We start from the raw sequence: 144,179 nt of genomic DNA, 5'->3' as shown, positions 1-144,179 counted from the left end.
TGCCAACCGCTGCATGACTCCTGTAACAACTGCCTTCTCCTAATCCTAGGCAAAGACTTGCCTGTTTTAATGAAATGCACTCATGTCTCAGCAGACTTTTTTAAACGTAACTTTAGAATTGAATCTCAAATATTACATAGCCTAGCCTTTTTTGAATATCTATTTTCTTAGGAAATATCACGGTGTATTCATGTCATTATATTCCAACTAATATAATAAGAATAAGGAATACTGTGGCAGAAAAATATTTTGGGCTGATTTTTTTACATTTTTTAAATTAAAAATAATTACTGGTGCAAAATATCCATGTATTCTGGGAAGCAGCAAAATACAAGTTTAATATATGCAAAACATACTACAATAAAATAGGTAAAAGAACTGGGATTTCCAGATTCTGTGCTAAAGCAGGAATAACCAAACTTTTAAATGTAAGATTTTAAAAAACATTTGTAAATTTTCAAATGAACACAATCTCTGCAAGATGAATTATACCATCTATCTATCTATCTATCTATCTATCTATCTATCTATCTATCTATCTATCTATCTATCTATCTATCTATTATAATTCACATTTAAAAAGTTTTAAAACATAGTTTTAAATAGAAGATCTGTAAAAAAAACTTATTGTACCTGCATTTTAACAGATTATCAATATCTACCGAAGGTACGTAACATAACCTTTCCACTACTAATGAGGTCCAGCTAAGTTGGGGCTACTTATCTACACCAACGTTTCTTAAAGTGTGGGTGGCAACCCAGAGGCTGTGAATGACTCACTGCATTTGGTGTTGTTGTTTTTTTTTTAAAGGATTTAACAGGTCTGAAGATCGAAGGGTTCTATGCAAAACTCTGACCTATCACAGGAGTGGGGGAGATATTTACAAGAATCAATCTAAAAGGGAAATGTCAAGATTGGACTTATTTCACTCTCACTGGGTTGGGAGAGAATATAAAAAGTAACTTGTAACTTGCCAGCTTTCTGAAAATTGAAACATTAATAACACCACTGTAACAGAACTGATTTAAGGCAATAAAAACCTATTTCTTAATTCCTTTCCCCAATTTTTGAGAGTTAGACTGACTGCTTTCAAAATGAAACCCAGGTTTTACCAATTATGAAACAAACAAGTCATCCCCCTCATCAAATATAAAGCTTTAAATTTTATTGGATCCTTTTGCTTATTTCCAATGCAATAGCTCCAATTGAAGTTGTTTTATTTGATGTATGGGTTAAACTGTAATGATTAAAAGTCGCATATTTTGCCAAGCTTAATAAATAATTAAATAATTAGTTTTATTTCAGCAGGGATTATGGAGATTCCTGTTATTATTTTAGAGAGTGAAGAATATCACAAGATTTGTGTACCTTTTTCTTAAAAGATAACAATTTGGGGAAGGCTATAGTACACGAAAAAAATGAAATGTCAAATAGCCATTTCTTGAAATATTGACCAAATCTGACCCAATGAAAGAAAAAAAGGAATAGGTTGTGATGCAAAATGAACACAGAGAAATTTTTTGAAATAATGTTGTATTCACTATTACGCATCTTTATTTTTTTTTACTCTATTATGACTCAAATTCTGCTGTGTTTTTATGCACACTGAAGAAGAGCTACAATTCAAATGTTAATCACCTTTGAATCACAAGCTACAGAGCATTTAAAAAACAATTTGTAAAGAACTCACAAAACCTATGTGGTTTCAGAACCTTACCATTTGAATATATTTCCCTCAGTGAACACATAACACATTAAACCAGGGGTCCCCAAACTTGGCAATTTTAAGAATTGTGGACTTCAACTCCCAGAATAGCTGATTGGAGAATTCTGGGAGTTGAAGTCCACAAGTCTTAAAGTTGCCAAGTTTGGAGACCTCTCCATTAAACAGTCTCTGCTCAACCAATTGCTGTAGGGTAGTATAACGGGGGATATTTTAACACTCAAGATATTGTGAAAAATGACTCAAATACTAACTTTAAATGTGTTTTAAATATGCTATTACAGAAGAAAATTACTTTAAAATGATACTCTGTATAATAATTAAACCAGACTTCAAAATATTTTTAACCATACTTCTGCAATTGTAGACTACAATCCCTTTAAGCAGTTGATAGCCCTAGTTCTTCTGAAGCTAATTTAATTCATAAGAAAAAACTTATTAATATTTTACAAAATAATTAATTTACAACTTTATACTTAATTAAGTCTTAATCTTATTTTGGAGCACATTCTGATTAAGATACTACTATAACAAACATAAAAACATAAGCAGTTAGTCCGAACCTGTTAGTTCGGACCCCTGGACCATCCAGTCCAGCAGTCTGTTCTCATAGTGGCTAACCAACTTCACAAAGAGGTCCACTAGTCTCCTAGCAGATGGACTTCAGAAGCATTCAAACGCAATTCTGCAGAACTCTTCTCTATACGGGAAACATTCAATTAGCAAATTTATTTCTTCTCAGTTCTCACCTGCAAATCTTTCTTGAGTTTTAATAAATCTTCATTATCTCCATTTCCTGTCAAAGCAGCTTCAACTTGCTGTAACTGAGCTTTATAACTAGCTAATTGTTTTGCCAGGTCTTCTGACATCTACAAAAATAAAAAGACGCTATAATATGAACCAAATTAATTATATGTACAACTTATTGGCCAGATTATTCATTTATTAAGAATTTTATTTCAAGCCTCTTGGTTTTTCTGCATTTCAGATCATAAAATAAAATTGAGATTATCAGGCTGAATACTATAAATCTTCATAGTTAGCAAGATGCAAGCATGACCCAAGTAATCATGAAAGAATAATGTAAATTTATATATTATTGTATGGTTATTTATACATCAACCTCAGCATGTTGATATCTGAACTACAACTGGACATGATTAAAACATTTTTTTTTCTTTTTGGTCTTAAATTTACGTTTATTTTATTCTAATCTCAATCTCCACTTTCAAAATTAATATTTGAAAAGACTGTTAATACTTTCCTAGTCATAATAAATAAACCTAAGATTTTGGGCATATTCTTTGTATTCCTTCATCAGGCTATATTAAAGGTAAGCCAAACAACTGTAAACATTTTAAGCAACAATATAAAATATCCATAGAGTTAAGGGGAAACAGAAAAACTGGACAACAAATTAAAGCAAGAAAATATAATTGTCTTGAGTAGCTTCTTAAAGTTCAAGATACCTAGTGGATCTTATACATTCAAAAATGTTTTATAAGACCAACAGAGAAAGTACAAAAAAGATTTTGACCACAAAAGCTTATATGCAGGAGAAATGAAAACTGCCACACTGAAATTTTGAAAAACTATCCAGCAGTCATATTATCTCAAGAGTTGAAGTTTACAAAGGCAGTCCCATACAAATTGCATTAATAAAAATATAAGGTCTCTTTACAATGTTTTGGTGTATGATTGGTTGTTACGTCAAATTTTTAAAAGTTGCAGAATTGTCATTTTAATGTATGACTTGCCCATCTTTCATTTAAACCAAATCTATAAATATAGGCTAATATTAAAAATCCCAATAGAAATAAAATATTTTATTAGCACTATACAGATGCTCAAAAGTTTGACACAAAACCTATCTTCTTTAAAAAATTAAATAACATTTAAGAGAAAAATATAGGTAAAGCAGATATTTGTTTCAGAAGGTATTAGAAAAATCCATTTGTATATTAATTAGACTCACGTTTCATATAAGGACATAAATCTGAGATACAGATTTAGTATGCTACGAGAGAATAATTCTTTTAATTCTGGTAATAACCACAAAAACAAAACCTAGAATTACCTTTCTACTACCAATTTGTAGGTCTGTAAAAAGCCTTTCGAATACATAACATTTTCTGCCTAGAAATGAAAACAGTGCTGCTTGATAGATTACTATTTTTAATATTTACAGAAACTCGCAAAGAGGAACAATGATGGACAATATTGAGAATGGAATTTTGCAATGAATGTACTTCAAATAGCACAAGTTACAACATATTCTTCTTCAAATGTTTTAGACTACACTTATCATAATTTCCCAGAAATTTGGCCAAAGGCTTTGTGCTATTATTAAAGATTTATATAGAAATAAAAATAAACATGAAATAAAGGTAAGAAAAATAAAAATAAAAATGTGTGAGAAGTAGGTTAAATAAAGAAAAAAGATATATAAATAAGTAACTTACTTCTTCTTTGGTACAGTCACTAAGAAACATTACTTTTTCTACCTCTATAAGGTTGCATTGTACTTCCTATCTCTCACAAGTCTTTCCTAATTGGCTATCCATAAAGTTCTGGTTTCATCTGAATGTTAATCTTTAATATTCCTTGCATCATTATACGTATTTGTATCCAAATTTTGGCTGTTTCACAACTCCATTGTACATAGTAAAATGACACTTCATGTTTTTCATATTTCCCACATTAGTTGAAAGTACCTTTATATATCCATATAATTTTTTTTTTTGGGGGGGGGGTCATAATGATAAGTATTATAGGAGTTCTAATACAAAATTTCTGGAGAAATAAAGCTACCTATCTCAAGTTTAGACAGACACTGGATTGTCTGCTTTTCATTATTAAAAATAGTGTAGTAAATTGTCAAAGATACAGTAAGAAATCCTAAACATACCCCCCTCTTCCATTGTTAAATTTCTAGCAAGTACTTCAGAAAGAAGAAACACTTGCATTCCCCAAGAACCTTACTTCCCAAGCATAGATTTGGGGAACCTATGCCTTCCTGATGTTGCTGACAAGATAAAAAAGCTTGCATTCTGTCTCTAGGAATGTTTCATTTTCAAGAAAATCTTCTACTAGCGTGTAATAGATGGGCCTGAGACACCTCTTTTGAAAAGCACTGTCCACTTTGAAAACATAAAACCAGTAGCAATTCAAATACATCAGTCTTTTATAAGATAACATAAAAATGTAGCAGTTGTTTCTTTCATCCCGGACATCCAACAGGTATGTAGTAGTAATAGTCTTTATATTAGTGATAAGGATAAAATATAGAAATATTAGAAATAGAAAATCGGTAAAAACCAAGCTGAAGTATTATATACTGATAAGAGACAAGCAGTTAATTGTCAGCACCTAAAGTGTTATTGCATACAGTTAATATTAATAGTTAACAATTAATAGCTAATTATTAATATTAATAGCTAATTAATAATAGCTAATATTAATCATTTAAAAGGGGATTTGCCTGTGAAAAAAATAACTGTACAATTCTGATTTACACGAATTTGGCTTTAAGCAAACTTGCCTGTTATTTTCTGAAACACGTACACCTGCAGTTTATTTAGGCCAGGATTACAGCTTTTTTCCCCGGGGAGAGGGCAAAACATAACGCACCAATTTTAAATGTTATAAGCCCGAATCTTACCTCGTAGAAATCAAACGTGACCCCCTAGTTGAGTGCATTAAAGGCCCTTCATTATTTCTAGTACAGCCAGTTACAAATTTATGTAATAAAGCAGAAAAATGTTTAGAAAAGCAAGAGCTGTGACAACAAAGACTTCACCGAGAACACAGCGGGAGACAGAAGAAAACAAGGAAGAGAGAACCAACGGCATCTTTCGGAGAATAAAAGACGCTTTGGAGGAGTTGCTAATACGGGGGAAGGCATTAAGGATAGAGAAAAGACGCCTATTTTCCCATAAACCTAAAAACCAAGAACAGGATCCGCAGCTTCTGCCACTTGATATTATTACTCCTGAGCTAAACTCGAGGGCTTGCCGTCCCGGAAGGGAGCCCAACGAGTGGGCCTGGCAGAAGAGAGAATGCGCCAAGCGCCGAAGAACACAGGCGGAAAAGGAGAAGGAAAGGCCTGAAAACGGGGGAAGAACAAAGACGGCTCCCGCTCTCAGAAAGACAGGCATTCAGAGCGAGTCTCTCCCTCCCTCGTCGCGTTCCCTTTGCGCCAAAATCGGGGAAGCGGACGGAGAAAAGGGCAGCGCAGCGCAGGGCAGGCCTCTCACCTTGGCTTCGCACGCAGAAGGGCTTCTCTCCTGACTCCCGGCAGGCCTCACGGAAACTGCGCGCGCTTTGCCTTCCTGAGGCTCCTAGCGACCACGCACCACAAACCGGAGGACGGAAGCCAACGCTCGCGAGAGCAAGCAAGGCCAAGAAACCGGCCTTCAAACGGAGGTCGGGTCACGTGACTCGGCGGAAGTGTAAAGGGGAGCGGGTTTCCCCTCCGTCACAATGTATTTCGGGTATTCAAGTCGCCATTTGTTCAACCCTTCCTGGCGAAGGTGGGGGAGGAGTGGCGAATGGCCAAAACTAGCGCGATGTGCAAAATAAAAGCACCCGCTATTTATCCTTTGCGGTATTTTTAGATATATTCTTCGGTTGACATCCAGAAATAGAAAAGTAATGGGAGGGAGGGCGGGAGACAGGATCAATACATTATTTATGTCTGTTAGTATATCACATGTCTGTCCAGTCGCGGGAATCGGGCGGGATATAAATTCAATAAATTGTTATCCCCGACTTGATGTGGTGCTGAAAGTTTTGTGGATTGGATTAAACTTTGCTGCTTTGAAATTTTAATATTGTCAAAGATCAGTCTACCGCTGGACAAAAAAAAGTGCATAAGCGCACCATCGTGCCTCCCGTCCCTGTCCTATAGGTTGTCCCCATTTAATCATACCTATTTTCTGTATTCTTACTCATGTTTATACTTATACCTATTATTTTGAAAGTGGTTGACAAATCAAATAAAATGAAAGGCATTTTCACGTTATTCCTCTATATTGCACTGGTTTGAAACGCAGGAGAATGAATTAACGAATGAAATAAGAAAAATAGTTTGTAGGGGATTGGATGAGCTTCGAGGGTGGATTGCTGCAGGACACCAGCTTCTTCCAGAACCACCATCCATCTTTCACATGATGCCCCCTCTGGCATCCTCCACTAACCCAGCTGTGTGACAGAGCAAGCTCTCACAATCTGTACTGCTTTCATTGTAATAAGTCAAAAAGCTGAAAGGGAAATATTTCTTGGTCTTATGGCACTGAGGCAGGGGAATTTAAGGAAATCAACTTTCTTCTCTTGGGAGATAGACTAATCTCTTAACAGATAAACAAAACCAAACTGAATTTTAAGTAAAGGAAATTAAAAGTAAAAATAAATGTATAACTTGAACTATTAAAGTGAAAATATTCAGTGCTGATTAGAAGGAATTGTAGAGCTGGTTAGATTGTGAATAGTAGTTTGATTAAAGAAGAAAACTGCAACAAGACAAAGTACCCAGAGTAGCTCATAGGAGGTTTTGTCTAACATACATAGACCTTCTCTATTTCCGTCTGTGAAGAGATGGGTATTTTTCATTATCACTATCATCACAAAAAGTTAACAAGAACATATGCCAACATTCACTTTAAAAATTCAGTTCCCTAATTCACACAGCATCTCTACCTCAGGATGTCTAGGGGCATGCATAAGCGCACCAACGTGCCTACCATCCCTGTCCTGTGGTTTCTTTTTATTTTTCTTATATTTCATGGATTCATAACTATGTTTATACTTATACCTGTTATCTTATAATTGATTGACAAAAATAAATAAATAAATATATATATATATATAAATGTCAGTTTTGAAATCTGCCTGACAGGATGTATATTGGGAATGTCTTAAGTTCTGCCAGTTGGCAAGGAAATTACATACCCACAACAGATAACACTGAGTGTCTCTGAAGCTAACAGGTCATAAAAGAATTGAAAGGAGAAAGCCTGATATATATATGGATCTTTGGTTGTTCGGGTTTTCTCCCGCGTAAGATTCAAAGTATCTAGGCAACGTTTCGATGAAGTCTCATTCATCATCATCAGGCCTCTGTCTTTGGCTCTTGCTTTTCAGAGTTACTCTGAAAAGAGTTACAGAGTACACTCTGAAAAGCAAGAGCCAAAGACAGAGGCCTGATGATGATGAATGAGACTTCATCAAAGCGTTCTAGATACTTTGAATCTTACGGGGAGAAAACCCGAACAACCAAAGATCCACATACAAATACCCTGAGAACCTCAGAAAACAAATATATATATATATATATATATATATATATATATATATATATATATATATTTAAATACAAGAACATGGATAAAGGGTACTCTACGTATATATGAGGAAGATAAAGCCAAGCTTGTTAATAAAGAATGCATACATTACTCTTAGCCAAAGCTTTAATAACTTTTAATAACACAGCTTAACAACTGTGAAGCTTTTAGACAATTTAACAATTGAAAAGTAGCATTCAAAGGTATAGTCTAAAAGCTATGGTTGAAAAAATAATGGATAGCATTTGAATTTGAAAAATATGAAAAAGAAGTCCTATATGCTGTAAAAATGTTGAAAAATTGTAAAGCTATAGGAAAATGTTAAAATATGGATGAAGTTTACTTACAGAGTACCTATGTGACTTTTTAACTTGCGTGAAGACTGTTTCTAATACTGAATATTGACGAATGTATTATTCTCTTATAGAAAGGGAAAATAGCATGAATAAATGCAATAAGTGATATGCACTTGGGAAAATGTCTGGCACAATTCTGATGAAAGAATGGAAGAGTTAATAATGAGCAAATCTGTGGGTATACTGTTGCTTTATGATGAACAGGGATGTAAAAACCAGATCTTTGCTCTTCAACGTGTTATTGAAAAAAGTATAGATGTGAAATTTATTGTATGTTTTGAGAGGAAGCATATTGTAAAGTGAATAGATTTGATTATCCTCTTGTATTGAATAAGTTTGTTTATGATATTTTGTGCAAAAATGAGTTGAAAGTTGGTTGCATTATGAGTAGTACCTTATGGAAGTAAACATGCATGAGAATAGAATACTTAGTGAATGATTCACCATTGATGGAAGATTAGGCTAGGGATGTGTAATGTCCTGTTGGTTTTTTAACATATTTATGATAAATATACAAGGAATTAGTGTGATGAGATTTATTGGCTGAATATATACTGTTGTTTACAGATTATGCTATGTTGGTGACTGAGAACTGAACAATTTGCAACAAATATTAAGTACACTGAATGATACAGTGAGAAGGATCTGAAAATTAATGTATCAAAGACCAAACTAATTACATGTTATGATAAATTGAATGATGTAATACTGTGTTTCCCTGAAAATGAGACCTAACCAGAAAATAAACCCTAGCCTGGGTTTTTAGTGTGCTCCTAATAAGCTGTACCCCCAGAATAAGCCCCAATTAAGATTGTCATCAGCCATGTGGGTAAGTGGGCATGGCCAGCATTGGAGGTGGTGAGGGCACAGAGGTCAATAGTTTCCAGCTGCAGCCCATGCAGCACAAGTGAGTTGATTACCTGTCCAAGCAGCAGGCGGAGGTAGACAGTCGGTGTTCTGGAATGGGCAGGCGGGCATGGGAGGATCATCTTTGCACGGCGGCACTGGCATCAGGTAGAGGCATGGGGGAGAAGGCAGGCAATCCAGACATGATGCACAGATTGTGGGAAAGGGCTGGAGTGGACAAGCAGCCGTGGGAGGCTCATTTTTGTGTGGTGGCACCGGCAGCAGACTACCACTGTTGGCCCCCGCTGCTCGTCGCCTCTTGTGTATATACCAGGAGGTGGGGCGCCCAGCTGAGCTGATTTCCTGATACGTTTCCCTGAACTAAGCCCTAATGCTTATTTTGGAGCCCCCCCCCCAAAAAAAATATAAGACTAGGTTTTATTTCTGGGGAAACATGGTAGTTATACATAAATGGTGAAAAAGTATAACAAATAGATGAATTTCTGTACCATTAGAATATGTTTATTAAAGTTGCATAAATGAAGAATGGCCAGTATAGTTGACCATGGTAATATGATAGGCATGATGTACATTGACTTCAGCAAAACTTTCAACCAAATCTTCCTTGAGATCCAAGTGAAGAAAATGAAAAAATCTAGGCTGGGCTCCGCTATCATCAGATAGATACAAAGCTGATTGAACAAAGGTACATTAGTGGAACTGAATGAATATGGAAGGAGTGTAAGGAATATACTGGAAGCTTCTATTTTTAGCACATTCTGTTTTCATATTTAATAACATTTTAGATGAGAGGTTAGAAAATATGAATAAAAAGTTAAAAAATTGATTATTAGATCTGCAGTTTACTAGAAAGAAAGAGAGGAACAAACAACCTAGTGAATGATATCCAGATATCAGTGGATCTTAAGCTGGAAGAATGGGCAGGAACCAGAACAATGAACTTCACACAGAGCAAAGCAAAATCCTTTATTTCGATAGGAAAACTCAAAGGCATGATGGGAAGACCAAATTGAAAAACAGTACATGTAAAAAAGGTCTGCTTGTCTTGGTCAGTCACAAAGTGCACATGAGTCCATACTGTGAGACAGCTGCAAAAAAAGCCAACACAATTCTATTCTATCAACAAAATATTCATCAAGAGAAATGACATTCCAAGCCACACAAAACCCAACATTTAGATGCTGGGTTTAAATGTTTCATGTGGCTGTCCTAATGACCATACAATGTTTGGGTTAGGATGCTGATTCATGGATGCTCCCTTCCATTTTACCCACCATTTATCATAACCTGGATTAACCAGATCATATCTACAATATTGGATTGCATTTTGGATGCTACATTTTTAGGAATAATACTGACAAAACAGAGCTTGTTCAAAAGAGAGCAACTAAGATGGTCATGGACAGGAAGCAAAACAATGAGGAATGCTTGGTGGTATTGGAAAAGAGAAAAATGCAGGGAAATATGATAATTGTTTTCAAGAATATGAAGCGCTCTCATGTAGAACACAGAGCAGAATTGACGAAGTTGTTCCAAAAGATAGGTGAAGAAATAATGAATTTAAATAACTAGGAAGTAGGTTTTGGCTGGGCATCAAAAAAACCCTGTAATAGTAAAAGTTGTTAAAAAGTACAATAGACTATCTCAAGAGCTGGTGAATCCTTTTTTGAAGGAGGTCTTTGATCAAACGCTCATCTGTCAGCAATGCAGTCACAATGGGTCCCTGTACTGTATCAGGGATTGGACTGGATGATTTAAAAGAAACTCAGTTTTTACGTTTTGTGATTCTGTGATTTAATAAATATTTCTTCAGAGCACTAGGTGGCACCTGTGCTGCATTTTTAATGAAAAAAAATCCCTCTTCTTACCTCAACTTCTGACAATTTTTTTGTACCTGGGTTTGTGGGTGGGATTGGGTTTTGTTTTTTATTTTGGTAGATTTATGGGTGTGATTTTTAATGTATTACTTCAGTACATTAATTAAAATAAAATAACAACAATGGAAATCAGCAGATTTGGAAGGAAGAGGTAATATACTCCATATCCCTATTATCATAGTACTTTCAGATATTTGTTACTAAAGCACTGATAGTGATAAGGCAGAGAATCTACTGAATGTGTTACAATGAAAGTTGTTTGACTAATAAAAGAAATTGTGGCATAGTAGCTCTTTAATTAATTGTTGAGCTGTTGAGCTCAGAAAACCAAATTGTCTGACTGTTTTTAAAATTCTTGAACTAAATATTATAAACCAGCCACACAAACAATTCAAATGCAGGCAGCCATAGGTTCACTTTTCTGATGGATAAGTAGATATGACAACTTCATCCGTCATATGGAAAAGCAGTGCATTTGTGCGTTACACTAAGTCAGAAAGTAGATTTGGTTTCGACTTAATATGATCCGTCATGAAGGTTTAATGAAATTGTCACTAACTAATTCACACACCCCCCAAATCTGGGACATCAAATGAAAATCATAATAATACTAAATAATTATAAACTTGATATGATTAAAATATGTGTTTTACAAATACTAAAGTAAAACTGAATGAATTGATTAATGACTTACTACTAGCCGGAACTAGGCATACTTTGTAATATTTAAATTCAGCCGATAGCTTGCCAAAATCTAAAATGGTTGCTAATTTGCTAATGGGTGCTTGCATACTCTGAACCACAAACTAGCCAATCACATTTCAGGTTAATTTTTACAAACTATTGCAATAGTTTTTGCAAACATTACTACCCAGAAATGAATGAACTGAATTTCAGTTAATATTTAAGGCAATCATGGGTAAGAGAATCCATGGAACTCAGCTACTGTAAATTAACTCAGAATAATAAATCACATGCCGGGAAAGTGATTGATTTGTATTTGGTCTGTCCCACAGTCCTGGAGAGGTCTGGTCTAATTGGCCTGATTCCTATATTATAATAGATGAAAATGTGGTAGCTCCTCTGGGTCTCAGTATCTTATGCAAACCCACAGAACTGATTTAAAACAATTGAGACCACAGTCATGTGATGATAGACTTGCAGGTGAGGGATACATTAGAAGCTGTAACTGAATTCTTTCTAAGCAAAATAATTCTCAAAATTAGCATATTAAAGAAAAATCAAGTAGAAAACCCTCTTTCCTAATAAAACCTAATTGTGTGAATAGTGTTTTTCTTTGTTTTTATGGAAATAGAATGATACAGCCTAGAACCAGGCTTATTCGTTTTGGTATACCAGCAATAATTTGATTATTTCTTCTTAGAGCCTCAGTCCAAATGCCCCAAGCATTTTCATCCGGTGGGTCTTGAACTACATTCCATAACCCTTCTCTACGCAGAAGTAGACTGCACTTCATAGACCAGGAAACATAGTTTGTTCCATCCAACCGGGTTATCAGTGATAGACATGTTGAAGTGTCTTGTGCCATCTTTACCAGGATAGTAACCCACAATTAAACAGTAAACAGCTGTCTGTATACAGTACTGTGTATACACCAACTCTCAGTTATCTGAGCCTGGTATGGCCTGGGCCCATAACCAGTGTTGAGGTAATTCCCCATTAGGAGAATGAGTGCATACAGGCAGACGTAGTGAGAGAAGTCCTTGAATAATGCACACACAGCACACAGATACACTGTACAGTAAATGTAGGTTTTTACTTTCAGAAACGTTAAGCAAAGTTCAAACAAGTCCAAAGTCATTCACAGGTAAGACAGTCAATTTTCAGTCCAGGGATAATCCAATAACAAAGTCCAGTGTCAAAAACAGTTCAGTATCAGACTTACATCAAATCCAAGAACATCAGTCAGTTAGAAGGAACGGCAATACTCTCCAACAGAAGGAAACAGAGACTCACTGAGAGGTTTTCTGAGACTAAGATTAAGACTAAACAACCCAGGTTTCTGGCTCCATTTTATGGCCGTTTGAGAAACCACACCCAATTACACTTTTAGGATTCTCTTAAAGAGACAGTATTAAAATGTCAATCCCGGTTTTTATATTTCCAACCCAAATAGCTGTTAGATGACTTATATTCCTAACAGGCTTCATAGACATTTGCTATGCCATCTGGTTTTAAGCCACAAATCACAACTTACAACAGTGACTACATTTACATAGCACATAAAACCAAAACAATAAACACGTTATGACTTTGCACAATTTGTGAATCCATCTTTCCTGTACCACAATTACCCCAAATGAATTAAGCATCTTTATTGGTAGTATTGAGTAAAATAACCACATGACTAACAAATATATTCATTAATTGTTCCATATTGGTCAGGGGAACTGACCCTTATTGTGTGACATAATCCCAACCAATTGCATCCTAACCAGGAATGCTATAGTAGACATAATCCTGCATGTTTGATGAACCTTCCATATGGAAAATGCCACAAGACAGTGAATATCCTGACTATGTCAGTGCTTTGTATATATTTCCTAATTGGTGGGATGTGAGTAATAGTCTGTAAGATAGCTTTTAGACAATTAAAGTTTCTATATTACATAGAATAGCATGAATGTGCTTCAAAGAAATGGCCTGTGATTGTACTTTAGCACAATAGTCAAAATATGCTAAAACATGTCGGCACCGTCTTTACTATTAGCAGGAATGATGCTGGTATGATAGAAGTTGATAGTCCTAGATTATATTTCTCTGCATAAAACTCTTAATTGACCAAACCTATGATAGGTGGCAGATACCAATATGTGGGCCCATCTAGTGTCAACTGTGACGTAGGAATACAATGTATGAATAAATGAATGAATGAATGAATCATAAAACTTAAAGGGCAAGCATGTGGTAGATCTGAATGAAGGTAGTCTGATCTTGAGGAATGGAATTGATAAATACACTCAGAGATACCATGATCATTATGGAAAGGTGTGGATTAAATGAATGAAAATATATGTCAAATAATTGGCATAACTAGACTAATGTTTGTTTATATGAAAGTAAAAATTAATAGATTGGAAATTAAATCTTGAATGCCAGTGCGATGAAAATATTTGTCTAAATCACAGTATATAGGTATTTTGTAGCAATGAGATTGCTTATATACCGGTACAATAAAACTAATCAGGTTTTAAAATGCTTTAAAAATTGTAGGCTTCTAATATGTTATTTGTTTATTTTGTTTCCAGTAAGAAAAGTATTAAAAAATTAAAAATAAAAGTCGGTTTTAAAAATCAGTATACACATACAGAAGAGCCAGTTTAATGTAATTGTTAAGGTATCAAGCTAGAAGCTATGAGTTCTAGTCCTGTTTTAGGAACAAAGCCAACTGGATAATCTTGGGCCAGTCCCTTTCTCCTAGTCTTAGAAAGTAGGCACTGACAAGCATTTCTGAAAATCTTCCCAAGAAACTTGTAGTTGCCCAGAATCAAGGCTAACTTGAAGGCATACACATACATACATTAAGGTGAAAATATTCCTTCATTCTACTCTGTGCTATTGATCAAAAGAGATTATTCTACAGTGGTGAAATGCTACCAGTTCGGTCCAGTTTTGCTGAACCGATAGCAAAAAATGCTACTTGATTCCACTGAACTGGTTGTAAAAAAAAGCTCCGACAATCAGCTGAGAGGAGCGCTTTTCTGTTCTTTACGCTCTCAGCTGATTGGTGTGGCAGAGACTCAGCTGGTGTTTGGAAAGCTGTGTGAGCATGTGCAAAGTGTGTGATCACCCAACTGATAGGGAAACTGGTAGAACCCTACCATTGTTATTCTACCTTAGATACCAATACACTAATACTGCCTATCTGGTTATATGACTAATAAGGAGTTTCTTCCCACAGAGCTACTGATGACCAATTTGTACAGCTAAAAGGAACAAAGATAACACAGGCCATGTTCATCTGAAAGAGGTCACTCTCAGGAATGAGTCAGAGTATGTGATATTTAACAATAAACATAAGAGAATAGGCAGAAGAAGCAAGGGAGCAGAAGAAAAGTTATTTTGTATTACTGTAGCAGTTTCTGCCATCTTATGTAAACATTCTCCTTTTGTGTGCATCTATATACTGTATGCCTTCAGTGAGTAACGTAAAATAGTTTAAAGGAATGATGTAATTGTCCAACCACTGAAAAATAAAAATAACTGGCATGCTCCAATACCACTGTAAATTAAACATGCAGTAATTTTTTCTGCAAACGCTAGATTTTTATTAACAAAATATTCTTTAAAAATCCATTGGCTCTTCTCTCATTTACTAATGTTTGAGATGGTTATGAAGCTTACTGAAATCAATCATAGGTACGGATTCTGCAAAAAGATTGGATTTTGTGAGTTGATAGCTGAAAGTGAGTGCTCAGCATTCTTTGAATTTAAACAATTGTGGAAAACATAAAATTCTTTTAATGCTGTTCAGTAAATATTTGTAGAAGAACTAGCTGAGAACAAAATATTGATAGGGATGGCCTTTTCCACTCTAGATACTTCTAGATATACACATTACATGTATATATTTTAGAGAGCTATAAAAATACTCTTAAGAATAAATTTGCACACTTGGAAAAAAAGGAACATTTCAATTGGCCTTAACATTCCTTTATTTTTCTAACACTATTACTAACCCTATGAGATTGTTATGAAAAAAATGCAAATATTGATGTCTACCATGGGTCATTCAGACTTAGGCTAATGTTCTCAACAAACATGCTCAAATATAAGATCAGCAACTGATGTCTGATCCCTTTTTTGACTTCCAGTGTATCTGAATGTTTGAACTATTTTGATGTGACTTTCTTGAAGGTCACCATTTTCTAGTTCTGGTTATTCAATCAAAGTCAAGCTGAACATCTAAAACCAAGGGGAAATAGTTTTTCTAATATACTTGAATACTTGATTAATGATGTAATCCTATTGTGCCTTCTTTATCTAACTTATTTGACTGATCTGTGAAAAATCAATTAGGGTTTTAGGGACAATGCATTTGAATATTTTTGCTGAATCACCTTATGGTCCATATTGCTGATTCTCTATATGGAAGAATAAATAGCTGGGAATATTCTAGTTTGCTGATTGGAATCTAAAATAGTAACAAGCTTGAAACTGTTTTATCCCACTGTGACATACATCATCTGTGTCAGTAGACAAGCTGTCTTCTTCCACTGGCCTGTTTGCTATCATAGTGCAAGCCACATTGATGTGATCTGTATGCAGAGAGTACATTTCTATGCAATCTCCAGGCAAGTAATTTGCATACCCTGGATTAACATAGCTCAAGGGTTTGGGAGCTATATGAACCCTCAATCATTTTGACTTCACAAGCGTATAATTTTTCAGCAAGATCAGGTAAATCTTGGTACAGAAAACATTGAGGGTATTACAGCTATGACTAATTCACTGTGCAGTGACTCATCCAGTGATGCATGATCAGAAATCTCCCAGACAAACTAGCATTTCAGTTAACACACTATTTTTAAAAAAATCTCTCAATCTGATTGAATCCCAGAATTTATTTCCCTCCTGGATGTTGCATGAAACAGTAAGTTTCATACATATATATATATATATCTGCATATCAGATGCTATTTTCCCAATCCTGTTCACATTTTTTACACTCAAGTCTGAATGCCATAAACACAGAAGTGCATATTTTAATATACAGATGGTAAAAAAACTCACATTTTGCTCAAGTGTTTTGGAAAATGTTTGAATCTCAGCAATTCCTTATCAAATCAACACTTTGAATCTGGCAATAAATACTGAATACTGTAGATACCTTTCAAATAGGCTCAATGCTAATTATAACAACAATAACAAAAAAAAAACCCTGCCCTCCTTTCCCTGCAGGGACATGCTTCCCCTCCCACCCCCACCCCCCAGAAGCTGCTGAGTGCTTAGGCAGGAGTGACTGTGAGGTGGGGAGGATTGTTGGGATATTGGCTTGGGGGTCTGGTGGGTGGAGGTGAGATTTGCTCATGTTTTATCTACCTCTTATACCCCAGGGAGTCGGGGGCAGAAAGTAGTCTTTCTTTCATGTCTTTTTTGTTATTACATTAGATAAGCTTAAAGTGTACCAAAGAATAAAGAAAAATGATAGAAATAATAATATGAAAAATGAAAAATAAAAGATAATTAAAAATGCTGTCAAGGGGAATTTTGGTGGGAGAAAATACTTTTTTAGGGGAGAAATCATCATCGGGGGTCTACTGCATCCATTGCAGTTGGGGACAGGAATATATTGTAACTACAAAACACAGTATTAATATTCAAATAAAGTCTAAGACAACCAGAAAAATCAGTAATAATGGAATATGCACTGTTTCATGTTGGACACAAGGTCCAATTCAAACACGCACAAGTATTGCCAATCATGTCAAATTATCTGTGCAATTACATAGATAGACTATCAAGATCCATGAACATTGCAATAACTTCAACAGGAGGTAGGAGAATGTGAAAATCAGCAAAGTATGGATTCCAGCTTTATGCCCCATCAAGACTAAACAGCTGCCCTTGAACACCTCTAATGAAAGGAATCTGACTAATTGGATCCACATTCAAAAATGGTCAAAGGCTTAGATTGTGGATCATTATAAATACAATTCAACATAGATTGGATCCTTATTAACTGATCTGTTTTTCAGATGACTTCTCTTTGTAATTTCATGTAAATTTTAAATAGCAATAAGCATAACTTCAAATCTGAATGGCACTGATCATGGCACTGAACAGGAATCTCCCAAGTCCAGTTTTTCAGAACAACTCTCCAACAAGAATCAGAACCAGAAATGGTATATTGAAGTGCAATCTACTCAGACAATCCAAAGGGATGCTATAAACGACCAATTCAAATGTTTCAGATAAATCCAGCAGTACCAGCAAGAAAACATTATTTTCGCTCTGTTCCAAGCTTTTAATCTATCTTCAGTTGGATTCATTCCAAATTTACCACCAAGTTTTTACCCCACTTATTTCATCATTTCCATCCCCAAACCTAAGAAGTTATTTGATTCTATCCATGAAAGGGAATGCTTAAGATTCTTTATTAGGTTTCTTTAGTACAGACTTCAAAAATGATTTGACAGATGTACTTTGGAACTCATGTGTGAAGAGCATTTTTCTGCTATAAATTAAAGCAGCTGCTGTTTTTCTGGTTTTATCACTGAGCCCAAAATAGGAATGCTATGCTTCAAGGGTCAGATTTCATCCTAATAAGTGTAGTCCCGAATCTTCCTGCCTAAATAAATGGTAACAGGCAGGCATTGATAGGCAGTACTAAGATTGTTATGGAAGATACAAAGTCCTGAGCACCTTCTGACAGATTAAGTTTCATGAAAGTAGAACTTTGTAGGAACACAATTTTTTTTTAAAAAAATTATGCTCGTGTTATAGTCAAACAAAAGTGGAAACAGATATTCTTGTGCAACATCTACATATCTTTGCAGAATGCCATTAAAATGGCCTATATTATGTGGAGCTATTTATCCAGGAGGAAGTCCTATTTTCTGAATGACTTCCCAAAGGACCTGTTTTCAAAAAACAGCCACAAAAAAGCAAAGGTGAAATCCATAGGAAGCACTTTAGGTAACCAGCTGCTCTCATGAGTAGATTTGCAGTGCAGTCATACATACAATTTACTCAGGAGTCCCCTTTAGTCCAATAGTCTTCTTTACAATAAATGAAAATAGAACATTTAATGTAATAGTTCCCTATAAACATACGGATCAGAACATTCTCATGCAGTTGGGGAACATTTTCAATCAAGAATAGGGAGCCCATGGCCCATATACTATTAGACTACAAATCTCATTTCTCTTCATAATTTGTCATGTTACCTTGAGTTAAAAGAATAGTTGTCCAACAATATTTGGATTCTGGATACACCAAAAAGATACACGGTTTATTTGATATTGTTTTAGTATGCTGGGTGAATCAAGCAATTACGGCTTGTTATGATTTGTCAAATACGATGCATATCTGCTGATTGTTCAATAAGCTATATTTAACAAAACCATAATTTAGACAAATGTTGGAAAGCAATCAAATCTGGAAGTAACAGTTAAATACCAAAATAAGAAATATTGCCCCATACAAGTTGTTGTACTAAACTGGTCCAGCAGAAGTTGTTCCATTTTAGGGTGCAATTTGTTTTCCATTCTGTAGCTTACTTCTCTAATATAAAAGTCATCCATAATCTCCCTGCCCCCCAGGTGGAAGAAAAATAAATCTTCCCATCCCAAAAGCATTTTTCGATTTAGAAATTGATTTTTAAAAAATCTTTAAAACACCAATAATTTTTGGAACAGTGAGCAGTCTAACTGCTAACAGCTTTTTATATATGCTGTAATTAAATTCACAGCTGCACTTTCAAGTGACATACTGCTATCTCACGCACACCCAGATGAAAATATATTGGAAACGCCTCCCATTTAATCTCAAATAGAAAGATGGTCAATTCATTTTTTGGTTGATGATACCACTTTATTGGGTCAGTGTAGCAACATTAAATACCAAGCTTGGGCAGAAACTTAATATTTGCTGAAGACATCTTGAATGTTCTCTGGAATAATCTCAAAAACAAGCTGGTGAGGGCAGAAATGTGGAAAACTCTAGTTTCTCTCATGGTCAGCCTAGAACAGGAGTGTCAAACTCATAGCATCACGTTGTTGTCAAGTGACATATCACAACTTCTTCTCCCTTTGCTAAACCAGGTGTGGCCATGGCTAGCGCATGACGCATCTGGCCCATGGTCTGTGAGTTTGAAACCCCTGACCTAGAACTTCCTTTCATTTATTTATTTAATTATTAAATTTGCCACCTATCTTATCTAGGATACCCAGGAGAATCAACAGAATTTCACCCACCTGTCTTTCTCATAAAGTGTGTTTTGCTGAACAACCAAAACAGTTTGGTGTGAAAACCCAATTTGAAACCTCACCATATAATAACTTCTATGAACATGTAGAGTTAGTTGATCTTCTCAAGCCCCATAAAGGAAATTTTGTCATAAGATGGCACTCTGCTTTGGATGCCTTCTATAGAAGAATTGCACTATTGCCATCATTCAAAGCAAGAGAAATCACTGTTTGAACCTACCTATTAATCTACCTCTAAATAACCAATTTGACCAATCTTATGTATATAGTGGATAAGACAGATGCAAGCATGATTTCCACATCTTCAAATGTCCCAAAGTAAACCTTGACCAAGGATCCTCCCCAAAACTCTCCAGGTCCAGCTCTAAATATGCCATGTGGAAATGAGCAACTTTTTCCTCAAGAGTGTAGCAGATGCTTTAGGCCACTGCCCAGAAACCTTTCATTATCAAGAACGTCTGGAAAGCAACATCTTAAGAATGAAATGTCCTTTTTGGTTTCCTTCACTCGCACGGAAGAAGCATAGCTCAGTGCTTTCCTGTGTATTAGCAAATTCACTTTTAATTCTAGCTGTCTTGTCTTGTCTATTGGATTTCCTGCCTGGACAACTCTAAAGGAGTGGCCTTCCTTCAGTAATTTAAAACAACTCACTGACAGCAACAATAATCATCCTCCACTATTCTGCTTAGATTTTATCATTGTTGTCATTAAAACAATATCAATAATGTTATCATGAATCTTGCAATATAGGTAATCCTTGGCTTACAACCACAATTGAGCCCTGAAATTGTTGTTGTTAAGCAAGACATTTGTTAAATGAGTTTTGCTCCATTTTATGGCCTTTCTCACCACATTTGTTAAGTGAATCACTGTAGATAAGTTGTTAAGTGAATCTGACTTCCCTATTGACTTTGCTTGTCAGAAGGTGACCCCAAATTTTGATCACCTGATCATGGAGATGCTGCACATGATCATAAGTCTGAGAAGCAGCCATAAGTCATTATTCAGTGCTGTTGTAATTTCAGATGGTCACTAAATGAATGGATATAAGTTGAGGACTACCTATATATGACAAAATAAAAATACCCCTACAACTAAATAAATAAATAACAGTGAAATAATATTATATTTTTAAAGGAAAAATTATGACACTATGTTAAGATGTAAACAATTATGTAGAAGTAGATGCAAAACACTACAGTGCCATGCTGTTTTGACTTTGACTTAACAATTGCCCCTTTGGAGTAAGAAAAATAATATATAACAGCAGACAAACAACAGTAATTTTATTGAGTTCTGACTCATTCTTGTAGCTGGTTTTTTTTAATGTAGGCTCCAATATTGTACTGAAATATTGATGAGAAAAATACAATCTGAAACCTACATTGCAGATTCTATGAGCTGTTAAAAGAAAAATACTGATTACATGCACTATTTTCTCTCTCTTAAATATACTCCAAGTACCTTGAATGTCTTTGTGTTCCCATCATCACCATCTTTCTTCACCATACTTAGTTTAAGTATCTCCTACACAATGTTTCTCTCGTTAATTAAAGTTTACAGCAGAAGGAGCCAGTGTGGGCTGAAAGCATTGATAAAGAGATGACTAATAAAGTAATCGGCATGTGATTAATGTGTGGGTTGCCAGGCATAGATTAGTACTCACTGAATCTCTTCGCTTTTATCCCTGCTCTATATTCAAATAATACTCTGCTAATTATTTAGAGGTCTACTTTCCTCTCTTTTTGTGTTCGAACAAACAAAAGAAACATAATTTTTTAAAATCTGTGATTGAGCTCCAAAGTTGAACAAATCAAACTGAACCTTAGAAGTAACTCATTTTTTTCACACTTTATGGATGAGGAATTTTGAAAGGTGAGAAATTATAGTGATGGAAAAAAGATATTAACACCAAACTAGGCACCAGTTCTCCCCACATGTTGAACTCCTTGTTTTAGGACTTCAACTTCCAGAATTACAAAAACTTCCTTGATAACTATGAAGAGATGTTTGATCAGGTTATGGGAGCTTACAGATAGGCAATGTGTCCAAGTGACACACTTTATTTTTTCCCCTTTAGTGAATGAATCGGGATAATTATTCAGGGAGAAGGGGTAGCTCTGGGAGTTTAGCCTTAAACTTAGAGATGCATTAAATCCTAGAAAACTTCACCATAATTATTATATTTATCTATTCAATGTCTTCTCTTCTTCCCTCCTCTCCTGTTTTCCTCTCTTCTCTTCAAACTATAACTTTGTCAATATGAATTTGGATGACTGTGGAGATGGCCAAAAAAAAAAAAAAAAGTGAGCAGAGATGCCATATCTGGTGCTGTGACCTGAGGATTGTTCTATAATGAATATTTGCATTCTGCTGAAAGTGTTTTCATTTGTCTCAGTCTGTTTGTCAACCTAATTAGTGCCATATCCTGAAAAATGTAGAGAAAGTATAATGCTCATTCCCAAAAAGCAGAATGGCACATATTACTTGGAAATAACCCAGGGATAGATCAATTTTAAGTGGGACATTAAAGCTTCTTAAAATGCAGATAAGATATAAAGCATAAACAATTTGGAATCTATTAAAATGAGAGCCTGCTACCTGCTAGACATCCAGAGTCAGAATTCATTGTGGTTACAACAGGATGAATAATTTGCAATACAAGGACATTATGTGGTTCCTGTATCATTTCTGTGGGTCCAGAAATCTTGTCCAACTAAATTTCAGCTCCTTTTCATTTTCAGCTGAGAAAAACTTGAAAACTGTAAGTCTAAAATAGCTTACAAACATTTGGGAAAGATAAACTCCACTGCCAACCAAAGGTAAAGTGAAAAAAGAAAATCCTAGTCTGTTTTTGAATATAATTTCATCCAGTTTATGTCACTTCCTTGCAGGGATTCAATTTTATTTTACTACAGGTTCTGTGGGAATGGTTTGGTGGGCATCGCAGGGGAAAGATACTGCAGTGGTATTTGCCAGTTCTCTGAACTGCTCAAAATTTCTGCTACTGGTTCTCCAGAACTGGTCAGAACCTGCTGAATACCACCTCTTCTTCCTTGCCTAGTTTGGCCCTTGGCTATCTAAAAAAGTCACTATGTACATATACTAAAACAATTACTTTGCCCTCTCTTAGAGAACTGGACAAAAACTGGAAACACACTTTAAAATCCATCTCTAACCAGGAATCTAGTTTAGAGATGTTGGGTCATTCATATTTCACAAAAACAATGTAAAAATAACATAGAAGGAACAGGAAGATAAAACTAGGTAAGTTGACTTAAGTTGTATGGAGGATAGATGCATTGAAAATTTTGAACAGTAAATAAATAATGATACATTCATAGTTATGCTCAATTTGTGTCCAAAGTTTCTTACCCTGCCCTATTCCCTTTCAATTACAGTATTTTCTGTCAAGTATTGACATATGACATATTCATGCAATGATCTTTGATGGTCAAAACAGGAAATACAAATAAACTTTAAAAGTTCCCAGTATGAATCAAATTTCATAGAACTTTCAAACTAAACAAACAACATGGTTAATATAGTGACAGCAACTTTTGGGGGGTTATTCTATTATCTGCCTTCAAGGTATGTGAATGTGCAAGAAGCTCTGAGTAAGCTTTACTGACCTAAAAGATTTGGAAATATAGTATATTATCTGTGTATGTGACTGGGAATGTGAGGAAGAATCAAATGTCTCTTTCTATTTGTTATTTAAGTGTCCTTAAATTTGATTCATTGTCATCCAGTCAATATTTTGTTCAAATAGTAGCACTGAAAAGTCCCACTGAAAGCCACTGGAATGTGTGGATATGATATTAATCTTAAACTTAATAAACTAAGGAGAAAATAAATAAAAAAACCCAGGCTGCAGTATAAGTTCTTAGCATGGTCAGCCTAATGGAAAGAGACTCCCTACAATTCAACCAAGAATCTGGTGGTCCTTGAGATGGGACTGTCAGATCTGGGCTGTAAAAATCAAAATGAGCATTTGATGGCAGCAAAAGTTCCCTATATGGTTGTTGTGGTTATCTAAATTTTTGAAAAATTTTCCCCTCCCTAGAACAGTTATGGCTACTTTGAAACAGCATCCCTACTCACAGGTACTGCAAAGCACTTTTTAGAATTGAATTGGATATTTTTATAGATGAATGAAACTAATAGGATTGTTGAAATTTTGGACATAATTCAAAGGAAGCACCTTTTACCTCATATGAGCACATTTTTCAGCTATTCATTAAGGTAGAGCCTCTTTTTTATAATCCACAGGCTTGAAAAAGAGGCAATTCTGTTTTAAGAAGTCAATTTACTAGAGTGAAAATGACTTACAAAGCAGCTGCATCTTTCTTTGAAGCTTATGTCAAAGGCTGAAAAAGGTATTGCTTTAATGAATAGTTAAGAAGTACTCCTGTTTATGCAATATCATGCAAAATCACATCTGACATGAGCAGTGCCACTGAAATTACATTTTCCCCTATCCATGCATTTTTGCCTTAAGTACATAGTACTAAAATATAACATGCTTTGTTTTAGTTTTGTGTGTTATGTCAACTCAGCACTGCACTTTATAACATAGTTGCAGTTATGTGTGAGCTCGTGCACTATTCATCCCATGGTGATCACTTTAATGTATGGAAAGATCCAAACTAAGTTGGTCACAGGGACCAGTTCAACATTGAGAATCCTTCACAGCACATGAGGCATCCACTTCCAAACAACTAAATGTATAATGTGTGTATATGGCCAGGCTTAGAGGAATGCCTCAAGTAATGAAATACAGGTAGTTAATAATAGGGAGGAAACTTGATAAGTGCCCATTTTATCCAGGAGGAACTGAAATTGAGTGAAAGAGCAAATGCTTTGTGTTTAAGAATCTAGGTTGTACTTTTAGAGTGGAATGTGCATAAGAAGCCTGCATAAAGAGATTAGTATATAATGCATTATGATGAGTGCAGCAAACATTTGAACTGAATGCCACATTATGGGGTCTCCGAACAGATCGTTTTCAGTGGAGCCTAAGCAATATAGCAACAGGAAAAATATTGCCTTGATTAAAACTATTTTTTCTTTCTTCCCTCTCTCCCATCTTTTGGTGAAAATCCCATCTTTCGAAGATCAATATGTCACCCCATTGCTAAGGACAGTAGGAAAAAAGTGACTCTCACAAAGAATTTGACTAGAGGTGATAAGAATAATCTCAGTGATGTTGATTGTGTGGGAGTGTCTGTATGTAAGTAACCCCAGAAACCCTGGTGTAAGACTTGCATCTTCTCTCAAGCAGAATGAGAAATTCATCTGAAGGAAATCTGGCTCTTGAACCATTACTATTCCAAACAACATCTGCTCATCCGCATAATACAGTAGCTAATATAACTCATTGTTTATATTTTAGTATATTTGTTAGCCAATAACCTTGTATATTGATCAGTCCATTGTTATTTTATGTCTTAACATGCTGTCTTCTCTACTTAGCTTTTAAATTTTTCATTATTCCTAACTTGCGCTATTTTCATACTTAGAGTGGTAAAAAATGAAGCATCTCTTTATCAAATTGAAGAAAGATGATATCATGGAAACTGAGATATAACAAAAGAGAACAGACTAATATAATGATGAGACATTAGACTAATTAGCATTCTAAAAGAGGGTCACTTCCTCTGTCTAAAATTTACATGCAAATAATTGGTGACTCTGGATAACGCTACATATAATTCAAGCAGTGAACTTAAGACCCATTAAATTCAATGAGTCTAATGTTTGAACTATGATTCAATCTGACTGCAGACCATTATTTTAGTAGAAATTAGCTTAATGAAAAATAACTACTGCAGATCAGTAAGATAGTATGACACATATAACAGGATTACCGATCCTGAGTAGGAAAAATAATGATGGTGTGCACAGATACCTTCAGGTTCCTGGATTATTATTATTTTTTATAATTGAGAAGATACAGTATATTTTTCAATGAAAAGTTTCAATTCTTGCAAAAAGGTGAAATGATTGATCACCTAATGGGATTTTAACAGCTAGCAAAATGTTTGTATCATTATCACAAAAATCTAAGCAATACTTGCATTTTGTCCATCATACAACACATTGTTATACTCATTCAGCTACAAAGAAGTCATTCTTCACTCCTCGGCAATTGTATCAGTTGCTGCCTCAAATAAATGGGGAGAATGTTCTTTCATTTTCTGATCAGCTTCTGATAAGAGTTTGTTCTGTACTGAACCAATCTTGCCACAGGAAAACATATTTTTCTTTGGAATTCAAAATATATTTCTTTTTTAGATCTATATCATTTTGTTTATTGGCACTGCATTTAGTCTAAATTCACCACATTCAATCCGTAGTCTAAAAAGATGCCCAATATTATATTTTAAATGAAGTTATTCAAAAGTTTTTAATCTTACCAATTGGCTTTGTCCCTCAGAGTTTTCAACCTTGTTTCATGGATTGACAAAGGAGGAATGTCTGCTCCTGTCCTCTGTAATCAGAGGCAAGTTGACATAGCATTGTCATTCTTTTTTTATGTAAATTTTCTTTGCTAGATAAATATCCTTGAAAATATCCGGCAATGTACATAGTATACACAAGTCCAGAAGACAAGCTATTCCATTGATTAATTGTTCACACTGTCAGAAGATTTCTTTTTATTTCTAGGTTGGATATCTTTTTAACATACTTCCAACTATTACTTCTTGCCCTTTTCTCCAGTGCTTTGGAGAGTAAATCAATTCCCTCTTCTCTGTAACAGATCGTCAAGTACAAGAACACAGCTATCTTGTCGCCACTAATCCTTCTCCTCAATAGGCTAGACATACCAGAGGTGGTATTCAGCAGGTTCTGACCAGTTCTGGAGAACCAGTAGCAGAAATTTTGAGTAGTTCAGAGAACCGGCAAATACCTCCTCTGACTGAAGATTTTACAGTATCCTTCCCCTGCCATGCCCACCAGGTTACAGAACCAGTAGTAAAAAAAAATTGAATCCCACCACTGAGACATACCTAGTTCCCTCAACCATTCTGAATAGAGAAAATGGTACAATAAACAAATGCAACTATAAAAGGGAGTTATTGATATGAAGAAATCTAACAGGACAAAGAATATTTATAACAGCCAGACATTTAAAGAGGCAAGGCTGTACCATTTTCTACCATTGAATTAGGAAATGTCAACTCATCCCAGTATTCTGCCCAAAAACCTTCAATGGACATTTCCAATAAGGACAATGTCTACATGATGCTTGTAAGTAAACTCTCAAATTTCAAAATATCCCACAAACTTCTCAAATTCCAAAACAAGAGGGAACAGCAGTGATGTTTACAATATGACTGGATTAAAGGTACAAGGATATCTGGCTAATGATGTCACCGGTAAAATTTAATCCTTTAAAAGGTTTATTGACTGGTAGAACTACACACCAAAGCAAACTTGATATTAGTTATTGACGTTCTGGGAATCAGTGGAATCAAATGAACCAGAATGGATAATTTCATATCAGAAGAACATTAGAACTTCTTTTGCAGACAAGAAATTAACAGAAGAAATGGAGTAGCCATATTATTCACAAAATAAGTATCAATTTTTGGATGACCTTAATTATCCTGCTTAAATTACAAATGAAGAAAAAATGGAAGCGAAACAGTTATTTAGCAACTTGCTGAAATAATGCAAAAAATATATACAAAAAGGAAACTAGAATACTAAATTTGAAAGTGGAATACTATAGAAGTAGGAACAATGTGGAAATTTAGCACTGTGTATAAATAAATATAAATTTAGCACTGTGTATAAATAAATATAAGACTAATAAATTTCTGCCAAGAAAATGCAATGTTTATTGCAAATATCTTCCTATATTAGTTATAAGATAATATAAATTATAGTATATAACTTATATATTATATTATAACATATATATAATATTATATATATAAGTTATCATATTATAACTTATATATAATATATATTTAACTTATAACTTATATTATGTTATAACCCACAGGAACACTCTACACAGAGACACACCCTGAAATCAGATTGAGTTATATAGCAAAAATGGAGAAATTTTATTCAGTTAATGAAGCACTGATTGAAGCTTAAATTCCTTGCAAAAGTACAATTAAAACTAAATAAAACAAATAATGAAAACAACAGAATATAACCTAGCAATATTTCCTATGAATATGTGACGATAGTAAAGAAAAGATCTAGTAGATCAGACAGATTGCCTAATTAATTCTGGACTAAAATAGAAGATACCATTTAAGATGGAGCAAATAAAATAATCCTAAAATGCAAAAAGCAGATAAAATAATTGGGTGCTGAGATATTGAAAACAGTCAAAGACAAAAAGTAAAAAAACAAAGAGATGTAAATCTACCCAGCTAGCTGAGTTTCAAAGGATAGCAGGAAGCAAAAAGAGCTGTACCCAGGGGTGGGATTCTACCAGTTCGCACCTATTCGCTAGAACCAGTTGTTAACATTCTAAGCCTAGTTCAGAGAACCGGTTGTTAGAAGAAATTACTGGCCTAATCCTGTGAGGAAGGCAGGAAGGAAACATTCTGGTGTTGCTTGGTGTTATGTCCCTGGACCTTGAAGAAGTTCCCACCCAGGTCCGTTCTCGCTGCAGGGCGGCTGCCCCTTCTCATTGGCTGGGTTTCCCCAGCAGCCTGCTATAAAAGCAGGCTGCTGGGTCCAGCCCTTCGCTGTTCGCTGCGAGCCAGTTCCAGGCTGAGCAAGCACGTTCAGTCCTTGTAAATAAACCTTGTTGCACTAAGCCCTGGTTCAGCCTCTTATTTCCCATACTTAATACTGGCGACGAGGATGGGATGGCTACCAGAGGCAAGCTGCAACGCTGAATCACTAAAACGCTGATCCGCAGCCCAGAGAGAGCGATCAGCCAAAATAAGGGCAAACGCTGACCGCAACCCAGAGAGAGCGATCAGCCCGAAATGAGAACGAACGCTGAATCACTAAAACGCTGATCCGCAACCCAGAGAGAAGCGATCAGCCAAAATAAGGCAACGCTGATCGCAACCCAGAGAGAAAGCGATCAGCAAACAAGCTAGTGAAAGTGAGAAGCGCCTGTAGCAGCTTGTTAGCATAAGCTACAGAGGAAGTGTAACGCTGCGAGCCGCAGCCGCTCGTGCCGTTTAGGCGCGAAATTCAAACAGCTGTCAGCTGAAGCACATTCAAATGCAACACAGCGTTGTATTAGGAAATCGCTAACGCCCACACAGGCGCGAATTTCAAAAGACGCTGCCAATGACCGTTGCAGTCTAAACACCTTCTGATCCCCAGAGAGAGAGAAGGAATTGCGAAACTTCCCCAGAGCTGAAGTCACTTGCCTAGCACAGGCACTAAACCTCTACTGCTACCCCAGAGAGAGAGAGCACTTGCCTAGCACAGGCACTAAACCTCTACTGCTACCCAGAGAGAAAGCATTTTCCCCAACAGGTTAACCAGTAGACCCACAACATGAACTCCAATCCAGCCTTCCCAGCGTTCAAGCCGGATGAGGAGAAGTGGGAATCATACAAGAATCGGTTTAATCATTACATCGACGCCATCGGATTGGCTGATGCAGGGGAACACCGAAAGAAAGCATATTTCCTGACCTACTGTGGAGCCATCGTCTTGATACAGCCACAGCTCTTGTGGCTCCACGTGAGTTAAAGAATGTCCCTGGACAGAACTGTTAGAAATCCTTACTAACCACTATTCTCCTAGACCTTCACAGATTGCCAGGCGCTTCACCTTCAGAATGAGGAAGCAGGGGGACAAAGAGAGCATCAATCAGTACATGGCTGCTCTCAGGACTGCAGCACTCCATTGTGGGTTTGGCAGCTATCTTGATGACATGCTCCTAGACCAGCTGGTCTGTGGGGTCAGGACCTGCACCTACAAAGACGGCTGCTCGCCAAAAAGACCTTAACCTCGCTCAAGCCATCGAGGTAGCCCTGGCAGAGGAGCTGGCATCTCATTCAGCCACCGAGATCCAAGGTCCTGTCACCAAGCAAACAGCAGTTCCCGTCCACTCAGAAGAGGTGGTCAACGAGGAAGACCCAAGTGAGCGAGGCCGACATTCACCGCCTCACAAACGCCAGGCGCCCGCAGGCAGGAACCAGACAAGATAACACCGGGCCATCCAAGCACATCACCCTGTGCCTTTCCTGTGGTGGACCTCACCTGAGGACCACATGCAAATTCAAAGGAGCCACTTGCAACAACTGCCATAAGAAGGGGCACATTGCAAGAGTATGCCAAGCCTCACACAACGTAGCACAAAGGGCATCTTCATTCGCACATGCCGGGCCCCAAAGGCAAGTATTAAACTGTCGCACACACCTCCGCGCTAATCACACTTGCTATTCTATTAGTAAAATCTCTCTTTCCGTCTTATTAGAAGGTAAACCTTGCAACATGGAGGTTGACACGGGGTCAGCGCTCTCCATTATTTCCTGGAACACCCTCAAGGAGCTTCAACCCAGCCTATCAAGAAACCGACTCCAGAAGTGCCAGCTTAGCCTAAAGGACTACCAGGGGAAGACCATTCCTGTAATCGGCAGAGGCAAGTTTTTTGTTAATTTTAAAACCTTTAAGGGCCACCTACCTCTAGTGGTAGTGAGCGGCAACCTCCCTACACTTTTGGGACTTGATTGGTTTCCCCACCTCGGTTTAGGGCTAACAGGAGTCCATGCTACCTCAACCTCTGACACGGACTCCTGTTTGCTGATTACTCAGACGTATTCAGTGATGAGTTAGGGTGTTATAACGGCACCCCTATCTCATTTTCAGTCGATCCCCAGGCAGTCCCAATTCGGTTAAAACCTCGCAGAGTTCCATTCGCCATTCGGCCTAAATTAGACCTTGAATTAGATAAATTACTAAAACAAGGGATCCTGGAGCCTACAGACTTCGCCAAATGGGAGACGCCCATCGTCACACCCCTCAAAAAGATGGTAGCCTGAGAATTTGCTCAGACTACAAGACCACAATCAATAAATTCTTGCAAGTTAGCGCTTATCCAGTACCTGTCATTCAGCATTTATTACATACTTTTGAACCTGGCACCATCTTTGCCAAATTGGACATGTCTCAAGCATATCAACAGTTCCCTGTTGATGACCAAACGGCAGAACTTCAGACCATTGTCACCCACAGGGGTGCCTTCCGGTGCAAGCGTCTCCAGTTTGGCGTAAGTGTTGCCCCAGGCATTTTTCAATCCCTCATGGAGCGGATTTTACAGGGCCTTCCTGGAGTAGTACCCTACTTCGATGACATCTTAGTCTCGGCCAGGAACAGACCCCAACTCTTCCAGAGAGTTCGAGCAGTCCTAGAGAGGTTCAGGCAGCATGGCCTCAAGTTAAAAAAGAAAAATGTGCCATTGCCACTAGACAGGTGGACTTTCTGGGTTATAAAATTGACGCCTCAGGCATTCACCCCCTGGAGTCCAAGGTTAAGGCAATACACGAGGCACCCACTCCAACCTCCAAAGCGGAACTGCAGGCCTTTTTGGGGCTCTTGAACTTTACGCGTCGTTCCTGCCCCATAAAGCCTCTGTGGCAGAACCCCTCCACAGACTTCTGGATAAAAAACGGTTTGGCATTGGGGACACAAAGAAGACTCCGCTTTCCGCACAGTCAAGTCGCTACTCACATCAGAGGCAGTGCTTATCCAGTTTGACCCCAACCTTCCATTAGTACTGGCAGCAGACGCATCTCCCTTCGGAATTGGGGCAGTCTTAAGCCACAGGCTCCCCAACGGCTCCGAGGCCCCTATCGCTTTTTTTCCAGGACGCTCTCTGCAACAGAGCGCAATTACAGTCAGATCGATAAAGAAGCCTTGGCAGCTGTTGCAGCGGTGAAGAAATTTCACGAATTTCTCTTTGGCCACTTTTTCAGAGCTAGTCACGGACCACAAACCGCTCTTAGGGTTACTAGCAGGTGACAAGCAGACCCCTCAAATTCTGTCCCCCAGAATGACCAGATGGACCCTTTTCCTAGCAGCATACTCGTATAGACTCGTGCACCGCCCAGGTAAAACATTGTCCCACGCAGACGCCCTCAGCCGCTGCCCCCTGCCTGCCCCAGCTGAAGACCCTGCCCGGTCAACGCCATTTTTGAAGTCACCCAACTGGACCTCCCAATCACGGCCCTTGATATTGCCAATAAATCCAAAGCGGACAAAGCGATCGCCCAGGTACTGGACTGGGTGAGAGGGGGTGGCCGGGCAGTGACATTGAAGCTAAATTCACTCCATTTAAGACCCGCTTACAGGAACTATCGAGCTTACAGGGCTGCCTGCTGTGGGGCACTCGAGTGGTCATCCCGACATCTCTGCGTACCCGAGTGCTGGAGGCGTTGCACGAGGGCCACCCGGGCATCGTCAGAATGAAGGCGTTGGCGCGAAGCTACATTTGGTGGCCCGGCCTCGATGAGGACATCAACAAATGGGTAAGCTCCTGCCATCCCTGCCAGGTTTCCCGTCCATCCTCAATTGCCACCCCCACCAAGTGGGAAAGTGCCAACGCACCCTGGTCCAGGATTCACATCGATCTCGCAGGCCCATTGCATGGCAAAATGTTCCTCGTGGTCGTAGACTCTTACTCAAAGTGGATTGATGTGGCACAACTATCCACGACCACTTCACAAGCAGTCATCAAAGCATTGACTCGCCTGTTCGTTACGCACGGTCTACCAGACTCCATTGTTTCCGACAATGGTCCCCAATTCGCGTCAACCGAATTCAGTCGTTTACGGCCAACCTGGGCATTCGTCACATCTTCACGGCCCCTTTCATCCTGCCAGTAACGGGCTGGCAGAGAGAGCCGTTAGGACCACTAAAGAAGCCCTGGCCAGGTTCAACAAGGATGACTGGCACCACAAACTATCCTGTTTCCTGTTAAGCCAGCATTCAACCCCTTGCACGGTAACCAACAAGTCCCGGCCGAGCTTCTGATGGGCAGACGCCTGCGAACTGTATTGGACAGGCTTCACCCACATTACTGCCCTGACTCTCCTCTCGCTTCCACATCGGGAGTAGGCATTTTGTCTTGCAGGAACCCGTGTTCGCGAGAAACTTCGCTGGCGACCCATTGTGGATCCCGGGAGAAATCGTAGCCATCACAGGACCCAGATCATACCGGGTTAAGCTGGAAGATGGCCGGGTCTGGAGGCGACATCTGGACCAGCTTCGGAGACGCCAGGGCACCCTCGTCAGCCGCGACTCGTGGGCACAGACTGGTGAGAGTCCGCTGCAACTACCACACAGCAATATCTACCCCGATGACCTGCTAACACCTTCAGCCGGACCAGAGAATCCAAATGCTGACTGCGGCGACCTAGCGTCCAACCCATCCGAGCCAGACGGCGTGAGGACACTCCCAGCGTCCAGCCCTTCTAGCCCCGGACCTGCTCCGACCGAGGGTGGTACTCAGGACTCATCATCGAGCCAACAGTCACCGACGGACTCTGATCCACCAAACAGCACACCAGAGTTGCGCCGCTCTGGACGTCAGCACAAACCTCCCGTATACCTCAAGGACTATGCGTGTTCGCATCTGGGGGAAGGGTGTTATGTCCCTGGACCTTGAAGAAGTTCCCACCCAGGTCCGTTCTCGCTGCAGGGCGGCTGCCCCTTCTCATTGGCTGGGTTTCCCCAGCAGCCTGCTATAAAAGCAGGCTGCTGGGTCCAGCCCTTCGCTGTTCGCTGCGAGCCAGTTCCAGGCTGAGCAAGCACGTTCAGTCCTTGTAAATAAACCTTGTTGCACTAAGCCCTGGTTCAGCCTCTTATTTCCCATACTTAATACTTACAGAAACTGCCTCTCCGTTAACCTTTATTACATTCTTGGCAGAACGAGACTTCCTGTCTCAGGAACCTCTCTGGAGTTTTCTTTCCCTCTTTTGCTGGTACTTTGCTTGTGTGGAGTGACCATTCAAAGTTACAATGGCACTGAAAAAAGTGACTTATGACCATTTTTCACTCTTACAACTGTTGCAGCATCCCCACAGTCATGAGAGGCCAGGCCAGGCCAGGTGAAGAGATGTGTGCCTCGATGTGAGTGATATTGAGTTGGCCACGCCCAGCCAATAACATGATCACCAAGCCATGTTCACCCAGTCACAGGACCACCAAGCCACGTCCACCAACTAAGCTACACCCACAGAACTGGTGGTTTAAAATTTGAATACTACCCCTGGCTGTATCCAAATAAGCTTTGTAAAAAAAAACTGATAAAAATCAAATGGAAAATACAAGAGGTCTATTTAAGAAAAATACAATAACCAGTAGAAATGTTAATGCAAACATGGATATGATAAAAGACAAAAAATATGAAGTTCTACTGGAGAAAGGAAGTATAAAAAACACAGTGCCCCATCACCCACATCATGTTATCAAGGTTGCTAATGGACACAAAGCGTGGAGAGGCAGTTCTCTGAGAGGATGACATTATCTTCCTCACTTCATCAGGAGTCAGTAATAAGATAAGATAACCTTTAGTGTCATTTTTTATTGTGAGCATACAGACATACATTAAAAATGAAATTCTGTTACCTTCTCTCAAAGGAAAGTATATATCTATCCATACACATACATAACACATGTATACATGTGTGTGTGTGTGTGTGTGTGTGTGTGTGTGTGTGTGTGTGTTAATCACTACCCATGAATACATAGTGGAAACAGGAAATCTAAGAGTTCACAAGGTTGTTGATGCTATAAGGAACAAAACTATGACTGAATCTAGATATGCTTCAGATACCACAAAGCCTCCTCCCAGAAGGAAACAAGGAATATAGCTACTGATCACACCATCTCCAATCCTTCTCTTGCCCATCCATCTTTCACCTCACTTGTCCCCATAATTCAAACCACTTCAGACAAATCAAACTGTGCAATCAATCCTGATTCTCTTTAAATCAAATACCCACACAACCACCTACCATTATCTAACCCATTTTCCATCTGAGGGTTAATCTCCATTTTGCCTGTTAAAACGAAAAACTTAGGAATAGTCTTTTCACTGCAGATAGTGATATAGTCTTTCTTCTCTTATAGAATAGATTCTCAGAACTGGTATCACTGGCCTAAATGTAACAAAGTCTCTTCTCAATTGCCCCAGGTCATTGTCTAAGTCAGTGAAATGAAGACCCTAACATTCATCCAATGTTTTAATAACCCCATTGTGTTGTGATTAGTCAACTGCCACAAATCACTAAGGTATCACAAGGCTGGGTTAAGTCTCTATAACTAGATAGGTAAAAATCTTCTGTGGATCATCTGTCATAGATAGGAAAGCAGTGGTGACATGTAGGAAATTTTAAAGGTCCCACTTCCTTGAGATTCTATTCTATCTTTTGGTGCTGTTGTTACAGTCACTGCTCTACTTTGGGAAGAATGAACATTTGGGTGCATGGCTCTGACCCATTGTTCCTTGATCCCTTGTTATGTTGTCTGCAAACGGCAGGAGATGACATTGACTGTATAAGATCAGTAGACTAGGTTGATGCTTCACTGAGAACATCTTGTGAATAAAGTGGATTGCAGGGCAGTACATTTAATGTCATTCTTAATAGCAAGCTGGAGTGATGTGTGCAGGTGAATGTATAGCAAACAGAATATTTAAAAAAATGAGAGCAGTACCAGTGTGCACAACATTTTTTTCAGAATAGATATACTTTAAAAAAAAATAACAATAAAGCACAGTGGAATGCTACTTTGGTGACATTGTTGTAATTTTTTTGCTAGGAATTTTGCATATTAAAATTGCTCCCATTCATTTCAAGTTAGAAGCAGACTAGACATAGCTCATATACCCTGATAGGGATAATCGGCCTTGAGCAATTACTGGAATTCCTTTGAACCTGTGCATTCTACAGAAATAGGGGGCATTGTCTATTGGAGGAAATCTACAACCTATGGTCTAGATGGATCTTGTAGATGAGAACTATGAAAGAGTAGACAGAGAGATGGGTGCAGGAGGGTTGAATGTTTCCTCAAGGGGTGTAGTGACATCAGCCTTGAAAGAAGTAATAATGGCACATCTGTCTCAAAAGGTCATGCCTTTACACAGCAAACATAGAAAGCTATTGGATGGTTTCAACCTCTCCTTTTGGGAAATGTCTATTGAAATGATGAAGCATTAACTATCAAATGGTCCCGAATGATGTGAATTACCTGGACCCTTTTAAATCTGGATTCATATAATTACATGAGACAGACAGTAATTCTTATGGCATGAGTTTTGAGCTAACCTACTTCAGGGAAATGTGGTTTTTAGCACACTCTAACAACCTCCTACTCGAGTAGCTAGGACTTGACAGGCTCCCAAATTACTGACCAGACAGCCAGTCACCTTCTCCCACATAGAAGATAGGATCATAAACGTTGAATTCGCCTTTTATGTGTTTGAGCCTAATCTGTGGCTTAGTTCAAAAATTCAGATTAAAGAATCCCTGCATAGCCTGTGTCTGAACACACGTAGGAGAGGAAACCTACCACTTCTTTGATTAATAGAAAGCCAATGACCAAGAGCAGCATTTCTCAACTTTGGCAACTTTAAAATTTAAGATGTATCAATTCAACTACTACAGCCAGGATGTTGACTTCATGAATTATGGAAGTCAAAGTCCACATATATTAAAATTGCCAAGATTGAAAAACACGGTTCCAGAATAATCTAGAATCAGGGGGATGGGGTGGATATCCTTCCAAAGCAGATCATTTTTTCCCCAACTGCTTATCCAATATTGTTTCAGGTTCTAAGAAGCAGTGGTACAAGCCAGAAAAAATGCTAAATTCTGCAGTACAGCACTACCACAGGCGGATTATAATACAGAAGATAGAAGCAACTGCTGTGTAGCCTTCAAAGGTAATTGCTCAACAGGCGGATTATGTGTAACATAACATTCAGAGAGCTGTGGGGTGGGTGTTAAAAATCAAGGCAGAAAACAGCACAAAAATTGAATAGGCTGAAAGAAACTAAATCGATCCCTTTCCACACAGGGAGCTGTTCTTGTCATCTGGACTTCTTTAAATTCTCCCCACCCCCAAAGTCTTTCAACCCTCTGGAGTTTCCGATTGAAAACAATGGCTTCCTTTAGAGAAAGTCCAAGCAATTATCCCTTTAGAAATGTGTGATTGAACAGTTAGGCATAATTGGACCCTTTGAGCAGTAATAGTTTCTTTCTGAATTGTGAAACCTACTATGGAGCCACAAAGCTTCCTAGTCCAAACTCATGGTTTTTAATCAGGAATTGCTTTATGTTTTGGCAATACGAAGATGGGAAGAGTAGGAAAAAGATCTCCTTATAATAGTTTTGCCCACTTTGATGTTGTCTTAATATAATGGACTACAACACTTCATTATATAATGCCATTTTCTGTGTGGCATGGGAATAAGACTTCTAATCCAGTACAATGGTTTGTTGATGAAAGAAAAAAGTACACTTCAGATATCTTAACTGCTTTGGTTCCATTATCAAAGGTGACAATCTTATTCACATGTTGGGTACTGTTTATGTAGCCTCTTTACAGTATGGATACTGAAATACAGAAGAAACAAAAATATTTTCAGGAATGCTGTTGCAAAAGGACAGCTGCTCAGTACAGGCATTCAACTAAAGTATCCCCCCCCCCACAAAAAAACCCCGAAAATCCATCTCCAGCTAAATATATACAATAAAAGGGAACTCTTAATCTCTCTGGAAATTTGATTTCATTATTTAACAATTGCTGTTAGCATTCTTCCACAATCTTTCACCCTATAAGATAAGAAAATTGTTCTCCTGATGCACATTAGAGGCCAAACTACAACTACAAAATAATTTCCCAATTAAACAATTTTGTTTAAAGGGATGTGAAGTTACAGGAGGAGAATAAATATGTTCCTTGTCAACCTGCAAGGATTCATAATTGAAATCTAATAACGCTATAGTAACATAACTATTTTTGAATATGGGATAGCAGAACAGACTTTTTTTTTTTCATTTGATAGTTTTTGTATGATTATTGTATGACTGTGGTTTCTTTAAAAGTGAGATCATTTTTGAGAAATGTCTCAACTGTTTCCTAAAAAAAAACCACAGGAAGATTTAACTCATTCAGTCATTGAAGGGACACTTATCGCTTCTTTTGCTTGGATTTAATACATTTTTATCTTGCCATAATTTGTGGCACAGAACAACGTGTGGCCTGTTCAGCAAGCTATAGTTTAGAGCAGTAGTTCCCAAAGTGAGCAGTACTGCCCCCTGGGGGCCAGTGGGATGCCTTAGGGGGGGGTTTTAGAGGAAAGAAGATCAACAGGGGGGTGCTAAGAGGCATCAGGGGGGTGCTGGAGATGGGCCCCTCGCAGGGCTCAATTCAGGGGTGGTATTCTACCGGTTCATTACCGTTCCCGGTAGTTGGAGAACTGGTAAAATGAGCCCCTGCCTGGCCCTGCTCCTCTCTGCCCGCTCCTCCGTTCCCTGGCCAGTCAGTCCTTATAGCGCATATGTGACATCGTGTGCATATGCAACAATCGCTGACGGCCACAGCGACGTGTTGGAGAAGCAGAGCAAGCAAAGTCGGAAATCGGTAATTTTTGCTCCAAAAAGCATCCAGATGCTGTGTGGTTTTTTTTGGTGTAGCTGCAGTCCAGCTGCACCAAGAAAAACACATGGCAGCTGGAAGTTTTTTGCAGGCACAGGGGATCAACGCAGTGCTGCAGGCGGGATTCACCTTTCCCATCCTGGAAGTGCTGCGTGCACCGAGCCGCAACAGGTCCCCACCTGGGCTGAGTCAAGCCGGCTGCAAGGAAGGTCTCCCGGTGGCTGGCAGGATGGACCCACAGTGGGGCAGTTCTCCTGGCCCGGTCCGCCCCTGCCTCTGAACCAGAAAGCTCAACAAGTGATGCCCAGAGCCACGGAACGAGAGAGACGGAAAGCCGGACTTCTTCCCCGGCGCCACCCAGAGCCCTCTGGCAGTGGTTGGAGATGAAGCCTCCTCCGCAGGTGGGTGAAGGGGGTTCTCTCCGGGGACAATGGTGGGGTGCGAGGAAGGCAAGACGTATGAGTGCCCCCTCATTATGCCAAGATTTCCAACAAAAAGGTGGCCAGGTTTTCAAAAGCAAAGGAAAACCTCTGGCTTTCATGCTAAATCATGGTTAGCTGAGTTAACCTAATTATCTGGATTAGGTAACCTATTAACCATCCTGTTGGTTTAGGTTTGCATCATAAAATTACACCAAATTTTAAGTCTTTAACCACACCTTCAGCATATCCAGTTTACACTGGGCTAGATTTCAAGATGCATGGTAGAGTAGCATTGAGAGCTAGCAGCATTCAAAGTTCATAAGTTATTATTGATCATAGAAAGAAAGGGGTATATAAGGAATATCTTCTAAAGATGGTGACATGTGTAGTATTTTCACGTACTCCTTCCATCTTTGTTTGATCTCCTTTGAACTGGTTACTATCTGTCCATAGCATCCTTTACTACCCAATTTGTGGCTGTGACCTCCTTCTGAGCTCAGAGAACTTTTGGATAACTTTCCTTGGTTTTTTATGTCTGTTTCTTCAGTGTCTTTATTGTTCTAATACTGCTTGTCTCTGCTAACAGCTCTCTGAAATTCTGTGGTCTTTGTCCTTAATTTTGACTTAGAAGCTGGGAAACCATGAATTGCTCAATTGGGGATTAAAGCTCCTTGGGTCACTCTCTCTTAGGCCAACCTACCTAATAAGGTTGTTGTGGGGAAGAAAGGAGAGAGAACACAGCTTTCAGTAATATACAATTAAGGTGTGCTATAAATATAGGAAATAAATAAAATTGATTTAATTCCACAGTGGTTTTCTATCAATGAGGTTCAGGAATTGAACCAGTGTAAATACCCTTTCCTGTTTGCTACAGCAAATAATATCACAGATAGTCCTCAATTTATGGCCACAATTGATCCCAGAATTCTGTTGCTAAACAAGATGATTAAATGAGTCACGCCTAATTTATGCAGTCCAGCTGCACCGAAAAAAACGTGGCCGCTGCAGGCATTCATGACAAGGGTGACATGGGCTGGCGGGGAGCCCAAGCAACAACAATGGCTCAGCCCTGGATTGCCTTCCCTGGCAGCTAGTTGCGAGAGGAAGGTAAAGTGATGGCCATGGGACGACGAAAGAAGAGGTCATGGGTGAGGAAACGGGAAGATTAAGGACCGGGGCCTCTGAAAAGGGAAACGGAGTGATGCAGGATTAGCCCAGGCCTGCCTGGGCAGAAAATAGGTAGATAGGTTAAGGAAGGGATAGAGAGAGAGGGAACAAGAGAAAGAGAGAGAGAGAGACCTGATACATCATATTGAAATGAGGCCTAGTTTAGAGGCCCTTTTCTACATTGAAACATCTTTGCCAGAACATTGAAACATCTTTGTCTTCTAATTAAAGGTTTTGTAAACGAAACATGGTCAAGACTATCAGGAAGCTCTCACATTTTGTTGAGGCTTTAAACTGGATCCATTGGACCAGACCTCTGCCCTAAAAATTTACTTTTGCCTAATGTATTACAGTGCCAATTTTGAAGAAGGCAAAACCAAAATGTACTGGTAAATTACAAGGAGAACACACACACACACACTCTCTCCCTTCTAACCATGCTGGAGCAGGTGATTGGAGTAGAATAGATATTATCTTCCTCCTCCCTCCCTCCGTCTCTCCTTTATTTCTTTTTCTCTCCATCCCTTCCTTCCATCCCCACTTCTTTCTTTGTCTGTCCCATTTTCTTTCTGTCCCTTTTCTCTTTCATTTCTTCCTTCTCTCTTTCTCTCTCTCTTTCTTTTCTCTCTCTTTCTTTCTTTTCTCTCTCTCTTTCCCTCTTTCAGGCTCACCCCATTGACTTGGTGCACTGCTCCACTTGGACATGCGTGGGCAGGTCCCTCCAGTGTAGTGGGCTCAATGGGGTGGACCTGCGGGACCGGCACCTAGAATGCGGCAGTGGCGGAGTGTTTGAAAAGTAGAGCAAAGCCAGAGGTCAGTAACTTTTGCTGCAAAGAATCACAAAACTTTCTGGGCTGTGCACAAGAAGAGACACACATGTCAATGCAATTCAGCAACATAAAATAAAGAAATACAAATAAAACAAATCAACAAGAATTGGCAAAGCATCTCTGATTAGATTTTATTCACTATTAGAATCTAATCAGAGATGCTTTGCCGATTCTAGTCCAGTGACCTGCTCCAGCAGAGTTAGAAGGGAGTGTGTATGTGTGTGTGTGTGCATGGCTGTCAAAACTCCAAAAACAGGTCAAGTAGCTAAAGGGAGGCTAGTCATAAATTAGAACACTTGCTAAGCAACTGGCCATTAAGTGAAGACCACTTGTATTTGGTTTGCCAGTCACCTGGCCACAACCACTCAGTCATGTGACCACCAAGCCACACCTACCTGGTCATGTGACCAGCAAGCCACACCCATCCAGTCATGTGACCACCAAGCCACGCCTACCCAGTCACATGACCAGCAAGCCACACCTTTAAAATAGGCCATGCCCACGGAAATTTGAATCCCACCCCTGGGTGGGGGGCAACAAGGATGAGTTTGTAGCACCAAGGGGGCAGTGGGCTGAAAAAGTTTGGGAACCACTGGTTTAGAGTAATTCCTTATGTGAATACAGCTTTTATCTGCAAAATTATTAATAAGAAATTCTTGTCACATTTACTCAAAGCTACAAAACCAAATACAACAGCCAATCTCAAGCAGTCAATTTTCTGACTCAGATAACTAAGGTTACTTTCATACTTAGGATTCTTAATACATTAAGAATTAAATGTTAATAAAATTAGTGTTAATAAAAATGCATTGTGGTCTTGGACTGCCACTCCTTTTTTATAGATTTTAGAAGAAAGAAAATCTAAGAAGGTAACCAATGAAAGACATAATTTTCTGGCATAATGTGTCAAGGTAGCTGATTGTACAAAAGCAAGCTAATCTGCTTGCTTTTATACAATAAATGTAGTGTTGAAATAAAAGTGATGAAGTAGAGTGGGCATGTTGAAAGAATATAGAGAAATAAGGAGAAGTATGCTACTGTCATATTAGACTCAAGATAAATTCTTCCCTTTATTTAGAAAGCTAATCTGTCAAGCACTTAGTTGAATTAAGCTTTAAGTTGCAGTCAGAAAGATTTATTGCTCATACCTATATACAAAAATCTAATCAATCAGTGTTAAACTGGTAGTAGATAAGGTCAAAGGGAATTTAAGAAGAGTTGGATTAAGAATGTTTGTGGAAATTTAATAACTCCAGGCTCATTACTTGCTTAATTCTGCCTCTCCCACTCCGCCTGTTGTTCTCCTAAATAACCATTTCTGAATAACTGAGTAAGAGTAAGAGTAACTGAATAATACCTGGCAATACATACAATACATTCAGTAAAATGTGATATTACTGAAAGGATTTTTTTCAGAATTATTTCTCCAGTAATGCAATTGGTTAGATGCAATCTAGGCAGTACCAAAATATCCAGCTGGTATTATCATACAGATAATAGCACATGGTCATAACTAAAACAACAGAATTGTATCAATTCTCCCAAATAAAAGTTCTCAAATAATTACGTAATCCAATATTGTAGCAAAGCTGAGAATGTCTTATAAATGACAGAAATCTTTGTTACCCATTCAAGTTTCCAGAGCAAATCACTGATCTACTATTCACATTATATATTTTTTCTTCCTACTCTATTTTAAGTTTATAGCATAAGAGCCATGGTGGCGCAGTAGTTAGAATGCAGTACTGCAGGCTATTTCTGCTGACTGTCGGCTACCTGCAATTTGGCAGTACGAATCTCACCATGCTCAAGGTTGACTCAGCCTTCCATCTTTCCAAAGTTGGTAAAATGAGGACCTAGATTGTTGGGGGCAATATGCTGACTCTGTAAACCGCTTAGAGAAGGCTGTAAAAGCCCTATGAAACTGTATATAAATCTAAGTGTTATTGCTATTAATATAATAGTGTTTTGTTCCAACCCATTGTAATTCAATTTATGTGTCTACCTTTTCCATCAATTCAAAATAGTCTACTATTAGAAAAAGTCTACTAGCATTTATTTCTCTGAAGAAAGAAGTGAACAGCTGTTTTTTGTTGATTTTCTCTTCTTCATTCTGTTGTCTGGCTACTTCGCACACTGTTCCACAAAACCAGAAACATATAGAAGCCAATGGAGGAATTGGGGAAAACTGCTTCTAATGGGAAAGTCCTATTGGTAGAATTCCCCTATCATTACCTATACAAATGGCAAAAGAACTATTAAACTGCATATATATGCTGTATATATTTCACAGGACTGGCCTTATTACTAGCTGTTGCTAAAGAAATTAAATTCAGCTATGATACACAGAGGGTAAAAAATGAATCCGTTGAAGAAAAGCAGCCCTGAAAATAGATTCTGAAAAGCCTGCATTTTATGACACTGAGCTGTTTCTCTCCCACACAGGCATATAATTCAAGACCCATTCAGTGCTATTTATTCCAAGTGTAAAGGTGAGATGAAATTTGTAGAAGATCTTATTTTAAAACTCTAGACAGAAATATGCAATCTTAAGTAATTCACGTGTTTAGATAATTATTACTTTTTGCCCACTATTTAACATTTATTTTTGCCAAGGTAACTCCATTCTTTACCTCTGACAACTTCCAACCTTGTTCTTTTCTACAGTAGTTCATAATAGCAAATCTGTTAGATGATTCATATTAGCAGTATGGATGCTTTAAAATGTGCAGATTAGATATCAAGAAAGTATTATTTCTTTGAGAAATGACAAGTTTTGAAACCAGAACTATGGTATTCACCACAGTCTTTTATTTTGTCCCTCTCCTTCAAAGATTAATCTAGATACACATATTTTTGTATATAGGCAGTATCAATATTTGTCAATGTCTATTTGAATTAAGATAGACAGGATCAAGAATTTATTATGACTTAGGACACTAAGAAAGCCTTTGATTAGTGATATCCTCTAACATAAAGATTTATTCTGTAAATTGTACAGAATGCTGTAATGTTTATTCATTTAGATCACACCTTTCTATCTCTTTTGTTTCTTTTCCTTTGCTGTTTTTATATTTTCCCTAAAATTTCCAATAACACACACACACACACATACACGCACACACAATCAAATATAAATTAGGCAGCATGAAAGAAGGATGAGGATACCATGAATCAGCCCAATAAGCCATGCATTAAATTCAACTCATTCAGAGAGATGTGTTTCATACTATAGCACCAGGGTATGTATTGTACAGCAATAATTCTTACCTGGCAGAGGATACATCATTGTTTTCCACAGGATTTGCCATATAGTGCATTTTAGGAGCTGCTCTTATTTTCAGTTATATGTTTAATATACCTTTAATCAGGTGTTCAGAAGAACATTTTCCAAAAAGCCAGAAGCTAGGGTTTATGAAACTGCTCAGTTGTATTTCCCATTTTTCTTTCCCAACCACAGTCTATTTATGAAAATATTTCACCATGTTTATACCCTCTTTCAATTTCCCAAAAGAGTTAATAGTGTCTTAGGTATTAGTCCCATCCCAGTATTATATAAATCTTAATTTAATCTTCTAGAAATGATCAATACAATTGCCGTTTGGGGAATTGGCTTGAAACAAGGGATGGATCATGGAAAATTCAAAAGTAAGAGAGATGCTAAGTCTCTCTTTTAAAGTGGGGTTGTTTTTTGGCTTTTGGTTTTTCTCTCCTATCACATCGTTCTGTTTCCCTCTGTGGTATTGTTTTCTATTACTTTCCTCTTCCTCATGCAGCAGGCTGCTAGAGAGGGCAGATTGCTCATGCTGCAGTTTAAATTTATTACTTTCAAAAGAGTTTTAAATTAGGCCATGAAGCACATAAATTAAGCCAAGAGACATACAGTATGTGCTGCTTACAGACACAAGTTGTCCATTCATTTTACTGAAATCCACTTAACTAGAATTGGCAGGTGTTTATTTGGAACTTGTTCATGTAAAACATGTTGTAAACTACTCCTATTGTTATTATATTAGGGATTCTTGTCTGTACTCACCTTAAAAAAGGCTACTGCATCTGAGTTGATTCCTGGAAAGATTCTAGAGCTGATGATGATGAGATCAATTTTGTAAACATATTGAAATAAAACATGGCAGTTAGTAAAAGTCAGCATGGACTAGTTAACAAAAAGGTTTTCCAGATTTACAAAGTTCCAAGGCTTCATATAGAAGTTACATAAGCCAGGGAAGAAGAAGTCATATCATACTGGAAAAGCCAGAGTCAATCTCTCTTCTCCCATTAACACCAACCAGAACTGTCCGTCTTTGAGGGAACAGAATCATTGTAAACAAGAGTTTTCTATCTCCAGTCTTTGCAGATGGTTTACAAGAATACCATGGTCAATTGTATTGAAAACCACTTAGAGGTGTAACCCAGAATTATGTGGATTTCTTTGTATGTATACTGTGTACATATTTAAAAATGACAATAAAAAAAATCAGTTCAATTCAATTCAAGAAGTACTATGCTGTCTCCATCCAAGTCTCTTCATAGGTCAACCATAAGAGTGATAAAGCAACTTAAAATTGAAAAATGGATGATTAGATAATGAAAGAATATATTTTAATGTAAGTATGTGTATTAAGAGTAAAAATATATGGATTGGATGATTGGTAAGCACATGAATAGAGTATTTTAAATGTTTAAATGATTGTGATTGTACTAGAAATGTCTATCGAGACATTGGTTAATGGAAGAAAGAAGGGTGAAATTTTAACATAAATAGTTGGGAAGACATAAATAAGGGAAATATGATTTAAAAGGCACTTCTTTGAATATTACAATGAGACCGGGGAGAAATGGAGAAAGAAATAAGAGGGGAATAATAAGATATATATTATGATATACGAAAGAACAAGAGGGAGGTTTAGAAAATGAAGGGCGGAAGTATAAGATATGTGTAAACAATTTGAAATAATGAAAATGAAATGCAATAATTGGGAGTAATAATAATTATGTTTATTTGTATTGAAATGTATGATACCCAGATATCACACAATTCACATATTGATATGTATAAAGAATATAAAATAAAAAACGACATCCCAAAAAAAGAGTGAGAAGGCAACTTATGATAGATACCCAAGCTTGAAATCAGCCTGACAGGGATCTAAGACAAGTTTTTAGTTTTGTAGTCTGGCTTCTGCAACTGGTGTACGCAATGATTTTATCCAGAACTTTACCCCAAAAAGTGAAGGTTGGGAATGTGGCAGAAGTTATCTAATATTGCTAGAGCTAGGAAATTCATTCAGAATTCAAAATCTCATCCCTATAACTCCCAGTCTCTTCCCTGGAAGCTTGAATGAGCCAGGAAGGACAGGAATCCACCTCTTAAGTGACAGAGTCACCCTTAAAGAGGACCTTGTCCATCTCAATGTCCACCCTAGGCAATTCATCAGAAACTGCACAAGAAGTAGCAAGCTCTGAATCAATATAAGTGGTTTTTGTCTTTAAATGCATTGTAAAAAAGTCACATTGTTTCCCAGGAAGATTTTGCTATCTGTTAAATAGGATCACCAGAAAGTATTTCAAAGATGCAGTTAGGGCATAAATGTATGGATGCTTCATCATTCTCATTCCTATTATGTAGGCTAAGACGTTATGTCCTATTCATGTTTACATTTGTGCCCAGATTTATCTTGTAAATATTATTTTATGTCCTGTCAGAATTTAAAGCTTTTATAAAACATTACAAGTCAAACTCGAGCACCAGATAACAAGAATCACTGAAGAAGACTCCAGTAGTTTTGTCAAACTTGGGCCTTATGCTCTGTACTATTACAAAGTTTATGATGGATTTGTAGGTGGATTGAGGGAGGGAGGTACTTATTTATTGGTATTTCTAACTTATGAACAACGTTATGTGGTAAATAACAATGTAAAGACTATATTACTAAGCAATATAAAGGGCATATTAGATTAGGATAAAGTTTCCACGTTTCCCGTACTATAGCATGGACTTTGCAAAAGGTTTTTATAGTGTTTTTTGAATTTGCATACATACACAAAAATGTGGGTTTGAAGGCTTTATAGTGAGCTGGATCAATTTTGTTCTGCTCAGAACAAAATTTACTATTTCACTTTAAAATTTCTGATGTTTATACTCAGTTAGCAATGGGCTAAAAATATCCAGCATGATTATTTGCTCAGTGTCATATCAGATGACTAATGCTTACTGTGACCTGTTAATCTATGTAATTTCCCCACTATAACAGTCACGTCCCTGACATAGCTGTGGCCCACTGTTCATCCTTATAGGATGAGATAAAAAGAATGTGTTTTCTTCTATACAAATGATATGTCAAAAATCACCAGATCTATCATTTCCTCATCAAGAACACATTTAAGCAAAATAATAAAAAAATCCAGATACTGTAATCATCTTTTTTTCTTTAATCGCAGATAGCATATTGTTTATTTCTAAGCATCACATGCTTCAGGTCCATCTTACAGCATGATATTGGGGATGTTGCCAGTCAAGAGGCTTCTGTGAATATTTTACTTTGATCTACTTATAATAAATCCCCAACACTGTTGAATCCATTAAAAAAACACAACAGAGAACAGCCTTATTGTGTTAAGCCATGGAATCCTCTACTATCTGTTACACGTGACTAATCAAATACATATTGGAAGTTATTAAACACAGACATAGAGATGATAACATTGTTCAACTATTCCTGAGAGTTGCTGGTATTTAAAGGATGTTGGCTATAATTCACTAGCCACTAAAAATTATGTTCTTCATTAATTGGTCTAGCTCCCTTTAAGCCACCTAAACATCTATGATATGAAATTTTATAGCTTTACTGGACATTGTGTAAAAAAATCTAATAGAGAGCAGAATATATACAAACAAGATAATGTGCAACCAAAGTAAATGTGAAGAGTCCCAAGAAAGATAGATGTTGTCTTCTATATCCTTCTTTATTTACCCTATTTCCCCCCAAAATAAGAGCCCACTGGAAAATACGCCCTAGCATGATTTTTCAGGATGCCCGTAATATAAGTCTTACCTCCAAAATAAGTCCCAGTTAAGATCATCAGCCATGATGGACGCATTTAGTACTGTAATTCCCTGAAAATAAGACCTAACCAGAAAATAAGCCCTAATCCATCTTTTGGAGTGAAAATTAATATAAGACTCAGTCTTATTTTTGGAGAAACATGGGTATATCAACTGCTCCGCATTCATGGACCATACCTATTGGCTGGGTTTCTCCAAAACATTCAACATGGTTATTGAATTAGGCCATTTTGAGGGTTTGCATTTTGTAATAGCAATAGCACTTAGATTTATATGTTTTATAGCCCACTCTAAGTGGTTTACAGAGTCAGCATATTTCCTCCAACAATCTGGGTCCTCATTTTACTGACCTTGAAAGGATGGAAGGCTGAGGCACCCTTGAGCTGGTGAGATTTGAACTGGCAAATTGCAGGCAGCCGGCAGCCAGCAGAAGTAACCTGTAGTACTGCATTATAACCACTGCGCCACCACGGCTTGGTGTAGTAATGAATAAACTAAGCCAATTTGATGGCAGCGGGTTGGACTAGAAGATCTCCAAGGTCCTTTCCAACTTTTCTGTTATTCTGATGGGATTGCACAACCTATCCAAGATAAAACTGACCAAGTCAAAGATATTATAAACATACAATTGGCTAAATCTTAACTCAAATAGCTAAGCATATTTTTAAATGCAGCCATTAAATGTTCTGTTCAGCATGGCCAGTCGGAGGTGGTATTTGCCGGTTCTCCAAACTACTCAAAATTTCCACTACTGGTTCTCCAGAACTGGTCAGAACCTGCTGAACAACACCTCTGATTGTGCCCCGCAAAATTTGAATACCTTAAAAAATATTAAAACTAATGTTAGCAGCACATTGAACCATTTATTGCTGAACTTCAGTGATAAACCAAATTGACCATCTTCCTCCCAACCAAACTATCTAAACTTTGCTGCCTCTTATTCCTCTAGAATTCACTCCCTCCCTCTTGAGAATCCAGGCTACATTCCACCACAAAATGCTACATCACATTTGAATAAGAAAACATTTAGGGCTTCTAGTATAGGATAGAGAAATTCATACTGTTATTAGACGGCAATAAACACTCAGCTCCATTCAGTCATCCCAACTCACCGAATAGAAAATGCCGTGGTCTAAAAGTGAAGATGCTTGCCTCCCACCTGCACACTTAAGAGTTCAATCCTAGGCAGTGGCACAAAGATAAGCGATCTGCTGCAAAGTCTGCATAGGCATCAGGAAGGGTATCCAGCCAATAAACGCTCGGTTCCATTCAGTCACCCCAACTCCACCCCAAATAAAGGGATTAACGGGTCATTAAAAAATATGGCAATAAAGAGAGTTCTGTGTTTCTTTGTTGTCATCTGATGGTTGTCTAAATGATTAGAGACTTGGCTACTCTAGACACACCCAAATGTTTAAAATCTGTGCATGTATCTTTAATAGATAATAATCTGCTGATTAAAGATTTTATTTGCTTTCATTGTATCTGCCTGTTGCTGCCATTTTGAACACTGGAATTAAAAACAATGAAAAAAATATATAAAGATCCAGAAAAATAGGATAGCACTATCACAGAGGACTCCTTTATTTTAAAAATAAAAATCAAATATGTCCATGGCAGACTTTGGTGGGTGACAGTCAATATTTTCTTGTGGTGCTAAAAATCGACCAGTTGCCAAGGAGAGTGTGTGTGTGTGTATTAATATTAGAGGGAGAGAAATTAACCTCATGAAACTTCATAAGGTTTGCTAGTTAAAAATATGAGCTCCCCATATGGCATGTTAAGACTGACAAAATAAAAATGCCTGCACCACAACGTGTTGTTTAAGGAAGCTGGATGATACGAACTTTAACAGATACCTAAAAATAACTGACAACAGCGCCTTTCAGCACACTCAGATGAAGAACTGTTCGACTGCAGGTTTTCACAGCCTCCTCTTCCCCTTCTGCTTTTCTCCTACTTAAAAGAAAAATCTTCATTTGTGCTGGTGAGCTGTGTAGTTAAAATATGAGCAGCCACCAAAGAAAGAAGAGAAGGCAAACACATTAAGACAATGATGTTTTATTTCCACGTTTTGTAAATTAGTGGCTAGAGTTTAAAGCAATGCTTGTAACTGGTCTGAAAGGGGTAGGTGGGAGGGGGTTTAGGTTAGAATGAGTGGGGCTACAAGCTCCCCACTGTACACAACACCCACACACATCTCAGAAATCCAGAGAGGCTTGTGCCACATCCCATATCCAAGGCCCCTTAGTGCTTTGTTCTTTTAGGAGACCGGATGATATGATGGGGCTGCTGACGTGTAAGTGCTGATCTCTTCTGGGGAAATTGAAAGGTAAAAGATAATTAGAATAACACAAGTTCAAAAACTTTGCATGAGGAAGTGACTGCTTGTCATGTTCCTTCTTGAACCGATTTAGACACTTAAATTAGCAACAGCAACTATGAAATGAGTCAGCTGGTCCACTTAAAGTGATGGTTTGAAACAGGATATGAGGCCATTGGACTGAACAGTTGACAAATATATAATCTAATATAGTTGTTAGTCAATTTGTATGTATATATAGCCTGTAAAGCATTATGTTCCTGCCTGTTCAACTATTCTAATCAGAGCAACAAGCCCAAAATTGTTCAGAAGCAGAGGGTTGCATCACACCCATGAATATGCAATAGCTTTCATATTCCTACCTGGAAAGGTCTGACTATCAGAAAAACTATGGACTAATATGTAAGAGGAATGTACTAGGTTAAACGGCAGAGTTTCTATTCAACTTTATTTGAATATATTATTTTGTCCAATCTCTTTGGACAAGTATATTGCAGCTTTGCTTTTTTTTGTTCAAACCATTTGTTCAAACCATTAGTGTAGTACTTTCAAAAGGAGTAAGCCCATAATTGCTTCTTCTCTATAATTGATTCTATGTTTCTCATATTGGTATTGCTGAAACAGGTAGAACTTGTATTTTAGATACATAGCTTTGAGGAATTAAGTTGTGGCTTCCTTGGGTATTATCAGTGTATTTTATGCTTCTTAGAATTCCCTATTTTCAGTCTTAACAACCTATTGTTTGGTCAGAAATGAAGTAATATTGAGTTTAACAGGACTTACTTCCATGAAAATAAGCAAAGATATGCAAATGTAGTCCTTATCCCAGCCAAAAATTCTCCTTGGCTAGCAAGAAGAAAAACAATTGAGGAGCAAAATGATGCACAACTGTGTGCAAAACTAAACCCATTGTATATTTTGGTAAATGAGGGTCCCAACATGCTTGGGAGACTGGGCTGGAAATGACTCCAGCTCTGAACACCTTATCAGATGGATGCTGCAGTAACAAAAAAAAATTATACCTGAAGTGAACTGTCAATATTATTTCTCATTTTGGATTATGAAATTATTGGTTGCATGTAAGCACCTGCCCTTAATGCTGAAAGATATATGTGGAAACTATTAGGTTGGAGATATAATGTTGATATGTTAACCATAAAGTAAATTTACTGGCTGAATTCATATCTTGATTATTACAGTATAACATTCAGTGAAATGTGAGAAAGAGACATGAGATGCTTTATGTTTGTTTACTGTATGAAAGACCCACTTAAAATTAATACAGATTTTTCCCCAATTTGTTCCTGAGAAATGTGTAAACATTAGAAAGCTTTTTCACTTGTTGACTTAGAGTATAAAGTAAATGTGTTTGAGTTATGATCTGTTTTGAGAGAATATGAAGGATAATCACAGAATATGAGAAGAGCAGTATATTATGGAAGTAAAACATGTATTAGAATAAACAGATGTTTGTTTGAATACTGAGCAAGGGCACACGATATCTTTTTGGTAGATATCAACTCTTTAGTAGTTATAATGTCTTCATGGATAAATTAATACAGAATGCTTGGGATATGGATGTGTGGTTACATATGGAGAATCCTGTGTTGATGGCTGAGAATCTGAATGATTTCCAGCAGAAGTTAAATAAATAGTGTGCAATATGATAAATGAATCTGAAAATTAATGTATCGAAACAAAAATTAGTAGTGTTTAACAGGGAAGATGGAGTAAATGATCTTGAGCTATATAAAATAAACAATCTGCATACCTCAGTAGCAAGTCCACTAAAATGCCATATTCTTCAACATCTACCTCTGCATATAGATATTCACAGAGAGAAACACATGTTCATGCTTCATGCAAGCATTTAGAAATCTGGTGCTGGAAAATTTATATATTCCACCAAGCAGGCTGTCGGCTTTCATGAAAATGGTGGGTTCATAATAGCTTCGGCATCACTGTGCAGAAGAAGAACAATTCAGGTTAGGAATACTGGACACTGTGCCACCAACATGCCATATATGGCTCCTTTTCTTAGAATTCAAGACAAATCTTACATTTTAAGATTGCATCATCAATTAGCTGGAATTTAGCTCATGTGTGGGCTCATGTTTCCAAGATAGAGAAGTTACTTCTTAGGAAACAAAGACAGACAAGTGTTTGCAGTATCCCTAAGGGGAGAATTATTTCAGATACATTACCAGACTTCATGTTTTGTGCTGTTTAGTGTCACAACTCCTTCCATTCCATTAGACTGTTTTTTTAAAAGGGACAGCTGCGTAAATTGTGACTTTCCTAAAAGCTCATATACTCTATTTGCCACTGTAGGAAGCTTTTACTATTCCAGAGGAGTGGTTTTTAGTTTTGAAGCTCCCACACAAATGGTGGAGGGGGAGGGAGTCATTAAAATATAAACATCTGGAAAAAGGAAAAAGCTTCTGTGCTAACACATCAGACTCACCAAGCCAGTTTCATTGGTCAAAGCATATTCTACAGTGCCATAAAACCAATGTGTCCCAAGGGGCTTTTATGACATTTATTATATCAGACCAAGACAAGACCAGGTCTAAGATGTATTTTTCCTAAGTGAGCTGTGGTGGCACAGTATTGCAGGCTAATTCTGCTGACTGCCTGGAGTTTGATCCTCACTGGCTCAAAGTTGATTCAGCCTTCCATCCTTCCAGGGTCGGTAAAATGAGGATCCAAATTGTTGGGGGCAATATGCTGGCTCTTTGCTTAGAGAGGGCTGTAAAGCACTGCAAAATGGTATATAAGTCTAAGTGCTGTTGCTATTGCTATGTTTTTGTTTGATTGTGTGTTTAATGCCACTTTATTCATTGATATTTGGATAGCAATTTGTGTTCACAATACAGAAGCCTGATGATGGCAGATGAGATTCTGCCGAAACGTTGCTACAACTTTAAAAGCACAACTATAATGACGTGGGAAAATACCCGAACAAAGCTGAATACCATACACACACACACACACACACACACACACACACACACACGTATATGTATATGTATATGTATATGTATGTATATATGTATGTATGTATATAATAAATATATGTATGTATATAATAAATATAAATCTAGGACAATCTTTTCATCCTGGGATCATTTAACAATGCTAGCCTACAATATAGTTCTCATTATTACCAATCCACATGTTAGCTCATAATAGATGCTCACATTACATATCTGGAAGGCATAAGGTAGTGAAGGAGTATGTGGAAATGATCTTGAGAGATAGGAGGAAGAGCTGCAAACTGAACAATTAGCATGTAAAACATGTCTCAGCCAACCGAAGGGGGAATGGCATGGAATATTTCTGAAGGGACACTTCTTAGTTGTCAGGAGATTAAAAGGAAAAGAAGGGATTCAAAAATTTTTACTACTGGTTCTGTGAGTGTGGCAGGGGAAGGATACTGTAAAATTTCCAATCAGAGATGGTATTTGCTGGTTCTCCAAATTACTCAAAATGTTTACTACTGTTTCTCCAGAACTGGTCAGAACCTGCTGAATACCACTTCTGGGACAATTATTTTTACTCTTGCAAGATTCTTATTATGTAACTATTACTTCTGGTTGTGCTTCTTGTCTGAACTACCTCACAGGGCTACCTGATAGGAGCAGATTGAAGATATTTCTCCCAATCAACCAAAACCTAGCACATTTTATTGAATATAGTTCTATTTTATATTTTTCTGAGAGATTAAGAAAAAAATTAACTATATGCTTAAGAACATAAAAAAATAAGACATATAGAGCAAATAAGAATCTGATTTAAGAAAGTTATGAAAGAATTAAGGGACCAGACAAACCTGGAATAAGGGAAAACTGGCACTTTTGTTACAAAATCTTGAAAATAATTATATAAATGAACAGCAAATTCATGGGAACCAACTTCTTTAGTCTATCTTAAGTAAAGCATCTTAAGCAACTTAAGACATTATGTGATTTTAGAAACTGAACTCTAGAGAGAGCTAAAGATTACAATGTCAGAATTCCAGCAATCGCTCTAATTAAATCATGATTCTCAAGCCAAATTTCAAAAAACATCAAAGGATTCATTAGAGGCGACATACTGGTACTACGCTGCATGAAGCCAATTCTGGCATACGTAATTTACAGTCACCTCTCAGCCTGTTTCCCACCCACCCCATCTCATAAACCAGATTCTCCAATTGAGCAAGTTCACAGGCTGGGTGTCACGTTCTCCAATTAAATATATTCCCGGGCAAAAACTCTGGTATTTTAGTTACAATCATTTAAAGATTAAAGTTGGAATGTACTTTCACTTTCAACTGCTCTTCCAGATTTCCTTCCTCCCTCCTACCCCTTTTTTATGGCAACTACTAAAACAGGCATAGGAATGTTTTATGAGTTGACATAATGGCAGAAAGGGAAATGTGGAAAAAAATGTCTTTGGTCATCTTGGAACTTGCAAAATGACAGTAAATGTTTTGACATTTGAAATACTGCAGGACATTTTTGAAAGATGGGGTTAGAAATAGCTTCGATCTCAACAGTGATACATGCTTCTATGAATAGACTATGTCCTAAAGATATTAAAGTTGAAATTACTCATGCAAGAAGAATATATTGGAAGATTTACAATCTAAAGAAATTAAACATTTCTTCATGAAAAAATATCAGGTCATTTAAAGAATTTGCAAAAGTACTAGTTATTTTATAAAAATGGAGTAAAACAACTAAAATAAAAGAAACCGACTGGACTTACAAAAAAAAGTTGGTTAAAGTCTTGAAGAAATCTTTGAAATGGGAAAAAGTAAAATAGAAAATAAATCAAATCCCACACAGCATCTGAAGGAACTAAAGATTTAAAATTCTTCAGAAGGACAAGGATTTATTGACCAGGATTACAATAAAACATTTTGTAGAAATCTGGGATCCCTTTATGGATTTTGCTCATACTAGGACTAAAATGTTAATGATTTTGAATTTGTGTATTGATAAGGGATGAGTCATGGGAAGAAGAGATACTTGCATGTCATGTTACTGAGGATGATAAATTATTAAGTTTGTATTTGTGATGAAGATTGAAAACTACTTCTTTATATTTCTTTTTCTTTTCTTTCTTTTCTTTTTTCTGTACATCTATTATTCTCTTTTCCCTTTCCTTCTGCTTTCTGAATTTGGTTTTCATTTTCTTTTACTACTGTTATTAAATGGAAAAGAAAAGAAAAGAAAAGAAATTCAGTCTCTGTTGAAATGGATTGAAGTCAGACTGGTCCTCAATCTTGATTATGACCATTGCAGGACTTTAGTGGTTGTTTCCTTGCTTTTTCTATATAAACAATAGAATCGTTCCTTCCTTGCTAGTCCCTCTACCTTTTCTTTGCTTTTCCACACAATTGCACAATGGATGCCTTCACACCCCCTCCCACATTATCTCCTTTGACAATAAATTTGAATCCTTCTTTTTTTTCTCCCCCCCCACCCCAGCCCCTTCTGTACAATAGCATTGTTGCTCTGATGCTAATCAAAGCAAATAGAATGATAACAAGGCTATTCTTTGGTAGTTTGTTGTTCTGCAGGTCAGTGGAAATAAGGAAGAATTGTTGGATCAGTTTCATAGAAACAAGGTAGCAATGGCCAAATTTAACTTAAAGTGGATTTTGTTTAAAAAGAAAGAAAGAAGGGGAAGCTCTGTACTACTGTGGCTGTGTGGTAGGAGAGCAAGGAAAGCTTTCTTCATCCACTGGGTAGAAGCCAAAAGTGCGCACATTTTGCAGCCAATCAGAGCTGGGGCTACAATTAGAACAGAATGATGCACTGGAGATCATCTTCTTTAAAAAGCCTAAGATGGCTGATGATGGAAATCAACATCTTGAACCAAAGCTGGGAAACATGGACATGGGATGCATATGCAGTGTGAGTATCATTGGAGGAGGATATCATTCATTTCTGTCCTCTGATATGGTGAGTGACCTTAGCTGGTCATATGCAGGAAGTTCAGATTCCCCCCCCCCCCCAAGATAAAGTGCTTCAAAGACAAGATAGCATCAGTAAAAAAAATAATCTGAAAACATTCAAGATATTTCAGAGTCACGCATTTTATAATAACTAGAATTTAGAAAAATTGGTAAGGTATAATTTTTTGACTCATTTTCTAAATGTTGCTTTGTCACATTGTTTTTCTTCAGCAGATCTATTTTGAAAGCTGAACCTTTCCCATTTATTCTTTTCCGCAAAAATGACAATACATTTCTATTTGTTAGTTTCTTTAGTTCAGTATTATGTAATATTATTTATATGTTGTGACAGAGCAGATCAAAATGTAGAATATGTTCCTGTATTGCTTTCCCCATTGTTCTGAGAGGAAATTGTTTTAATTGTAGATATAGACTTCCACTGTGATAATCCGCAATCATTTCCTTTCAGGCTATGACAGATTCTACCTTAGAAGAAGTGGAATAATAAAAATCACACTTCAAAAACTCACATTAAAAGTTGTGGATGAAAACAACCAAGGAGCAGAAGGCTGATTCATGAAGCGTTGTAGCAGACTTGAGACCTTCCCAATGTGCTTACTACAACACTTATCCATCCAGGCAGACAAGCCTCAGGACTGACAGATGATGATGGGCTTTGTAACTCATCTGTAGTTCCACAGTGACTGGAACAATCTTCTGCCTCATCTTTTCTTTTATTGGCCCAAATGCAAACAAAAATTAAACACATACACAACTTTTTGAGCTAGTTGTTTTATGGCCTTCTTCAATGAAATGTCCTTTTAATAGAAAATATAGTTCTTCTGATTCCTGTAAAAAGGGAAACAGAGATAAAGTACTTTGACAGATGAGTTATACATTGCTGGCAATAGAGCTCACATCCCATTAGATTCTGGAATATTGACTTAAAGGTCTTCTGGGCTGCATATTCTGGACATAATAGTTTTATTAGATAGTAGTTTAAGAAAACATAAACATTAGATTTTAATAAATCATGTTAATGAGTGATGCTGCATCCAAGGCATTGTAGGAAATTTTAATGGCAGTTTTCAGCCAGCCATTTGTGAACAAAATGCTACTGAACATAATTTAAACACTGGGTCTTTTCTGACAAAATGCAGCTCAATGGTGAGGAATGTAGAGTTCTGCCAATAGATATGAAAAAGTCAGGTACACAAGGCAACTGGCATATAGCTCTGGGGTTCCTGATAGACCATATATTATGCACGAGTGCTACTACAGTGTGCTATAATTTCCAAAACAATGCAATCTTGATCTGCATTAATAGAGATAGATCATGAGAAGTGATAATTCTAATCTTTTATGCAGACAATCTGTGGAAGACTGTGTCTAGTTTTAGAATTCCAAGGAACTGGGAAAAGTGCAGATGTTGGCAGGTTTTGAGACTAAATCTTGGGATGTACAGATAAAATAATTGGGCAAGAAGACTAAGGGGAGACCTGATAGCAGTCTTCCAATACTTGAAATGAAATCATAGAGAAGTGGATGTTAAGTTAATTTAGTCTCAATATTACCTAATGGTAGGAGCAGAACAATCGGTAGAAAATAAGAAATAAGGAGTGACCATGAAAGCTATTAAGTAACTGAAGTAGATCCTCATGTTGAATACTTCAACATTGGTGACTTTCAAACAACGATTGGAAAGTTATTTGTATGGGATGTCCTGAGGATTTCAGCCCTGAGCAGAAAGTTGGACTAGAAGTCTTCCATGGTTCCTTTCAATCTTATGTTCTTTGAGTCTATCTCTTACCAAATCTCTTATCAAATCAAGTTCCCAAAACTGAATTTGTAAGGAATGCTTAATCTCATATATTTATGAATGATGATAGGAAAGGGGTAGTAATTGCCTAGAATTTAACTTTCCTATTCCAGATCTTCTATTTTGAATTCCTTTGCCAAGAAGTGTAACATAAGATAAGTATAAACTATATATTGTGCAGATGTTCTTAACTGTTAATACTCAGATGTTCAAAGCAGTGGAATAAATATTCAGCAAACATTCATTAAAAAATCAGTAATTATAAGATGAAGTCTATTTTTAGTAACATAAAGGCAACAAAAAGAATAACCTTGTGCTCCTTCATTGTGCTATTCTCATGTCTTTGTTCCTCATCTGTTAACACCAAACAAACATTTTTTGTTATGAAAATCAGCCATGAAATTCCTCAACTGTCAGTTAGTAAAACAATTGAGTTGAGAACCAGATGTGTCACCTTCTAAAAAAAGGAAGGAAGGAAGGAAGGAAGGAAGGAAGGAAGGAAGGAAGGAAGGAAGGAAGGAAGGAAGGAAAGAAAGAAGGAAGGAAGGAAAAGGAAAAAGAATAAGAGAAAGAACAGAAGAGAAAGCAGAAAAATATTGCTGCTAATAATGTCCTGTCTGATTAGAAAAATAACTCTATATTCTAACAATTTATCAAAATAACTTATCAAAATAACAAATAATGTATCTAAGAGCAATCTCAAACAGATTTATAGAGAATTATTTTTGAATAGATGTTACACAGAGGAACATGCTGCTTGACTTAGGGATTTTTATCCCTTTATTTTTAATCAACTCTAGCAGTATTAATTCTAAACAATAATTCTAAAGCAATAAGCATAAGATTTTTTTTTAGAGGTAATGTTTTCCTTTGTCCAGCTGATTGGCTGGGTCTTCTTTTGTTGCCCTGCACAGGAAAATGGAGCTGGAAAGTAGGTAGTGGGGTGGGGAGGGAATGGGATTTTGCAGTAACTTTCCTCTGCCACACACCCCAAGCCACACCATGCCCCCCCCAAGCCACACCCACAGAATCAGTAGTAAAAATGTCCCACCACTGCATGCATTCCTTCTTTCTGTTTTGACTTTTCAGCTATTTGTGATTAAATTAAAATAACCGCACAGATAAAGTAACATTTAATTTTCTAAGGTATTATTTTTAATTAATATGTACTTTCTTTGACATGAAGCATGATGTTCCAAACCTGACAGTTATAGTAGACTTTCTCCTGTGAAGCTTTCTTCCCACTTGAGAGGCTGGATACAGTGGCCAGTGGTAGAGTTTTGGAATAAGACAAGGACTGATATCCTCTTAATATGTTTTATGGATAAATATATGAGAAATGATTGTGGAGTCAGTACAGGTACATTGGTTGGGGATATGAATGTGCATGTCCATGAAAAAAGTCATAAATCAAGGCACTTAAGTATATATGGGATCACCATGATGACCTTGTGCAATAAGAGGAATCTTTGATTTCTGTGGATTAGGTTGCACTGATCCTATCCCCTCCGTAGATATTGTGTAAGAGAAAACCATGTGACAAGAACAAATGCATTAGAAGATTGCTATCAATTATAAATTTATAAAGTTTTCTTAGGACCAAACAGATTTAGTTTGAGCAGCTGTTATTAGACATATATAAAGGGCACACCAGGACAGAAATCATTTCAGAGAGGAAAAGACAGACCACACTATGTCAGGTGGCAAATTAGAACACTTTTTATTTTAATAGGGAAAGCAGGGCTGCTATATCTATTCTATTGCATATTTCAGTATTGCTTAAATATGCCTTCCTTTCTTTCATAAATAAAATTGTATCCGGCAATTTTCTGCTTTGTTGTTGGAAGGTGGATTGCCTGGAAACTTAATTTTAAAATAGGGAAAAAGAACTGATGACTTTGAAAGAAACTCAGAAAATACAGCACTAATTGAGAAATGGTGGTTGAACAGGCTGACCAGTGACCAAAGCAATGGAGGGGAATGCCTGAAACAAGGTAACTCACTTTTCAGGTCCTACTTGCAAAAGGTAAGACTGCTTGAATCCTATTTAAAATTGCACTTGGGAAAAGTACCTTTGACTGGACCTACTTGTCTCTTACCTAGGTTCTTCTGATTGCAAAATTAATATATGATATCATCTTCAAAAAGGGATCTAGTATGGATGCCTAGGAACATATTATAAGAGAATGGGAATAGCCATGATTCTGAGATCTTAAAAACAAAGAAGAAAATCCTGAAGTAATTTATGAGGTATCTATAACCTGAAGAGTTATATTAATAGAAACATCACTTGAAGGTTATTTCATGTAATGTTACTTACTCTGATACTCTTGCTCAATAAAGGACTGATTTCTCGGTAGATATGTTGCAGTTGGTAGAGCAGTGTTCAGCTATAAAGGTTTGGTTGAGTATCAAATACTCAACGAAGTATTTACTCTGATCCATTATTGGAAACGTCCCCTGTCTGGAAAAGCCCTATGAAGGAACTTGTAGACCCCCAACAAAAGGTTTTGAAAATAACTATTTTTATAGGTCGTATGGGGACATTTTAATATTTTTTAGTCTAAACAGCACAGATTATATTTAAGGCAGTGTTCCAATCCTGTGTAAAATGTTGCATTGCTAACTTCAGCATTTATTTCCAGATGTTTTGTGGGTTTGTTTGTCTTCCATCCATAAGTGAATATCTGATTCCACTGTTAAATTCCTCTTACCCCTAGGAAATTTTCCTTATATGAGCAAAATCTTCCTTGCTATAACATAAGGGTGTTATATTATCTCCTATCTACTGAGACCATAGAGAACAAGTCTTCATTTTCTTATGTTTTAAACCCCTTTCGTGTATTTGAAAAGTGCTATAATACCTCTTGCTATCATCTTTTTTTCTAAAAATGCTAATTTTCCTTCATTTATCTTCTTTAGACTTATCTCCAGTCCCCTATTGATCTGAATTATGATTCTTTGCACCTTTTCCAGTATCTCTTAATCTTGCCATTCTCAGAACAGGAAAGCATTCAAGATGGGATCTGAGAATGTAATGGAAGCAGTCCTTCATATGATTTCAATTTGAAATGCAAAAAAACTCCATTGCATAATAAAACAGCAACACATTTTCAAAATGAAACGGAAAAAAAATGAGAGGTGGGGAAATACTGCAAAAAGGAGAAATATCTAATTGTATTTGGATTTCTGGAAAGGTCATACTGGAAATTACAGTAGAGAAACATTTCCCACTAAGTATCTCCAAATAAAACAAGAAAAAGTAACATGTAACATTTAGAAACTAAATGGACTGCTGCTTTATTTCTGATCCTGATCTTAACTAAACAAATGTTTAAACAGTTTCTGGATCTGATAATTTCTTGATACAGAATTCAAAGAAAGACAACAAACAGTACAACATCTGGTAAAAACCTGCTCTTTTCATCTTTCCACTTCAGAGACCATGTTTGTCTTGACAGTAATAAAAGGCTATTTTGAACTACTTTTGAGAAACCAATCCAGCAATGGACTGGGTCTGCATAGTGAATGAAAATAAAATTCTAAAAGGTACAATACCCCTATTTGGAATTGGTACTCAGGTTTTAATGAAAACAAAACCACACATTTTCCCCCCAAAATTGATCTGATTCAGCATTATAAGGAATATTCATAAAAAATTATTTCTGGGTAAGAAACTCCATGGACAAGTCTATTAATCCTGCCTATTTTTATTCCCCTTTCAGAGTTCAAAATCTTTGACATGTTGCCTATCAGCAGATTCAGAGTAATTTAACCTGTTCTCACCAGAACTTAATTACTGTTATTTTAGACATTCTTGTTAAGAGACAAACAGTTTTAGTGTCTACAGAAATTTGTAATTGCTTCAACTAATGAGCAAGGGCTTTAAAACCACATGGGTTTCAATGGTCGTTTTTGAATTCCAGTGTCGAAATAGTCTTTGAAATTAGAGACTGGAGCTTGCAGCTGAAAGAGAGAAAAAGCTGCCACCTTGTTTTTCTACATCACTTAAAGGATACTGACAAGTGAGGGTGAAGTCTTCCTTTTTTGGTGCAATTGCACAATACTTTTTCCACAGTATTTCTGAAGCACTGCCAAGCCTTACCAAATATCCCCAATCCTGTAACTATGGATGAAATTTCACTTTACTCAGTGAGAGATTTTGTAATTCCCTCTATTTACACTACATTCTTTTATGTAAGTTTGCCTCTGGTTGAATAAGTTTTTTAAATTTTTGTTTTATTTTCTTAAGCATTTGCTAGAAAATTGAAAATCTTTCAGTTTGAAGTCATGGGCATATCTGATTAGAATTCTGGCTATTCACCTTATCAATGAAACTATACCTGAAAATGTTAACAGTACTAGAATTAGGACCAAAGCCTGTGAGGATGTACTTGACAATCTGATTTAGTTTAAGGAACATTGATGAAAAATCATTGATACGGCTTATAAATCAGTTGTAAATCCACCTTCACTAGTTTGCTAATCAGAATGTGATGTCATATTTTGTCAAATGATATAATTAAGTCACGTTATAGTATCTCTACAGCATTTCCCAAAACTATTAAGCAAGCTGGCTACTTAAAAAAATTAAAATCTCATTTTGATTAGTATTCATGTACCTAAGGTTGAGTATTGGATTCCAAAAACATCTGGAGACCTGCAATTTCCCTATCCCTGGGCTATCCATGTGTGTGTGTGTATGTGTGTGTAACGCACACACGCATACATGCCTTTGGGTTCGTTTTGACTCCTGGTGACTGCAGTTTCCTGGGCAAGGTTTTTCCAAAATGGTTTACCATTACCTGTTTCTTTAAGCTGAGTGAGAGTGACTGGAACAAAGTCACTAAATTGGCTTTGTGCCTAAGGTAAGACTTGAACTCATAGTATCCTATATTCTAGCTTGATGCCTTAATGACTACACTAAACTGGTTCTTTCCCTGCTGTAGGACATTTTATTTAAATATTTCTTCCTAGAAAAATAGTTATTCTTCTAGCATTCAGTTCCTAAATCATGATATTATGAAAGCATGAATTAGAATCAATGTTTGAATTGACTAAAAATCCACGATTGACACTTTTTTATTTTGTTTTTACAGGTGTAGGTGATGAGTCTTTGTCCCCGTTGCTTCTAGAACTGGAAAAACAAGTTATAGCCTCAAAGTTTCTCTTCCTCTTTTCTTTTCTTTTTTTGAGTCATGGGAACTTCCTCAATGGGGAATGGACATTCCAAGCATGATATAGATTATTTTTTTCACTTCTGTTTTTCCTTCACCTGAGGCTAAGGATCAGAGGGCAGCATATAGTCATTGGATCCCTGAAGAAAATAACACCCCCTGCTCGTCAGTTGTCAGACTGAAAAAAACAAAATGAGACAGAAAAAAATGACAGATATTAAATATCTCTCTGGAGTCTGGCATTCAGAAGGAGAACTGATGAACAAATAAAAATAACAAATAAAATAGAATAGTAAAACAAAATAATAAATGTTGATTATAAAATCTGTTTTATATGATTAAATAAGTGAATCAAACCTTTAAAAGTGCTTATTCAGAAATATGTGCTGTTATTTTAAATAAATGTATGAAGCAGGAATGCAGTACTTAAGGTCTCAGTGCCACTTGGAGTTTCTATAAAAGCAGTACTTTGAAAAGTTTGAACAACCCAAGCATAATTTTCATTATAGGTAGTCCTTACTTAGTGATTGCCTCATATAGCAAGTTTTCACAGTTACAGTTGTGCTCATAAGTTTCCATACCCTGGCAGAATTTATGATTTCTTGGCCATTTGCAATTTTCTCTGCCAGCTTTCTCAGAAAGTCAATAGGGAAAGCCAGAAGGAAAAGTTGCAAGTAAAGGGGATAGTGAATTTGAGGTCCATTTCTCTAGCACATCAAGAGATGTCCCTTCCCCTCCATGCAGGGAGGGCAAATCCTTCCACATCCTGAAGAAGACCTTAAATCTGGCAAAAATACTAACAGCAGGGTTCTTGTGATCATTCTCCCCAGAAGGGTGTGGAGAGGGTCCAGGCCCTCTATTAGCCTGCTGAATGACTACAACTAGAACAGCAGGATTGCAACTCTTGAGCAAAGCGGTCACATGGTATCTCATTTAACTTGCTGCTTCAATTCAACAATCAAGACTGTGGTTGTTTCAGTCCAACTGTGGTTGTAAGTGGAGGAACTACCTACAGTACAATGGTGATAAAAAGTAACTTCGTGAAGAAAGCCCTTATTTAGGAACTTTGTAGATCTGTAAAACAAAGGAAAACTGAAGTTCATAAGGACAGTTCTGGTTTCACTTAGTGACTTGCTTAATAACCAAATTGCTGCTCCCAACTGTGATAACTAAGAACTACAGATAGTAGGTTTAAAGTGTGTTGGATCCGGGATCGGGTCACAAAAGAGGCGAGACGCAAGTGAACATTCAGCTCTTTTTATTCAGCTCTAGTTATGGACAAAGTAACTGTGTAAACCGCTTGGCTTTATACTGCCGGCGTGGCTCGGTGACCAATGGCAGCGCTTGAATTTCCGCGATCGGCTCGGCCAATCGCGGGAGATTAAATGGCGCTCCAATCACGGCCCGGCAGTCAGCCAATCGGGCTTCAGTTCAGGCGGGCCAATCGGGTGCGGGTTTCTCTGCGAATGCTAATACAGAACACCCCTCCCCTCATGGTTTCGTCTGGCGCTGTGTTGTGGCGTAGTCGCGCAGGTGAGGCGGGCTACGGGTTTGCCTAGTTGACTTGCGCGGTTCAGTCTGTGTGAGGTCGCTGGCGGTTCGGACGGGCTCCGCGTCGCTCTCCACTCCGCTGATGGAACCGCCTGGTGAGGTGGGCCAGGCCTGGCGCCGCAACCCCGTCCGGGTCTCCTGGGTCGGTCGAGTTGTGGCCCTGGCTGCTCTCGCTCGGTCTTTCGGGTTGGTGGAGCTGGCCTGGCTGTACCTCTCAGGTGAAGAACCGTCTGCGGACGCGTCGAGGTCTGTAGGTAAGTCTAGTTGGTTTTGTTTGGTCGTTGCTGTCATTAGGTGGGTGGTGTCCAGCTTGCGCTGGGGTGTGTGTCCCGGTTGGTTCTGGTCTATTGTTGGCTTCTAGGTTGGTGGTTGAGGCTTCCCTTCCCTCTCTCCTCTCTTGGGCAGTGGTTGTCGCTGGGTCGCTGGGGTGTTGTAGGCTAGTCTGGACCGTAGCTGGTCGATGTGCAGCTTCCAGCTTCTTCCGTCTGTGGTTGTAGCCTGTATGATCGGGGTCCCGTTACCTCGTTATTTGTGCGGGCACCCAGAGAGGGTCTCCGTGAAGTTTTTTGCGTGGAAGCGGCATCCCGATGTTGAATGACCGGTACCGGCTGGAAGAGTCCAGGGGTCTTTCTGGGTTGTAGGTGGGTGTGAAGCGGTCTAATGGGGATCGTAGTTTCCTCCCCATCAGTAGTTCTGCCGGGCTCTTGTTCGTTGTTGTGCTCGGCGTGATGTGTTGAATGAACAGTAGTTTGTTTATTTTTTCTTGGATGTCGCGGTTTCGATTTTCTGAATGGCCTTTTTGTGTATTGGACCATTCGTTCCGCCCTACCATTCGCCGCCGGATGAGCCGTCGAGGTTAGGGCGTGTCTGATGCCCGCTCGGCCAGGTACTTCTCAAAGCGGTATTGCGTGAACTGGGGCCCGTTGTCCGACACTATGGCGTCCGGTAACCCGTGCGTTGCGAAGAGTTTGTTGAGTTTGTCGATGACCGCCTCCGTTGTTGTTGTTCTCATGGTGCTTACTTCCAACCAGTTGGAGTAGCGTCTGACGTGATGAGGAATGTATACCCCTTGGTTGGTCCAGCGAAGTCTATGTGCAACCGCGACCATGGTCCTCTCGGGGTTTCCCACTCCCGGATTGGGCGGCGGGGGTTGGCTCTTGACTCTTGGCACTTTCTGCACCGGCGACCCAAGTTTCTATTTGTTTGTCCATCCCTGGCCACCAAGCGTAGCTCTGGCCAGGGCTTTCATCTTGACGATCCCGGGTGTCCCTCGTGCAGCAATGTCAACACTCTGTCTCGCAGTGCTTCCGGTATGACTACGGTCACCCCAGAGAATGCAGCCCTTTTGTGAGAACAGCTCAGTTTGGCGGTTTCTGAAGGGTTTAAAATATTCGTTGCCTTCATCTTCTGGCCATCCCGCTCTACCCAGCTCAGTATCGCCAGCCGTTGTCTTTATTTGTTTCATGGGCAATGTCTGGCGCGGTTAAGAGCTGAGCATGGCATGGTCTCGATCTGCAGAGTCGTCGTTGTGGGTGCTGGGTCGTCATCGTCCGGTAGTGGTGCCCGGCAGTGCGTCCGCGTGTAGGATTGCCTTACCGGGTCGGTGTGAGAGTTCGTAGGAGTATGCTGCAAGGAATTCGGACCACCTTGTCATCCGGGCGATAGGATGTTTGGGGTGGCCTTGTTCCCTGCGAGTATTCCGAGCAGGGGCTTGTGGTCCGTTATGATTGAGAAGTTCCTGCCGTAAAGGTATTCGTGGAATCTTTTAATTCCAGCGGCGATGGCGAGGGCCTCTTTGTCTAGCTGACTGTAGTTTCTTTCCGGTTTTGCTAGTGTCCGGGAGAAGAAAGCGATGGGTGCTTCCGTCCCGTCAGGTAGGGTGTGGCTGAGGACTGCTCCTATACCGAAGGGTGAGGCGTCGCATGTCACTGAAAGCGGGAGGGTTTCGCTGTATTGAATTAAAACCGCGTCTGATGTTAGTAAGTCCTTGGTTCGCTGGAGCGCAGTCTCTTCCCGCTTTCCCCAGGTCAGGTGGCCGCCTTATCGAGTAGAGGTGTAGGGGTTCCGCCACGATCGCCTTCTGGGGTAGGAAAACATTGTAAAAGTTAAGTAACCCCAGAAATGCTTGAAGCTCCGCCTTGTTGGTTGGTGTGGGGCTTCCTTGATGGCCCTGAGTTTCTTCCCGGTCGGGTGTATTCGTGCCGGTCCAGAAGGTAGCCCAGGAATTCGACCCTCTCGGTGTGTAGTTGGCATTTGTCCCTTTTGACTTTAAGGCGGCGTTTTGGAATTTGTTAAGTACCGCCCTTAAACGGATCTCCAATTGTTCTCTGTCGGCGGCTGCGATCAGCACGTCGTCAAAGTATGGAACCACCCCTTTGATGCCCTGGAGGAGCCTCTCCATGAGGCTTTGGAAGATCCCGGGCGGCGCTGACTCCGAACTGGAGTCGGTTGCAGCAAAAACCCCCGGTGTGTGACAATCGTTTGCGCTTCTGCGGTCTCCGCGTCGCCGGCAGTTGCTGGTAGGCTTGTGCCAAGTCGAGTTTGCGAAGACCCGGCCTCCCCAGTGAATGCAGGAGGTGCTGCACCACTGGGGCCAGGGTAGGCGCTTTGTTGTAGCGCGCGTGATTAAGGGTGGCCTTATAGTCCCCGCATATTCTAATAGAGCCGTCGGGCTTGATGGGGGTGACTATGGGCGTCTCCCCAGCGGGCATGGTCGATGGGTTCAAGCACCCCCTGCTTGGACGAGCTTGTCTAGTTGCTCGTCAATTTTGGTTTGAGCGCAAAGGCACTCGCCGGGGCTTAAAGCGGATGGGCGCGACGTTGGGGTTAAGGTTGAGCGATATAGGGGCCCACGGTACTTGCCTAGCGAGTTGTCGAAGACTTCCTGGAAGTCCCTCCACGAGGTCGCTTCCCAGTCGGTCGTGTCCGTGCGGTGGATGCGGTTGCCGATGCCGGCGGGGCAAACCATTGTAGGCCGAGCAGGCTGGGGCGGTCGGTCCACTATACGTGGCGGACAGGATGTCAGTGTGGTTCTTGAATGTTACCTTGAAGTGCCCGATGCCAACTACAGGGATGCGATTTCCCTGATAGTCTTTCAGGATTAGCTTCTGGTCGTCCAGCTCGTTGCGGCGGATGGTGGGACCAGGCGCTTGATTGTGCGCCATGATACCATTGAGAGGAAGGACCGGAGTCCACCTCCATCTCGCAGGAGCCTGTCCTCGATGCTCAGGGCCACGTGCACCTTCCGGGCGTCGGTGGTTGATGAGTGGCGATGGCGACCGTCTGATGGGTTTCTTGGCGCCGCTGTGCCTCGCTGAGTAAATCCGGCTCCGGTTGTCGGCGGCTCCACCGGCTCTCCGCGGGTCGGTCTCGGTGCCTGGGTGGGGTGCCGTCTCGTCGGCGTGGGCTGTCGCCTCGGCGGCGCGGGCTATGCTCTTCTTGTTCCGGCACACCTTGGCGATGTGTCCCGCTTCTCGCAATGCCTGCAAATGGCGTCGAGAAGCGGCATTCGGAGCGGGGTGATCGCCGCCGCACCAGCGCACGGAACCCGACTTGCGACTCCGGTGGTCTCGGCGATCACGTTCGGTCTGCAACGGCGATGGATCTCTTCGTCCTCATCCTCGGTGTCTGGCGGGGATTCGAGGTATCGCCATGGTGTGCGATCGTTTCCGCTGGCTGGTGTCTCGGGGCCAGCGGCGGCTGGGGATGCCTCATCGGTGGATGGCCGTTCCGGCGCGTTGGTTTGTCTCATCCGGGCTGCGGACTGGCGGGTGGCCTCGGCTGCGGTGGCCTCGGCGAGGCATCGGCGAGGAGATGTTGCCCTTGGCCATCAGTCGGCTCTGCAGCGCGGAATCTCGAGTCGAGGGCGAGTCGGTCCCGGATCGCTTGGTCCAGTTAGGGGAACTCACGGTCCGCCCATGTTCGCAGCTGGGCCACAAAATCGCTGATGGACTCGCCTTGGCGTTGGTCGGCGGTAGAAGTCATACCTGCGGATGAGGATCGGCACGGTGGGGCGTAATGGCGGCGCAGGATGGGCTCGAGATCAGCCCAATCCATCTCCTTAACGTCTGTGGGCCTTGCGAGTGCCTTGGCCATTTTAAACACTGCGGCCCGCAGTGCGTTAAGAATACTGCCCGCTTCCTCTGGCCGTTGGCGTCCTTGAGATTGCTGCATTCCAGAAACATCTGGAATCGATCAATATAGGATTCCCAGTCTTGATCGCTGGGTGAAAGGGCGGGTGGTGCGGTACTGGCCATCTCTTGTAGATCACGGGTCACCGGTGCCACGCGTGCTAGTTGGTCCTCGCCTCGCGATCCCACCTTAGAGTCGCCAGTGTTGGATCCGGGATCGGGTCACAAAAGGCGGGCGCAGTGAACATTCAGCTCTTTTTATTCAGCTCTAGTTATGGACAAAGTAACTGTGTAAAGCCCGGCGGCTTTATACTGCGGCGGTAACTCGGTGACACCAATGGCAGGCGCAATTTCCCGCGATCGGCTCGGCCAATCGCGGGAGATTCGTGGCGCTCCAATCACGGCCCGACAGTCAGCCAATCGGGCTTCAGTTCAAGCGGGCCAATACGGGTGCGGGTTTCTCTGCGAATGCTAATACAGAACAAAGTGGATAGCAGCAGCCATAATAAACATTCAGGAAGATAACTTCTTCATTTTAGGTAAAGATTAAGATTATGCATTATTCCATATTTAATGTATCTGTTGAGTATCAACAAATCATTATTCAATTTGGAATAAAATCTCTGGCATAGGTAATAGTTATGAATAGCCTTTTGTTCTCATTCCCTTGGAATCCTCCTATTGTGGCCATATGCAAGGGGAAAAAGCATTACTTCATAGAGATTAAAGTTATAATGGGGGTTATAGTTTTCTCCAAATTCTTTTTTACTGCTTACATTAAATTTGAAGAGAGAGAGCTTCTAAACTTCCCATATTATTGCCCTCTGCCTTTATAATTAAGTGTGATAAAAATTAACCATTCACCATATATCATATCCTCACCAAAGCAAAATTATACCTTGATGAATCAATAAATATAGTTTAATATAATGATCTAGAAAAGGATTATGTCTGGAGACATTATTGGATCTCCTTGATTCACTGCAACAGTTGTCTTTCATTGTCAATATACTTCTAAATGATATAATGTGTCAAATAAGCTCAAAACTTGAGACAAGCTACTGGAGCTAATAAATGAAATTAAGGCCTAATTAATGTATAGTTACATCCAAAAGTTTTGGCACCTTGATTGATTGTATCTTGATTTCTGAAATAAACAGAAGATTTTTTTGGTAAATAACTGTACATAAACAGCAGGTATTCAAACAAATTTGCAAAAAATGTGTTTAATTTTGTATCACACAAGCATTGTGTCAGGTTCTGTTCAGTTAGAGAATGACTGAAATATATCAAGTGACCAGGGATACCTTAATTTTTATATACAACCAGATTTAAAGCTAAAGCTGGAGAATGTGATAAAGATACATTTAAAACAGAAATAGTGAATCTGGGACCTCGAAATGTTACTAAATTATAATTTTCAGCCTTCTTCCACATTGACTATGTGAACTGGAATTGTTCAGAACTGTTGTTCGGCAATATCTGGAGGTTGATAGAGTCTTGTTCTGACTTGTTTTCCATCACCTAAAAATATTTGTACCCCAATCTTATCATTCTTTCTTTGAAGAATTTCATAAATTGTGTGGTTTATAGAGTATCAAATATAATTTTTAAAACATTAATACATTTGAAAGAAAGATGTGTCACACTTTAACCATACATTAAATGTGGAAACTGAATAAATCAAGCCATAATTTTACTAGATATTTCCTAGCATTTTTGGTAATTAACAGGAAATATGCCACTGCTAATAAAACTCAAGGAGTTTTATTTGCTGATATATAATTGGTGTGTAAAATTAAACTATAAAGCAAAGACATCATTGTTCATTTTTTAGAAACAGTCTTAGTTCATTTTCAATAACTAAAACACAGAAGCTGCTTGCCATATAGCCCTTAATCTGTTTTTCCTAGGGCAAACCTCTTCCCTCAGGTAACTCTTGCTATTTTTCCTACATTTTCTTTGACCTTGCTGGCTCTTCCTCTTCCTCCTCTTCACTATTCAGAATCAGTTTCACCAGTCAGAAAATAGGGAGGTGGGATCCAATAATTGGTTATAAAATACAAAGTAAAAATAATCTACAAAGGATGCTCATGACTCATTGCTTCCTGTCCATCGTTCTCTGAGTAGATTATTTAGGCCACAAAAGTGCTAGTTTATACCCACCACCACCAGTATTGTTTGTCTGGCTGAATAAAACAAATGAAAAGAATAAAAAATACATTAGAGCATTAAAGCAAAACATTCAATACCAAATGCTTCCTTTTCTTTGTTTTCAAATTCAGCACTTTAAATTTGTCTGACAGATTTTTAAAATATTCAAATTCTAGGCTCATAATGGATGTTTATTTACTGATATGGAGATAGCAGAAATTGTTGCTTCTTTCTTTTGCATTGTCTATCACTCTGTGGAATTGTCCTGATACATGAAGCCCAATGGTATTATAGTACAGTAATTACGATGCCAATATATTTCCTACTAATTAGTTTGCAGATTATATATGTTAACTTCCTTCTCATTGTTTCCTTCAATTTAGAAATTGGGTCAGACTGCAATATAGGTTAAGATGGCAATTTTATTTTTAATACTTATCTCAAGCTTTCTCTGTTTGAAATATTCAATGCAAATGTAAGGGCACAATGCTTTTAGAAAGTCAACAGACCAGGAGACTCTGACATAATGATAAGAATTATTAGATCATTTCCCTTCTAACAACTTAAAGCATTTTATAAAGTTGTTCAGACATTGCTGTGCCAAAATAAAAGCCATACTTTTATGAAGAAGCCTGAAATCAGTAACAGGAAGTTTATCTTAGTACGTGGCTCTATTTTATTTCCATAGGAATTCTTTTGCTTTTAAAACTCTAATGCAATATTCTCAACCTCAGCAACTTTAAGCTATTCTCCCAGGTGCCTAGGGAATTCTGGGAACTGAAGTCCACATAGCTTAAAGTTGCTGAGGTCTAGAAATTCTGGTTCTAACACCCGGTGCCATACTGCATTTTTGCTTTGGAAAACTCCTTTTTTGTGACCCTTTTGATAGATAATAAAGATGCAAGTATCCAGTGAAGAAAAATGTGAAGAAAAATGAAGGCAATGCCTTCAGGACAGGGTAAATAATAGGGTTGCCTTATCTTGGTGCAAAAGCCCCAATGATCACTACAAAGAAACACAGAGATACAGAATACAGTCAGTCATTTACTATTATTTGTGGTCATCCAGATTTTTTGAACTCTATGTATTTAATCCATAAGTCAGTCTACATGTTACCCAGAATAAATAATAAAATCTTAATTCAACTAAACCTTTGAGATCTTTTTTTAAATATAAACCTCCAGCATGGAAACCAAAAGCTGAATCTACTGATTTTCTCTCTCTTCTCTCTCATCTATTTATATCTATCTATCTCTCTATCTCTCTATCTATCTCTCTATCTCTCTATCTATCTATCTATCTATCTATCTATCTATCTATCTATCTATCTATCTCATCCTCATCCTTATCATCTATAATCCTTCTCCAATTTTTTTAGGATAATAATGGCACATGTTCCCCAAGTAAGTTATCCCTATATGTATTTCATTAGCTGAAAAAGTAGGATTATGCTTAAATTAGATGTCTACCTATGGATTGGACTCTCTAAATATGAACAGTACATTGGATCAGGCACCTTTCCTCTTGCATTATTAATTTATAGTAACTCAGTATTGAAAAATTCTGAGCTACACTGGACCAACCTTACTTTCAAGGCTCTGAAAATGATTTTATACGTTTGTAATTAATTCCATTTTCCCCTAAAGCTAAAAACAATTGCATAGCATTTAAAGTTTTACTATAATACAGTTCAAAGTCTGAGATGGCTTCTGGGTGTCCCAGGCAAGCCTTCCTGTCTGGCATCAGTTTTTTATCCCTAAATTTATTTTGATGACATAACATTAGGTTAGCCTAGTTGCTAAACTCGAGTCATTGTCATAACTGGAGAGAAGACTCCAGCAATGTCTATGAATCACAATGTCTATGAAGCATTCTTCAGAAGCAACTCCTTTTTAGTTATTGCCTCCAGAAAAAACAAGAAGGATGTATTCCAATTACCACTATGTGATAGTTGCAATAAATGAAGGCTTCTGATTTATTTCCCATGTATGTGCTTCCCTTTATGTTATCTTGTGGTTGGAGAAACATATGGAAATATCTTCAGCTGCTAATGAGTCTTCAGGGAGATGTTTATTGCAGTCTTAACAAATGACTGATGAGTGTGGGTGTGTGAATGGAGATTACAGCACACACCCACTGATTTCTCAGACAGTGGGTGGTGGATTTTGACCAAAAAGATTTGGTATAGGAAAATGGTATAGGAAAATGACATAACCTGTTCATATTATGGCTTTGAGAGTTTAGAAGTATGTGGACTCCACACAACTATGAAAAATCACAGCTATCTTTAGGTATAAGATTATATAATTGGTCTGCAGCCTTCCCTCAGCCTTGTTTGGCAACCTCTAGCAGACCTTGACTGATTTCAAAAAGTTAAACAGGGTCTGACTTCATTAGAACATGGAGACCACCAGGAAATATCAGAGCCATAGGATAAACTTGGTTTGGAGAAATGAAAACATAGGCAGGAAAAGACAATTGCAAACAATTTCCACATTGTTACCAATAAAATTACATGGATACCCATGAAATCATCAGATGTTAAATATGACTAAAGGGAATTTTTATCTTTATTTCTTCTCCTAGTTCAGTTTCATTTCTATGTGCTTAGAAAGGAAACGGTCTTTAAGCAGATGATTTGTGAAAAGGAACAGAATACCACAGAGGATCATTTGCAATCCCATTTCGGCTTATCTGCTGTCTGAAATATGCTTTAGTAGTATTGGTTGAGGACTCTGGGACTTATAGGACCAACATCTCTGGAGGAGACAGATTGACCTATAGTAGCCAACTCTCTGCCTCTAATCCTATTCTGCATCGTTGTTTTTGCTAATACTCATTGCCACACTACATCTGAAATTACCACACTTTGTGACAATAAGACACATGATTAAAAACATTTGGCGAAGCAATATATTGTTCTAAATCTATTATCAGTTTCCATGGATGAACACCATGTGATAATTATGAAAGGTGAGAAAAATTATTCTCTCTAAATATCAGACACAAATTATAAATCTTTGTTGATCCTTAATTATAATTATTCTTAATTATTCATGTTTTACAAAAGAATAAACCCCCAAACTTTTAATAATCTGTTTTCAAATCCTTTGACTTTTTCCATTTCTTTAATACACTGGAGACAGAACGGATTGAAATTAATAGGGATCAGGCAGTTTAAATTCATGAAGGTTAAATTCTGACATTTCTGTCATGTATCTGAAGTTGCTTAATTCCTCTGGAAAGTAATGTGATAAAATGCTCCTATTTCCTCACATTTATTCAGACAAACTCTTCGTTAGAAATTCAAATTAAATAGTTCCTTTCAGGATAATTACAAAAGACGGCATCATTAAATGCCTACTTTGGTAGTCTGTGTGAAGTAGGAAAGATCAAAAAGGTTTTAACCAGGTGTCAAAAGATTCATATTCCCACAATCCTGAGAAAAGAGAATGGGTGTTAATGCTAGGAGAACAGCAGAACAATACATAGAGAGAACAAATATCTCCACTCAAATGCAGATTCAAATCTTTACTACAAAGATCAATATATCACCCAATTTCTCAGTAAAAAGAGTTTTGTGTTTCAGGTTTATGTTTCAATATATGTGTATGTGCTTTTCTATTTATGTATAGAATTTTAATATGCATGTATATATGGATATGTACACACACACACACACACACACAGAAAGGGGGAGAGTAAAATCTGTTAGATAATTAGGGAATACCACAGAAGAAATTAGTGTGTTTTAGTTGGATCAATCAATATTTTCCAACCCAATTTGGAAAAGATCTTCATTCAAAATAGCAATACAATCTTTCTCATAGGGAGATAAAATGACAATCCTGTTTCCATGCATAGCTGTACCAATTATCAATTTCCATGAGTAGGAGGACAACAATGGGTAGTGTGGTAACTGTGGCTAACTATCATGGAGAAACATTGGGACAACCAAAGTGGGGGAAGTAATGTCAATATACTGTATTTGTTCTTGCTTCTCTCCACCTAATAATAATTATCTGGAGATAAGAAATGCCTGAACAGACCCTTGTCTTTAGGGTGAGTTCAGGACATTGGCGGCCTGCACTGAACAGAAAAATCATTCCATCTCCAGATCTGACTGGCTGACAGATATAACTTATTTTTTTAACTACTGATTATAGAATAGCATCCTCTACAATCCATAGGCACATGTGCATCCTAATTTTTGTGGATGATCCAGACTTCTCCTAGTATCTATGGCCTATTGATGGTGCCATGTACATTTGTTTTAAATTATGAAAGTATCAACAAGATTTATTATTTTAAAAAAGCTCTAATTGTTCTTGTGCAATAATGGGAGTAAAAGTAAACCAGGAGTAATATACTAAAGTGGGATTATGAGACATTGGCTATGAAAGTAGTAAGCTGTTTCACCTTCCTTTTTTTCTTCTTCTGAATGCTCAGGAAGAAGAAAGGAGAGTAATTTCCTTTAAAACCACTCTAGCAAAAACAAGTCTCCTCACACACAACATGTAGTGTATGCATTTGGATTTCCTAGGGCTGTTGGAGAATTGTTTTGTAGCAGAGAAGAGGAGACAAAGGCCTTGGCAGAGAGGGGATTCCAGAGGAATGTGGCTGCAGAAAGTCCATCTCAAAGCTGGGGAAAGGAGAAATAGTAGCTTTCAAGACAAAACTAAATAAGATGAGTTCTGCAATTGCCAAAGAGTAGCCAAACCTAGCAGTGATGGCTGTATCTCTAGAAAAGGGATCAAGAAAGAAGAAGAAAAGGAAGAGAAAGTTATTACTGTCCTCCACTTTAGAGTACCAGGGTGCTAGGATGAAGAAAACTATGGAGTCTTAGTTGAAGAGCCTAAAAGCTGAGCTGATAGTTCTGTAACCACAATCTTTCAGAGGCAACAACAACCATACCATTAGAAACCAGCCTCTCTGGCAACAATACCAAATAAAAAGAGAAAGAGACAACACGGGTCAACAGATTTAACAGCAGGGTCAAGAATAATGGTGAGAGACGCCTTGTAAGAAGTTCAGTTGCAAATTAAGACAGAAGGAAGTGGGCCAAAGAAAGGGTCAAACCAGAATGATTCAGATGTACCAAGGGACCAAGAGATCAACACTGAAAGGACTGTCATTACAGAGTCAGAGAAGACTCTAAGAATTTCATGAAGCAAGCATCAGATTTAGACGATACCAGTGGCAAGATCAATCAAACATAGCAGCAGTTCCAATCTCATATTAGTCTTCTCTGGATAAGTCAAATGACAGCAGAGACCAATTCATTAGTAAAGGCATTAGGAACAGTTGGTAGTAATGTCTAAGATGAGCCCAGCTAAAACCAATATAGAAATCAATAGGTTAAGGGTATTACAGAGTTACAGATAAAAAGTAAAATATAAACGACAGATAGTTAAAATTTCGAAAGCTACAGAAAAATAGGAAAATAGAAGTCAGAATAGGGATAACTAAATGGGTCTACAAAATAAAACAGCCCATAGAAACTGTAGTCAGGATAGAGACACTGCAAGTTAGAAAGTGATTTTCTTTGTTATACAATACAATAATACATTTAATAAAAAATTGATATGTGTGCATCCTACTTCAGATCTGTGTCATCTCTGAACTTGTGAGAGGGATGCATTGTATCAGCACAACTAATTTAGAATGGCAGGTGTTTCTTCCCAAATTTGTCTATGAAAAAGAATTTTTAGCACAGAGAGATGCCAGTAAGTCTAAACTATAGAAAAGATTGGGTTGGTAATCATTGCCGCTCAACAGATTGCAGATATAATTCCTGTGGTTATTCATGCCCTTGATTATTCACATTCTTACCCTAGCCATCAGAAGCAAAAGTTCATCCTCAAATGTTTTCAGCACTTAGAGCTGTAGTCCTCAGAGCTTATCAGACAGTGTAGTTCCATCATTGGAATCTTATGATTTCACAATGATGTTATTAGAGGTTTAGGAAACTGGCTTATTCTTGTATCTGGTTGATGCTTGAATAGGGAAATGTCATTTCATGTAGTGAATGCCAATTCAAAATGACAACTGTTGTCAATGAATCCTCCATGCCATACTGCAGACTGATTGTCATAATCCATATACCCACAATGAAAGATTGTTCTGCCATGAACGTAAGATCCAGGATTAAATGTTTATTGTGCCTCCCTCTAATAGAAAAATCAGTATGTTTCTTTGGAGAAAAAAATGAGCACAGAAATCCAAATAGAGAGGCAGGGTTTCCCTCAACCCCAGAAGTTTTTGGCGGGAATCTCCAAGAAGTTGGGGAAGTCCTGGAAATTGAGGAAGAGAACAATTTGCTTTAAGAAATCTTTTATTTCAGTAGAAATATATCTATATCTATCTAAGGCCTGGCTTCAATTTGGAGTTAACCTCACTCTTGGCTGCACTGGGGTAAACTCTAGCTTCCCTCAGCTCTTCCACTAAAAGAGTAAGTGAGATCAACTTCCTTCACCAGCAGTGAAAAATTTCATTCAAATCTGAAATTTGAGATTCATATGGACCAGAAATGGAAGGAGTTGATATGGAGTTGATATTTGTTCTTTTGTCTAACTATGCCTATGTCACTTTCTTTTAATGAACATGGTCAATTCTCGATATATAAGCATTATTTATCTAAAGAAAGAACACAGAAACTCAGCCATCCATTCCTGTACTACTGCAATGACTGTTAGATGTTTTGCCATTGGCAGGTGATATCCAAGGAGGCAGAGGCAGAAAAATCAAAGGCTTAGACAATTGTTTAGCCTAACATAATTTGGACAGTACCATTGGACATTGAACCACAGCAGATTCTTTAAATTAGGAGGCTTTTCTAACTAATACTAAATTAATAAAATTTGCATAGATAGAAAAAAATGCTGCTGCCAACTGACCGCGTTTTGGCTACCATAGATTAACATGGCTCTTCTATAGTGTTAACAGATGCAATAAAGGCAGATAGACAGGGAGGTTAGCAGATTTCATGCCTGATCAAAGATGTTTAAATAGGAAAGCCCCCTAAGTGCTTATAGCTGTGAACACAGCTGCAAATATTCAATGCAGCCCACATCAGGTTTTAGTGCATTTTGAACTGGTTTGCCTAAAGTTCATTTTTATATTGTTCCAAATTAAGAATTAGAATAATAAGCTAATGTGATGTGGAAAAACACAGGGAAATAAATGGAAAGGCAGGGACACCCGAATGTATAAAATAATTGAGTGGAACATGTCAATTGTGAATAAAACAGGAAGTGGAGAAGCAAAAGAATGAGGTGACTCATTCAGGTGAGCTGTGCAGTGTGTGCATGTGTAACAGAGAGATAGGGGGACAGAAACTGCTCAAAGAACAACCTGTGGTGGTGAATAGCAATGACTTCATTTCACCCATGATGATATGGCTCAAGTTCACAGCTGGCATATACTTCTGCTCTGTTCAGCTCCACCGTTTTACAATTGGCAAAGAGCTATAGCAAGACAGAAAAAGTCTACATTTTACAGAAAAGCAGTGAAGTAACCAAGGCGGGGTGGGAATCTAAAAAACTATTATTTCCTTTATTATGTTTTTAAGAAAATCTCAGGTCAGAAGTAGAGAACCTGTGGGAGTCCAAATATTTTACTTTATTTGGTTTATATGCCACCCATCTCATCTAAAGGCAACCAGGCAAGATAGGCAGCAGATATGGCAGAGCCCCAGTTCCCAGCAGCTCTATACAATATCCCAATGGTGAAGGATACTGGGAATTGCAAATCAATAATATCTGGAATGCTAATCCAATTCCTATGGTTATTAAAAAGCATTCTTGCCTTTTTTAAAAAAAATAGAATGTGACTAACCTCTGAACAATATGTTTTGTTAATTAATACACATAGCATCAGTATAGATTCCAAGATGGAGGCTTCAATGATTTATCAACCAAGCGGGTCAGATATTTTCCACCCTGAAATATTTATGATACAAGAGCGAAAAAGTGGTGGTAATTCTGTGGAAAAGGGGAAATAATCACATTAATGATGGCACTTGGGAAAGGAATATTTGCTATATATCCTTCCCTACTCTAATAACCTGTCACCATATGGTAGAGTATTGTTCAGTAAAGGCAAATTTTGGTAACAGTATAGTATCTAAGCTACAAAAAAAAGATGAATAATTGAAGGCTGGAATTTTAGTGGTTGCTCAGATTTTTGTAGCCCAGATAACAATTCCACCAATGGGGGCTACTATTATTAGCTGTCTTACTTTAATGGGGCTGTAAATGATTAAATACATTTGACTTTCATGTATCTGCTCTGTTCTGTATTAACATTCTTGAAGACTCGCATTCTGATTGGGCCACCCAGGCCGCAATCCGATTGGTTCAAGTAACGCCTGTGATTGGAGCGCTAAGAATCTACCGCGATTGGCCGAGCCGATCGTGGGAGATTCAAAAGCGCTGCCATTGGCCGCCGAGCTGCCGGCCGGCTGTATAAAGCCAAGCGGCTCGCACGCTTTAAGCTGTCCTTGTTCTAAACCTACAATAAAGAGCTGAATGTTCACTTAAGCGTCTCGCCTCTTCTGTGACCCAATCCACCGATCTAACACTGGCGACGAAGGTGGGATCGTGAGGCGAGGATCGACTAGCACGTGGCAAACGGTGATCAGCGCCCTGCAAGATGGCCAGCACCCTGCCGCCCGCTCCATTCGACCCAGCAACCGAAGACTGGGAGTCATACATCGACCGCTTCCAGATGTTCCTGGAATGCAGTAACCTCAAGGACGCCAACGGCCAGAGGAAGCGGGCAGTATTCCTAACACACTGCGGGGCCGCGGTGTTTAAAATGGCCAAGGCGCTGGCGAAGCCCACCGACGTTAAGGAGATGGACTGGGCTGACCTCGAGCCCATCTTGCGCCGCCATTACGCCCCTACCGTGCCCATCCTCATCCGCAGGTATGACTTCTACCGCCGAGATCAGCGCGAAGGCAAGACCATCGGCGACTTTGTGGCCAAGCTGCGGAACCTGGGAGGTCCCTGCAAATTCCCCGACCTGGACCAAGCACTTCGGGACCGAGTCGTCCTCGGACTCCGAGACCCCGTGTTGCAGAGCCGGCTGATGGCCAGAGGCAACATCTCCCTCACGGACGCCCTCGCCGAGGCCACCGCCGCCGAGGCCACCCGCCAGTCAGCGGCTCGGATGAGGCAAGACAACGCAACGGAATGGCCGCTGACCAAAGAAGCGACCCCGGCCACCGCAAGACCCGGAGAAACCAGCCGTCGAGAAACAACCACGCATCACGGCGACCTTGAGCCCCAATCCGACACCGAGGACGAAGACGAGGAAATCCACTGGCTGCAGACTGAGCGCGACCACCGGGACCGCCGGGGACGTAAGTCGAGTTTCCAGTGCGCTGGCTGCAGCGGTGATCACCCCCGCTCCGAATGCCGTTTTCTCGATGCCATTTGCAGGCGTTATTGCGAAAGCGGGGGCACATCGCCAAGGTGTGCCGGAACAAAAAGAGCTACAGCCCGCAGCGGCGAGGCAACAGCCCACGACGACGAGACGGCACCCCCCCCCAGGGACCGAGACCGACCAACCGAGAGCCGGTGGAGCCGCGACAGCCGCAGCCGACGATTCAGCGAAGCACAGCGGCGCGAGGAAACCCACCAGACGGTCGTCATCGGCCATTCTTCAACCACGGACGCCCGGAAGGTACACGTGGCCCTGCACATCGAGGACCAGCCCTGCGAGATGGAAGTGGACTCCGGGTCCTACCTCTCAATGGTTTCGTGGCGCACAATCAAGCGCCTAGTCCCTACCATCTGCCGCAACGAGCTAGACAACCAGAAGCTAATCCTGAAAGACTACCAGGGAAACCGCATCCCTGTGGTCGGCATCGGGCACTTCAAGGTCGCCTTCAAGAACCACACCGACATCTTGCCACTCACAATCGTGGACCGGGACCGCCCCAGCTTGCTCGGCCTGCAATGGTTCGCCCCGCTGAGCATCGAGGTGACGGGCATCCATCACACAGACAAGATCAACTGGGAAGCGACCCTCGTAAAAGAATTCCAGGAGGTCTTCGACAACTCGCTAGGCAAGTACCGAGGGCCCCCTATATCTTTCAACCTTAACCCCAACATCGCCCCGATCCGCCTCAAACCCCGGCGAGTGCCTTTTGCGCTCAAACCGAAAATCGACGAGCAGCTAGACAAGCTCGTCGCGCAAGGGGTACTAGAACCCATCGACCATGCCCATTGGGAGACGCCTATAGTCACCCCCATCAAACCCGATGGCTCCATAAGAATTTGCGGGGACTACAAGGCCACCCTCAATCACGCGCTGCAGCAAAGCGCCTACCCCATCCCAGTAGTACAGCACCTTCTGCACTCACTGCGGGGAGGCCGGGTCTTCGCAAAACTCGACTTGGCACAAGCGTATCAGCAATTGCCGGTCGATGCGGAGACAGCCGAAGCGCAAACGATTGTTACACACCGGGGGGCTTTTCGGTGCAACCAACTCCAATTTGGAGTCAGCGTCGCTCCAGGGGTTTCTCAAAGTCTCATGGAAAGACTCCTCCAGGGAATAAAAGGGGTGGTTCCCTACTTCGATGACGTGCTGATCGCAGCCGCCAACAGAGAACAATTGGAGACCCGTTTAAGGGCGGTGCTTAACAAATTCAAAGATGCCGGCCTTAAAGTCAAAAGAGACAAGTGCCAACTCCACACCGAGAGGGTCGAGTTCCTGGGGTACTTCCTGGACCGGCACGGAATACACCCAACTGGGAAGAAACTTAGAGCCATCAAGGGAGCCCCCACACCAACAAACAAGGCGGAACTACAGGCGTTTTGGGGACTGCTTAACTTTTACAATGTTTTCCTACCCCAAAAGGCGACCGTGGCGGAACCCCTACACCGGCTACTCGATAAAACGGCCACCTGGACCTGGGGGAAGCGGGAGGAGACTGCGTTCCAATGAACAAAAAACCTGCTAACATCGGACGCAGTCCTGATCCAGTATAGCGAGACCCTCCCGCTCACGGTAACGTGCGACGCATCACCGTTCGGCATCGGAGCAGTCCTCAGCCACACCCTACCCGACGGGAAGGAAGCACCCATCGCCTTCTTCTCCCGAATGCTGGCCAAACCGGAAAGAAATTACAGTCAACTGGACAAAGAAGCCCTCGCCATTATCGCCGGAGTGAAAAGGTTCCACGAATACCTTTATGGTAGGGACTTCTCTATCATTACGGACCACAAGCCCCTGCTCGGGATACTCGCAGGGAACAAGGCCACCCCGAACATCCTGTCGCCCCGGATGACGAGGTGGTCCGAGTTCCTTGCCGCATACTCATACGAACTATCACACCGGCCCGGCAAGAACATTCCACACGCTGACGCACTAAGCCGGTCACCACTATCCGACCTAGACGACGACCCAGCGTCCACAATGACGACCCTGCAAATCGAGACCCTACCCAGCCCACTCTTAACCGCGCCAGACATTGCCCGTGAAACAAATAAAGACAAACGGCTGGCGCGGGTATTGAGCTGGGTAGAGCGAGGGTGGCCAGAAAGCGACGGCGGCGAGCAGTTCAGAGCCTTCCGAAACCGCCAAACTCAGCTGTTCTCGCAAAGGGGGTGCATACTCTGGGGCGACCGGGTAGTCATACCGGAAGCACTACAAGACAGAGTGTTGGCAATGCTGCACGAGGGACACCCGGGGGTCGTCAAGATGAAAGCCCTGGCCAGAAGCTACGCTTGGTGGCCAGGGATGGACAAACAAATCGAGACATGGGTCGCCGGTTGCAGCAGGTGCCAAGAGTCGAGAGCCACCCCCCCCCACCGCGCCAGTCCTGGAATGGGAGACCCCGAGAGGACCATGGTCGCGAATACACATAGACTTCGCCGGGCCAACCAAGGGGCATACATTCCTCATCACCGTAGATGCTTACTCCAACTGGCTGGAGGTAAGCACTATGAGGGCAACAACAACAGAAGCGGTCATCGACAAGCTCAACGGACTCTTTGCAACACACGGGTTACCGGATGTCATAGTGTCGGACAATGGGCCACAGTTCACGGCACTGGCATCTGAAAAATACCTAGCCGAACGGGGCATCAGACATGCCTTAACCTCGACGGCTCATCCGGCGGCGAACGGTAGGGCGGAACGGATGGTCCAATACACAAAAAAAGCCATCCAAAAAATCGAAACCGGCGACATCCAGGAAAAAATAAACAAACTACTCTTCATACAGCACATCACGCCGAACACGACCACGAACAAGAGCCCAGCGGAGTTACTAATGGGAAGGAAACTGAGGTCTCCACTGGACCGCCTACACCCCACCTACAACCCAGAGAAACCCCCGGACTCCTCCAGCTGGTACCGGGCATTCAACATCGGGGACACGGTCTACGCAAAGAACTTCACGGGAGACCCCCTCTGGGTTCCCGCACAAATAACACAGGTAACCGGGCCCCGATCATACAGACTCCAAACGACAGACGGAAAGAGCTGGAAACGGCACATCGACCAGCTACGGTCCAGACTAGCCACCAACACCCCCGACGCCTCGACAACGGCTACCAATGAAAGCAGAGAGGGAGGGGAAGCCTCAACATCCAAGACGGTAAACAACGGCAGGCCGGAAGCATCAACGACACCCCCCCCAACGCAAACCGAACACCCCCCGCCAGAAGACAGAAACGATCAAATAAACCAGCCATACTCACCAGCAGACCTCGAACTGTCACAGACGGGATCTTCACCTGGAAAGTACAGCCAAGCCAGCTCAACCAGCCCGGAGAGACCGAGCGAGAGCAACAGGAACCGCAACTCGACCAACCCAGGTAGTCCAGGCGGGAGCTGCGGCGACAGGCCCGGCTCACCCTTCCAGGCGGTTCCATCAGCGAAGTGGAGAGCGACGCGGAGCCCGTCCGAACCGGCCGACGACCACACACCGACTGAGCCACGCAGATCAGCCAGACAGGTTCAAAGCCCCACCTACCTGCGCGACTACGTCATGACACTGCGTCGGATGAAACCATGAGGGGAGGGGTGTTCTGTATTAACATTCTTGAAGACTCGCATTCTGATTGGGCCACCCAGGCCGCAATCCAATTGGTTCAAGTAACGCCTGTGATTGGAGCGCTAAGAATCTACCGTGATTGGCCGAGCCGATCGCGGGAGATTCAAAGCGCTGCCATTGGCCGCTGAGCCGCCGGCCGGCTGTATAAAGCCAAGCGGCTCACACGCTTTAAGCTCTCCTTGTTCTAAACCTACAATAAAGAGCTGAATGTTCACTTAAGCGTCTCGCCTCTTCTGTGACCCGATCCACCGATCTAACACGCTCCATTTGCCTAGGACTTAATCTGCATGTATACACACAGAATACGAATCCTACTATTACCATTACTGCCTTCTCTCCCTGTAGTAGGCTTATTGATCTATCATGATTCACATTATCTATGGACATGATGAGAAATGTATTGATGTTAATATAAAATGAAAGAGAACTAACTATGGATACATGCATTCTGTCTTTGGATTAATTTTGTACTGATTTAGTAAAAGAGTAGACAGGCCCTGATGATTCTTCAATTTGGCTATTCGTTTATTTAATACCTTTGTGTGTATGTTTGTATATATACATATACTAACATTTTATACATATACTGTACATATACGCATACACATACACAAACATATACATACTGTATATTTAATTAAATGTATATACTGCCCATCTCCCTATCGAGCGACTCTATACTGGCCATCTTGCTGTTTGGAGTGATTCTAGGCAGCTATAAAATAACACGGTAATAAATAAATAGTATATACTGTTGCTAGGATTCTCACTGAATATCAATGTGGTAATTCTGTGCATTACTTCTTTGGTGTCATGCTGAGTGAAAAATCTTGGTATTATCCTCATACAGTAGTACTGTTGGAAGATCTAAAGAGTTGGATTAATGCTTAAGTCAATACTATATTTTTTGAAGAGATAAGTCACAACTAAGAAGGGAAGAGAAGAGAACTGAAAGATCTGACACTTTTTTAAAGTTTCACCCTAAATTTCACTCTTTTATAACTAGGGTAGCTGAAAATCCCAGTAATGAGTTTTCTAAACTTGCTGTTTAGAATCCACTCTTTTAAACCATTTGGGGCTTTCTGCTATTTTCTGAAGAATACAGTGTAAGAAAGCATTGCAAGAAAATATTGAGAATTTCCTCTCACCAAGCCCTGCCTCTTCAATATAAAAAAGTAGATTTCCAAGTAGTTTACATGGCTTCTGACAGCCCTCTGGAAATAACACAACGGTAGTCTAAAAAGACAAAACGCCAATTGATCTGAACATGTAATCACATGGGGGCTGTTCTATTTGGAGAATCATTCATGCACAGCCATAGGCAACTTGTTATGAGGAGTTCAATGGCATAGCAAAAATCAGCGATTCCACATGATAAATGGATGCACATGAATGGTTCACCATATTAAAAAAAGATTACAAAGAGGAACCTTCTAATTTTCAGCATAGTGAAGGCTAACTTTATCTCATGATCCTGTTGTAAAGGTTCAGCACATGAATGGAGCCAAAGATATACAAATTTTCCATACAGTCAGAACTAGCTCATACTAAATCAAACACAATGTGCACTGTTCTCTTTTAATTATGTTTCTAATAGAAGGAGACATATAGCAAAATACCTCCCAAATCACTCCTATCCTGCATAAAATTAAATACAGGAGAGGTGGTATTTTAGTCATACAGATACTCAAAAGACAGATAGAAGCAAGATAAAGAACTTAGACCAACCAGGAGAAAAATTATTAGGTTAAATTAATGTACACTTAATTCATGTGTAGCCATATATTTATAATATAGTATTTCCATACTCTATACATTTTTTATTTTATTTTATTTATTTATTTTTGATTTGTCAATCGCTTACAAGATAATAGGTATAAGTATATACATAGTTATGAATGCATGAAATGGGTACATATGAGAAAAATAAAAGAAACAATAGGACAGGGATGGTACGCTTATGCATGCCCCCTACAGACCTCTTAGGAAAGGGGTGAGGTCAATAGTAGACAGTCTCAGGTTACAGTTTTTAGGGTTTGGGGAAGAAACCACAGTCAGGTATAGTATTGCCAACATTGACCACTCTATTGCTGAAGTTGTGTTTCCTGCAATCAAGTTCGATGCGGGTAATCTTGAGTTTGTATCTATTGTGTGCTGCTGTGTTGTTATGGTTGAAGCTGAAGTATTCAGTGACAGGTAAGTCATTGCAATGTATGATTTTATATACCATACTTAGATCAGACCAAAGACAGCGTAATTCAAGGTTTTTTAGGTCTAGAATTTCAAGTCCGGTGGCATAAGGTATTCTACAATGAGTAGAGGAGTGGAGAACTCTTCTTGTGAAATATTTCTGGATTTTCTCAACTGTGCTAATATCAGATACATAATGTGGGTTCCAGACTGATGAGCTGTACTCGAGTATTGATCTAGCAAATGTTTTGTATGCTCTAGTTAGTAGTGTGATATTACCAGAGAAAAAGCTACATAGGATTAGGTTAACAACTCTTAATGCCTTTTTGGCTATGTAGTTACAGTGGGCTCTAGCACTTAGATCATTAGAGATGAGTATTCCAAGGTCCTTTACAGACCTTGGATCATGAACAAGGTCTTGACTATTCAGCCTGTATTTATACATAGGTTAATCTGAAAAAATTGGGGTCCAATATAAAGAGATATCAAGAAAATCGCATCATAGTTATCCACTGTAAGTATAAAAAGTTCCATTCTGGACAATTTAGGAATTTTCTATTTAACATAAAGATGAACTCACAAGAGACTAACATAGCTCCACATCCCCACCCTTGCCAATGCTGTCAGAAAAATCCTAAAAACTAGAAGACAAATCGATAATAGAAACATACCTTCAAATTATCCTCAGTAGTCATCCAATACTATTGCTTGCCCACCTTTCAATAAAGAGCAGGATATTTACTTCAAGGGATTGACAATAGTACTCTTCAAATTCTGGAGAAGGAACTTCCATAAAAAAGATGTTACTTGGTAAACTTAGACCATTGTAAGAATCAGATAAAAAATTTTAAAAAATCATTATTAGAAGACAAAAATTGAAGGATTAAAGATGATCTTCAGGGACTCAATAACTGTGCCAAACTAGTCTAAAAATATTTAGCAGAAATAAATATAAAGTTTTCACTTTAAGGTAAGAAAATCTGGATATGTAGATCCTGATTTGGCAGCATTGCCATGAAGACAGCATAATAATTAACCACTAATTAACCATGTCAATTATACAATATTAAAAAGGCTAATGAAATTCTAGACTGAACCAGAATTTTAGAAATTAGCTCATCAGACATAATGGTACCATTCTATTCTGTTTTGGTCAGACCATCTGGAATGATGTGGTTAATTCTGTGCACCTCCATTTAACAAGAATATAACAAACTGAATCATGGCTAAAACAGAGTGACAATGGCAATGAAAAGTTTAGAAACCAATTACTACAGGGAAACCAATATTAGAGTTGAATGCTATTTCTTAAAGGTAATATTAGTTGAGGTTTCATGCATAGATAATAAACCAATTGTCTATAGGTTTGGACTGAATTATCAAATTCAAATTACAAGAAAGGAAATTTAGATTAAATATCAAAGAACTTCACAAGGATGCAAGCAAATTGTTTTTTTAAAAATATTTTTACTTATTACTTTACTTTTTACTTATTTTACTTTTTACTTATTGTTTTTACTTATTAAGGAAGTTGTTAGTGGGTCAAGAGATGATCTGATTATTTTTCAAATCTTTTCCTTATTCTGTGATTTGCCTGACAAAGAATTTGGGCAGAATAGTATGTCTATCAGAAGTCAAACTAGATCACTTCAGACTAAGCCACCTAACCATAAACATCATTTGACTTTCCACACTTTTCCTATGTTAGCACTATCTGGACAAATTGTCCTGCAAAAATCTACAAAATATGAAATATTAATATTTCTAAATATTATTTTAAAATTTAAGTATACTGTTTTACATTTTAATAGAAACACCAAAGAACATAGCTCATGCATTTCTAGTATGGTTGGTATCTTCCATATTGCTACTGCAGTTCTGTCACTGAAACAGACATATTTATGCATGCAGGTATGCATACTTATACATGGGGAATATTGATTTTACTTTATGAATACATTAATTTTCAGTCAGGATTCTTTCTAGGATTGCTTTTTTAAAGAACATATTGGATATATTCCGGGCACAGCATTTTTACATGGGCAAAAATAAATATACTGGTACTTTGAGAAAGAGCAGAGCTTATTAGTATGCCACTGCTCCTCTCATTCCTCAAAACATCAGGAACAGTTTGAGGCTGAACTTATTGCTGCTGAGCTGAATACAGAATGAGCCACATGGGGAGACCTGTGTATTCTCCAGCTGACCAAATAAGACAGAGCAAACAATGGTATCCAGCTAGTGCCCTTTAATCTACAGCTCATTTTGTTTGGCCTTTAAACCATTTGCAAACAGGATTCAGTGCTAAATCCTAAATCCTCTGCTCAGTTTATTAAAACAGCAGAGAAACAATAGCACAAAGCTGTGACATACAAGGAAGAAAAATCTAGGAGTTGAGAGAGGCAATGAGGCAAGAATTTTTACTACAGAGAACAGTCCAAGTTCTGCAATATTTCTAGAACAGAGTTGATTTTGGTGAGATGGGCAGCTATATAAATTTGATAAATAAATAAATAAATAAGCTATATTGCTAAATATATGGAGTGTTGTGGGATCACATGAATGCAGAACCAATGTTGGAGTAATGCAAACACTGCAGGATGTAATGCTTTGCAGCTTCCAGGATTCCCAGATTTTAACCAGCAACCTGGAAGGAACCAAGTGGTTGCAGAATGACCTAAAATGTTAGAAAGCACTGATAGAAAAGCCTCTGTTCCCAAGCTTCAAAGAGGTGGCCTTACATCTTCCGGCAGTAACTCTTTGTTATTAAATTATTTGCCACCTCAATTTGATAATTGCAAAGGAAATGGGGTTCTTAGTTAATTTACATTAATTGTTCATTCATATGCTGTGAAGCTATAGAGTCTTGCAAAGGACAAAGACAGCCATGTTTTTAGAACTCATTTTTATAGGAAAAATATTAATGCCACTTGATTCACTTTTCATTCTGCCCCAAGCCATGCACAGAGTGAAATCAAGAGATAGATGAAAAAGCTATTCCTAGTTTGTGCTTGGTCATAATATGAAAACATATCATTAGTTATGGGGATGTATTAGAAAGGCCATTCAAAACATAAATGTATTATTTTTCTACTTTTCCCCTCTTCAGTCACGCAATTGCTTGTATTGATATAATATGTACAATTTTACTGCATTTATCTAGCATATAGCAAATGTTGCCATAGCAATAGAATTAACACATAAAATGTTAAATCTTGTATCATACACATCCTAGCTGATGAGAATTTCAGCCATTGATTCAAAAGTAAGCATGAAGGTCTTATATATGCAGCCTTCTTTTTCAGGCTTAATGCTTGCTCAAAATGTAACTATAATTATGGGTGCCGAATTTCCCCACCTCTGTATGCAATTCAATACAATGTTTTACTTTCTAATGAAAAGTAATTCCTTTTGGAAGCAGTAAAGCACATGGCACTTGTATTTAGGTATATAAAATTTGATTTGAGGCTCTGATTATATCTTACAGTTCAGCTCTGCCCTGAATTCTTGGATAGCCTTAGGCAAAATAATATTTCTCACCTATGATCTTCTTCTGTGGAGGAGAATACCTCATAGAATTGTTTAAAGGAAAAAGGTGGGTTACTCTGAACAGCAGAGTGAGCTGAGTTCTGGCAATACAGTATCTCAAGCTGAGTTGGCTCCTATAGTGGAATTTCCAAAGTAGCAACAAATACAATACATGCAACCAATGGCTTGGTTCAGATGGCACTTTGATTTTTTGCTCATTATGAAATGTGACCCTAACTATTGTGGTTCATTGTTTATGGCTTAACATTATTAACCAGTTCCTGTAGCTTGTTCAACAGGCCAGAATTAAAATGAAATATATTAAACCATACTGAGCTAGCAAGAGTGAAAATTAAGATCAATGCATGTCCCAAGTGCATCAAATTGCAAATAAACTCAAATTTGAAAAGCTGACCCATGTACCCTTTGTATATAATAGCCAGTCCTTTGTACAGCTCAGGCTTACCATTTTGATAACTAGGTTTGTTTAATCAGTTGGCATCAGAACGCTAATGTTCATAATATAATCCATGGTTTATATTTTACAACTATATCAGACTATACAGAATCCACATTCTTGCTTAATGCAACCTTTGGCTGCACTCAATTTCTCCCATCTGTGACATTTATTTCATCTGGGTTTTTTTAAGGTGAGCACTTCGAATTTGTTTATGTTAGAAATTATTGTATCATATCTTGTACATCTCTTGAAGTAATCTTGTTCTTGTAGATGATACAAAAGCTGACAAATGTAATGTGTTATTTAATTTAAAAAATTCAGTCTAAAAATGGATGATGAAATGTATAAAACATTTGACCTTTTCACATATTTTAGTGAATGCCCAAAGGCTAAGATGAATATGAGATTGTGATCCCGTTTCTTTTGTCTCTAAGGTCACATTTTCTCCTTTGAAGGATGTTATGCAGATTTCCATTTAGGAGAGGCATAAAAATACACAGGTGGAACTAGCATGGATGGTTGAACTCCTAACCAGTTTAACCATCACACATTGATTAGGAAGGTATCTATGAGATTATATCCATGTTTAGTCATGGTTGGAGTAGAATCATATGTAATATAAATTTTGAAAGGTTTTTTTACAGGACTTTTAATAATTTCTATGCTTGACTAGAATTGGGAACTTGAGTTCAAATCTCTGCTTAGCTAGTAAGCTTACTGATTGACACTGGATCTTTTGCTAAAATCCTACATTTCTTTCTTCAAGATAAGAAAGGTTACATAGATTGCTATTCTGAATTGTTTGATAGAAGAATGGAATCAAGATTAAATTATAATAATGTATCACCTTGTTGTGTAAGGTGATTCTTTTTGTCTATTGTTCTGTAAGGTGATTCTTTTTGTCTATTTAGATATTGATAATGTTGTTTCTGAGAACATAGCAACTACCATCCCCCTTCATTGTCTCCCTGGTTTTCTTTATTTTCTCTTGCTTTAATTCCTTTTAACCCTATTCCTGAAAATTAATAAATTTAGCCTCCAGATGGGAATTACTATTCAGAAAGACAACTCAGAGAGTGACAAGGTTCTGCACTATTTGAAACATTCTGATTATCATATATGAAGAACTGATAATAGACATGGCTAAATAGGATGTAATTAAAATGCTACATTTTGTGTCTTGAATTAATGTGGCAGTTCTCCCTTTGGAAATGGGGAAATAATTAGTCTTTTCGAAGCTGCATGTTAATTATGTGATACAAGGACATTTTATCCTATATAATGAAGAAGCATCAATTTGGCTACCTTATAACAGCTGACTGATGCAAGAGAAACTTTCATGTTTTTGACCCTTTTGCTTCTGATTTTTTCTTTAGGCAACATGTGAAAGGATTAGACTGCTTGCTTGCATAGAGTCAAGAACTCTCTCCCTCTCTCTTTTATACCTGAGTTACTGTATACTGAATTTACCATTCATAACAGGTGCTCATCTGGTAGCAAGGATATTTGAAAGCCATAAACTCATAAATAGGACTTGAGCTACTTCTTTATTCAGACTTGTTTCCATTCTTTTCAGATATACCAGGTTCTAGTTAAAATTCAGAGTTTTCAACATCAGTTAAAATCTAAAGAAGAGAAATCGTTTTTCTTAAAGTGTTTAGATATTTTTCAATGTCCTGTTCAAATCTTATCATTTTATTTTGAGAATCACACTTGATTTTGATCATATATAACTTTATAATTATTATTTTTTAATTTATGGAAGGCAGGAAGTAATTTCCCCTAAGTCAATTTTGCACCAGCTAGAAGGTGGTGCAAAATGGATATTAGTTACCTGATCAAATCATCTTCTGTCATAAATTGCCATAGAAAGTGGATGACCCCGTCAAGTTATGTTTATATCTTCAGTTAAAGCAGTGGCTTAATTTAAAACAATTACAGATAGTATCCCTGCAAAAATTCAGGGTGAAATTGGTCTATCAGTTGGGAGATTGGGAAACCAACACTGAAGAATAGGCAACAAGGGCATAATTGATAGCATATATCCATAACAGAAAGCTAACTAACTTCAAGAAGAATGACTTCTCTCTTGCCGATTTTGATAGTGAGATGAGGGGCATATACATTTAATAAATAAATGTATATATACATAAATATACAATACCTTACATTCATAAATTTGAAATATGATTTTTATGAAAATAGCAAAGATATCTAAAAAAACAATAGATGAAATGAGTTAAACAAATAACTAACAATAACTTCAGTGTTTAACTTTCAAAGTAAAGTACAAATATTTAGATACTGTTTAATGGTGAGGAAAATAATGGAATGGAAGAGGAAAATGTATTACCAAAAGGTTTTTTCTTCTTCTCCACAATGCTTTTACTTGTCTTCTACTGGTAGTTGGTTATCTTCTACTTTGCTTTTTGCATCTTTATTCTTGTGTGATTTTTGTTTAAATAATCTATCAAAACTGTTGCAATGCAAAAAAAATTTTAAAAAATGTCAAGCAGCTGTTATGTTTGGATCATATATAAAAACTTCCTGTGACTTTTGCTTTATTTTTTAGCCTGCAATTTCTTTGTTCAATTATATGACCAAAGCAGCCAGTAAGACTAGCCACAGCAATTATATACTGTCTCCTTGCAGGAAACACCCTGAAGTGCCTAATTTAGTTGCAATTTCAATATATCCTGCCTCAGTCTAATATGTAGGTTACTGGATGAGTTTAGATCACAATTTAAGACAATCCAGTATGATAAGCTTGCCTCTTAAACAAATTAAATAATCATGAGCATTGCTTGCAGAGAGGTTAAGCTTAGTTGTAGTCCTTCTTAACCTGGGCCTCTCTAGAAGCATGGAGCTAATAGGAGTAGCAATACAAGACATCTGGAAAGCAGGAGATTGAGGATGGCTACTTACTTCTGAACCCAAGGATGGTTAACATGACACAAAAGTAAAAGAATAAATAATTAAGAAGGTACCTATTACATTATGTAATCTGTTATTCATTTGTAAAGACATCAAATACAAACATAACCTGAAAGTTTTTTTTAAAATGAGCATATTGATTTTAACACATCAAATATAATACAAATTCCATAACAAACACTTGAGGAACCATGAAGTTAATGTTAGACCTGGTTCCTAATCAGAAAGCCTTATAGGAAAAAAAGTGAAGGGGGGGAATGACTAAAAATAATAAAGTGTTACTGTAATTAGACAAAAGATTATTCTAGGAAAAAGATACTACTAAAATTCAGAGGGTAATTCTAACTGTAAATTTGGTTCTAAAAGAGAAATCTGTTCGATTCCTGAGACTTCTGTAACTTCATCTTATTATTTTCAATCAATCTTGTTAAAAGAAATTCAGGGATGTAGATATATCCTTCTAACTTTATTCATGGTCCAATGGCACCAGAGAATCATAGTTTGTATAGTAGCATGCTAACAAACTGATTAGATCTGAACTTGAAACCTGAGTTCATAAACCACTGAACTGAATTTACCATATTGAGAGCATGGCTCAGGCCTAAAGAAGGTTATATGAGTTGGGCTGTCCCTGGCACAGATGGATTGTCATAGGGGTACAAAAAATGAATTTCAGGAAAATGAAGTGACATTTACTTTCAGTTCAGCTGAAATGTATATATTTAGTTAAAGAACTTATATGGCCACCTATCTCACACAATGCTCCTAGGCCATTCCTAATAGCAACAACAAAAAAATAAAATATAAACACAACTCCTTTTTCCAAGCAGGGCCAGAACAACTAAATTACTAATCTCCTGATTCAATTCTATTCTAGCCCAATGCTTGTGGGGGAAGAGCCAAGTCTTTATGGTCTTTCACTAGACTAAAAGTTGGGAGCACTCTAATCTCAGGTGAGAAGCTATTCCAAAGGTGCACCTCCAAGGTCTCATCAGATGGCAACATTCAGGGAAGGGACTTTGAGTATATTCTCCTATTTTACCTAATGGGATGGGTAAATGACCTTGTAGAGAGGCAGTCTTGCAAATAACCTGATCCTATGCATGTAAGGCTTTACAAATGAAAACCTGAACTTTGAATTGCATTTGGAAAACAACCAGTGAAGCCTAGTAACCCAGCACTGTGAGCCCCACTACTGATTCCAGATATAGTCATTTCTGGCTTTCTTACATGACAGTGTGAGGAATCAGAAGCAAGTGAGTAGTTAAATATCTCATCCAAGCAGGCCAAACTGTGGTTTCTTATTTCTAGAATTAATTGAGCTTCTACCTGAAAACATTCAACAGAGTTGTAATCATGAGACAGACACCCAGCCCAGTTATTACTGAAATGCCCATTCAGCATTAGCATAACCTAATCTCCCTATTTCCTCTGCAACCTCCACGTCCTCATTTATGTGGTTTCCTACTCTTAATTACTGCTTGCTTGCCTGTTGCTGAGATTTTTTTCCCCTCAGCTCTCAATTCATGCTAATATCTTAGCAGCACAAGATAAATTGCAAACGCATGAAATATGTTCTCTGCAAACATTGGAGGAATAGAGTATATCTGAGTCAGAGAAAATGATTCTTTGTCAGAGGATTTTTATAAATCTTGATTTTTTTTAAAAAAAAAACCATTCTACTTTCCCCAACATTTTTCTTTCCACTTCCCACCAATTTTCAATGTTTATGATTCAATACTTTTCCAACTAGTTGTGTCAAGCATTCCAAGCCAGGTAGCAGCCTTCTAAATGTGCCTTATCTCCAGTTTTTTTTAATGCAAAGACCTGTTATTGTTTGGAACACAAGAGCAAATGTTAGCTACAGGAGAATCCTGTGCTGTGGTAGCATGCCTGGAAAGACGTCAGCAACCTGGCACCTAGTGCAAATCTTTAAATCTTGCCTGCTTGATGTATCCTTGCATCTGTCACTTCTCAGGCAATGAGGCGGAAACTCTTTCCTGAGTCTTGGCTCAGATGTTTGTCTCCTGCTTCAGTCATGTGTTTCATTAAAAAAGTCAAACCTCTACCACCCCCACCCCCACACACATTCAGAACTATACAGAGAGGTTTTCATATTATACTTACTGAATAGAAATTATGTTGTATTGCTCACATCCTATAACAAAACTCTAATTGAAGGCAAAGTCTACACCATGCCCTTTGTCCAGTGGTGAGATTCAAATTTCTTTACTACTAGTTCTGTGGGCGTGGCCTGGTGGGTGTGGCAGGGGAAGGATACAGTAAAATCTCCAGTCAGAGGTGATATTTGCCGGTTCTCCAAACTACTCAAAATTTCCGCTACCGGTTCTCCAAAACTGGTCAGAACCTGCTGAATACCATCTTTGCCTTTGTCCCTTGGTATATCTAAGGTATATCTGGGGCTCATAATCCCAGAATTATTGCCATTGAATCATTTGGTAGCAGATACAAGTAAATTATGTTCATCCTATGTGCAAAAAAAAATATTACCCAAATGTTGAGCTGCACTGATATAAACTAATCTAGGAATATAATTCATTTGGTTTGGTGCTGGACTTCCATTATATTTCAGATAAATTTCTGTGAATACCAAAGTGAAGTTTTCTTTCCTTTTCTCTTTTCTTCTCTAATGTTACAATTAGAATACATCTTCCGTACAGTCATGATTGTAATCTTGACATCATCATTCAATAAACTAATTACAGATTGTTCCTTCCTCCAGTTGATGATAACTACTGCTGATACATCAGTTATTTGCATTCACTAAGTTTCCATAAATCATGGTTCACAAACTAAAATATAATTCATGATCATTTATCGCCTATTAAAACAAAGCCAGGTACAAAACATTCTAAAAGTTAAACAGATTCCTTTCTTTCTATACCTGAGATCTGGGTTGCAATCTGGAAACTGCTGTAAAGTTATGACTAACAAATGGCAGAGGTGAGGTCAAGAATGAAATGTAATTGAATTATATATATATCTAATTAAATACAATGCATTGTTCATAGGGCCTGTGGAGTTGAAAGAAGAAGAATGTCTATCCAGCTGGATCAGTATGTAAAACCAAAGTACAAGAAGTACATCTTCTTGAAGCATTTTGGGGCCTTGTGAACAAGGATGAGGCTGAAAGATTATAAATGTTAGTTTCTACTTTTAACACCCTGTGCAAAAAGCCTTTCCGTCAGATGCTGGTGTAGCAATATGGTGCCATTTGAGGCACTGCAATGCAGGAATTATTAGCTGTACAATGTACAATTACTGAACAACAGATGGCTGGGGAAGAGGAAAAGCAAAAAAAGGAATGAAGATAAAATGGTCCTGAATGATGAACAGTAGTTATGATCCACCCACTTGAGAAATTTCTTCCAGAGTGTTATATCTGGGAGGACGGTTCAAGAACGGAGGCAAGACTCAGATAGTAACTAAAGCTCTCTATTTGTGACTTCAGATCTGAGCAACTAACCCCAGCCGCAGCAGCCCCTTATATAGGTCTGGCTGCGGCTAGGCAGCCAATGAAGGCGATTTGAGTTTGCCGCTCTTGGCAGGGCCAATCGCAGCAGCCCGTTTACTGGCCAATCGCATCAGTCTATGGCGACCAATCACGATCGGCTTTCAGTGGGCCAATCCCAGATATAACACTGGCGACGAGGATGGGATGCGGGGGCAACAGAAGCTATTAAATTGAGCTAGCCGAAGGAGCACGTGGCTGACAGAGCGCAACGACGGCGACATGGCCAGCAGCGCTATACCACCCACACCATTCGATCCAGCTAGCGAAGATTGGGACTCATACATGGACAGATTTCAAATGTTCCTGGAGCCCAACAACCTCAAAGATGCCACGCCCAGCAAGAAATGAGCCATTTTTCTAACCCATTGTGGACCAGCCGTTTTTAAGATGGCTAAAGCCTTAGCCAAGCCAGCTGAAGTTAAAACCATGCTTACTGTCATCTTGCTGCTATTTACCTAGGGGCTTCAGTGCTTTTTGCTCCTCATATTTATAAGGTAGCTAAAACATGGTCAAAGGAGCCATAGGTCAATAATTTTCAGGAATCGAATTAATGTATATAATTTATACAAAGTCCAAGATCAAACTTATGAGGAAGGTGTTACCTGATTCCCATAGACCAGGGCTGTCAAATTCACATCATCATGGTGGTGTCACATGACGTATCACAACTTTTTCTCCCTTTGCTAAATTGGTTGTGGGCATGGCCAGTGCGTGATGCATCTGGCCTGCAGGCCACAGGTTTGACAGCCCTACCAGACTAAATGTACACATAAAATTTGCTACCACCTTTGAGGCTTCCTAAAATTTGGTCACTTAGAAAGAAAACAGTGATCTGTTCATTGTGAGGGGAATTAAAATTTCTAATAACTGGAGTTATAACATCTGGTCACCATTGCACATACAGTGGATACTGACAGAACATATGGGATACAGATTCAATCTCTGACTTTGAACATATATAAATATGATTTCTATATTTTAAAAAATAACTTCCGCTGTTGTCCTGACCGGTTGTGCATCAATCTGGGGAAATCTTGAAGGACTGGGCAATTCTCCTAAAATAGAGGTGGGAGATTTGTGGTTGAAGAACTAAGTGGTTGAAGAACTAAGTCCCAGATACTTTCCTTGAATTTGTTTTGAAATCTGGCTCACTGATCTAATCTCCCAATTTCCTGGCTCAGCTTAAGTTATCAGGATTCACATCCTGCACACTGTTAGCAATCAGCTTGCATGATTTTTTTAAATTGGGCTAATGGAGGAGTTAATGGGAGATAATAATGAAATACTGTATTACAAAGTTTATATAAGAAGAAATGGCTTACTGAAGAAGAATCTGTGTTCTGCCATATTAATTTATATTCTGCACTACTTTCACTTGACCAGAAAACTTCTTCCTTTGCTATATTAATTCACAATTGGTCTTTCTCACTCTCAGCATCATAAATTGGTTAAGCTTGGCCCTGGCTAAGGAATCTTCAAAAATATTTGTTCAATACATGTACATTCTTCAATTACACAAATGTTTGATGATACTAATATGTGTTCCTCCCAATTAGTTGTGTTTTTTTTTGTCAGGGATTCTGGTTTTTCTGTTGTAAATCTCTTTATTCCTGGTGTTTTTCAAATCTCTGGTTGTTTGTCTTTTCAATTTTTTTCACACTATTTCCTGAGTCCATGAGGGTGACATTTTCTAGGAAAAAATATTCTTCTACCTCTCCAGTTTTTCTTTCTTGTCTTCGTACCTTATTATATCATTTCCTTTGTGTACAGCTTTAGACAGGGAGGGTCCTCCCAGAAGGATTCTGCCCATTGTTCAAATCTGATATATACATTTTTCCCTATCCTTTTCTGCCCTCCCTTCTTCTGCTAAATCCAGGTATGGTTTTATAACATGACTGGCTTCTCAATAGTTGCTTCTCAAGAGCTTTTGATTAGAGTGCAGAAAAATGGTCTTCCTACAGGATAAGGAATTTGGAGAAATAGGAAAAGGAAATAAACTACTAATATATTCCTTCCTTTCATGGCTTGTGCATGCTCAGATGCCTTGAGAAAAATAATATCATTCCTAAGGATGGCCATTGTCACTGATTTATTGGGCTGTCACCCTGTATGCAAATAATTGGTGGTCTTTCCTAGTTAAGACCAGCAAACATTTCTCTCTTAGTGAAATAGAGATTATTGAACACTACATGTTATGAAAAAGAAAAGGTGTACTAATGGAATAGTGTCTTTCTCTAGGCTTGGATAATGCCACAACCTATTTTCTGGAACATGCCAAATCCTTTGGTAAAGGTTCTACGGTTGCTAACATGTTTTTAATAAATCTTATTATTTTTATTATTAATGGGATCCTAACTCCACAACTGTTTCCTGTAGGAAACTCATTTCATTTTCACCTTTAATTCACATTGCTGTTTTACAAGTGTTTTGAGAGCCCAATAAAATTAGTGTGCAGCATTGTTTCTTAAAAATTAATTTCTTTGCTGGCTTTTCTGAGGTTAAGTATTTTACTTTAGGTTTGTTATATAATAGATTCAGAATTTTGTTCTTCTTTGGGTTGTCATCAGCTAGTTTGAATAGGGAAGTGTGACAGGCAAGTTATAAATGATTTAGAATGAATGAATGATTCACAACAAATTAAAACAAACACTGAAAAGAGAAGCAAAATAAAAACATTTGACCAAAACAGACAGCTTTTTAACATTTTACAGTATTGAAACGATTTGCACGAATATAATCAATTAGCTTTAGAAAGCAGCAAGCCTTTAGTTAGATTCAATGAGGTAACAAAGCTGTGAAGAACAAAATGCTAAATGAAGACAAGATACAAGAGAATCTGTTCAGTGATAAAGTTTCCTGTTGACCAAAGGCAAAACCAATCAACTGATTTCCTTCTTCCATACCTTTGATGCAGAATGGCAAACATTTGAAACATCTGTTTGTTCCCTAGCATTTTGGAGTATCTCTGAGCCAAATCAGTAAACATTCTGCAAAGCTTCCTCCTACACCTCTGATGTCATAGAGATTATACTAAGCACATAAGTCTATCACCTCCCATTTGCTTACTGTAACTTCTGAAGAGGGCAGGTGGGGGGGCAAAATGCTAATCTGGGCAGATGAAATAGCATGTGTCATGCTGCTGCATGGATTTCCATGTCGAGGCCTGCACTTGACATATGACCACGATAGAGCTCAACATTTCCATTGCTAAGTGAAACATTTGTTAAGTGCGTTTACCCCATTTTATGACTTTTCTTCTCACAGTTGTTAAGTGAATCACTTTAGTTGTTAAATTAGTCAAACTGTTGTTAAGGGAATCCGACTTCCCCACATCAAAATAGTTTATCAAAATATTAAATACAAAGAAAAATAAAAAGATGAATTACTTTTATATAATAACATATATTCTAGAACTGGCTAGTGTAATGCACATTTTTTCAAGGAAATTGAATGAACTTTTATTTATCCTGTAACTCCACAAAAACCCATGCTGGAGATGTTTGTAAAACCTTGTATATAAGATTGGTTGTGTGTGTTCATGATTCTCTCTGTATGCATAAATGATTATTCCATTACCTTGATATCCGGGTGCATCATTAATTTTAGAAGTGTGTACTGTCAGTCCCTGGCCTTAAGCCCAGCTATCTTTGCTTCTGCTGACTAATTTCCTTTTCCTACACCTCCAGCTGCTTGCCTAAACCATAGCAAAGGCAAATTTAATGCAGCACGCATCACCACTTGTTTTGAAAGACTGTACTCTTCAATGTGGAAAGGAAACCCAAAACATGAAGATTTTCAGAAAATCCCACAGCTGTTTGTGATATAGCTTGACTGGGCTTCCTGTAGGCACCTAAGAGATCTAAATAATCTAAACAATCTTACTACAGAATTTGTTTTTGTTTTTTTAAAAAAGGCTCCAAATTGTGCATGCCCATAGAAAGCAACCACTGATTTACAAAGGGGACTTTGACAGAATTTCCTGTCCTCGATTTACGATCACAGTGGAGCACAAAAATTTTGTTGCTAAGCAAGACATTTGTTAAATGAATGACACTGTGAGTCAGTGCCAAGTATTCAAATTCTGATCACAGGACCATGGAGATGTTGCAACAGTTTAAGTGTGAAAAATCCTCATAAGTCACTTTTTTCAGTGTCGTCGTAACTTTGAATGATCTTGAAATGAACTGTTATAAGTTGAGCACTATCTGTAAACTGATGATATATATCTCAATCCTGTTTCAGATGCCTGTTAGATTATATTTTCACTAGACCAATTCAGTGACTGCATTATGTATCTGTACAATATGCTTATTTCATTGTCTACTTTTTGTGGCTCTCATGTCCTGAAGTAATATAGAGAATAGCCAAATGATCCTACTTCGTTAGCTTGAAGTTAAAGATGAAACCTTAATTAAGCTCATTTTTTGGATTCACATACCACTAATGCACACGACTAGATCATAAATGCAGGCTGGACTTGCTCCATATGCCAGGTTAAAAGGTCTTTGACTCATTTGTGGTTCAGTGTGTTGTGCAAACACAGACAGAGGATGCTAAACTCACCAGTGTGCTGGTTAATATGTTAAAAGTAATTATTGTATTATATTAAGAGAAGTTGTTATTGTACAAAATATTAACCAAATATCAAAATTTCTTGATGTTTCCTATAAGGGCCAAAAATGGGGAGGGGAAGGATTTTGCAGTGTTCACTAGCTTCCCTATTTCATATTTTCAACAGAATTAATTTTAAGATATAATTAATAGCAATTATACATTTGGTCCTTAATTTTTCTTTGTGTACATTAAAAATTGCACAGTTGTCCCTTTTTAGAATGAAAATATACTTTATATCTGGGATAATCAGATGATATCCAGGATGTCTCAAAGCTATGGCATTTGATGATAGTTACCTCCTGTACAAATTTGGACTCTCCAAATATATAATGAACAGGAAGGAAGGCAAGAAGGAAGGGAGGAAGGTTTTCTGATGTTCCCTGGTTTTCTTGCCAGCTTCCCACTAGGAAACTCAAACTGGGGAAACCAGGAAGCTGGAAGTTGCTCCGGCTAACACTGTTTTTTTGGCCACTCATTGTCATTGTATTGCTCTGTTCAGATAAGGAAATATCTTTGAAATGATGACCCAGCATGAAATGGGTAGTTAGTATAAAGCTATATTTCAAAGCAATCAGTGATACAAATAAACTCAACACAGCTCCATGCTAGCATTTATTTTGGAATACTTGTAGTACAAATTTAAACGCAGAAATGCTAAAGCCTCCCTGCTTCCCTGGTTTTGTGCTCCCCCTCTTCATACATGTACCTTTACATTTTGTTTTTACTGCAAATATCTTAATTTGCAAAGTAAAAAAGGTAGAGCAGGAGTATTTTGGCAAGACTGCTCTAGTCCAATTGATTAGAATTGTCGTTTTTAAGAAAAGTACCCAAACAGGCATACTTGCATGTAGAATGAGGTACATGACTTGGATCATCTTATGTAATGATTCTGAGATTTTGAGCTCAACAACAGTGAGGACAAATTCAGGTCAATTTCAAGGTATATCTGAACATTCAGGGAGCGACTGTGGTGACAACAGTATGGAAATGCAAATGATTTTTCAAATCTTCTAGTGGAGCACATCACTTTTTCCACCTTTTTTTTCCATCTATAATCATAATCACATCTCTGAAAGCTGCAGACTGATGAGAGAGGCATTATATATTTTAGGGGGAAATTAATAGCCTGCACCAGTGCTATATTATGAACATCAGAAACCCTAACCTGTTTCCCCTGCCTACAGCTATTCATGGTTTCCCTGGCAACCATTGCACATTCCAGGTAATGTCTGGCTCATGTGTTCAGCTATATACAACCTGGGCCTGTTTTCCTCCATACACTGAAGCTTAATATAGTTTTCTGGTCAAGTACAGATTAATACTGGATCAGGCTTATGCTAATAGGCAAACCTATTAGGATTTTAAACTGCCTTCGGCTATCAGGCTAATGTACACAATTTGTAATTGTATGTGGGAATGATCTTGGTGACTGGGCAAAGAGACACTGCCAAGGGAACAATCAGATAAGAGATAGCACAGCCCATAGCTGCATAATGAGTGGGGCAAGAGGTTCAGAAGAGATTCTCCCTAGTTTTTCAGTCAATAAAAGAAATATGGGTTGGGGGGTAAAGAACTGTACAGAAAGTCTTTGACTTGCAACAGTTCATTTAGTGACCATTCAAAGTTACAATGGCACAGAAAAAAGTGACTTATAACCAGTTTTCAAATGACCATCGTAGTATCCCCATGATCATGTGATCAAAATTCAGATCCTTAGCAACTGATTCTTATGAACTATGACTGCAGGGTCCCAGGATCATCTTTTGCAACCTTCTGACAAGCAGTCAATGGGGAAGCCAGATTCACTTAGCAATAGTTTGACTGATTTACTAATTTAGTTACGTGAATTCACTTAACAACTGTAGCTAGAAAGGTCATAAAATGGGACAAATTCACTTAACAAATGTTTCACTTAGCAATATGAATTTTAAGCTCAATTGTGGTCATAAGTTAAGGACTACTTTCAGACTTGCAAGATTGATATATATCTTGCGGGCAAATCAGATTTTAAACTTTTAAAGTCACTAGGGCATTTTCATAGACTTCTTACCATAAAATACAGCCGAGTAATCCAGTCAGGAGATCCAGTCTAAATAATTTCTGCATACTTTCCCTCATATCTATTACCAGTTATTTACTGCCTAGTTATACTGGTTTGGTTTTCTTCAGTTAACCTAATAATATTGACATGGTCCTTGAATTTTGGATTTAGACTTTAAACTTTGTCCATCCTGTCAAATAAAAGCTATCAGAGATGGAGTGACTATGGTAATCATACTTATGGCGAGGCTACACTAAGTAATGTATTATTTTAGGTCATCATAGGAATGCATCGTAGGAATGCAAGCTTTGAAAATCTTTACCTTAATTGCTTAAATGTTTAAAATGGTTTCCTATTTGTCTTCTGTTGTAATTGAAAAATTTATGATGAAGTTTAAAGCCCTGCAAGTTTTAAAGCACAAATATCTGAAGGACTTTCTTGCCTTACCCTAGTTGGTTAACCCACTTAAATAATTTAAATAACCCCCTTGTTGCATGTTAATTTTACTTAAACTACATTTAGTAAAAGGGCTGCAAATACACTGGAACTCTTTTCACAAATCTTCATCATTAACTTCCTAGAAAAGAATAAATGCCTATTATTTTAGAAATACAGATAATGTGTGAATATAATGTGCCATTTTAAATTTGTCTTTAATTTTTAAAATTAATCAGCAATTGAATGATGTAATTTTTCCTGAAATTTATCAAATAGTTATATTTATTGAAGTAATATTTTAATTTTGTTGGGCATCTTGAACTCTTCTATGAACAAAAAACAGGAGCGGGGGAGGGGAAGGAATCCCATTTCTTATTTCCTGAAATGACTCTCTATATTAGGTTTACTAGCTAATCAGAAACTAACAAACGTTGAGATTTCCTTACATTCAATAATGAAAATGCTTATTTTACATCTCCTAACTTCTGGAATTTGAGACAAGAAGTTTTAGCTTCTTAACATTATTTCTAGCTTTTTATTTTCCTGTTAGGTTCATGGTCAATGCTGATTTTCCATGTATTCATACATACCTGCATTGGTTTGAATTTGGGACTGATGTACACATGTCTGAGCCAGACCAGTAAAATACTTTTTATGCCAAATAATTCTAGCCCCACAGAACATTCAGTATAACTGCTCACATGGTCTTTTTCAAAATATGACAGAAATTGCAATTTTAATTGCCTTATAGTTTTTATTAAGTGTCATCATGCCATTCGGAGACAAGTCATTGGAATTCTGTAGCATTTCTTCTAGTCAGTTCTGTGCCATGATTAGAAGAACAGGAAAAAGGACTTCCTGCATCATAATTAATTTTGTTTCAGCAATTTTGTATGTTAATGAGGCTGAAAGCTTAGAGGAGCCATGGCAGAGCAGCTCTCACTTAATAGCAAACGAATATCCAAAGATAATCTAAATTTTGTAATGGACTTCCTGCCTCTCTGATCTTTTAACTTCACCTGATAATGAACTTGGAACTTTGTGTTCTAGTGAAGCTAAATGGGGCTCCAAAGAATAGTTTTAGTCTCTTCTAAAACTAGCTGGCATAGCTTTCTAAAAATACAGCTGCTTAGAACTAAATGTAGGAACAGGCTACCAGAATAGATAAATAACACCATTGTTCAATTAGTGCAACTTTAAAATGTTCCTTTCATCACTTACATTTTCTTGCAGATTTCTGCAAACATGTACAAAACATGAACAATAACTGGAATTAGACATGTGCAGCACTTCAGATTATATACCTTTTTGCAGGACCCTGCAATAGCTATAGAAAGCAGTCATATGACTCTAGGACAGGAGTGTCAAACTCAAGGTGTCACAGTGGTGTCATGGTATCATTTTTCCCCCTTCACTAAACCAGGCAGGGCAGGGCCAGCACATGACACATCTGGACTGCGGGCTGCAAGTTTGACATCTCTGCTCTAAGAAATGGTCCAACAGTTATAGTTACAGATAAGTGCTCTGTTTGGGCCTCTGCAATTCAGCTTTTTGATTTGGATCCAGTGTTCATGTGCATTATTTCACTGCACACATACATATTGGAACCACATATTTTTAATTCTAACTTCCTGTGCAAAAAAATATGATTTAAATAAATTTTATAATGATGTGAATGAGAATTTACACCCATGAGGCATAAGGCCAGGCATGATTTCAATCATTACAAGCATTGATTATGACTAGTTTTTCTCTTGGCTTTTCATGGCTCTAGGTTAGAGTTGTTTAATGTATACATTAATGGTATAACCAGATGATCTAATAAGGTGAAACAAGAATAGGGTATTGAAATACTAGAAGAATGAAATACTTTGGGGAAATATGAAGAGGCAGAATATTGTATTTCCCTAAAAGAGAAATGAACACATGTTCTTAAAGACAGAAGGCAGATTCACTCTTTCTTAATAACCTCCAGCAGATATTTTGTGCCCATTAAGAAAGATTGGGCCAGCCTATTCATAAAACAAAAAAACTTCACCTCCAAGGATGGGATTGAAATTTACATTCTCCTCTACCTATATTCTAAGAACAGGACACGAGCCTTTAGGAAATAATAGAATTAACCCACCACCAATTAGCAAAAGACACAAGCCCTTCATTGCACAACCCCCCAGAACAGTTCAAACTTCAATGTCACAGAAACCTATAAAGATCCATCCATTATTCAACCATTTGTTCAGCTGACCCAGAACTGCTGTTGGTTCTGTTTATCATTAAACTTTCTTTCCAAGCAGCCTCCATTTTATTTTATTCCTGGCTTGGATCTGAAGCAGAAGTATTTTCCTTCCAACAGTGTATGTTACTGTGTAATATATGGGCTGCAATTGACTAGTCCTTTTCTTTTTTATTGATACATTGTGTGGACATTCAATGTTTATTTACCTACAGTATGTTCTTTAATTCTGAAAACCTTCTCTTCTCCCATCCTTTACTCCCCATACTAACAATCTATAAAAATAATATGAGGTATTCTGCCTGAAACATTTGTGCACCCAGATCTTGATTCATGCATTTTTATTGTAGGAGAGTGCAGGAGAATGCAGGTTAAAGGCTACTGGAAACAGATGTATGATCCTTTTATCACAGAATTCAATATTATCATTCAATATCTCCCAGGACAGAGGAGCCAATATAGTTTTAAATACATGAGATAGATACTTATAAGAAAAAAAAAACACAGTAGGACAGGGATGGTAGGCATGATTGGTGCGCTTATGCACACCCCTATCCATAAATATATCCATAAATATATGGATATATTTATATTATATTATATATATATATATATATATATATATATATATATATATATATATATATATATATATATAAAATATGGATAAACATATCCATAATTATTTGCCCACTTGCTACATATTATCACTGAATAAAATTAATAACTCCATTTGTGTTAAACTGCGTGTACAAGTCTTAATTCTCAAATCCGTATTTGTTCTTTCTAAAGTAGGTAGCATGATTGAATTAAGTGAAAAGCCAAGTATGCCCTTGACAATCAATCAAATGAAGCCTACAATATTCTGAGATTTTTGGCAATGCACTACATATCTAAATTCGTGGATTTATCGAGCTGTATCACATGAATTATGATTACTATGGCATATAGTTGCAGAATCCTATCTTTGTAATACTGAATCTCTCTGTTACTTAGCAGTTTTTCCCAGGTTAAATTCCTTTCAAAATTGTTTCTACAGCTTCCTTAATTTTTGTAGGCCCAACCATCCTACAACCAATGTTTTCCTGGAAAAAAATCACCTTGGGGCTGTTGTTTATTTATATATCACTCTTTGATATTGTTCTGCCCCACCCCAATTCCATGGGCCAATAGCTTATGGCTTGTACATGATACACGTTCTTTCCAAGCAATCATCTGCTCCAATTCTGTGGAATTTCAAACCTTTCTTGACATGTTGATACAATGCTTATTAGGAAAGAAATATACAGTATAAGGAATAAATATATAGTAAGTCATTCTACCTGAGACAAAAAAGATAAAGCAAATATGTTCTACTTTTGTGTTATTGTTCAGTTGGTTGTTTGCTTTACTTCAGCCATAGTTACTGCAAATTCTGTTACATACATACATACATATATACATACATACATACATACATACATACATACATACATACATAAACTTTATTGACAATGACACTGAAATGAATGTTTGTTGAATGTAGAGAATAATGTGCAGCTTCCTTTGAAAGGTTCCAGTACTGTACAGAGCTAAGAATTCTACTCAATTTTGTATACACAGTGATATGGCAAGATCTGCAAGAGAATTGATATGAACCACAGTATAATCCAGTAATCTGGAACAGCTCAGATAATGCATTTCTATGTGGCTTTGTGTAATTACAGGATTTTTGATTTATTGAGTTCTGTGATAAAGCCAAATGCGTTCAATAATGATATTGCCAAATCTTCACCACATATGGATTCTAACAAATCTTTCCTGAAAGTTATATAATTTTAACTGTAAATCCTTAATCAGTGTAAAGATTATTCTTAAACAGCAGTCTAAGCCTCAACTTTCAGATTCAAAAAGTGCTTTAAAACTGAACAACTCCTTGCACTGTCTATTAAAAATAACTGTGCTGCAATTCTATATTTCTCCTTTTGTATAAGAAAAATGAGAAGAATTGGGAAACAAGCATCACAAATGATTTTGGCATCTAAAATACTATTTAAAAAATATCTGAGATTATTGCTCATTAAAAGTGACATCTAAAAGTAGCAAAAAAGTGGGAGAGGGCAGAGCTGACGTCATGACAATACGGCATGCGATCTTGGAGGTCTGAGATCACTGCCGATATCTTTGCTTCTGGATGATCCAAACGGATCTAAACTGTCCTGAAGAGACGGTGAATGTAAAGAGCGCATCCTGTCAATCCCAGGGATATCCAGGAGAAGCTCTTTTTGCCAGTGGCAAAGAGGCAGCCATTAAAGCTGCTGAAGTTGGGACAGCTCCGAAACAGAAAAGAACAGAAAGAGAAAGTATGCTGGTTTGGTGAGAATTTTTTCTTTACTGTAAGATTTGAAAGGACACCCTAAGGAAAAGAAAGAATCTGTAAAATTTTAGACAGAAGTGATTAAGTGGCGATTTTAAATGGGAAGTCAAAGTAATATTTTTTTTCTTTGCTGGACTTTTTATATATGATTTTATATTTTGAAACTGGACTGTTTTTTTTTTCTTTCTACCTATTTTTTCTCTCCTTTTTGACTTTATAATATTTTAGGTTAGACACTCCCTTCTAGACATTTTTAAAAATATCTTTTTCCCTTATTAATTAATTTTTATTATATCTTGTTTGGAAAAGGAGGGGGAAAGTGAAAGCAGAAGAAACTTTATAACACTGCCAACTAGAGGCTTGGAAATATTGTATCTCTCTTTTTTTTCTCTTGACCAGACAAAGCTGAGAAAGATCTGAGACTTCTTTTCAAGGACTTTGAGCCTGTTTGATAAGATAGAGCAGTGGCCCCCAACCTTTTTTGTGCCACGGCCCGGTACCGGCATCACAAAATGATCCACGGCCCAGTACCAGCATCAGCATGCATGACAAGGCGAGCTGAGCGACCGGCCAGCCAGCCGTCCCCCGCTTCTCCCCGCCATCTTCAACTCCTCCTTTGTACCTTTGTTGATGGGCTTTGGGATGGCTTCGGGGCGGTCGCTCGGCTCGCCTTGCCTTGGGTGCTGAAAGAATCCTCGCGCCTTAGTTTTGTTCGAAGCCGCCCCCCCTTCGATGAAACTAAGGCGTGAGGATTCCTTCAGGACCCAAATGCCGCTTTCCAACCGGAAAAGCTCACCGGAAGCACTTTCTCATCAAAACAAGATGGCGGCGCCCAGCAAACCGGCGGCCCGGTAGAAAATGTTCCACGGACCGGTACTGGTCTGGGGCCCGGTGGTTGGGGACCTCTGAGATAGAGGGAAGAGCATGGGAGAGTATTATTGCAGGTGCTCTTCTGGGTTTCTATCAGTAGCTGGAGTCTGGTGTTGAAGTTTACAGAAAAAAAAGACAATAAGACTCTAGAGAAGGGAGTTATAAACTTTAACAAAAGCCTCGGATAACTAAATAAGGTGCAGTGTGCTCTTTCTACTTTTTTTAAGCTAGGCTATTTTTTACTTTAACAAACCCCCTCCTTACTAGCTTACTTTTTGTAATAGCTATTTGGAACTTTGGCCTTTTGGAACTTGTTTTTCTCTTTCTTTTTGTTTTTGAAGTCTAATTCTTACATTTGCATTTTATTTTAAAGGAAAAGTTTTGGTATTAATGTTTTCCTTCTTTTTTTTTCTTTTAAGGGAGTAGCCTCTTTTCTTTTTTCTCTCTCCCTCCCCTGTATTTTTTTTGTTTACTTTCCTTATTGGTTTTTTTGGGGTGGCTTCCTTTTTTTTTTTGTACATCCTTTTATATCTGAGACTTCTTAATTGGATTAAGGTATTGAAGAACCTGAAGAACTTCTTTTGTTCTTCTTTAGTTTTTTATTTTCTATTTTTCCGTCTCTTCCAGGATTTAACCTTTTTTTCCTTTTTCTGTTTATGGTGGTCTTTTCTTCCTTTTTTGAGTTTTTACTGTAGGAGGAAAGGTCGAAGTTAAAGAACAACGTAAACCAAGATCTACGAGAGCTGCTAAATCTACCTATAAGATATAATCATGGAAGAGAAAAAACTGATTACAATTAACATTAACTCAGCTGTTAAAAGAAGGAAAACTTTCCATAAATTAGAGAAATTAAAATTTGATATAATCTGCCTATAAGAAGTACATATTAAAAAGCATTTTGGCTGTTGATACAGCCAAAATTAGGGAAAATATTTACTACTTTGATGCAATGCAAGAAAAGAGTGGTTTTATACATTAAAGATATTATCCCAGCAAAATTGATCTATACTGATGACAATGGAAGATTATTAATGGTGGAAATAATATGAAGACAATAATATGAAAACACTCCTGATTGCAATCTATGCCCCGAATGACAATCAAGAAGAATTTTATAGGAAACTCCATATGAACATAATTGAAGTGGAGTATAATATAGTTATGATGGGAGACTTTAATGGATTTGTAGACAATAAATTGGACTATACAGCACAGAAAACAACAAAGCAAAACAGAAAGACTCTCCCTAAATCCTTTTTTAAAATGATAGATGAAATAAATTTAAAAGATACATGGAGAGAAAGAAATGCTAAGACTAAACAATACACTTCTATTCAAACAGACATTTATCATAGTCCAGAATAGATATGATAAGGATGTCAACAGAATTGTTAGCTAATATCCAAGAAATAAATATTGAAACAAGTACTTGGGCAGATCACAATCCAATGACAATTAAATGGAAAGGACAAAGAAGGAAATCTAGATGGACGTTAAATAATACTATACTAAAAGAAAAAGACTTCAAACAGAGGATGGAGAAAGAACTGGCTTTTTTCTTTAGAGAAAATAAAAAAGAAGACACATCAATGCACAATGTATGCAATACAATGAAGGCATATGCCAGAGGCTTGACAATAGACTATATAAGGAAAAGAAATACCGTGAAAAGACTAGCCTCTGAGATATTAGAGGATGAGTATAAAGGACTTGAAAAAGAGTTACAGAAAATGCCACAGAAAAAGGACATTAAGTTAAAAATGGATATATTTAAACATAAAATGGGATTAATGGAAAAAGAAGAACTAGCACAGAAAATCAGAGTTGCAAAACAGAACTATTTTGAAGATGCAAACAAACCAGGTAGATGGTTAGCATATAAACTGAGAAAGGAGAAAGAATCAATGTAAATATTGCAATTAATAGATGATCAGGGCCAAATTTGCTATGGAATTAAAGAGAAGGAGGAAATTATATGAGACTATTATGGGAAACTATACACAGAAGAAAATATTGATGAGGAAAGAGTTAAACAGTACTTACAGAATGCTAATCTACCCCAAATACCTAAAGAGATTGAAACAATGTTAGAAAGCAATATAACGATGATGGAGTTAACTGAAACACTCAAGAAGCAAAACAACGGAAAGGCACCAGGCCCAGATGGACTTCCGGCAGAATTCTACAAAACACTACAAGAATTATTGAACTTTCCATTGCTAGAAGTTATGAATGAAGTTATGTTAAAGAAGAAGATACCTAAATCATGGTCAGAAGCTTATATTACACTTGTCCCAAAAGAGGAGGCCGATCCATTACAAATAAAGAACTCTAGAGCTATTCCTTACTAAATGCAGATTATAAAATTTTTGCTTCAATATTGGCAGAAAGACTTAAAAAATACCTAAATAATTTTAACTGCCCTGTTCAAAATGGATTTCTGCCAAAGAGACAAATTAAAGACAATATGAGAGTAATCTTGGACATTTTGGAATACTACGAGGCACACCCTGAAAAACAAATGGCTTTGATATTTTTAGATGCACAGAAGGCATTTGATAATGTGAATTGGCGATTCATGTTATTACAGCTGGAACAGATGGGCTTTGGTAAAAAATTCATCCAAGCAATAGAAGCTATATATCATAACCAAACGGAAAAGGTAATAATAGAGGGAGAACTGACAGACTCTATTGATATAAGAAAAGGAACAAAACAAGGGTGTCCACTGTCACCTTTGTTGTTTGTGTTAACCTTGGAAGTGTTAAACAGAAATATTAGAGAAGAAAAGGATAAAAAAGAGATGAAAATTAAAAAGGAAGAATTCAAGTTACAAGCATTCACAGATGATCTGGTATTCATTTTAGAAGACCCACTAGAAACAGCATTAAAATTGATAGAAAAGATAGAGGTATATGGGAAGGTGGCTGGTTTGAAAATAAATAAAGACAAAACATAGATTTTGACAAAGAATATGTTATCAAGACAAAAAGAAGAACTGGCAGATGTATTGAAAATCCAGGTCATGAATAAGATCAAGTACTTGGGGATTCATTTGACAGCAAGATGTAGTACACTAAAAGAGAATAATTATATTAAACTTAAGCAGTAGATAGCACTAGATTTGGTGAAATGGGAAAATTTACAACTGTCATTAATAGGGAGAATATCAATAATCAAGATGAATATATTACCCAGAATTTTATATTTGTTCCAAACAATTCCAGTTAGGCTTGGAAAAGATTATTTTGAAGACTTAAATAAAATTGTGTTGAAATATATATGGCAAGGTAAAAAAGTGAGAATAAAATTAAAACTTTTGCAAGATGCTAGAATAAGAAAATTGGTTTGCCTAATTGGAAGTTGTATTACCAAGCTACAAATTTGATGTGGGTTAAGGAATGGATAACATTAAGAAATGCTAGATTGTTGACATTAGAAGGACACGATCTGTTGTTGGGGTGGCATGCTTTTTTATGGTATAAAGGAACTAAAACACAGGGGTATTTTAGAAGACATTATATATGGGAGTCTCTGTGGTTAAACTGGGAGAAGACTAAAAAGCAATGTTATTTGAAAATTCCAGTCTGGTTATCGACTATTGAAACATTTTCCTATCCTATAATATATAAAAAAGAACAAACAGTTAGATATGGTGAAATATTGGATGAAAAGGGTGAACTTAAATCTATGCAAAAATTAGAGGAACAAGGTATAAAGATGAATTGGTTTTCAGATGTGCAAATACATTCAAGGTATGATAAAGATTCTAAAACAGAAGGTTTCTATGATAAACTGACTGATTTAGATAAGATTTTGACAGGTACTGATGAAAAAGTGATTAAAAAATTGTATGGCTATTTATTAGAAATTAAACTAGAAGAAGAACAAGAAACAATGATTGCTTGGGGTAAGAATTTTGGATATGGGATTGATCTAGAGAAATGGCAAAAATTGTGGTCTCAAAATTATAAAATGACAATGTCAACAGCATATAAAGAAAATTTGTATAAGAAGTTTTACAGGTGGCATTTTCCCCCAACAAGAATAGCAAGAATGTTCAAGAACAAATCTGAAAAATGTTGGAAATGTCATCAGGTACCTGGCTCATATTACCATATGTGGTAGACTTGCGTGGATATTGGACTAAAAATATTGGACTAAAATCCACACATGGTTAGAAAAAATGACAAAAAAGCATATAGACTTGAAACCAGAGATATTTTTATTGGGAATTTTACCTGAAATATATAGTAAAGAATTGAAATATCTGATTGTAAATGTATTAACAGTGGCTAGGATTGTATTTGCCAAAAACTGGAAAAATGAGAAAATACCATCACAGGAGGAAATTATTAAGAAAACATTGGAATGTGCTGAAATGAGTAGATTGACATTTGAAATCAGAGAACAAGATGATAAACAATTTTGTAAAATTTGGGATCTATTCTATCAATGATTAGACAATAAAACATGGTAATGAAATATGTAGATTTTTTTAAAAAATAATGAATATATAAAGATGTATTTTTTATTATATCTACAAAATGATTGTAGGATAGATTTGAGATGATAATATGAACTGTCATAAAACAAATTAAGTAAAATATGGATTATCTCGTAAAACATGAATGAATAATAGTATAGTCAAATGATTGATTAACAATGATATTAATGTATTTAATATTTGATTGACAATATGAGAATATATACAATGTAATTGTAATTGAAGACTACGAAGTGGAAGCACAAAACCATTTGTAAACCAACAGACACACTGTATGTATATATAGAAGATGGACTGATGTTTTTTTGTTTGTCTATGTTTGTCTTAAAAAACAATAAAACTTATAAAAGTAGCAAAAAAGTAAAGACAGTCAGCTGCATGCTACAACATAGTAACTTAATAGTTATTATTAGAACACAGTCTCTCTTTTGTCTATAGGTATCAAAAGCAGAAGAAAAAATACTACAGCAGCAAAATAAGGAAGATATTACAATGGGAATAAGAGAGGGAAATTTTACCTAAGCTACAGTAATGTAGAATTAATTCCCCCCTCCTGTCTTTTTTTTAAAAAAGTCCTTTCTATTTTTACTTCTCAATTCAGACATTTGTTGGAAATGAACCACATTACAAACTAAAATGAAACTCCTAGCATAAATGAGTCACACTGCAAAGGAAAATGTGATTGCTTCAGTTCTTTATTTTTGCAATATGTTACCAAAACCCACGTATTGCCACAGATGTAGTTTTCTATGTCTTGTTCCTTACAGCATTAAGGGACAGGTTCCCAGGAGGGCATATCCTATTGGCCTGCTGTGGCCCCTCTATCATCCCAGTCCCCTTATCTCCCTCCCGCCCTCAGCCTGCACTGCTACTGCCAATATTCACACAAACTCTTACCAAGGTAGTCCCTTGCTTTTTCCCATACCCCCAGACTAGAATAAGCAGATTTCCATTAATAGTCATCAAAATACAGCTTTGTTTCACTCTGGGCGCACAGACCACCCAAAATTAACAGTTCTGTATACTGGAAAGAGTTTGTGAACAGAATATTCTGCATAATGCCACCCAGTATCCTCAAAACTAGGTGCCTGGGAACCATCAAACTCTGGAAAGTCATAGGTTTCTCACCAGATGGAACTATTTACAAGATATTTAAATATTTTTGTAGATGCATATTCCTTGCATCTACAAAAGGAGGGTAGGATGAGAGTAAAACTGGTGAGGCTAAGGTGGAAAGCAAAACTGTGAAACTTAGTCATATCTGGCCTGCCCTTGATGGCAATTGTTTGGATGTTTCTTGCCCACTGGCATAATGCTGAAAGGGCATAGCAGCAGAGCTAGAGACCAAAACCAACAATGTCTGGTACACCTGCAGAATGTGAAAATGGGGTTCTATGAGGTATAGGGGAAGTACTGTGGGATAGGCAATATGGAGAACTCCTCTATGATAGAATTACTTTATGCCAACACAAGAAGAGTTGGAGTATATTGATCATAAGCAGGTTACTCATCAAAGCAAAAAAAAAATTGAGACTATGTTGGATTTGTTCACGTGAACAGAGAGCTTTGGATAAGCACAGGTTTTTTTTTTTTGTCAGACAGCACCTTATTCTATATACTGATAAGATATTTTTGAAGATGTTGTCTGTAACCTCCTGCTAAAGCAGAACTTTAAAAATGTAAGTCAAGAGAGGCATCCTCTATGTATTTTATAGGTATTCTACAGAAAGAAATTCAACAGAGAATGAACTTCTGACTGCTGTGGCAATATAAAATTAGTAGCTTGCATGGAGGTACTGAAGAGGCCGATCCTTGTAGCTTTAGCAAGTCAGCCCTGTTTTTTGACCGCAAAAAACAAACAAACCCTGGTGTCACCTCCACCTCCACCTTCTGCTACTTCTCTTTCTTCCGTCACCATCACACGTCCTTTCCTTCATTAGTAAGTCGACGGAAATCAGTGAGTGAGTGTAAGGAGGGTTTTCTGATGACTGGAGAATTTTTAAAACATTCTTCAACTTCCTTTGCTCGAAGAAGTCTGAGTAACGCTTTCCTGAGCATCGCCTCAGCTCGGCCTTCCCTCTTCCTGGGGGAGGGGGGGGGAAGGGGAGGAGGGAATCTCCTCTACTCTCGGCTGGGCGGCGCTGAGCCGAAGAGGCGTCCCTGCAACAGAACATTCCTATGACGTCGCTCGCCTTATAGGGACAGAGCCGCGCGGCTCCGGCGTTCATTCAGATAAATTGCCTCTTCTCCGGAGCGGAATCCCCTGCTTGAATTCTGGGAGGGAGATGCGAAGGCAGGGAAGGAGCCACAGAGCAGCAGGGTCGAGGCCGGGAGCGGCTTTAAAGGAAGCGGGCTTGGCTGTCTCTCGGGTGTCGTTGTTTCAACTAATCACCCGCCGAGGAAGCTGAAGCGCCTAAGGGGCGACCCTTTGCGAGGCTACTTCTGAGAGGGAAAGGAAAGGAGCCAGAGGCGGAAAGAGCAAGCCAAGATGAAGGTAACGGCTCTGGATTCTCGTCGACTCAAGCAACTGCTGCGGAAGGATCCCGCCCTGTGCCTCGTCCTGGACTGCAGACCGTACCTCTCCTATTCGGCCTCTTGCCTCCGAGGGTCTCTCAACGTCAACCTCAACTCAGTGGTCATCCGCCGCTCCCACGGGCGGCCCGTGCCTTTACACTTCGTGGTGCCCGACGAAACGGCCCGGGGGCGGCTTCTGCTCCCGCCGGCTGCTTGCTCGGAAGAAAGAGAAGACAGGGACGCCGCGCCGCCTCGAACCTGGACGGCCGTGGTAGTCCTGGATCAAAACACCAGGCACTGGCGGAAGCTCAAGAAAGAGAGCACGGCGCAGATCGTGCTGAACACGCTGTCTGCAAGCCTGCCGGAGGCTGGAGCCCGCGTCTGCTTCCTCAAAGGTGAGGCCGTCGAGGAGAAAGAAGCGCTGCGGGGTCGAGGCGGGGCCGGGGAGAGATGGTAATGGGGAGACGGGATCGGCCCAGTAGCTCCTGGGAAGCGTTGCTGCAGGGAATTTGGAAAGGCGAATCTTGCTAAACCAGATCCCCAAGAGAGGCTCCGTCTGGATGTCGCCGGTACCCCGGCAGATTTAAATGAGCGGATGCCAGAGGCCGGCGGCGCTGCTAACCATGAGCAGCCGCGGCCGCCTTGTTCTTCCCGATACTTGTCCAGATGCAAGGCCGCGTAGGTTTCGCGGAACAAGGGAGAACCGGCACGGTCGCGTAAACGGCACGTGTCTAATGCAATCTACTGTATGCTAAACGAGAAAGGAGGAGAAAAGAAGCATTTTTCGCAATTCCGTTCCACAATTGAAAGGGATTGATCAGTAGGTTTTCCTTTCAACAGATCCTCTTCTCCTGACTTTGCTGTAACTTTTTTCCTAACGAGCGAGGACAAAAAGTCCATTGGAAATCTTATTCGTCATAAATGCATGCAAAGAAAAAAGCAAAGGAAGGAGGGGCAGAATCAAAATCAATACATCTCCTGCGCTCTTGTGTACATATTTAGGTGACTAAGGAATCAAAACTCACCTAGATCTGTCTGATCTTTTAGTCCAGCAAGAGAAAATGTGTGTGTGTGTGTGTGTGTGTGTGTGTGTGTGTGTGTGTATAGAGAGAGAGAGAGAGAAATAGAGAGAGAGAGACATTAATGACTTCACCATCCCCACATGCCAGATTTAAAAAACCATCCTGTCTTTTATTCTTGAGTTTATTTAAATATGCACTTGGCTGATACATAAGTAGTATGGTGGTTTCATGAAAGTATTAATAGAGATGGAAAGCAATCAGAAATATCAGAAAGCGTCTGCTTTTAAGTTAAAGGAATGCAGAATGTAGAAGTCAGCACTGCCTCCTGTGGGGCAGATCCTTATTTGTGTATTCCAAGGTACTCAAACATGTTTGTATGTAACAAAAATGGTCTATTTCAGATAGCAGAAGCATAGTACTTTTATTAGGAACATGTCTTTGTTGATCCTGTTAGAGGCATAATGTTTAATAATATTTTAATAATATTTAATAATATTTTGTCATCTTTTTTCTCTCAATGATATCAAACTAGTGCAGGAAAATCTCTACACAGTATGCTAATTCAAATGCTGGCATAAAGAATTTTATTTTTAAGAAGACTCATGTCATATAAAAGATTTTGAAATCTGATTCCTTTGATGGGTGGAAACAAATGAGAGGATATTGTAATTCAGGAATATTTCATCACATACTTAACAAAGCACATTTTTAATATGCTACGTACTAAAACACATTACACTTTGGTTCTGATCTGCTTATTAACTGCTTTGTAGTTTGGTCTTTTAAATGGCAGTCTCTGTCTTCCCATTTCCAAATCAAAAAGTAATTCTTGGAAGCTTTATCTCCTATATTCTTAGCATTCTATTTGAAACAGCAAAGTGATCTTAGGAAATGAATGTAAATATTACTCCGTGCTAAAAGGTTTTCCTGTTTTAAGCTCATTTGAGCGTGAGATACCCTGGTAGGAAATTATCAGGGTGATTTTTAGGCTGAATGCTATCCATATTGAATATCCTGAAATAGCATGCTTATTATTCCTATAGATTCGCATGTTATCTTCTGGAAACTGGCTATACTGGTAAATTATGTTTGAGTCACAACTTGATGCTGTTCTTATGTTTTTAGTTCAGACTGAATGTTCACAATGAACTAATTGAAGAACCTTGAGGCTTATCCCAAGGGTTTTGTCTGTTTGTGATGTAGGAGAGGATTCATTGTTGCGTGGAATCAATTTTCTAAGTGGGCCTAGACTCTGTCAGGGATGAGTCAGAAAGCTTGTCAGCTAACGGCAACCACAAATGCAATCCTGCTCTTCAGAGAATATTTTTACTGCTGAGTGACACAATCCTTTCAACGGCCCCCCATCAATATTTTTGAAAGCTTTCAGCATGTGTTATGTCACTTTTTCTGATGCACCACTCACAATAGGACCTTTTTTTGAAATGGTTTGCTCGTTGATTTTAAAGTTTTAATTGAATTTAGCGCTGAGTTTAAGTGAACAGTCACAAAAATCTTTAAAATTTACTCCTTGATTACTTCATTGGCAAGACTACTTCCTTACATAGATAAATCATAAATATTTCATTGTGGAAAAAAATTTTATTGAAAGAGTTTAAAATTAAACTATGATTTCTTCCCCTGTTGGAAGAAATTATTTGCTATATAAGAGAGCGGGTTTTTGCCACTTTCCTGTCCCTAGAATTTTGATCTTTAACAGTGAAAAGTAAGAATCTCTTTTTTGCAAGACAGAGCAACGCAGTATTTAGTGGAAATCATAGCATCAGAACGCAGTCATCAGAGGAGGGCAGGCAGAGAAAGAGCTAGAGAACAGGATGGAAAGATGACTCATATTAAGAATAGTTGGCTAATCTCCTGATCCCCTGGTGCTTCTGGTTACAGCTGATCTGTTGAGTTCTCTGATCTATCCAAGGAAAATGAGATAGCATGGGTTTCTTTTTTATCCCTGAAACTAGGGATAGAAACATAATTGTAACACTTAAATGAACTCTAATCCTCACCTCCCAACCTCTATACAGATAGTCCTTGACTTACAGCAGTTCGTTCAGTAACCATTTGAAATTACAATGATACTGAAAAAGTGCTTATGACCATTTTTCACACTTATGACCATTACAGCATCCCCATGGTCATGCAATTTTTATACGGATGCTTGATAAGTGACTCACATTAATAATGGTTGCAGTGTCCCAGGGTCATGTGATCACCTTTGCAACCTTCTGACAATCAAAGTCGATGGGGAAATCAGATTCACTTAACCACTGTGTTTCTAACTTAACAACCGCAGTGACTCACTTAACAACTGTGTCAAAAAAAGTTATACAATGGGGCAAAACTCATTTAACAAATTTCTCACTTAGCAACATAAATTTTGGGTTCAGTTCTGGTTCTAAGTTGAGGACTACCTGTATAAGATGTTTCAGAAGATTAAAAATGAGGGAAATGAATTGAGGGGAGACCATTTGGAGCAAAAGTGAGGAAGGGTTGGCTGCTTACACTGATCATTTGGAGACTCATAGCATCCATTTTGACATAGGGCTAAAAGTATGCAATATCCTTTCGCAACGTTCTGTGCTATAACAATAAACTTATTTCTTTGTCCTTACTAGGTTCTTATGATCATTTTTTTAATTAGATAAGAATTAAAATATGAAAACACAATGTTTTTATACTGCTTGAACTGAATATTGTTTATAAAATCCCCTAAGTCCCCATACCACTTTTCCTTGACTTTTCCTTAACTTTCTGTTTTCTCTATATTTTCTTAAATTCCTATTGGAAATGTTTCATTATGTACCAACTCAAGGGATTTGGAGGGATTGAAGTTGTAAGATAATAACTCTAAGTGTGTTTCCTTAAGCAATGTGCCCCAATTTAAAGTGGGATAGTCAAGACATTTTGATTTCTACTAGCAAAATGGTGTGACCTCCAGCCCCCTTTATTTTTTAATTTGTCAAGAGGCAAAGGAATGGGAGTGTTTAATCAACGCACAGTGGCCTTTCAATTTTCATTTTCTCAAATTAATAAAAGCATAAAAATGTCTGAAGGAAATATTTTGAAATGTCACATTTTATTTGCAGTTTTTCTCTTTAATTTTGTAGCTCTAAATATAGGTTCTTGTTCTTTTGCTTTCTTTTCTCTATTTTTCTTTGTAATGGAAACTATTAATGCAGTAGGAAAAAGGAAACAGGTTTAGCGGGGGAAAGATGATCCAGTACAGTTACAGGCCACCCCCTAGCTTTTTTTTTAATATATATCTTTGTACTTGTAATTTTTCTAGGAGGTTATGAAACGTTTTACTCACAATATCCAGAGTTCTGCATAGATGCAAAACCTCTGTCCCAAGAGAAGATTGAAACTGAGAAAAACATCAACGGCTTGCATGAGAAGCAATGCATCCACCAGAAGCCAGCATATGATCAGGTATGTTTAGAAGAAGATACGATTAATCTATTCATACCCAGGTTCCTTGGGGAATCTTTCTGGCATTTTCCACCGTTTACTCATTTATTCAGATTGGTAACATGACAAAAGGAGTCAATTCAAGGAAGAAATTGAAACAACAGCTATTCCTACCTATCTGCAACAACCGTATTGAACTGACTCTTGTAGTAGAACGAGGGTAAAGATTTTTAGAAGCTGAAGTGCCAAAGCAGCAACAGGAGGTTTAATAACCTCTGTTAGGATTTCCACCTATTGCAAACTCTTTCAACCTCAATACCACAGTTGTTCATCACAGGAACATCTATTATCTTGAGTTTATTGAATAAAAACCATCCAGAAAATCTATAATGATTTATTCCTCTTTTATTTTCCAGGGTGGTCCAGTGGAAATCCTGCCTTTCCTATACCTTGGCAGTGCCTATCATGCTTCCAAGTGCGAGTTCCTTGCCAACTTAAACATCACTGCACTCTTGAATGTTTCCAGAAAGAGTTCTGAACCCTTTATTAACCAATTCTGCTATAAGTGGATTCCAGTGGAGGACAGTCACACAGCAGACATCAGCTCACACTTCCAGGAAGCCATAGAATTTATCGGTAGGTGAATTTTCTCTCTTTCTCGTACAAATGAAAAATAAGAACTCTTGAATCATGAAAGGAAACCTTCCTTCACTAGTGTCAGGCTTCAGACTCTTCTTCCCCTTCCAGGAGCATTTCAGAGGTTTATGAATTTTTGTTTTTATAGGGTTCCGTGGTCACAAACAGCTATTAATTGCTATGGTAGTTTTTATAGTTTTTACAACCATAATGCTGACTATAATAATACCTACTTCCATGGAAATCTGTATGGTCATTTGTACTTTGCTTACCTCGCCTGCCACTTTTAGTTTTGGCTTGGGTCTTTTGTGATGGTTTCTTTGACTAGAATATTTTTAATTATTTGTAGTTATTATTCATGTTCATTATTATTCATTTTGATATGTGCCATGTGATAGATGAAAAAAGATAACATGCAAATATTTTAAATAAATATTTCCACAGAAATATTTAACTCGATTCATACTAGCAAAGGCAGTCTAATGGTATAGTAGATTTACTACAGGCACTTTGGGAATTTTGAAAAAAAAAGTATATAGACAAGTAGTCTATAAGCCATCCCTCCTTTTCCTGTGAATGCAAACCCCTCACACTTCCCATCCCCAGCCTCATGTTTCCACAATGTAGGGCTAAGCATTCTAATTGTACTGCTGGGTGGGAAGTGTGAAAGAAGTTCTCTTTTAAGTGTTGAGTAGGACGGTATGAGACTGAAAAGAAATGAGTTGGCACATACAGAAGATACAGTTAATGCCTGTTTACTGGGATACTTTGAGCTTTTGTGTATTCTCTGTGTGACGACCCAGGGTGGGATACAAAACAAACACAGTCAAGGAAACAAGTGAAGCCCCTTTTATTCCTTCAGTTTGCTTCCAAGCTCCGAATATCTTTGACGAAAGACCAAAAATACTCCCACACAGTTACACGAAGAAGGAAAAAAGCAACACAAACCAGGCAAGATAAGGGCTGGAGGATGTTCACAGATAACACACACTGGGAAGAACGCCAAACTCAGAGAGGAACTATAAACAAGAGATATTTACACGATTTGTTTCTAGCGTTTGCCAGTATGTAGGTCCAAACTCTTATTCAGTTGTTACACCTGCAGCCCATGAAAAGGATCAAGGCCCTCTCCTCCCGAGGAGACCATGCCTCTCCCTTATCCTCTCATCCCTGCATGCCCTAGGATGGATAGGGGATGGGCCTGGTCCTCCTCTGACTGCTCAGCCTGCCTCTGCCCTTCCCCAGCCTCCTCCACAACCTCTGGAGCCACACTTCCACTCCCCATTGGCTGTTCTGCCTCTCCCTCAGTGTCAGTCTCAACCAGGGGCATGACACTCTGGAACTCTTTGAGTAAGTTCTTGTCAAACTCATTTCTACGGAAGACTTAATATTTTTCAAATACTTTTAGCTGGCTTATACATTTTATATACATATACAGTACAGAGAAAAAATAAATAAATGATAGGGTCAAATAGCTAGACATCTGATAGATCTGTGCAAAGCTTAGGTAACCAACCATATATGTAAATATCTTGTGGAAGCTGTGAAGAGACAGATATAGTCCATTAGAGGTAAAAAACTGGCATGTTAACATATAGTTAACATTTTGATGACAGTTTTCTATTAATTAAAGAATTGCAATGGAAATTCTAGTATAAAATTATGGTTAAGTCCTATGCTATTTGGAAAAATTCACCAGTCCCTAAATAGGATAGCTTAGGCTTTAGCAGGTTCATTAGATAGGCAGGATTGCCTAATTTGTTTATCCATGGATTATAGAGCTCAGTTCAGTTATTTACATAAATTGTTTTAAAAGGGTAAATTATTTGGATATGATTCTTGAAACATACTGTTTCTGGCTTTTTGAAGAAAAAAATCTAATTCATATCCAACTAAGAAGCCACCCATTCAAATCTTTCTCTTACTATTAACTTATTAGGTAGCATTAAGCAACGTCTCTTGGTCTCTGCCTTCACCCTTATCCTTCAGTGAGAGAGAGTATCCTAACTAATAAAATTTATTAACTTACTATCTTTATATTCCACTTTGAGTTTGAGATGTTCTCCCCATTTTCCCTCAACAGCAGCTTTGTGAAATGTGGTGGCTCAAGGTCACCAATGATTTTCAAAGATGAATATTGATTTAAACCTAAATTTTTGCAAGAACTGATTTCTGAGATTCTAAGCACTTTACATATCAATGCCTATTCAATACTATGTAGTAAATAAAGTGTTGGTTCCTTGCTTTAAAATAAAATGATTTCTGTGGATGCTTCAGGAAGCTTTGTAATAACACTTAGGGAGTATGTGATTCTGGGTGGAGTATAGTATGGACTGCAAATCTAACAAGTTTCACAATAGGATAAAACTTGGAAATTCATTTCCTAGTCCAGATAAAGCAGTTCAGTACTATTTATAAATCCTTGCATTTTACACAAGGAGCTTATTTTCAGCATTTTCTTTTTAATCTTATAACAATAATTGAATTGTGTGAGTAACCTTGGGGCCTCCCATTGCGTAAAATGGTAGCTTTGCTTAAGCCATTTATAGTTTGATTTAAGTCCAAGTGCCACTTATCAAGGATTGTAATTAGGGATTTTAGAGTAGTTTATTGTGCAGTTTGTGGTGGAAACCCCAGGAGCCCAGGGTTTGGCATCTTGGGTGCAAAATGCATACTGAACGTCTACCAAAAAGATAGGGGACAAAGGTACTGCTTTCTGTGATCCTAGTAAGCAAGGAAATGCACTCATTTCCATCTGCTTTGAGAGAGTAAATAAAACTTTTTACTGCTACCGTGTGTTTCTTATGAAAAGCATCAAACTGTTTCAGGATTTTTTATAGAACTGTAGAGTCCATTTTATTAAACATCTGCTGCTATAATGTGGCTAGATTTGGCAAGGGTGAAGGGAAAGAGAGAAGTCTTTTTATATACCACACAGTCAGTAAGAGTTGTAATTTTTGTGTAAATGTGGCCAACAAGAATAGGAGAAATTATTTCTTGGTGTTCATTGCATCTGTAAAATACCTGCTGAATGTCCTTCTCTTAGCAATCTGAAATGAGTGTTAAAGTGCTTCGCATCACGGCATTTATTTATGTTTTTTTGTTTGGCTGCCCACCTTAACTAAGGTAATTCTAGGCAGGGAACCAAAAAATTAAAATAAATCCAACAAACAGGAACCAATTTTTAAAAATTAGTCAAGGTCAGATATATGTTGGCTTTGCTGAGATCTGGACCACAACACCAGGAGGAAAAGCCAGATCCTTCAAGGTCTTCTGGAAAGCCAATAGGGCCAAGACCACCCAAAGCTCAAAGGAATATTGCTGGACAAGGCAGGAGCCATAGCATAGCATGCTACCAACAGAGGCATTCACTAATAGTGATTGCAATAGCTTCCATATTTCATCCATTTTATTTCTTCTTTTCAGATTCCACCAGACGGGCAGGGGGCAAGATCCTGGTGCACTGCGAAGCTGGGATTTCTCGCTCTCCCACCATCTGCATGGCTTATCTGATGAAAATGAGAAAATTCCGCCTGGAGGAAGCATTTGACTATATCAAGCAACGGAGGAGTCTGATCTCACCAAACTTCAGTTTCATGGGGCAGCTGTTGCAGTATGAGTCAGAAATTTTATCTTTGGCTCCTAGCCCTCCTGTTGCATCTTGCAAAAGGGATGCGGTGTCTTTCTTCACAGAAGAGCTGGCTCTAAGCAAAAGTTTTCCCTTTCCTACCTCGGTTTTGAATTCAGTACCCCTGCATTCACCTGTCCATCCACTAACGCTGAACTCTATTGCTGCAAATTCCTCATGCTGGGCCCTCTTGGGAACAAGAGACAGTACAGTTCCATGAGGTGAGGTGATGATAACTAGACATTTCATCTATACGCAATACAGAAGCCCTTATTTATTTCATTTTGTTCCAGACACTGGAATGACTGTCTACATCAGAAGGGAAAATATGCTTTTATGTTGAGGTGGAGTGGAGGATGAGTTTGGTGTATTGAAGCTCGGGTCAGCTATGCAATTTGGAGTTATCACATGCTAAATTTAGCAAATTCCAGGTTTTCGGCTCAGATAATCTGAGGACTCCACTTAGAACTTGGAGATATTGTTCCCAGAAGTAAATGCCCCTCATTCTGGATAAGAACTTCAGTTCTGTAGTTCTTGGGTGGGTTACTGCTTTGAAAGAAAAAATCTCTTCAGAGGATAATGTGTGCATATTTATGAGTGTTTTAAATAATGTCTGAAATATTTGTGCATTCACTACTGTATATCCAGACCTTGCTGGATTAGAAAGAACCACATTTTTAAAAAGTTACTCAGACCTGTCTGATTGCTTCTTAGTTCCTGCCTCCTTCCCTCTTTTAATTATAGACATGCGTTGAAGTGTAAGCAATAAACAGCTGTGTCAGGAAAAAAAGCTGTATCAAAAAGCACAATTTACAAAAGAGCAAACCTTGATATTACTTGGTAGTGGCAAAAACTTGAATGCTTGCCTTTTTTTTCTTTCTTTTGTGGGTTCCAAAAATGTCATAATCTGCCATATGCAAGTGAATTAGAAAGCTGGAAAAACAAATGCCTTTCCCTTTGCACCAATCAGCCTCCATTACTTTGTTGGTATACTACAGAGTTCAAGATTAAAATTGGACCCTTACTTGAAAGCCTCTGCTTCATACTGTTATCAGCAGAATGAAGTAAATTGGGGAGATAATTTCTAGTTATTAAAGCTGCAAAACTCATGAGGATTTCATACATTATTCTCCAACCCAGTCCAGTTAGAGCTGAATTTTCATCTGATGTGCTTCTGCTGTTTTAACTATAACCCCTGTTATCATGAGCCAGGATTTCAAGGGGATAACTTGGTGTGTTTTATTCCTTATGCTACAAAATTGCTGTTTTCAAAAGACAGTGCATTGATTTTGTCATAATGCTATATGACTATGTAACACAGTTATAACACAGCTTGTTTGGTTTTCACAACTTGAGCATACCCACCATGTCTTAGCATTATAACAGGGGCTCTATGAGCCATTTGGTAATATGGTAAACCATGGTTTGAAAAATATTATCTTAAAGTTGATATGTTGACTTGGTAATACGGTAAACCATGGTTTGAAAAATATTATCTTAAAGTTGATATGTGAACAGAGCCATTTTCTTTCCTATATTTCATTGTACTATAAGAGACACCCACAACATCATCCTTCAGACATTATTCTTCATATACTACTAGAAAGCCTTAGCAGTTCTAGAAGTGGCAATATAACCTACCTTTCTTTTGATCTATCTTAGCCACCCAATAACAGATTAGCAGGGTGATAGCTACAACTAGCTATTCAAAATACTGTACTGCCAAATTCCAACCTGCCTGAATTAACAAGGGGGGCAATGGGTGGACTTCCTTGTCCTCAAGGCATAGTTGAAGACTGGACTGTCTATAAGGTGTTTACAGATTCATTCTAAGATATTAGAATGGATATCTGGTGACAGAAAGCCCAGTGTTTCACAATGAGGTTTGACATGATTCAGAAGGCTAAACTGCCGCGAAATAATTGCATGTTAGTCACTGGGTCATATGTAAGACATAGCTAGTGGGCTGCTAAAAGAAAAGAAATTGCTGTATGTAATATCTGACAGCTGTACTCTTAAGCTCTTGATTTTTATTGATTGAACTGGCCAATGATGTCAAAGCAAGTTTTGTAACTGAACAGACAATCCCATAGCAAATTGTTACATAAAAAACAGTTTTGGAATTTCTAACTTTGTTCTGTGAAAATGTATTTTTCTTTGTACATTGAAATTTGAATTTATGTGTTTTTAGATTTTTTTTAATCGGTGGGGGGAGAGAAGACGGACAATCTGAAAAACAATAAATCTATCAAAAAAGTGTTTTTCAATTGAATGGCAATCCTTACTGAATGACACGTGGACTGGTGTTCCTTGTGTTGATTTTTTTCATTTCACATTCCTGCCTATGGAATACTTATTTCTTAGCAAATGGGACTAAAACTAAAACAAGCAATCTGTGTGTTCCCTGCAGATGGCTCCATGATCTGCTGTGGCTTTGTCCTGTCAGTATTACTTTTTTCTAAATATGGGAAAAGATAAGAATTGTTTAGTAAACTTGTGAATGTGAATGAAAGCATTTTAAAATAAATATTTTAAAAATGTTTTGTTCCACAGATTGCATGCAGTAGTAGGTATTTTGTGAGGATACTTGAATTAGGTTTTAGAGAACATTTTTTTTCTAAAGGACTGACATGCTGACAAAGAGATGAAACTAACAAAGCAGTAGTGGGATATAAATGCATTTACTCTGAGGGAAAGGAAGTGTATATGCATCAGCCCTCCCAGGTAAAACACGCAGGAAACATGAGCAGATAGACTAATTGTATTTAATCTTCAGACTACATTAACAGAATATTTCAGGTCTGAAAATACAAATCTCCCACTGTCACTTTTAACAGTGTTGGGCTTCTCCCCTCTTTTATTTGACTATTCACTAGGCCAGTGGTACCCAACCTTTTTTTCGCCCTGCACCCCTAAAGAAATTTCACTCGAACCTCGCACCCCCTGAAATAAATAATAAATGCCAACATATAGCCAATATCCTATTATTTACCTGGACTTTTCTCGCACCCCCTGCCTCCAGAAGTTGTCGATGCTACTGGAGGTTTTTAAAATGAAATTGAACAATCATGTGTGAAATTGAATAGGATTGACTGCTTAAGCAGAGGGGTGGACTAGAAGACCTCCAACGTCTCTTCCAACTTAGTTATTCTGTTATCTAAAGTAGCCCCACAGAATAATACTTAGTTTTGTAATGACCTAGAAGTATTCAAAGCATTTAAAATATCCATCCAAGCATCTTTCTATCTCAGTAATATACTGGCATTGTAAGATAAAATATTTCAGCTGTTTTTACATAGATTTTAACTGGTTTGTTACTTTTTATTACTTTTGTTCTACTGTTTTGTACTGTACTTACTTTGGTTCTGTTTGCTATCCTGACTACTATACAAGAAGCAAGACAGGGCACACACTATATCACGGGTGTCAAACTGCTGGCTCATGGGTCAGATGCGTCACACACAGGCCACACCCACCCCAGCTCAGCGAATGGGGAAAATGTTGCAAAATGTCACATGACGGCAAAGTGACGCCAAGAGTTTGACACACGTGCATTACATTTTAAAACTATTATTTCTCTATGGCAGTGAGAGAGCTGATCAAGAACCATAGATGTTCTGTTTTTGGAAACTACACTTTACCCAAAAGATAATTAATATAGTTCAACAGATATAATTATACCTGCTAATCAGGGGTGGAATTCTACTGGTTTGCACCAGTTTAGTAGAACCAGTTGTTACCACGGGTGGGATCCAAATGTCTTAACCGGTTCTGTGGATGTGGCCTAATTTATGGGTGTGGCTTGGTGGTCACATGACTGGCTGGGCATGGCTTGGTCATCACGTGACAGTAGTGTAACAAAAAAAATCCATTTATATATTTATTTATGTTTTTAGTATGTTCTGTTTTTATGATTAATGAAAACAAAACCTATACTAAAAAAAATATTAAAAGTTGTTATAATTTATAGTATAGATTTTGTTTTTTATTAATCATAAAAACAACAAATACTAAAAACGTAAATAAATACATAAATGAAATTTTTTTGTTAACACTACTATTATTGTTACATGGGAGAAACAAACAGAAGTATCAACATGAAGCAATCATAATAAAATAATTTTCATTTATGTATTTATTTTTAGTATCTGTTTTGTTTTATTAATCATAATTTTAAATAATTTTAAATAATTTTTATTAATTTTTAGTATAGGTTTTGTTTTTATTAATCATAAAAACAACAGATAAAAACATAAATGAATGCATAAATGAATTTTTTTTTGTTACACTATTATCACGTGACCAGCAAGCCATGCACGGCCAGTTATATGACCATTAAGCTATGCCCACCAGGTCACATGACCACCAAGCCACACCCACAAATTAGGCCACACCCACAGAACCGGTTGTTAAGAAATTTGAATCCCACCCCTACTGCTAATGCTCTTCTTGTATTTTCTTTTCTGGATTGTTGCTTACAGATGCCAGCTCATTCCTTGTATTGCCCCCAAAATATTTAACCACTGAAATGGGGAAATTAACATTTGGGCAGGGGAGATGTTGCCACCAAAGTTGCACAGTTCATTACTCTGACATTTGTGCTCTAGCACACTGCCAGCTTGTTATGAAACATGACTAATTTCTCTAAATAAGGCAAAGGAATCTAGTTTGGGAAAGGGTTGAATCACTCAAGTCAATCGAATAAGACACTACCATTAACTGAACTTCTCAATTTCAGTATCCTTTTTAAAAAAATGTCTGTGTTGTGAAATGATAAAACTGGTTCTTTCATTTTATATTAGTCAACTATTTCGCAGACTGTTTTACGGTTATGAGATAAACTCCATTCCTCCATTACCAGTAATAAGGAGTGTCTTGTCTGCAGTTTCTAAAAGCAGAAACTAGGCACACACACACACACACACACACACTTAAGTGAATTTACTCCAGATACACACTTCCAATCATATTTCTCCTCCCACTCTATTTCACTATTAGGAAGGCTTCCAGAAACTGCTTTAAATCTATCTCCTTAAACTTGGGTGTCAAGATACTACAGAAAGGGGAAATTGGTGCATAGTAGCATGTTCATGAGATTGCAGAAGTGCCAATTCTAGATATTTTAAATAAGTCCTACACAAGTATTCCATGGGCAGAGCTCATCAATTAAAATAAAGTGTGGGACATTGGGAATTTCTTAGAAATAAGACACTACACGTACAATTACACCGTATTTCAAATAAAGGAAAATGGAGAGCAGCTCAGGAAATGATTGTAGACTCATAAAAAGAATGTAAAGTGACATGTTTAAGAAATGGAGGATAGGTATAATCACCAAGAAGATAAGCTGTTAAGTACAGATAGTCCTCGACTTACAACCAAAATTGAGCCCAAAGTTTTTGTTGCTAAGTCAAACATTTGTTAAGTGAGTTTGCCCCCATTTTATGACCTTTCTTACCACAGTTCTTAAGTGAATCACTGTTACTATTAAATTCATCAAACTGTTGTTAAGTAAATTTGGCTTCCCTGCTGACTTTGCTTGTTAGAAGATCACAAAAGGAAATCACGTGATCCCTGGATACTGCAACCACCATAAATATGAACCAGTTGCTAAGTATCCAAATTTTGATAATGTGATCATGGGGATGCTACAATGGTTGTGAATGTGGAAAGTGGTCATAAGTCCCTTTCTGCAGTGTGATTGTAACTTTGAAGGTCACTAAATGAACTGTTGTAAAATGAGGAGTACCCATAGCTGGGTACTAAAACTCTAGAGGAAATAAAGTTTTCAATGGAAAGTACAGTAATAAAAATGGTTTTGAGAGATATTTCAGCAGTTAGAGAAATAAAAAGAAAAACTTGGACCTCCTGTTGGATCACCTTCTGGAACTCCAGAAGGTGACAGGCTGATAACAGGGAACAGGGAAAGGTCTTAATCTTGTTAATTTTCCAAAGAAAAATAAACTCCAAATGTTGTATGCAGAACAATTGATACAAGAAACCATTGAGTAACCAAACTAAATAAAGAGGCAGCAGCCCTTAACAGAATTAACTCTCCATGATTAGATCAATTACATCAACTCGATTTCACTGAGGGCCGCATCAGGGCTGTGTTTGACCTTGGGGGACAGGTGGGCATGGCCAGCTCAACATCACTCGTGTCAGGGGCACCTTGATAACCTAAGTGCTCTGTCAGTGAAAATGGAGCTTGGGAAGCTGCAATGGCCTCCTGCAACCCTCTGCCAGCGAAAACAGAGCTCGGGAGGGCCCTCCTGAGCTCCTTTTTTTGCTGGCAGCGGATTTTAGGAGGCTGTTGAGGTATTCCCTATTAGGAGAATGAGTGCACGCAGGGAAACGTAGTGAGAGTGGTGAGGAATAACACACAACCAGCATACAGATACACTGAATAGTAAAATGTAGGTTTTACTTCCAGTAAACAGGTAAACAAAGTCCAACAAACAGTCCAAATCATACACGGTTAAAACAGTTAGTATCAGTCCAGAGATAATCCAGAAACAAAGTCAAGTATCATAAACAGAGTTCAATAAATGGAGTTTGCTAACAGTTGCAAGACTCACAACAATCCAAGGAGAACGACGATCAGGCAATACGACAAAACAGAAAATGCAAGGAGAGAGAACAAATCAGGTTTCTGGCTCCATCTTATGGCCGTTGGAGGAACCTCAGCCAATCACAATTACAGCATTCTCTTAAAGATACAGTATTAAACTATTATCCTGGTTTATATATTTCCAACCCAACTGTTAGGTGACTATCATTCCTAACATTCTCCCCTTTGAGTAGGACAATATATAAAACCTTACAGTTTAAGTCCATATTCATTACAGCAAGCCTTATGTTTTTCAGTGCCTTGGGCTTTCATAAAATGATCTGCAATGTTATTCTCTGACATGCAATACTCCAGTGTAATCATTTTATTTTGAACACATTGTCTCACATTTAGATATTGTAAATCGGTGTGTTTTGATCTTGTCTTTACGGAGAGATTGGAAGCCATTTGAATTGCTGATTGGTTTTCTTCATACACAACAATAGGTTCCTTTACATTAATTCCCATATCTATCAATAGTTGTTTATAACAAACTAAATCCATACATAATAGAGACAAACATGAGAATTCAGCCTCCATTGTTGATAAACTTAGATGTTTTTGTCAAATAGACCACCATCCAATTAACACCTTTCCTAATAACACTACAGTACCCGACGTTGATTTATGTGTAGGTATGTCTGTAGCAAAACTTGCATCAGCATATGCAGTTAAACTTAGTTCATCCTTAGGCTCTAAATATAATGCATAATGCATTGTTTGTTTAAGACATCTCAACACACGCTTAGCAGCTTGCCAGTGCCTTTTAGCAGGCTCAGCATTAAACCTGGCTAATTGGTTCACACAATGTGCTATATCTGGCCTTGACCAATTACTAAGATAAGATAAACTACCAATTAAAGATTGATAAATATCTTTATCAAAAACAGGACTTTGCACATCACTGTGGCTAAACTCCTGGCTCATTGCTGTTTTAGCCGGTTTACAAAGTTCCATTTTAAAATTCTTTAGTAACTGGTTAATTTTATCTGCCTGTGAGATTTTGTATTCTCCCCTAGTTTTATCAATTTTTAAACCAAGCTACTGTTTAATTTCTCCTAAATGTTTTATTTTAAATTTCTTTTCTAACAGTGAAATAATCTCAGTAGCTTCTTGCTCAGTCTTTGTGATTAATGCTATGTTATCAGTAAACAATAGCAACAATGAAACTACACTATCACTTTCCTTTTTAAATAAACATGGATCCACCATGCCAGCTACAAAAACCTATCTTTGTTAATTCCTTTACTATACACTGGTTCCATTCTTAGCCTGATTGCTTCAAGCCATATAGACTCTTTTTTAATCTCCAGCAATCAGTTTTATTACCAGTTTTTATACCCAAAGTCTTCTTTAAATATACAGTATGTTTCAACGCTGCATGAAGATATGCCATCTCCACATCTAAATGGTTTATTATATATTTATTCTTTGCTGCCCACACTAATGCTGCTCATAATGTGGTAACCTTCAGACTAGGTGCAAACACCCCATCGTAGTCGTTGGCTGACTGATCAAACCCTTGTGCTACTAACCTGGCTTTGTGGGTAACAGTCCCATCTACACCTGTCTTAATTTTATAAATCCATTTACACCCTATGGCATACTCACCTGGTGGTAACCTGACATTTTCATATACCTCCAAACTTTGTAAAGATTTCATTTCCTTATCCATTGCTTCCTGCCAAACAGCCTGATCCTTAGCAGGATACAGTTTCAGTTCATTATAGTTACTAGGAACTATATTTACTTGGCATACAATACTAGCCTGATATCTATCTGGTGGTCATGTTACACGGGTTGAATGTCTAGGTAATTCAGGGCTTACAGGTGGACTCTCTTGTTCCACCTGCTCCTGTTCTTCTACCTCTTCCTGTGCCTGTTCTTCCTCTTTAATGGCTATTGATGGTTTAACTATCTCATCATTAGGGATTACTTGGGTCTCGATAACAACATCATTGTTAGACTCCTGTTCTAGTTTATGCCACCCAACATGCTCAAGAAATTTAGCACTAGCACTACAGTAAATATTAGCTGTGCCTGGATCCCAAAATCTAAACGATGTATGGTTGGCCTCATAACCTACGAAAAATAATTTCCTAGCTCTAAGTTGTCCTTTCAGTGTTACTTGTGAGGGAATATGCACCCATGCTGGAGCTCCAAATGTGTGAAGATAACTTAAATTTGGCAATTTACCAGTTGTTGTGTTAACCACATTGTTTAACACATGGTTGCTACACATTATGGCTTCACCCCACAGTGTTTCAGGCAAATCTGAATCAGATAACATAGTGCGAGCCATAGTTTGTAATGTTTGCCCTCTTCATTCCATAAATGAATTATGTTGTGGCCTGTAAGGTGCAGAACACTTATGTTTGATACCAGCCAATTTTAACATCATTTGGAATCTATTGTTAATAAACTCAGTCCCGTTATCTGTTACTAAAGTAATTACCTTATGTTTCAATTTTTTCTCTGCAAACCTTAGACCTCAGGAGGATAAAAATGGGCCCATTTTTGGCCTGCAGAGTGCTTCTGGATGCCAGGGAGGGCAAGAATGGGATGCACAGAGGCAAAGACCTATTTTTTTTCTTGTTTTCCTCCTCTAAACCTAGGTGCGTCTTATGGTCTGGTGCATCTTATAGTCCGAAAAATACAGTATATTGTTGTTGGGTTTTTTTGAAAATTTTATTTGGGTTTTCACAAAAAGTACTTAATACAAATAAAACATCTTTTTTTGAAAATAGCATAGTCCTGGGTTACACTTCTTCATACAGACACAAACTCAATTTCATGCTCAATTTCATGCTCAATTTTGTGTTCTATTCCATATCTTATTACTGTTTTACATTTTCTACATAGTTTTTCCCCTCTTTTAATTTTCTCAACTTTATTTTGATTATCTCATCTCAATTCAAATCATTATATTTATATTTTTGTCTGTCCTGTTTCAATTTCATATTATCTTTTCTCATTAAACAAATTTTCCCCTGTAGTTACTAATTAGAGTATGACACCTTTATATCTTTTAATTTTATCCATTAAACTCTTATTTAAGCTTCAATGTATACCTTTAAGATTATAACATTCAATATAATACATCACTTCCAATCGAATTCTGCTTGGTACATTCTTAAAATACACACTGTATTCTTTAAAAAAGATTATATATATATGTAAATAAAACACTCATTCCATTCCAATTCAATTCTATCATTAATATTCATTAAAATCTTAACATCTTTAACCTTTCTTTTCAATTAAATATCATACTTCCTTGGGAACACTTATAAACTTTTCATAATTATTTTTTCCCCATATTTCTCTTCACTTATATTTTCTAAATCATTAATAATAATTAGGATTTTTCCATCCTTTCCTAATTTAATTCTCTCATTCACTTTATTTCATTTGTTTATTAACAAACATTCCACTAGATTACAATAAATATTTTATCCATCATTTTAAGCATATTTTCAAAAATTATTTCTATTTGTAATATAACAATACTATCTTATGTACCTTTGCAGAATCCCTTTTACAATTAAGTTTTCACCCATTATCTCTAAACAGGCTTATACTTTCAATTCTTATACCTTTGCCCTGTTCCCTATATCTTGTTTCTGTCCTTTATAACTTCTTTTCCTTTCCTTCTTCCCTCTCTTCTTCTCCTTCCCCCTTTTACTCCCTTGTCTCACTACTTCTAATTCTCTCTTTTGTAATCCCCTCTTCTGTTGCTTTCTAATATTATACTTATTTTTCAAATTCTTCTTCTTTTTTTGGTTTTTTTTTCAAATCTTAAACTTTTCCTTCTCTTTCCCCCTTTTCTTCCCCCACCCCATATAAAGTCATTTGATCATTAAAGATGGCTTCTTCTTTGTCCCAATCTTCTTGTTCTGCAAGCGTTTCTTGTTGTTTCTCATAATTCCAGATCTCCATTTCTAAGAATTGAAATACGAAGCCAAAAGAACTTCTCCCTTCTTATGCATCTTCTTTGTACTTTTTGATCCATTTTCAGTTCTTCTAAAAGTAGTGCTATTTTAAACACTTTTAAACAACCACCCAATTGATTTTAGTTATTGAAATGCAACAACCAAAAATCCAGAGATCACCAAGTAATCCAAATAATCCCAAGCTGTTTCTTCTTACTTCTTTTTTCACTTTCTCTTCCTGGGGTTCTACTATTTTGTTGCCAAGTTTCAGTTAAAATGTATCTTTTAGGAATCTTGTTGAGGTTTTAGTTCCAGGCAGTCTCCTCCATTTTTCCAGATCCTGCCCTTTTATTCTTTTTCTCTCCTTTCCTGCTTTTAAAAGCTTTTAAATATCAAGAAATCTTTATTATCCCTTTGACATTTTATTTTCAGCTTAAATGCCTGTTGATTTCAAAGTGGGTTTTTTTTCAATTTCTTGCTTAAGTCTCTTAGCTGTCAGTATATGGAAGGGAAGAGAAAAAAACAAACAAATCCTTTCCCTTCCCTCTCTCCTTCGCTGCTTCAAAATCTTCTTTGGGAACAATGTTATTTTTTTTTTTATAGTTTAAATTCCAGGGTACCTTGCATTGTTGCTTTTGCAGTTTAACCCAGTCAACCAAGGCTTTCTCTTCTTATCTTCCTCCTGCACATTCTTTTCCAGTCGAGTTCTTCTTTGAAGTGGCCATTTCTCACTACCGCTGCAACTGCCTTTGGGAAAGGGAATAATGGCCAGCTGAGGAGGAGAGATGCAGCTCTCCTCAACCCTGCTGGCAGTCTCCCCCCTCTTCACCACTTCTATGGGGTGGCTTAGCCCCAATACCAGCTGGCTCAGGGCGCTCCGGTGGCGAGCATGGATTGAAACCGTGCACGATAGCGGTTTCAGTCTGTCAGTGAAGGAACTCAAGCCGGAAGTTCCAAAAATACAGTATATTGTTGTAGGGACCAGCACCAAAAGGAGATTACAAGTAATGTTCCCTGTGTTTAACAGAATACTAGTGAACATGCAACTACTTCTAAGATATTTCACACCACAAAACATTTCATCCAATCCACTTATTCTTTAAAAAAAAAAACCCAGAATGGCAATGCACATGAACTTCAATGTATCTGTGGTAAAAAGTAATTGTGCACAAAACAGTTTGAATCAAAAACAGTTATTTCACATTTGAAACAGTTTTCTTGAGTTGATCAGAAGTGTCCCTTAAACTGATGAACCAACCGACACACTGTTTGTATATAAGTATCGAAGAGAGCTGATGTTTTTATGTTTTGTTTGTTTGTTTGTTAAAAAACCAATAAAATTGTTTAAAAAAAATAAAAAATAAAAAAAGAAGTGTCCCAAATATTCTAACATTGTTCCAATCTTTCCAAGTTTATATTCCAGGAACTGAAACAGCTGATTTAAATGTTATATCATCTAAAACAGGCTATTTAATATTTGTTAATTTTCATAATGGAAACAACAGTATTTCCTTCTGTTAAGTGAAGAATAGTTATTTTGAGCTCAAAACATCTTAATTGAAACATTTTGGGATCACCAATATAAAACTGTATTCTATTTAAAGAACTAACTTTTGGCTATATCTTTCTTCTCCTCAGATATTTTGTATCTCAAATCAAAAAGCAGCAGTAAACAATTCCAATTCTGGCTTAATTGCCTATGCTGAGCAAATCTATTTTAGCATCTCTGCAGTTGAATAAGCAGAAGTATCTATATTACTAAGATCTAAGGAATTGACAAGGTTCAGCTCACTAAATCAACCATGCTGTTTGCTAGCTTTTTGTGGTATATATGCTGTGGAATATGCTTTGGCGAACTGATCCTATCCTAGAACAATGGGAAGAAAGTAGATTTGTTCTATTTGCTATGAAAGCCATAGGGGCCTTTGAGAGTTCTGGCTATCGCAGACATCTAGCAAATATACATGTTTAATTTTTTAAATGTTCCTTGGGAGGTTACTCAAGATAACCTGGAAACTGAACAGGAGCAGAAATTAAACAAGGGAGATTGCAAGGACATGTTATTGAGAAAGGAACCAATGAAGATTTTGAAGCAAGTGTAGGAAGTTAGCACCCACCCCTCTCCTAGAAAAATGAAATATCCTATTAAACATTAAAAAGGCAGAATATTTCCCCTAAAAAGAGCAGAAACTTAGAAGCAGAAACTCACCTCAGAAGCAGAAACTCGCCCCCTCCACCTTTGCTAATGGGCCAGCCTATTTTATATAACAAAGATCTCCAGGTAGAGCTATAACAGGAATTGCCCAAAGCCCTTTCATTACTTCATTATCCATCAAGGCTCAACCAAGCTGGGACTCAGGACAGCCTATAGAGTTGCCCCTGCATGGCCCCATGGGAGTCTGACAACCAATCAGAATACAAGCTCAAATTCAAATCGCAACAGAGGGTATAAAAGTCTCAAGTCCCAAGTCTGTCGGTATCTCAGCCCTTTTCCTTCTTTCTTCACTCAAGGCATGTGATCCTGTCCACCATTAAACCATCTTTCCAAGCAGTCACCATGTTTCCAGTGTCTTTCTTCCCCACTTGGAACTGAACCCAAAAGGATATTTCTTCCAATACAAGTATCTGTCTTATTTGACTGAAAAGGTCAGGAAGAATGAGGAGTCTGTGGATATTAGTCATAAGATGACAGTGCCTTTTTTTATTGTTGCTTTTCAGCAATGGCATTTAAAATATGCTGCCTTTGATTCTGCGGTACTAAACAACCATCAAAATGAGTAACTATTACAGTAGTAGCTCATTCTCATGAATTTATCTATACCCTTTTATAAATTTGTCTGGCCAATGCTGTATCTAAGCACAATTTGCACATAAATGTTTTATAAAGTTGTACTTCTGTTTATTAAGTTTGGATTTTCCCAGACAGTTTTACTGGATGATTTTGATTTTGAACAGTGTGAGAATGGAAGAAAAACATCTGCATATCCACATTTTCCACATCAACTAAAGTGAAGGAGCTCACTGTCAAGGTAGAAGAAAAACATAGGTTTACATGGAAGCTTTACCTTTTTTCAGGATTATAGTAAAAGGAGTCTTTAGGGAACTATCTTTGAATGTGGATTTGGATTCACATTGCGTGGCAGCAAATTATAGGTGCCCATGGAGAAAAGTATGTTGTGGAAGGCATTACCCAAAGTGTTTTTTAAAAAATATATTTTTAAAAGCTCATAAAGTCAACTGACTATTCTATGACTTGTGCCTGGGATAGAATTTCCATCTCCAAGAGCAAAATGAATTTCAAAGAGATGAGCAGCCATGATTAGCTGAGTTGTCATCTTACTTTCATGAAAATTGAAAGGGCTTTAAGGATTTCTCTTCCATCCTAAGAGAAAAAATGTCTTGGAAGAGAGGGTACTGAGGATAATAGATACTGAGGATGATTTTCAAGCCAAGTCAAATTGTCTTCAATCAAGTGCAACCTTGATAATTTGGGCTACATCACCTACAATTCCTTGCCAGCATGGCCATTTATGGCTATTGTCAATACATCTGGAAAAAACTGCTCTAGGGGAAAAAAAGTGATCCTATCATCATCCCACAATGCACTACTGATTGACAACATAGTACTGAATACATTTATACATATACATATATTTGTGGCATACAGTTACAGAAGAGGACAATCTGTTCATAACATAGACCTTATTTAAACAATCTTTAGATCTTTCAGGATGAGCAAATTGGTAAAGGCAATGTGCTTATGACCAACTCTTATGGCAAGACAAATATATTTAATCAATTGCAGAGGCTTAATTATACATGGTTATTTAACTTTCTCTTTGAGGATATATAGAAGAGCTGTATGTCAAGCAACAAAGAATCCCAGGCTCCCTAGAATGATTTGGAAAGGGAAGTAGAAATAGAATTAGCACACTTCAGGAAAAAGTGGTGTGGGCAATGAGCTAACTACCAAACAATGAGGCCACAGGCATTGATACTATCGTGCAGAATTGCTGATGCTTATACCAATACAACCATCAGAGCCTTGTACCAGAAAATTTGGGAAATGAACACATGCCCATAGGATTGAAAACTATTAGTGTTTATTCCATTGGCAAAAAAGGGCATCATCAAGGACTGCTTCGATTAACCACATAACTGGTCTCACACTAGTAAGATTCTTCTTAGTATCACACAACATCTGGAACTATTGAAAGAGAATTACAGTACTCAATATTCATGCTGGATTCATAAGAGGTCATGGCACTCATGACCATATTGCAAATCTATGCTAGATAATGGGAAAATCTCAAGAACATCAAAAAAACATTTACATCTGCTTTATTGATTACAAGAAAACCTTAAATTGTGACAATCATCTTGGAGAGTTCTAGAAGACCTGCCGACACATCTGGTCAACTTGGTGTGGTCATTGTACACAAATCAAGAAGCCCTTATATGAACATCATATGGAGACACTCACTGGTTCAAAATAGAGAAAAGAATACAGCCAGGTTGCATTCTTTCACCTTTCTAATTTAACCTGTATCCTGAAATGATCATGAGGAAAGTGGAACTTGAATCAAAAATTGGAATTAGGATTGGAAAAAGGAATGTCAGCAATCTTTGATATGCTGACAACATAACTTTCCTCTCAACAACCAAAGCAATAGCAATTAGACTTATATACTGCTTCACAGTGCTTTTACAGTCCTCTCTAAACAGAGTCAGCATATTGCCCCCAACAATCTGGGTCCTTAATTTAACCGACTTTGGAAGGACAGAAAGCTGAGTCAACCTTGAGCTTGGTGAGATTCAAACTGCCAAATTGCAGGTAGCTGGCAGTCTGCTGAAGTAACTTGCAGTACTGCATTCTAACCACTGCACTACAGCGGCTCTGTTTAAGGATTTAAACATCTGATTAAAAGATTTAAAGAAGAGAGAAATTTGGCCTCTTCGTGAACATCAAAAAGACCAAGATGTGGGAGGGTATCAAAATAACTATTGATGGTAAAGAAATCAATGTGTGCAAGAATTCATTTTCCTAGCATTGCAAATTGATAAAAAATGCAGTTCAGTAATCTTGCATTAAATCATATTGGATCATGCAGCATTGATGAACACAGATCAAGTATGGAAAAGCAAAGGACATCAGCCTAAATATTAACTGCATATTAGTCCACATGGTCCTGTTTTTAAGAGATTGGACAAGCATTTGTTTGAAATGGTATAGAATTTCCTGTCTGAGCAGGGGGTTGGACTAGAAGACCTCCAAGGTCCCTTCCAACTCCATGATTCTGTTCTGTTCTAATATATAAATAACATAGTATATTATCAAAATAACATACTACAATCAAAATTATGAAAATCATTAATGTTCTAAAAATGCTGCTGTCAGCCCCAGATCCATCTTGATTCAGATTTAGGGCTACCACAGCAAGGGATGGACAAGCTGTGGGAACGGGAGAGTAAAGGGAGGATAGCCACAACATTCTTTCACCAGAGATCAAGGACGAGTTGCTGGACTTTGGTGGGGAGTGGCTGGACTTGGTGGGAGTTCAGAATTGAGGTGGATTGGAGAGTGTGACTGGAGAGTCACAAAATGGGGCAAGTTGTGAGTTTTAGTATGGAAGAGGGAAAACCCGAATCTGAATTCCCATGTTTTTCCTCTTCGACACTAAAACTCATACCCCTAAAGAGTAATTTTCCAGGACTCACCTGGAAATACTTTTCTGACTGTCTATGAATTTTTTTAATGATACTGATGTGTTTATAAAAAGGACTTTTCTAAGCAAGTGGAACGTTCCATTCAAATTTCTTTTGGCTCATGGAGAAAAAGTTGTACTCAAAACACATAGTAACATCTAGCTGATTTAAACTATTATCCCTTATTTGTGTTTTAAAGATGTGTGATGTTTTACTTGCTGTATAAATTCTGAGAATATTTGAATTATCCAACAAGATAATCTATCATTGTTTCCCTTTTTAAAACCCTCTATTTTATGTCTGAGTTATAATGGACTCAGAAAAGATTAATATATGATCAAAATTAATCCAGAATTTCACAAGTCTCTTTGAACAGGTTAATAAATCAGTAATAATAACTGAAGTAATTAAAATATTAAGAATGAATATCCTTAAGAAGGAAATCAATGGGGAGAAATGCGTTTAGTAATAAATATTATATTTTTTTAAAAAAAATGTAGAGAAGGTGTATAGTAATTGAGAATAGAGATACAAAATACACCTTCTCTATTTACAACTGCTTTTGAAAATCCAACATTGTTCTACACATTTATGAATGCTGATGAGTTGACATGAGAGAAAAATAAATGCTATGTTGAAAGTATTGGAGGAAGGGAGCCTATGATTGTATATCTTTGTTCTCCTCCCTCTTCCTTCCCTTCCTCCAGAACTTCAAATGATAAAAGACTTGCCAAACACTTGTAAATGGCCCACACTGATAACGTTTCACCCATGAGATATAGGAGGTGTGACTGAAATCTATAAGCTACTGTATATCTCTGGAAGACAGGAAGTAATGATTGGCAACTAACAATCCAATTTTTTTGTCTACTGTTCATTGGCTGGTATATTTGCAGAGAAAACGGCCTACATTTCCTCAGCTTCCCTAGAAGCCTTAGTTGCTTCTCCCCAATCCCATCCCCACTCCTGCCTAATATAATATCTGAAAATAATTCTTTTCCCAGCTGGTATTTAGATTAAACAACTCACATATTGATTATCAGAGTTATGCAAAAGAAGATTGTGCTGTTTTAGAATCTTCCCAGAATTTTAAAACAATCCAGTTTTCTTTATTTTCATGCTCTTCCTTTCAGTACAATGACCTCTCTAAACTGCATGTAGGAAAAGACCAAGTTGAGCCAGTTAATTCTTCATGCTATTGTTTAATTTACTGTTAGGTATCTTGTATGAAACTGTTGGGTTTTATTTTAAATTATTGTTTTAACATATCCAGGAACAGGGTTTACTTACTCATATTCTTTGTAGTAATTTCATTTCCTAGAGGATAGAGAACTGTCATCTCATCTTGGGAGATCCAAGAATGCTGAATATGCTGGAAGATACCAGAGGGATTCCTGTTGTTAACCCATTTTATGCAAATATGTTGAATCAAGTAGAAAACACAGCAAATCTAATGTAGTTCATTCTCATGACTAAAAGTCCTACTGAGTATAGAATTTAAAGCTCCCCCTTCCAGTTTTTTTTAACTTGAAGTGTTCTTTATCCAAATTGCAGTTGTGAAGATAGCAACCTATTACCTTAATAGTGTGCCAGACCATTCAGCTGTTCAGCTCAATACTATCTATTCTGATTTTACCAGAAGTTTATCATTCTGAATTTAGTAATCAAATTAGCTCCCTCCAACCTGGTCTCTCTCAGACAGAATGATATCCTGGGCTAATCTAGTTCTTGATAATGGGGTACAACACATTTGAAGATCAACATATTAAATAATATTATACTATATGTATCCATCCTTCTGATATTAAGGGGTATTAAGGGGTAGGTAAGAAAGACCAACTTATTTTTAATTTAATGCTATAGTTTGACAATCCAGCTGAACATGGCATTAGCAATTGTGTATATTTATCCATGGACCATAACCAATAAAACTATAACAGCTCACTTTGGACAATCATCTACAAGGAACATAGATTATAGCTGGAGAAGAATCAATAATTAAATAAATGAACTTGAAGCTAAGTATCTGTGCAGATTCTCAGTCATCTAGATCATAGTTGTCTCAAAAGTGTTTTTTCAAAAGGCAACTGGACTGTTTTTCCTTGAGGAAAAAGAACAAAAAAAATTTTTTTTTAACTGATGAAGTTTCTTGGATGAGAAATGAAACATTTTGATTTTTGAGATTTGAAGCTAAATATTTGTGTATTCTAATTTCTGGTGTTAAATCTAGCAGGTAATTATTGGAACCATTTGTTACCTTAAACTAGCACCATCTCTACTATATACATCTTGTTCAAACACATTTAATGCTATACTGAAGGCTCTCATTGGCCCATAACAGGCAGGCTTTTTAATTCAGTAAATATACTGTATACTTAATCTGCATGGAGAAAATCTTAGGTGAAACTGCAGTTAAAATAATCAGAAAACAGTGTTCTATGCCTAACTCTATGCTTTGTGCTCAAGTAGAGTTTATTAAATAAAGAGTTTGCCTTGCCTAGAAGAGAGAATACTGTTTTAATTTTGTTTAAAACATTGTGAAAAATTCTGTGTATTGAAAAATATCAACCATCCATCTATGCTTTATTGTACTATTTTGATAAATAAAGGAACGAGCACTGATAATAATTT

At 38.0% G+C, this 144,179-nt stretch overlaps 2 protein-coding genes and 1 long non-coding RNA gene across 4 annotated transcripts in view; 1 reads left to right on the top strand and 2 right to left on the bottom strand.

Moving 5' to 3' along the window:
• The window catches only part of SMNDC1 (survival motor neuron domain containing 1), a 13,943-nt gene extending 7,886 nt beyond the window's left edge, over positions 1 to 6,057 (bottom strand). Inside the window, exons 1-2 of one of the 2 annotated variants that reach the window (XM_026704747.2) lie at positions 5,981 to 6,057; positions 2,474 to 2,593 (exon numbers count right to left, since the gene is read on the bottom strand). In XM_026704747.2, the coding sequence (XP_026560532.1) occupies positions 2,474 to 2,593 (120 nt within the window). In that variant the 5' untranslated portion in view covers positions 5,981 to 6,057. Of the gene's footprint in view, positions 1 to 2,473; positions 2,594 to 5,385; positions 5,729 to 5,980 lie in introns of those variants that run through there. The other variant, XM_087932755.1, reaches the window with a different exon arrangement.
• A 55,432-nt stretch (positions 6,058 to 61,489) lies between these two features.
• On the bottom strand, positions 61,490 to 142,891 carry LOC148125807 (uncharacterized). The gene is made up of 3 exons (XR_015743494.1): positions 142,839 to 142,891; positions 87,236 to 87,350; positions 61,490 to 63,648 (listed from the first exon to the last, which is right to left on the bottom strand). It is a non-coding gene; the product is annotated as an uncharacterized LOC148125807 (long non-coding RNA).
• DUSP5 (dual specificity phosphatase 5) lies at positions 116,273 to 127,759 on the top strand. Its single transcript, XM_026704749.2, has 4 exons — positions 116,273 to 116,989; positions 120,915 to 121,057; positions 121,453 to 121,672; positions 125,099 to 127,759. The coding sequence occupies exons 1-4, from the start codon at positions 116,569 to 116,571 to the stop codon at positions 125,518 to 125,520; spliced, it is 1,206 nt and encodes a 401-aa protein (XP_026560534.1). The 5' UTR covers positions 116,273 to 116,568; the 3' UTR covers positions 125,521 to 127,759.
• Positions 142,892 to 144,179: the final 1,288 nt, after the last annotated feature.

Source organism: Pseudonaja textilis, chromosome 4 (assembly GCF_049901715.1).
Source record: "Pseudonaja textilis isolate UNSWEBS1 chromosome 4, rPseTex1.2, whole genome shotgun sequence".
Classification (NCBI taxonomy): domain Eukaryota; kingdom Metazoa; phylum Chordata; class Lepidosauria; order Squamata; family Elapidae; genus Pseudonaja; species Pseudonaja textilis.
Note: the sequence above shows the minus strand (reverse complement) of the source record. Positions and strands in the feature narration are given on the sequence as shown.

Excerpts from the sequence above, each read along its gene's own strand:
- DUSP5 (XM_026704749.2), top strand. The coding sequence starts at position 116,569 with ATGAAGGTAACGGCTCTGGATTCTCGTCGACTCAAGCAACTGCTGCGG. Across the intron at positions 121,058-121,452 it reads AGAAGCCAGCATATGATCAG|GGTGGTCCAGTGGAAATCCT; the intron begins GTATGTTTAGAA and ends TTTATTTTCCAG. Across the intron at positions 121,673-125,098 it reads GGAAGCCATAGAATTTATCG|ATTCCACCAGACGGGCAGGG; the intron begins GTAGGTGAATTT and ends TCTTCTTTTCAG.